This window comes from Gorilla gorilla, chromosome X, assembly GCF_029281585.2.
Source record: "Gorilla gorilla gorilla isolate KB3781 chromosome X, NHGRI_mGorGor1-v2.1_pri, whole genome shotgun sequence".
NCBI classification, from domain to species: Eukaryota; Metazoa; Chordata; class Mammalia; order Primates; family Hominidae; genus Gorilla; species Gorilla gorilla.
In genome coordinates this window covers 165,073,373-165,195,268 of record NC_073247.2, presented here as the reverse complement: position 1 = coordinate 165,195,268, position 121,896 = coordinate 165,073,373, and the positions used below count along the sequence as shown (strand labels likewise).

At 56.2% G+C, this 121,896-nt stretch overlaps 6 protein-coding genes across 14 annotated transcripts; 3 read left to right on the top strand and 3 right to left on the bottom strand.

Moving 5' to 3' along the window:
• Positions 1-250: 250 nt before the first annotated feature.
• On the bottom strand, positions 251-14,973 carry BGN (biglycan). Its single transcript, XM_004065072.5, has 8 exons — positions 14,642-14,973; positions 4,916-5,164; positions 4,435-4,547; positions 3,706-3,919; positions 3,143-3,253; positions 2,859-2,952; positions 2,597-2,735; positions 251-1,534 (listed from the first exon to the last, which is right to left on the bottom strand). The coding sequence occupies exons 2-8, from the start codon at positions 5,151-5,153 to the stop codon at positions 1,337-1,339; spliced, it is 1,107 nt and encodes a 368-aa protein (XP_004065120.1). The 5' UTR covers positions 5,154-5,164; positions 14,642-14,973; the 3' UTR covers positions 251-1,336.
• On the top strand, positions 14,103-61,737 carry HAUS7 (HAUS augmin like complex subunit 7). 8 transcript variants are annotated; one of them, XR_010132482.1, is made up of 12 exons: positions 14,152-14,381; positions 38,611-39,304; positions 40,497-40,612; positions 44,702-44,769; positions 47,064-47,125; positions 52,504-52,616; positions 53,081-53,239; positions 53,368-53,467; positions 53,966-54,190; positions 54,792-54,855; positions 54,963-55,096; positions 55,212-55,326. XR_010132482.1 is itself a non-coding variant. In XM_063702906.1 (12 exons), the coding sequence occupies exons 4-12, from the start codon at positions 40,602-40,604 to the stop codon at positions 61,524-61,526; spliced, it is 885 nt and encodes a 294-aa protein (XP_063558976.1). In that variant the 5' UTR covers positions 14,164-14,381; positions 38,611-39,304; positions 39,967-40,009; positions 40,497-40,601; the 3' UTR covers positions 61,527-61,737. The 8 variants fall into 8 exon arrangements, 6 of the variants coding, with proteins under 6 accessions (XP_018874713.1, XP_018874714.1, XP_063558976.1 ...); XM_063702906.1 differs by lacking the exons at positions 54,792-54,855; positions 54,963-55,096 and adding exons at positions 39,967-40,009; positions 61,495-61,737 and having other exon boundaries at positions 14,164-14,381; XM_019019168.3 differs by lacking the exons at positions 54,792-54,855; positions 54,963-55,096 and adding an exon at positions 61,495-61,737 and having other exon boundaries at positions 14,103-14,381.
• On the bottom strand, positions 22,703-30,526 carry LOC129529860 (extracellular matrix protein 2-like). Its single transcript, XM_055375838.2, has 9 exons — positions 30,406-30,526; positions 28,792-29,217; positions 28,150-28,437; positions 27,873-27,988; positions 27,333-27,465; positions 26,711-27,075; positions 26,258-26,486; positions 23,669-23,995; positions 22,703-23,134 (listed from the first exon to the last, which is right to left on the bottom strand). The coding sequence occupies exons 1-6, from the start codon at positions 30,455-30,457 to the stop codon at positions 26,975-26,977; spliced, it is 1,116 nt and encodes a 371-aa protein (XP_055231813.1). The 5' UTR covers positions 30,458-30,526; the 3' UTR covers positions 22,703-23,134; positions 23,669-23,995; positions 26,258-26,486; positions 26,711-26,974.
• Positions 61,738-61,806: 69 nt separating the features above from the next.
• Positions 61,807-64,917, top strand: TREX2 (three prime repair exonuclease 2). Its single transcript, XM_055375842.2, has 2 exons — positions 61,807-63,383; positions 63,926-64,917. The coding sequence occupies exon 2, from the start codon at positions 63,960-63,962 to the stop codon at positions 64,668-64,670; it is 711 nt and encodes a 236-aa protein (XP_055231817.1). The 5' UTR covers positions 61,807-63,383; positions 63,926-63,959; the 3' UTR covers positions 64,671-64,917.
• A 16,024-nt stretch (positions 64,918-80,941) lies between these two features.
• Positions 80,942-98,149, bottom strand: ZFP92 (ZFP92 zinc finger protein). The gene is made up of 6 exons (XM_019019085.3): positions 97,927-98,149; positions 97,615-97,663; positions 91,292-91,342; positions 90,848-90,974; positions 89,315-89,419; positions 80,942-89,004 (listed from the first exon to the last, which is right to left on the bottom strand). The coding sequence occupies exons 3-6, from the start codon at positions 91,322-91,324 to the stop codon at positions 88,019-88,021; spliced, it is 1,251 nt and encodes a 416-aa protein (XP_018874630.1). The 5' UTR covers positions 91,325-91,342; positions 97,615-97,663; positions 97,927-98,149; the 3' UTR covers positions 80,942-88,018.
• PNMA6E (PNMA family member 6E) lies at positions 95,528-113,999 on the top strand. Of its 2 annotated transcripts, none has more exons than XM_055375835.1 (2): positions 95,528-96,080; positions 110,719-113,999. In XM_055375835.1, the coding sequence occupies exon 2, from the start codon at positions 110,790-110,792 to the stop codon at positions 112,731-112,733; it is 1,944 nt and encodes a 647-aa protein (XP_055231810.1). In that variant the 5' UTR covers positions 95,528-96,080; positions 110,719-110,789; the 3' UTR covers positions 112,734-113,999. The 2 variants fall into 2 exon arrangements, with proteins under 2 accessions (XP_055231810.1, XP_055231809.1); XM_055375834.1 differs by lacking the exon at positions 95,528-96,080 and adding an exon at positions 108,227-108,403.
• Positions 114,000-121,896: the final 7,897 nt, after the last annotated feature.

The following is a 121,896-nucleotide window of genomic DNA, read 5'->3' as shown; positions in this document are numbered from 1 at the left end:
CCCTGCAGTCGGCGTGCTCTTGGCAAACGCTCCATGCTGAGAGGGCAGGTGCCATTCAGGCCTGGTTGGATTCTGGAGCCGCGTCTCAGGACAGCTGGGGCCATGGAAGTGTCTAGAAGGGAGGGGAAACCTCCCTAGTCCGGGCTAGCCCAGACCTGAGGGTGACGGGGCCCCTCTTCTGAGGGCAAGGAGCCCAAGGGCCAGGAAGGGCACGGAGAGGCCTGGCCGCCACAGGAGCAGCGCACGGAGCCACGTTGCACAGTGTTTCTTTAATGGAAAGACAGCCACCGACCTCAGAAGCAGCCCCTCCTTGCGCTGGACCAGAAGGATAAGGGGAGACCTAGCCACCAGTGGGCCAGTGGGGCTGAGGGGGTTCTAGGAAAACCGGTGTCTGGGACTCTGGCGGGATGTGGGGCCTCTCCTCTCTTTGGGGCAGAAGGGCCAGGGCCTGACAGGCCTAGGGCTCCCCCCTTGATGGTGTCATCTGCGCGGGATGCTGGGCCTCCACCTCCCAACCTCCTCCGGGACTGTACAGGTTTGGGGGCAAGGCCTGAGCAGGGCAGGCTGGGGAGACCACTGTCCCTGGGGTTTTGTGGGCAGGGGCTGGGTGCAGGCCGGACAGACAGAAAGCAGTCCCAGCTCAAGGCAGAAGGCCAGAGGGTGTGGAGTGAAAGGGACAGGCGAAGCCAGGTTCGGAGAGATGGAGGGAACAGGCCACCAAGCTCAGAAGCGAGAAAGGTCTGAGGAAGCACAAGACACAGACACACACACACACACACACACACACACACACACACACACAGAGAGAGAGAGAGAGAGAGAGACAGGCCATGAACTTGCAAGGGGGCTGAGGGGAGCCGCAGAGTGGGGGAGGGTTGAAAAGCTGGAAATGCATGAGGAGGAGGAACAGAACATGTGTGTCTGGACAGGTGCGGCAGCCCTGGCAGAGCCCACTGTCCCCATTCTTATGGACCGCCTCCTGGCTGCTGACCCAGGGACTGTTCTCCTAGGACTGGAGCCTTGGACACTTGGGTTTGGGAGTGAACGAGAAAAAAGCTTCATGGGGTGCCTCTGGGTGGCTGTGGTGGGAGAGCAGGGGCAGCTCTGAGGCCGAGGGAACATGTGATGGGGGCCGGGCCTTGCGCCCACCTGCACCCTTGGGAGCCAGGGAGAGGCGGTGATGGGGCAGCGAGCTGGGGTCAGGGACCCGAGGTGGGGGGCTGGGTTGGACGCAGCTGGGCCCTGGCTTAGCTTCCTGGCTCTGCCTCCCCATCAGGATGTCTGGCTGTGTTCCCCAGAGACCCCCACTGAGGCCCCGCGGTGGCTGCAGCTGCCTCTACTTTTTGTAGTTGCCAAACTGGATGGCCAGGCGGTCAGTGACGCAGCGGAAAGTAGCCGGCTGCACCTCCCAGTAGGGCACGGGGTTGTTGAAGAGGCTGATGCCGTTGTAGTAGGCCCGCTTCACCCCGAAGCCCACGGGACAGAAGTCGTTGACACCCACTTTGGTGATGTTGTTGGAGTGCAGATAGACCACCTGAAGGCAGAGAGGCCGGGTCACGGCAGGCCTCCCTCCCTCCACACCAAGCCCGCTGCCTCCAGGAGGCATTTTGCTGTTGCCTCTGCACCCTACTTCAAGGGCCACACCAGAGGCTCCCCGTTGTTGGGAGGAGCAAAGCAAGGCATGGGTGTGTTCTTTGTGTGGGTGTCAGCCAGGATTAAGGCACTGGATGTGACCAGGGACAAGGATGAGGGTCTCAGGTGGGTAAGGTTGAGGACATGTGGGGGTGGGGCTGGGGTAGTGGTGTGTTTGGTGGTGTGAGGCGAAGGAAAGGTGGCCTGACCCTCAGGGGAGCACCCTCACACTCCATGGGGCATAAGAGGAGAAAGAGCCCTTGGGATGCCCTCCTCTTTCTTCCAGTCAGCAGAGGAGCTCGCCCTCTAGCAACCCCTCCAACTCTCTGGAGCCACCGTCTTGCTGTCTCTGGGAGGAGCAGAGGTGGGCAGGCGAGGCGCCTGCTGGGTTGGGCTGGGAGCCCAGTGCTGGTGAACATGACAATGGCCACTAGAGGGCGAACTCGGCCCAGCATGGGCATGGCCTGCGCGGTGCTGGCTCGCAGCTGGTGCGGATGGGGGTGCTCCAAACACTTGTGGATGGAGCAGGGCTGGGCAAGACCAAGTTCTCCCACCTGGTTGCGGGCCAGGCCAGGGATGGAAGCTCCCGATAGAATCCCAGGCAAGACCCTGCTCCCCCTCGTCAGCCTACTTCCTGCCCTGGGCTGTCACTGTCTTGGCACAGATCTGTGCACTCCCATGCCCACAGTTTCTCGACTCCCTGGACTCTGCCACATCTTTCTGGTGTCCGACCCACCTGGAGACCCTCGGGTCCAAGAGCTACCAGGCTGCCTTGCTCGGTATCCACCATGGAGCCCCTGCTCCTTGCCTCCTCAGCACCAGCTGGGAGCATCAGGATCGCTCCCTTGCAGATGCCCAGAGCCGGTCGGGAAGGAGGGCCAGGGGACTGAGGGACTGCCCGGGGACACACACGCCTCCCCCAGCCCAGCCTTAGGGAACCTGGCTGTGCATGCCCAGCTCTCACCTGGAGGAGCTTCAGGTCTGGGAGCCCTGAGGGCACCCTGGCCAGCTTGTTGTTGTCCAAGTGGAGCTCCCGGAGGGTGGGCAGGAAGCTCAGGCTCCCGTTCTCGATCATCCGGATCTGGTTGTGGCCTAGGCCCAGCCTGTGAGCGGGAGAATGACACGGACTCAAAGGCTGGAGGGAAGGATGGGGGGCTGGGCGCGAGGGGCCACACAGCACTGAGGGACTCTGGCATCACCCTTGGGCGGTGCCCTGCTGTCCTCACCTGTACAGCTTGGAGTAGCGAAGCAGGTCCTCCAGTTCGATGGCCTGGATTTTGTTGTGGTCTAGGTGGAGTTCATTCAGGGTCTCAGGGAGGTCTGCCAGGAGAAGAGGGCACAGGGGAGAATGCAGGTGCTGAGGGCAAGGGCCCTAGCTCTGCCCCAGGTGGCGGGAGGGGACTGTTGAGCCTTTCCCTGAGTAGATCGGGCCCATCCAGAGCCCCCACCCTGGCCATCTGTGCTGTTGGGGGTGAGGCAGGCAGGTGTGCAGGAAGAGTGGGCTTCCTACCTTTGGGGATGCCAGTCAGCTTGGCCTCTGAGATGCGCAGGTAGTTGAGCTTCAGGCCATCAAAGGCTCCAGGTTCAAAGCCACTGTTCTCCAGTGGGTTCCCGCCCATCTCTAGGGGAGAGACCTCATTAGCTCGGGAGCCTGGTGGTCCCTGCACAGCCCTGGGTCCTGTCATTTCCGGGCCAGTGTGGTGGGCCCTGCTACCTGCCGGCTGCTCCCATCTCCTGAAAGCAGTTCTGCTAATTTACCGGGCTAATTGCAAACTCCTAGCTGTTCAGGACTGCTAGCCCCAGGACTGCTAGCTCCAGGGGGAGCAAGAGGAAAGGGAGGAGTGCCAGAGATGAAGATGGGGCTCCCGGAAGCCACCCGGCCCCTCTGGCCCAGTCTTCTCTTTAGCCATGGTGATCGCCTGCATGGAGGATTTGCCAAGAAATCCATGGATTTTCTTTTGACCGTTCTCACCATACTCTTTCTTGAGCTGAGCCTCTAAAGGTATCCCTTGGTCTCCCTTCCCCATGCCTCGAGACAAGGCTCTGGAATGTTCTGGGAGGCCCTCAGCTCACCGATGCAGTTCATGTTCCGGAGCCCGCTGAACACGCCCTTGGGCACCTTGCGGATGCGGTTGTCGTGGATGCGGAGCTCCACCAGGGAGCTGGGTAAGTTGGGCGGGATCTCCACCAGGTGGTTCTTGGAGATGTAGAGCTTCTGCAGCTTCCGCAGTGGGCTGAAGGCCTTCTCGTGGATCTTGGAGATCTTGTTGTTCACCAGGACGAGGGCCTGAAATGAAGCAGGGTGGGCGGAGGAGGTGAAGGCACGGACTCCCCACCCCACCCGCCCCTCTCTCCTGCCTTTCTGTGCCTCCCCAGCCCACTGGGCCTTGAGGAGGTCAGTCCATGCTTGTGAGCAGAGCGCAGGGCAGGAGGCAGCACCCAGGCCCGGTCCTGAGCCCCAGCAGTGCCACCACTGCCTTGCCGCTCCAAGCCTCAGTTTCCTCACACGCACACTGGCTACAATGAAATCCGTTCTCCTCTGTTGCTGGGAGGAGTGGACGTGATGAAACGTTTTCAGCCATGAAGGCAGCCGAGCTGAGCGATCCGGTCCTGCAGCTGCGGTTGCTCAAACCCACATGAGTGAGCCGCAAACCTGGGAGCTCCCATCACGGCTGGCTCCAGGCTTCACCCTGAAGCCCACGAGTCCCCGAACCCCTCTCATACCCCACACGTCCATGCACATGCACCCACCCGGACCCCTGCCCTCTGCTGTAGGCCTGCTGGTTCCTCCCAGCTCCTTACGTAGAGGTGCTGGAGACCCTTGAAGTCATCCTTGCGGAGCTCGGAGATGTCGTTGTTCTGCAGGTCCAGCAGCGTGGTGTCAGGGGAGATCTCTTTGGGCACAGACTTCAGACCTAGGGGCCCCACCCCCATCACCAGCATGAACTTGAGACCTAGGGGCCCCACCCCCACCACCAGCATGAACTTGAGACCTAGGGGCCCCACCACCATCACCAGCATGAACTTGGAGCCATCCAGCCGACTAGCCCCACTGGTAGGGAGGACCGGGGACACACACACAAGGACACTGACAGGCACACGGGGATGCCACCACAAGTGGGCACAAACTGCACAGCTCACAGCCAGACGGCTGGACCCCTCCTACACTCACATCATGCTCGCCACCATCCCACAGGACCAGCATGTGCCCCCTTCAGAAGGGGCTCTCAGGCTACACCTGTGCCTCCCTGCATGCCCCACTCCCCATCACTCAGGGACAAACCCAGGTCGGAGCACTGAACCACCCGCAGGTGGCAGTGGCAGCCGAAAGGACACATGGCGCTGTAAGTGGGTGTGACAGAGTCCGGGTCCAGGACGCCCGAGGTGTCAGCGCCCGAAGCTTCCTCATCGTTCATCAGGAATGGCCCATCGTCCAGGGTGAAGTCCCAGAAGCCTCTCTGCTCAAAGGGCAGGGCCTGGCTCAGGGCCAGCAGAGACACGAGGAGCCACAGGGGCCACATGGCGGATGGACCTGGGGGAAGAGGTGAGGGGATCATCAGCACCAGCATCCACCCGTCTTCTCCATGCCAGGGGCTGGTGTTCCGCGTGTGTGGTGGCACTGCGTTCCCATCCCTCACCAGGGACGGCCAGACCCTGGAGCGGGAGGTGGAGAGGGCGGAGTGTGGGCAGAGGGCTCCAGGCAGGAAGGGAGTGGATGCTGCTGGCAAGGAGGGTGCCCCTTCCACTCCACTCCCTTCACTGCTTCCACTACCCCCCTCCCCATCCCGGACAGGACTTGGCTTAATCAGGCGATGAAATGTCTCCTCATTAGCAAGTCTGCAGGCCCCCACGCCTCTGAGTCTGCCAAAAGCCTGCTTTAGGGTGGGGGCACCCATGAGGCTGCGTGGAGGAGGTGGAGGAGGAATCCTAGCCATTGGCCCTCAAGGGCTTTGAAGAATTCACTTTTGGGGACATCACTGTGGCCTCCTACCCGGGCCAATCCTTCCTTTGAGTTCTGGGCTCAGGGCAGCGTGGATGAAGTTAGTTGAGTTTGGCGACTCTGAGTTGCTTCCTACCTCCTGAGGCCCCCTTCCACCCTGCCCACGTTTCTCAGAGACCCTCTAAGGCCAAGGTAGGGAGGCAGGGTGGAGAAAGAGGGGGTGTCCTTTGAGGCCATGGGTAAAGTTGGCTGAGGCAGCACTGAGTGGAGGCCCCAGAGGTGGAGGCCATGGCGCCCCCAACACTGCCCCTGGGCCTTGGCTTCCTCCTCTGGACCACCCACCCCAGCCCCCCGCCCACACCGCCTTGGCCCAAACAGCCCTGGAGCTCCCAGATCTGCTCGCACCCTTCCTCCCTGCCCACAGCCTCGGCAGCCCAGAGAGGCCCCCCAGGGGAGCAGGCTGCCGCCAGGGTGGCAGGGCAGGGTCAGGCTTGCCTGAGGCCCCCCAGGCCAAGGCGGCGAGTGGGAGTGGAGGGGAAGCAGCCCTGCCCGAGCCTGCCCCCAGCACCCACCTCTGCTTGCCTCCTTCCTCCTCATCAGACACGGTCTCCCGTCCAGAGGCAGCCGGGAATGTGCCCTACAGGAAGAGGCTGGAGCCCTGCCTCTCTTACCACTTCATCCACCCTGACTCCCCAGCAAAGGCCCAGGTCTCATCCCAGCCTCACCTTCCCCATCTGTTAAGTGGGAATAAACATGCCTGCCCTGCTTGCCACCCAGCCTGGGGTGGCCCTCGGTGCATCTGGAGACAGGGAGCCCAGCTGGGCAGCAGGGGCCTCTGGCAGACCTGAAGCAGTTGCACGCCCAGGAGACCCTCACTTAGGGCCAGTACTAGCTGGGGAGGGGCTGTCTGGGGCTCCAGCAGAGCGAGGTGAGCCCCCTAAGCCCAGCTGCTGGTTGCAGGGGTCTAAGGAGGCCGTGGGGAGGTGGGGGCTCTGCCCCTAGGCCAGCACCCTATGAGCAGCCCCGCCCTGCCCGATGCTTCCCCAGTTGCCCTGGGGGCTGGGCTGGCTGCCCCGGGCTGCCGCTTTGGAGTCCTTGCTACCAGCGGGCCGGGGGCCTGAGGCCACTTCGGGGCCAGATTGGGTCTGAGCACAAGCTCAGGAGACGGTTGGGATGGAGGCCTGTCCTGTCACCCCCATGCAGCTCCTCGGGTGCTCCAGGGAGCATCTGCTGGCACGCGTCCCCCCTGCATTGGCATCCCCCCTAGAAGCCACCCATACGCCCTCCCACACCTGTGGACAGAGGGGCCTGTGGTGAGGCTGTGGCTATAGCGGCTGCCAGGCCTGTGGAGTGGCCTTTCCGCAGCCAGCCCCGGAGCCCTCCTGAGCCCACAGGCCCTGGGCCACACTGCAAAGTGGGAGTCGGAGCCCAAGGCTTAGCTCAGCTTCCCCATCATGTGGAGCTGGACTGGGGTCACCAGGAGGCCCCTGCTGGGGCAGCACCGAGCCTCCCTCGTTCTTTTGAGCCTTGAGATCCCACAGTTGCAGCCCAGGGCCTGCCAGCCTCAGGCCAGCCCAGCAGGACCTAGGGGAACCGCCCGGAGGGTCTTGGCCCCCAAGTAGGGAGAAGGCTCAACACTCACCTACCTGGATGGTGTTTCCCTTCCTCCAGGGAAGGGCAGGGCCTCCGATGCCTGCTGCCACTGTAGAACCCTCTCCCAGTGCCAGTGGACACCCGGGGGCAGAAGGAGGAGGAGGAGGAGGAGCAGTGGGAGAGAACAGGAAGGGCAGGATGGAAGCAGGAGAGCAAGATGGAGTGGGGGAGGGAGGAGACTGCCCTGCCCCTCCTTGCCGATGCCCCTGCCAAAGCCGCTACCTCCCAGGGAGAGTGAGTCAGGGCTGGGACACCCCACCAGAGCCCTGGCAAGCTCCAGGGTGGGCAGTCCACCTGGACAGGTAGGGTTGGGGTGGTCCGGCTGGGCCTACGGGAGGCTGTGGGGAGGGGCTGGGGAAGGCCGAGGGGACAGAGGACCATCTGACCATGGCCAACTTGGAGCCCCCCAGGACCCACGCATTGGCCTGGAGGAGGACTCTACAGGGACCCCTGCCCCGGGGCAAGGGGTCTCCCCAGGAGCTGGGACTTCCCTGCAGGCCCTCCTGTTAGGGAATCGGTCCCTCCACCAGGGCAGGGGGCACAGGCACAGGGCAGGCCAGTCACGGCAAGACTGGCCATCGGGGTCTCAGGTGGGTTCCCGGGACCAGCTGTGGGGCAACGAGGGCTCTGGAGGCAGGCTGCCTGATATAGTAGGATGTCTGGGGGGGTCTCCAAGAGACTGCGAAAGGAGCAAGGGGAAGAGGTTCCCTCAGAGCGGGGAGGGAGGCTGAGGGCTGGAAGGCCCATACACCCGGGCCCCGTGACAGAGGCAGAAGGACAAGGTTTGGCTGGTTTTCCATGGCTCATGGCTGTGCCCAAGCAGTGGGCAGGCTGGAGGGGCGGGGGCCGGGCAGGCTTCCCGGCACATCCCTCATTTCCCCTCAAAGAACTGGCACAAAACTGAGACCTCTCCCGAGGAAGGGGCAGGCTCCGTGTCTGAGCCCACAGGAGGCAGCAAGGGGCCCATGAAGTCAGAGGGAGCCAGGGGAGCCTGGGGGGAAGGATAGGATCCCCTGGAGCTGGCATGATGAGTATCCCCATTTTATGGACACAAAAGCTAAGGCCGAGAGAGAGGCTCTGATTTCTCCCAAGTCACTCAGCCTGACTTGGAACTCAGCTTTGGCGCCTCCAGGCCCTGCCTGAGCTCTCAGCTGTGCTCCTCAGCCACAGGGCTCCAGCCATGTCTCTGGGCCTGTGAGAGCCTGAATGCCCGAGACAGGGGGTGGCAGTTTGGGAGGTCCTGGCAGTATAGGCTCAGCTGTCCTCCCAAAGCCTGGCCCCTGCCTTCTCCCCACCACCTCACACCGAGCCCCTCCCTCCTGCCAGAACATGCACACACACACGTACACACATACACACACAAACATACACACAGATGCACACATACACGCTCATATACACACACACGTGCACACGCACACACCTATACAAACACATATGTACACACGTGCACACACACATGCACACACCTATACAAAACATATGTACACACATCCACATGCATCCACATGCATGCACACATCCACACACATATACACGCACACGCCTGTACACACATGTACACACATATACATGCACACACCTAGACACTCACACATGCATACCCATGTATACACATTCACATACACATATGATACACATATACACACATATATACACAGATGCACACACACTCATGCACACATCTATACACATACATGCACATGTACATCCACATGCACACATGCATGCACACATGCACACGTACACACAGGTACACACATGCACACACACGCACACATACACATTTATACACACGTACACTCACACGCACATGCATGCATGCACACATGCACACATACATACATACCTGCACATATACACATGTATACACACATACACATATGTACACACATACATGCACACATCTATACACACATGCATACACATTCACATATACATATGTATACATATACACATACATACACATATATCCACACATAGATAAGGCAGGCGGGGGCCCCAGCCCAGGAAGCAGGAATACCCCATAGTCAGATCCTGTGAGACCCACAGCAAGTCCCTCCAGTCCTCAACTCTCCACCACCACAACTGAGGCCTCTGGGCCTCAGTTTCCCTTCATTGGCCTCTCTGGGTGTGTCCTCAGGGACTTCGGGGAGGGTTTCAAGCCCCACCAAAGTGTGCCCTGAGCTCCCTGGATACCATCTCTTTAGAGCAAAGGACAGGGGCGGCAATGGCATAAGCCCCAGGTTCGGCGACCGCAGATGTGAGTGAGGGAGGAGGCTGGGCTTCCTGGAGCCTCCGCCACCACCCCAATAGGGCCCTCCTTGTCTGCCCCTCTGAAAGCTAGCGCAGTCCTCTGCACTGGATTGCTCGAGGTCACAGCCAAACAAGATGCGTTGGCAGCCTCTGAGAACATGGAGGGTCCGTGCCAGGCATTCAGGCCAGGCCAAGGGCGGCGGGAGCAGGGCTTGAGGTCTGGCGGGCCCTGGGAGCTCGCCTGCAGATGGTGTGGCTCACAGCTGCCAAGTGGCAGACGCCGGATGCTGTCTCCGCAGCCTCAGCCCTGGGCGTCTGCCCCCCTGAGCAACCCGACCTGAACTCTGACACCCGTGCCACCTTCCACGCAGCCCTGCGGGGTCCCTGGGACTGCGTCCTTCCTCCCCTCCCCTCTGGCCGCCAAAGCCTTTTGGGCCCAGTTTCAACCAGCAGCCTGGTGCTTGTGCCCCCGCTGACACCCGGCCTGCCCCCTGCCACTCTCCCAGGCCCCAGTCCACCAGTCCCTCCCCGCCAATGGCTCCAGCTTGTACTTGGGCATCAACCAGAGAGGGGATGTGTACCCTCCATGGCCTTGCCAAAGCCCGGCGTGTGCGTTCATCTGTGGGAGTGGCTGCCTGAGAGGCTGGGGGCTGGAGTGGGGAGGGGTGGACCTTGTGCCACATTCCAAGCCCCTGCCGTTGCCGCAGCATGCCCTTCAGGCAGCCACGCTTGGGCGTCTGCTCCCCTTGCAGCCACATGTGGAGGGGCTGGGAAACCCCGGCTCATCTGCTGCTCAAATCCTTTCCAGAGGTTTTCTGGCAGGGTGGTGACAAGGGTGGAGTTCTCCCTTGATGCGCCCAGCCACCTCCCACCTCTCTGTGCCAGCCCTTTGCAGCCTGTGGTGCCCGTGTCAAGGTCCAGCCTGTCCCCACAGTTGGCGGAGTGCAGGACTCAGCCCTTCCCACTGTGCGCTCCTGGTCCTCTGCACACAGACTACTGCTGCCCCCTCCCACTCCCCGAAGAGATCCGGGGCCTCCTGCTAGAGTCTCCAAGGAAAAGGGAGGATGCTGTCACCTCTCAGAGGCAGAGCAGGGGACTCATGTGATTTCTTTACTTAGCCCCCTGCCGTCCCCCGTTGACTATAAGAAGGAAGCAATGCTCTTAGGACTTGATGAAGGGGTAAACTGAGGCTCAGGAAGTTGGCCCCAAACTCTTGCCCAAGGCCACACGGTGAGGAAACAGCAGAGCTGGGGCTGCACACACTGTCTGTCTGTCCGTCTGTATCCTTGCCCCCATGTCTGGACCCACCCTCTCCCAATGCACACAGTGCCACAGGCCCCAAAGCTGACACGCTTCACACTCTCGGGGCTGTGCAGGGGGCTCCCCTGGAAGCATGGCCCTTCTGAGGACCATCAGTAGCTCCCTATGGCCCACAGATCCAGAAGCCCCTCCTCAGCCCCAACACAGCCAGCAGGGCAGCCCCCGCCCAGCCTCTCACCTCTGCCTCTGTCTGCAGGGAGTCTCCTGGAAAAGCCATCGTCTCCCCAGGCGAGCACTTCAGGGCCCCAGGGAAGGTGTTCCCGGCCTGCCCCCCAGAGCCTGGGGCCCTGCCTCCCTCCTTCCCTGGTACAGGCCCACCAAGGCCAGGAGGGGAGGGGAGGGTTTCCTGCAGCCCCTCCCTGCCGCAACCCGCTCTCTGCCAGGGGCTCAGGCTGGGCTGGGATTAGCCTCCTTCAGCCAGCCAGGGTGGCCCACAGCCTGCTTAGCTTCAGGCTCCTGGGACTGCTGGGCTCCCATGGGTGTGTGTCTCTTTGCATGAGGGCAGCCTCCAAGAACCATGGGATGGCAGTCAAGGCCAAGCAGGGACTCAGACTTCCGGAGGATAGAAGTCACACTGGCTTCCCAGACTTCCCCTGCCTCCAGGGACAGGGCTGCCTTCTAATCTTCTGGCCACCCAGGAGTCTGCCCGCCATGCTCCCCTCGGCCCATCTGAACACCTCAGGGACCAAACAGGACTGGGATGCCCAGCAGAGGCAAGTTCAAGAGGCCCACAGAGTCTGTTGGGTCCCTGGTCCTCCAGCTCATCTCAGGCCAGTGTTTAAGTGGAGCTCAGGCTTAAGATGCAGTGGACCGGGAGAGTTCCATGCAAGAAGGCTGGCCAGAGCCCCAGGCCCCTAAGCCTCAGAGATGAGCCTCATGGGAATGGGCAGCACCTTCACCAGGCCTGCCAGGGAGCCGGGACATGACCCTGCCCCTTGGGCTGGCTGGGATCAGAGCTGCGCAGGTGGGAAGCTGGGAGTGGGAGGGCTCTGCAGTCCTCGGAAGAGCCAAGGCTGGTGGCCCCTCCATAGCCACCCCAGAGGCTGCTCTGACCTAGAGCCACCATGGGGCGGGGGAAGAAGGCAAACAGCGAAGGGGGCAGCTGGGGTGGTTCCCAGGAGTCTAGAGTCCCAGAAGGGGCTTCTGGCTGTGGGATTCAAGTGGTGGAGGGGATCTTCTGGCCTGGAAGGGGACCTGGGGAAGGAGGAATGAAGCACAGGCCCCACCCCTCCAGAGGAGGTGGCCCCAGGCCTTCCCCAGGGAACCCTGGGAAGCTGGTTCTTTCTGGAAGGCTGCAGAAGGGCCTGGCCATGGGTCCTGGAGGCCACTTAGGCTAGGCGGGCCTCAGGCCAGGAGGACTGAGCCATGCGCCCTCCCCACAGCACAGCCCCTCTGCACACACCCCACAACTGGTCCCTCTAAGACTGGCAGAAAGGGCTCTGAGTGGCCGAGCTGTGGCCCCTGATCTCCCAACCCAGCATCTGAGCAGAAGAGGACAGGAGCTGGGGCACTGATCGCCCCAGGCCCGGCTGGCAGGGTGGGGCCAGGGCCGGCAGGATCCCGGGTTGGGCTGCCTTCCGAGGGAGCCGGTGCCCACCCAGCGGCCTGCAGCCCAAGGCAGGGTGCCCTGGGAAAGCCACCGCCACCCCCAGCCCCTCGGTGTGAGCAAGACCCCCAGCTGGTGTGTCCCCACCCACCAGTGGGGCTCCCAGGCCTGTCGGGGGCTCGGTGGTGGGCCTGGATGCTAGGGGGGCAACGTGCGGCAGGGACCAAGCTCTCCCGCCCACAGATGAGTGGGAGGGGGTCGTGGTGGGCATGGGAAGACCTTTCCGACAATCAGGGGTGTTGGGGGGTGAGCAAGGCAGGGGAGGGGCCCTGGCAGGTGGGGTGCCAGGGACCCCAGGGCTGGGGCTAGGCCTATGGGTGGGGCGTGTGCTGGGGATTCTGTGGGCCGAGGACATGTGACTCCTGGGCAGGCTGGAGATGGTGGGGGGTGGGGGGTGGGGGTTGGGCCCGGGAAGCACAGGAGACGGCAGGTGGGGAGGTCCCCATCCCACCTCTATACAGGGTGGCAAGGACTCAGAAGCCCTTGCTGAAGGCTCTGAGTGCTAACTGTCAAGTGTGAACTCATTACAAACCCCTCCTCTGGGGACTTGGCGCTGTCACTGGAAGGGACACGCTATAGCTTTGTTTGAGTGACTCTGGAATGTTGCTAAAGACAGGAAACTCATTCTTGCCTTGGAAACACCCCTCTTCCTTTCCCAGACTCCCCATCTATGTGTTGGTAGGGTTAATGCCCACTGCCGTACGGGTCCTTGGGGCTTGAAGGTGGGCCAGGGAGGCCAGGGCTGCCACCCACAGCTGGCCAGCTTGCCATGGGAGCCCTCTCTGCTCCCTGGCTCGCAACCTGCTCCCACCGCCCAGCCCTGGTGGCTTGGAGGCAGCCCTGCATCTTCCTTTCAATATACCCACACGGGCTTGCCCTCAAAGGCTCACCACGCTGGCCCACAGTGGCCATACATGGGCATGCTCCGCACCAAGACACCCATGCTCATACACCAGCTCTCCTGGGGTGCGGCTGGCACCGGCGGCTGGGTGTCACCAGGAGGTGCTCACCCGCACCCCCGGGCGCTGGTCCCCGGGAGCCTTTCTGGCACGGGGGCAGGGGGGCTGAGCATCTCCAGCTTGTCTCAGTTCCAATTAGTTGCTATAGGGCAGAGAGCTGGCAGGCCAGGGAGGGGCGAGGGCCCAGAAACAGTACCCCCTGAGGATGGGACCTGAGCAGTCTGGCAGCCAGGACAGCAGGAGAGAGGCCTGCCCACCAAGACAGACCACTGGAGACTGATGTACCCTGTGCCCTGCAGATCCCTGGGCCCCTGCTCTGCTCAGCAGGCGCTCAGGCACCCAGCCCCGCCCATGGAGCAGTGAGGGGGTGCTCCCCTCCGTGGGCCTTCCAGGGCACTCTCTTGCTCCCTCTCCTGGGTCCCTTGGAAGGCCCCTCTGGGACCCCAAGCCAGGTCCGCCCTGGGGAGCATGGCACAGTTGCCTGATTTTCTCTCCTTCCCCTCCACACCCATTCTGAGTCCCAGTCCAAGGGGGTCCTGGAAACAGACAGGGCTGAGCCACCCAGGCACCCCCAGTCAGGGCCCTTGCAGCCAGGGCTCCCAGGACCCAGACTTCTCACAGAGGATGTAGAGGCAGAGCATTAACCTGGGGGTGAGCGAGCGAGGAATATCTGGGCAGGGTGCCTGGGGTGTGCCTGGGAAACTAAGTCTTTCAGCCCATGCCAAGGACTGGCCTCAGGCAGTGCAGCGGAGGACTGCTCCTGGGTGCTGAGCTCGGTGGGCGCTGGGCGGTCTTCCCCGATCCGACCCAACCCGGGCCAGGCGCCAAGCCCTGGAGCAAGGAGGCGCCTGGGCAGAGCGAGGCTGAGGGAGTGGAGCATGCGCCTGGGACTTGCAATGATGAAACAGGGCCATTGGCAAAGCTGGGGTACCAGTCACCCAGCCACGCTCTAGGGTGGTAGCCAAGAAGACGGACCCCGAGTGGGAGAGACAAGAGCTGGATGAAGCAGAGCAAGGTCAGAAGGGAGAGGGAGAGGAAGGGGTGAGGGAAAGGTGCCTGGAGGGCGGCGAGACGAGGCAGAAGCCTGACAGGGACCAAGGGGGCCGCAGGGTGGCGATGAAGGGGCGTGGATCAGCAGCCTACAGAGAGCACCGGGGAAATCTGTGGACACCCTCGGGGCACTGGGGACAGCAGGACCAGGGCTTGGGACAGCGGAGGCAGCAGAGCCAGAGGCATCTCTGGGTTGCTGAGAAGGCAGCTTGAAGCCAGCCCTACCTGGAGAGGGGAGGCGCCAGGCGCAGGCTGGCTAGTTGGCGGGCTGGGGTGGTGGGCCGTCCGCACGTCTATCTGTCCGGTCTGTCCGGCGGACCGAAAGCAGCTACTCACTCCTGGGCAGTTTGTGGAGAGAGGGAGACAGAGGCGGCGGGAGGGAGGCTAAAGGCTGGGCAGGCGGGCCGATGGGGAGGGGACAGCGGGGAGAGGGCGGGGAGGGAGGAAAGGAGGGAGGGGGCTGGTGGGGCGGAGAGGGCGGGCGAGCAGGAGGGGGCAGGCTTCCCGGCCCCCCTGGCAGCTTCAAAGGGAGCAATTTTCTTGTAGACGGCTGGACTAGCTGAGCCCCCGCCCCCTCGCCCCCACCACCTCCCCCCCCCCGCCCCACCGCCTGGGGCAGACAGCAAAGGAACGGACACACTCGCACTCACTCAAACAAGGACCCAGAGAGTCAAACTTTCCACTGCCCAGATGGGGACACTGAGGTGCTGGCTGGCATCTCGCCAGGCAGAGGAAAGAGAGATGGAAGAAAGACGAGGGGGAGGCGGCCTTGGGCTGCTAGGCCCGTGAGTGGCCCCTGGAATTTGGTCCTGAGCCTGCCATGAACCTGCTTGGGCCTAAGCAAGGAGGTGGTTTCTCCAGGATCAGAGAGGTAGCTGTTGTGGATTTCTGGAAGGACTTCATGTAGGCTCCTGGCGCCCTGTACCCTCCCTTCCACTCCAGACTTTCTTCCCTTAAAAAGAGGGCCCGATCCGGCTGGTGGTGGCAGGACGGGGCAGGGGGCTCCCCAGCTTGCCTGCCCTGAACTGATTCAGAGACGAAGGATCCAGCGAGTCAGTCTTCTTGCTCAATCCCTGCAGGTCCCGTCGGACATGAGAACCACTCTGTGGGTGGCCACTTCCTCTGGGCTCAACCCTGTGCTGGTCACTTACGGGGACTAACCGGGTTACCCCACCAAGACTCGGCCGCTTCCTGAGGGCCCAAATGAGTCCAGTTCCTCCAGTGTCTAGAGCCCAGGTCCTTAGTACGACACTGCCCCCCTGTCCCGTAGTGTCCCCTTCTTCCCTCAGCAAGAGCAGCTCCTGAGACACAGGGGTAAGGGTTTAGATGGAGTGAGAAACAGATCTGCAATAGAACTGGGGGCCAAGAGTGCGGAAGACCAAAAGAGAAAATTGCATATTGAGAGAAAAAGCTCGAAGGGGCAGAGAGGGAGAGAGGGGTGGCTAGAGAGAGGCGGCATCCAATGGAGAGAGGAGAATGTCGAGGGCTGAGGGTCTTCAACCCCTGGCAGTGCCATCACTCAACCGGGGGGTGGGGTCTGGGAGGTCCCAGGCCAGGGAGGATGCTCCCAGGGGAGCTCTACCTGGGGGCATGGCAGGGCACAGACCCCCTTCCTGTTCACCAGCGGCAGCCCAGGGCCTGGCTAGGACCTGGGACACGTGGCACCTTGACCAAACTGTGGTACCTGCCTGCAAGAAGCTTCTAGACTGGGCCAGGGAGAAGAGAGACGTGGGAAACCAGGGGCCAGGCTGGTAACCCTGGTTCTCTCTTGATTTCATGGTTGGAATGAGGAGATTGGAGACCACATATGCCCTTTCCAGACAAAGGAGGTGGCTTGTCTTTCAGCAGGTTTGTGTGTTTTACCTTTTGCCCAGCCTCAGCGTCCGACTCTTGGCAGCCTGGTCTCATCTTTGTCCCACCCTCTTTCCCTCCCCCACTGCCAACTCATTCGTGGAGAAATATGTCGGTAAAGAGCGGGACAGGCAGCGAAGCCTGACTAGCAGTCTGGGTGGAGAGAGAAGCATTTGGAAACATTCCTCTCAGTGACAGCAGCCAGTCGCAAAAGGCCGCAGAGCCTCTGGTTCCATTCACTTGAAATGTCCACACTAGGCTCATCTGTGGGGACAGAAAGCGGATTTGTGGGCAGTGGGTGCTAGAGGGGTGGTACCTAAAGGTATGGGTTTTCTTTTTGAGGTGATGAAAATGTTCTACAATCGACTGAGTGATGGTTGCACAGTTCTGTGAATAGACCATATAAAAGCCCTTGCCTTGTACGTGCTCAATGCGCAAATCGTGTGGTAAGCACAGCCACTCTCAGTAAAGCCGTTTCAGAAAAAAGGAGAAACCCACTCAAGGCATGCCTGCTGCCCGAGGTGCTGGTACCCAGTACCTTCCTGCACTGCTTGGGGACTGAGAACCCAGGAGCTGTCACTCAGGGCCTCAGCCTCCAGGAGTCCCAGTGGGGGTGGAACAGCTCTGAATACCGTGGGGGCGCAGGGCCATGCACAGTGCCAGAGGCTCGGGAGGGCTACCTGGAGGAGGTGACCTGGAGCAGACCAGTAGGGAAGAGGGAAGTTGCCGGTGGAAGGAAGAGCACACGTGCCGGGGGTGTGGGGAGACACAGAGGAGCCAGGCGGCGCTGCAGTCCGGCCCTGCACCGACCTCACCCTCAGGTCTCAGCCAGGCATGTTCCTGGAGGGGGCTTGGAAGTGGCGATGAGGCGACACCCTGCTTGGGGGAGACACATTATGCATGCACCTTGCAGCTCTTACCTGAAGTTGGGGGCTGCTTCTGGGGGCAATACTCATATAAATACGGTCCTTGTGCCTGGAAGGTTCTTGTATCTGCGGTTTGCAGTCTGCAATAAGCCATAACTGCACGCCCGGCCTGGGGCCCACTGAGTCACTCGGCCTGGCTAGGGCCCACTGAGTCACTCAGCCTGGCCCTCTAATTTGGGGGCCACTCCCAGACCAGACAGGCAGTCTGGTCCTAGGGCCTCCCGCTTCTGCTCCCCCTCCCACTCCCCCCTCCTCAGGCCTGGGCTCTCTCTGCAGCGCAGAAGGTACTTTGATCCCAGCTGAAGTGCTCTAGGAACAGTGCTTCCTTGCTAGCGAGCAGAGCTGGCGGGCGGGCAGCCTTCTGCCCTTCTGGCCTCTCAGGGCTGGGAGGAGGCAGGGGGAAGCAGGGGGAAGGCAGGCATAGGGGGGCGCAAGGCAGGAAGGAAGAGCAGGCATTTCCTGAGGCCCTCAGGGCTCCTGGGGAGGAGGCGGACACACAGCTGTCTTAGCTCCCCAGGAACCAGCGGCGGACAGGGAGCAGGAGGTGGGGGAAGCAGAACCCGGCCCCTTCCAGCATGGCCGGTATGTGACCCTGGGATGCCACTGCACAGGCCCCCTAGGCCCTAGCTGGGATGCTTCCCCCAAAAGGCTGTAGAGGGCCAGAAGGTCCTGCTGGCACCAGCCTTGCCTTGCATCCCAGCCCGGGAGACCCCTTCTCCTGCCGGATGGAGCCGAGAGCTCAGCTCTCTCCACCTGACAAGGAGCCCAACCCCCTCAGCTGCGTGGGGAGGGCAGCCCTGGGCAGCCTGCTCAGGCTTCCCTGCAGGGAAAGCTGTCCTGCCCTGGCAGTTGCCCCTGCACAGGGCCCCAGGCCACACTGTGGTCTCCCTGCTCTGAGCCTGACTCTGGTCTAGGCCTCATCAGGCAGCTGCCACCCCAGCCTTCCTGGGACAGCGCCCAGGACAGCTGCTGGAAGGTAGCAGGTGGGGCGGCAGCCATGGGACGGAAGGATGGGACAAGGACATGTCTGAGGGAGGGAGAGGGCCACGGAGGAAGGGGGCTGGGAGGAGGGGAGGCAGGGCGCAGGGATCTAAGCCAGCTGCCATCTCCTTGGCCAGTGTGGGGAAGAGGACCTGGAGTCAGCTGCAGCCTGTCCCCCACAGCTGGCTTGCAGCTGTTTGTGCCCTGTCTCCAAAGCTACAGCAGGGAGGCCCAGGAGAGAAGCAGGGTGGGGGCGCCCAGAGGGCAGGCTGTGAGCTCTCTGGTCCCATTTGGGCATGAAATACTGGCGGGTGGTGTGAGTCCTAGAGGGCAGAGCCTAGGAGCCTGGGAGGTGGTCTCTTATGCAGGGGTCCCCTACAGAGGTGGGCTGCTTGTTCCATGATTCTCCAGGGTCTGGAAACAAGAACTGGGCCCCGGGCTCCTTCTGCCCTGCTCCCCAGGTGTGTCCAGTGGGCCCTCTTCTCTGTGGGTGGCTGCTTCTCGAACCCTTCTGCCTGGACACGAACCTCCCCACCCTTCCATTCTGATGGTATGAACAGAAGGGCCCATGCCTGTCTTGGGGATGGGACAGAGAGACAGAGGGAGAGCCGACAGAGCTGGGACAGAGAGCTGCAGTGGGCGAGGCAGACAGGCACCACTCCCACCCCCTGGACCATCAGCAAGACCCTCAAGAAGCAAGGAGGTGACAAGTGCTATGTGCCTGTACAAGACTGGGGGGCAGGGAGAGCTTCTAGAGGAGGAGGCAGTGCCCTGAGGCCGCCTGTCATTGGGGAGTAGCTCTTGCAGAGCCTCAGCTTCCAGGACAAATTCCCATCCAGGGACCTGTCACTCACACATCGAGGTTACCTCTTGAGCAAGTGACCCTGCCCAGAGCGGCCCCAAGTTTATGGCCTTGAGTGGGCCTCACTCCTAGCCTGTGGGCTTCGTCCATTCCCAGTGTCGGCACCCTCGGGGGCAGACACCAGTGGGCAACCCCACCACCACTCAAGGGTCTCTGGATGACCTGCGGCCTCGAAGCGGCATGAAGCTCATGCTCAGCGGGGACCTCTGGGTTCAGGGGGTGGGGCGGTTATGGAGGAGGCTTGTGCCAACATGCCCTGGGGCAGCTGAGCTGGTGCTGAGTGAGTGGAGCCTCCACTATCTGGAAGCTTCCCAGTGCTGGATGGCCGAGGTGTGGCTGGTGAAAGCTGGCACTCTCCATGCCAGGAGCTTTTTTTGACCTTCCTCTGAGGACATAATCACACAGCATCTCTCCCCTCCGGGCCACCAGGGCTGTAATTTCAGGGCCTGCGTGGGGGCTCCGGGGAGGCCTGGCCTGTGTCTAGCTATCTTTAGAGAGGCATGGTCTGGGGCGTGGCCAGAGGATGGAAGATGGGTTGCCTTGGAAGCCGAAGTCCGGGAGCCAGAGGCCAGGGGCACCCTAGGACCCCTGTGGTCTTCCCTCAGGGAGGCCAGAGGCCAGAGCCCAGGAGCAGCACCAGGAGGCTCTGGTGGGAGTGGGAAGGGGCTGGGCCCCGTCCCGAGCCCTGACTTCAGCTCAGAGCAATCTTTGGCTCAGATGCTCAGAAGATGGGGTGGGATAGCACCTGGCCTGAGGGCCAGACAGCTTAGCATCTCCCAGACTGTCCCCGTGTGGCCGTGGTGGCAGCTACTATGGGGGTAGGGGGTGGAGGGTGGCACAGTAGGCGAGATGCTTGTGAACGGGGCTGTTAGGCTGGAGGGAGGGCTCAGAACAGAATGTGGCGAAGGCGAGGGGTGGGCCCGTGGGGGGCCAGTGAGGGGCAGTTGGAGAAGAATTTGGAAGCTGATGGGCAGTTTTCTGGGACTGCAGCTGGCAGAGGCGGAGCAGAGGTGCAAGGTCCCACCCAGGTCTCAGGCCGGAGACACAGGCCCAGCCCCAGGGAGGGCATGGCTCCTTGCCCCCATTCTCCACCCTTCTGAATTGTGAGCTGTCCCCACTGTCCTTACCCTCAGTCCCACCCCATCACCTCAGCATCCCCATCCCCATCTGAGGACTGATGAGTGCCTCCCTTCTGACCCTAGTCACACCTATCCTGTTGCCATCACTATTGCAATTGTCACTGCAATGTCCCCTCAGATGCCCAGCATTTTGGGGTCACCGATTGGCTGCACCCACTGCTGTACCCTCAGATGGAGCCAGCAGCCACCCCGAAGAGGAGCACAGTAATCCCAGCGAAGGTGGGAGTGAGTGGGTGTCGGAGCGTGGCCCGTGCTGAAGGAGGGGCAGGTGCAGGGCCACGGCTGGGCTGCCCTTGCTCTCGGGCTGGGGCTCTGTCTAGAAATTCCCTCGTGGTGCCAGCTAGACTCTGACCAGCCCTCCCACAGCCCCAAGAAGTGAAGTCCCCAGCCCTGAACTCCTGGCCCTCTGGGGAATCCCCTGGGCTGAAAACAGCACCCTTGTCCCAGTCACGAGGGGGAAATAAAGGCCCAGTCCCTTTGCCCCATCTCGGAGTGCAGGTTGGCTGAGGCCTGGCCGGGCCTGTGGGGTTGGCTGCAGCCCAGCTTCTCCCTTGGCCAGGTGACGACCCCAAGAGCCCGTAGGTACATTTCCCGAATGCGAGTCCCCTGCCTCCTCAGTTGGGAAGGTCACAGGAGGATTAGCCCCCGCCGAGGCTCTGAGAAGTGGAATTAACCACCTGTGGGTGGCCTGCCTGGCCCCTGCCCTCCTGCAGCTGAGGGGCCCCTCCCCTTCTCCTCCCCACCTGCCTCATCTGTTGGGCAGTGGTAAGAAGTGGGCAGGAGATGTCGGGGACTCACCCAGCCTGCACTTCCTGTGCCTCCCAGGCCTGACCTCTGGGACTGTGAGAAGGTGGGGGCTGCAGGGTGACCTGAGCAAGAGGCGCAGGGACTGGGGCGGCCAGGCAGGGAGGAGGGGTCGTGAGAGCTGGGAGAGTGGGGCCAGCGCCTCGTGGGCTGCTGACCTCTGACCCAGCCCAAACAGGAAGTGCCATATCTGAGGGGCCAGCTGGAGGAGAAGGAATGCCGGGATGAGTCCAAAGCAAACAGCCCACAGCTTCCCAGGCCTCTCCCGCCCCCGCCACAGTCTGGCGCTTTCTCCACTGAGAACTCAGGGGTGGGGGCAGGGGTAGGGGGAATCGGCCATGGAATGGGAGCAAGGCGAGACTCAGTTCCCAGGCCCCGGTCCTAGGCAGAGCTGATGGCGGGGCGAGGTCCTTGCAGCGGACACCCTGTGCCCTTCCTCCTCTGCTCCACCCACACCCAGCAGCCCGGAGGCAGAGGGGAAGGAGAGGGGCGGCCCCGCCAGGGTAGAGGAAGGCCGGGGAATGGGAAGGCCGTGCCCAGATCGAGACGGGGGTGCTGAGGTGATGGGGTGGGATAGCGAGGGCCAGAGGGGCATGCTGGAGGCTCACAAGTTAGAGGGACAGAGGACAGGGACGGAGCCATGCGCTCCTTGGGGCTGGGCTGTGTCTCTGCTGGGCCCTCTCCTGCGGCATCCTTCATGCCTGTCACCTGGCTGTCTCTGTGAGCCCCATCCCAGGGCAGTGGCTATCGTGTTCCCTGCGGTTGTGACCCTTTGTCCCTATCCCTTCCTGGCACAGGGCCTGGTGGCCTAGAGAGCTGTGGAGGCTGTCCCAGGAACCCCATCCGGTTCCCAGGGGCCCCCTCACTCAGGCAGGCCAACGGGGCAATGGCCTCAGTGGCCTTCGAGGGCTCCGCAGACCCAGTGTCTCCACCAGCATATCTGGCCAGGCTGTCTTCAGGGCTTGGCAGGGCTGAGTTGTCACTTCCCAGGGACTCCTGGCACATGGGGAGGTCAACATGGAGGGCCGGCCTCACTCAGGCAGACAGTCAGAAACTCTGGCCAGGGGTGGTCCTTGCCCAGTGCTCAGGGCGGGGCTTGGCTTTGCACAGACCACATGCTCACTCCCCACCCTTCCCTGGCACCAGGTCAGATAGGGGCACAGCCTGGTCTCACAGCGAGCCAGCCATACATCCCTGGGCAAGTTACTCATCTGTGAGCTGAGGGTGGGGCCCTGGGGACCTCTCTTGCACGTGGGTGTGCATGTTGGGGGCTGGGATGAGGGTTCTGGGGCCAGGAATGGGGGGGAGGTGTCAAGGGAGAGGCAAAGGGGCTTCCCGAGAGGTGCCACTGTGCGGTGGTCACCAGCCCCTGCCCCAGGCCTCAGTGCAGGTGTGGGTGGCTCTAGGACCAATGGCAGGTGCCCTGAACCTCCACACCCTCCTGCTCTGCCAGCCAAGCCCACCTCTTTGGGTCCAGGCCCAGGATAGGGATGAGAGGGATCAGGTGCAGATGCTGCCCCAAGCAAGGGTGGGGAGCCTGGCCCCTTGATGGCTTGGGACCGAGCAAGGACTTCAGGACCCTGGTGAGGCAGGGTGGGGGTGGGGAGGCTCTCAGAGAAGCTGTGGGACCCAAGCCCTCTGAATCTCTTTGCTGACAGTCTCAGGTGCAGCCCAGGAACCGCACGGACATGGGAGAGCCAGGACATGCAGCGTAGCTCCTGGAGGGAGGGAGGCTGGCTGGTGAGCCTGCCCAAGCTGCATTTATTATGTTCAAGTACAAACCAGTGCCACCTTTCGCCCCTGGGCCATTTGCTAAGTGAAGCGGCCTCACCAGTCAATGGGAAGTGGGTGCACTGGAAGCAGTGGGGTCTTCTAGACCTTTCTCCCAGTGGTGCAAAGGCCAAGCACACCTCAGCCTGCCCCTCCACCCCCTCGAGAAGCAGAGTGTGTGCTAGAGGAAGGTGGCAGGCGGGGCTAGGAGCCCTCCTCCTCCCCCCGCTGGGGCTGGAGGACCACGCTGTGATAGGCTCGGATGCAGGAGAAGGCAGTGGGCGGGATGCGGCGCCGGTCAATGAGGTTGTTCTCCAGGTGTGTGGAGATAAGGTTGGAGTCCTGAGCCACGCGCGTGTCACAGATGGAATTCAAGGGCACTTGTCTGCAAGGGAGGGGTGGGGCAGAGCAGGGGAGAGAAGACCCCGGAAAGAAGGGGTAGGCATCATTCAAGAAGAGACAGACACCCCTGCCCTGAGAGAAGCAGTAAGACCGAGCCACAGAATCGGAACTGTGGAGGAGTGATGGCGGGCTTCAGAGACCACTGCGGCCTCCTGGCCCCCTCCCAACTCGAGGCTCAGTGCCAGGCCCCCAGCCCCAGCCCTTGTCGCTCCAGGCTGGAGCCCTGCCAGCATCCGGCCACTGCCTGCCCTTGGCTTTCCAGGCCTGCCAGCCACTGGGCACAGCCTCTATCATGGCAACCAAGATGGATGGATGGCTGGATTGGGGGAGGATGGATGAGCCCCGGCTCCTGCCCTCGGCCTCCGTGGCCTGTGGGTAAGGAGCCCAAAGGCCAGCCTGTCCTAGCCCAGCCAGAAGGCAGGGCCTCCTGGCCTCAGGGTACCTCTTCCTCTGTGTGCTGGCAGGGGTGCGGGGGTGGAGACGGCCGCAGGTGTGGGGTCGAGGAGGGGGGCCCTACCTGATCCTGTTGTGGCTCAGGCCCAGCACCTGCAGTCCCTTGAGGCCCAGGAGGCCGCGTGGGATGGCCTGCAGCTGGTTATGATCCAGGAGCAGCTCCGCCAGCGAGGCGCGCAGGCCCAGGAAGGACATGCTGTGGATGCTGTCAGCCTGCAGCCTGTTGTGGGACAGGTGCAGGAACTCTAGGCCTGGCTTCATGTGCGCGAACGCGTAGCCAGGGATGCGCTCGATGTGGTTGTGGTGCAGCGTCAGGCGCCTCAGGCCCCGCGGCAGGAAGGAGGGCACGTGCACCAGCCGGTTGTAGGACAGGTCAAGGGTCTCCAGCTTCCTGTGGGGCGGGGCACACAGGGGCAGAGGGAGCTGACGGTTGGCAACTCCTAGAGGGGAGCTCCAGGGGCTGCAGCCCCACACTCCCAAGACGAGCGTGGGGATTCACTCCGAGATGGCAGCCGCAACCCGAACTCTCAACAGCTGGGACTCTGGCAACTCCTGTGTGAGTCAGGCCAGGCCCTGTGTGGGTTTATGTCCTCCTCTGTCCCCCAAGGCCTAGGGATTAGAGGATCTGGGTGGGGGCCTTCCTTGCTCCCTGCAGGGCTAGCGATACCTGCTGTCATTGTGGAGACTGAGGAACTGTCAGCACAAGGGAGGACAGTCCCCCTCACCTCCTTCCCTCCAGGTGTTGCCTCAGGGTCTCCTGTCTCCTAATCCTGACACCTGACAGAGCTCAGAGGGTGACGCCTAAAATCTAGGGGAAAAGTGGGGCAGGGGAACTCTCTGCCCCTGCCGGTCCTCGGCCTCGAAGCCCTCTCCTCTGTCCCTCCCACTCTCTTGCCCTCATCCTGCCTCTCTCAGTCTTACCCTCAGATGTGTAGAAGCTAGATGTGTGGGGAGAAAAAGATCAGGCTCCATGAGGGTTAGGGCTGGGGGACCCTGGGAGGTCACCCAGCCCTCGCTGTCCGATAGTGGAGTTCAGGCTGCCACCTTCAGCTGGGAGCCCCCGGTCGCTCCATGGTGGACACCTGACTCCTTGAGGCCCTGACCCCAGCAGCAGGAAGCCCTGGTCCCTGTGGCCATGCAGGTGTGCAAGGGCAGAGGGTGGTGAGGCTTCTGGAATGGGTAAGAACATGGAGAGAGGGAGCAGGGAAGGCTTCTCTTGGCAACACCCTCAGCCCCCGTGGCTAGGGTCAGCCTTTTGGGCTGCTCCTGTGCCTCTCGGTCCCCTCCTTTTCCACCAGCCCGAAAAGAGATGGGTGGCGCCAGAGTCCAGGAGAGGCCGGGGCTTAGGCAGCTGGGGCTTGACTGGCCGCCAGCCCCCTGCCCAGGCCTCGCGGCGGGAGTGGAATAGCAGCCGGGCAGCCCCTCCCAGGCTGCTGTCTGCTTTCCTTTGCCCCCTTGGCAAGTGGGGGAGAGGAAAAAGGAATAATTAAACCCAAACGTCCTGGTAACTTTTTCCTGGAACGCAAGGATGCAGGGCGGGAGGCTCTGGTCCTTGGAATGGCGGGTCAGACTGTCTGTCGACCCCCGCCTCCCTCCCCACTGCGGCCCCACCCTGCCTTGGTGGTCATCAGGCCCTCCTCAGCCTCTCGCCTGGCACCCAGCCTCCCCCAGCCCTCCCCGCTGTTCCCAGGACCGTGTCCTGACTCCCTAGCCCGACTCCTACAGCCCTACACCATCTGGTTGCCGTGACTGGCCTGTGTGCCAGCATCTCTACCTAGCTGTCCCAACCAGATCCAGGGAATTGCCCTTGACTTTTCTTGGAATGAGGTGAAGAGTGGCCCCCAGAACCTATGTCCACCAGAACCTGTGAACGTGGCCTTATTTGCAGATGTAAGGATTGCAGCGGAGGATGTCGAGCTGAGCTCATCTGGGTTCTCCGGCTGGGCCCCGCTCCCATGACAGGTGTGCTTTTGAGGGACAGAAGAGAGAAGACGAGACAGAGCGAGATACGCAGGGGAGACGGCCACGTGCAGCCACAAGCCCAGGAACACCTGGAGCCCCCTGAAGCTGGGAGAGGCAGGAAGGATCCCATCCTAGGCCTCCGGAGGGAGCACGGCCCCCTAACATCCAGATTGCAGACTTCTGGCGTCTGCAACTGAGAGATGTTATTTCTGTTGTTTGAAGCCACCCAGCTTGTGGCACTCAGTGATGGCAGCCCCAGGACATGCATGCACTTCTCTTCCCCACTTTCCTGTGCCCCCAGCCCTTCCGTGCTGCTTCCTGCCCCTGTCACCTCCTAACTGCACCCATCGTCGGGCCAGCTCTCCCCACCACTGCTGCCCTCCATCCAGGCCTGTGGCACCTCCCAGGTGAGCTTCCTGGGGGCCGGCAGGGCAGGCCTAGGCACGGGAGGGCAAGGGGGATTCTGCTGGGTGGGAGGGACAGAAGGAAGGCCTTGCAAGCTTGCAAGCAATATCTTGGAAGAGTCTGTGGTGACTGAGGGCCCAGGCTAACCTAAGCAGGGAGGGAGGTGACCCCAGTGACCCACCGAAGACCAGGTCCAAGGAACAAGTCCTCCCCTGGAGCCCCCTGCCTCCTGGCCCTCTCTGGGGCTCCGTGGCTCAGCACTGCCCTCTCCGCCTTCCCCACCTGCCTCTCGGGGCTGCTCTGGGCCATCCTTGCTCTCTGCCTCCGAATGCCCATTGGGGCGAAGCTCTGGGCTTCACTCACATCTTCACTCACGGGAGATGAATCCAGGCTCGGGGTGCCAGCCGGTGCTCCTGAAGCCAGTTGTGGCTGAGCACCAGCAGGCTGAGGCTGTGGATGTGGCTCAGTGCACCCTCCGCCACCTCCTCGATGAGGTTGGTGCCCAGGTGCAGCTCCTAGGGTCGGGGTCAGGGGTCGGGGTGAGGGGCCCACCTGCCAGTTGTTGGCCACCTGGTCAGGCTCCAACTCTGGCTGTCCCCATTCTCTGCCGGCACTGCCTCCTTCCACCCAGCCATGTCTGTGCAACTCAGGTGCCAGTCTCTGCCCTGAGCAGTCAGGCCCATGGCAGGGGTGGATTTTCAGGGGACTGTATGGTCCAGAGAGAGGGTATGGGCCTTACTCAGAGAACCCAGAGGGTGCAGAGCCATCCAGGAGGTCCCACTGTGGGCTTCTGGAAGGTTAGGTCAAGCTGAGGAGAGGCCTGAAGCCTCGTGAGTTTCAGCGCACAGATCCCCCTATGGGCTGCTCCACGCCTCCTCAGCAGAAGCAGAGGCAGGGTTGTTTGATGGTGACAATGTTGCCTCCCCATCCTGGGGGCTCCAGCTCAACTGCAGGGAGCACGGCAGGCCGCGTGGGATGGCCCGCAGCCGGTTCCGGTCCAGCCTCAGATAGAGCAGGCTGCAGAGGGGCTGGAAGGCCAGGGGGAGATGTCCCTGTCACGCAGCTGGTTCCCTTCCACCTCCAGCGTCAGCAGCTGGCTGAGCCCTGCAGGCGGGCAGAGGGGTGCGGTGAGCCATTGCAGAGCTGCTCGCGGTAGCTCCAGAACCCCTGCCTGCCCCTAGAGGCCAGGGCCCCTTACCCAGGCTGGCAGTCTCCTCTGCGTTCCAGCCAGGCTGCCCTGGGCACTCTCCCGAGTGTGCCTCCTAGAGGGCAGACCCACCCCTTGCCAGCCCCTGTCCTGGGGGGGGGGCACCTGCCCAGGCCTGGCCCCCTCGGTCCCTGCCCCTGGAACTCGCCCGCACCACGGAAGCTGCTGCGCTGCAAGCCCTGCAGGAGGTTGTCGTTGAGTTTGAGCTCCTGCAGGGACGCAGGTAGGGCTGGGACTGTGGTCAGCGAGTTCCCATCCAGGTTCAGCCGCTTCAGCCGCATCAGATCCTGGGAGGTCATGGGGAATAGGTGGGCTGGGGTTGGGGGCCTGCTGGTCGGGGCACAGGCCTTCCTGGGCATGGCTTTGGGCCCATCCTGACCAAGGGCACTCTGTTGGTGGCATCATGGCTTCCTAGTTCCCACTGAATCCAGACCTGTCTGGGAAGGTTTCTGTTTGCTCCTATACAGGGCTTGCAAGCCTGTGCTGCTCCCCCTACTTCCAGCGATGGAACACGTCACACCAAATTGTGGAAGCCCACCATGCTGGGTGCTCTCTGCAGTGCCTCCTCCAGGCCTTACCCCCTAAGCAGCTCCACCCTGCAGTGAGTGGATGCCTCAGGTCACCTGGGACCTGCCAGCCCCAGCCCCAGCCCCAGCCCCGGGCCCCCAGAAGAGGTGAATGGGCCACAGCATACCTTGAAGGCATGGGGGTGCAGGCCTCGGGGGTCCAGCTTGTTCTTGCTGAGATCCAGCCACTCCAGGTTGGGCAGCCCCAGGAACGTGTGGGCTGGGATCTTGGCAATTTCATTCTCTGTGCGCACATGGGGCAGCCATATTCTCTGCCCCCTGCCCGCTGCCACTCTGTACCTCCCACACCAGACAGGGCTGCTCAGGGGAGCCAGGGTGGGAGCCCAGGTCTCAGCCTTCTCACCCCTGCTGCAGGGGTGGGTGTGGGGGGAGGAGGCCACCCACCTGCCAGGTAGAGTGTGGTCAGACCAGGGTCGGTCAGGGCAGGGACATGCTTCGTCTTGACATTGCCACAGGCGATGACTGCCTGGGCCAGGAGGCACGAGGCCGGCAGAGAGGGCATGGCCTGCTGGGTGGTGCCCAGGTCTGCGTGCCTGTGCCTGTGCCCATGTGTGCTTCCTGGTCTTTTCCACCCATGGCCTGGGGTCTTGGAGGTGCTGCCGCCGCCATCCTGGCCTCGGCTGCGGTCCTTCTGTGGGCGCCGGATCCTCAGCCCAGGTTGATGGGAGGTCCCTGGAGGAAGAGAGACAGCCCCTGCTGGGTCACAAGCAACAGGGGCCTACTGAGGAACAGGGGCTTGCCTGAGGCTCCCAGGGCCTGCCAGTGACTCAGCCAGCCTGGGTTGGAGCGACAGGTTACTGGGACCCCTCCCCTTGGCACCAAGGGCAAAGGCCCAAATGGGGGCTCTGAGGCTGGGGAGGGGACGTGACTTTGGAGGGCTTCCCTCCCACCCCACACACGAGGGCACTTGGCTTGGAAACACCAGGAACGGGGCAGTGTCTGGGTGGCCAAACTCATGCGTGGTCCTGTCAGCCCCAGCAGGCCCCAGGCCCGACCTGAAGGCCGCCTGTCCTGGCCAGTTCTCACCTTTGGGGGGCCTCCTGGGTTTCAGGCCCCTTCCCTTGTCTTCCCGGCCTCCTGTCCTCTGGCCCTGGTCCTCCTCGGTGACTGCTGTCCCCTCTTGAGCTTGAGGGTCCCTGCCGGCCTGCCAGGGCCTGAGCTTCAAGGCCTCAGGCTTCCCTGCCCCAGCCCTCATGGCAGCTGTGGCCTGGGGCTGAGCCCACTCAGTGACCAGGCCCTTGTTGTGACCCTGCTCCTGCTCCAAGGTCACTGGGGGTGACTCCTTCCTCAGGGCCAGCCCTGGTCTGGGGAGCGCTTTCCAGCCAGTGGAGGGGGACTGGGTGGGGGTTCCCTGAGCTCCCTGCTTCGGGGTGGGCTGACACCGCAGCTGGTCCAGCTTCCCAGCCTCAGGCTTGTCTGGGTGGCCGATGCCAGGGATGGGCTGCAGCTGACCTGCGGAAGGAGCCAGTGTGGGCTGGGGGACTTGCCTCCTTTCCCCAAGGGGCCGTCAGCTGCTAGCCAGCCCATCGCCCTTCCTCTTTACCCAGGCCTCACCCCGCCTTTCCCTTACCTCCTGAGGAGCACTGGCGAGAGAACAGAGTGTACCCACCATCAGCAGCAGGCCACCAGCCCCTGGGGCCAGAAACCCAGACTACCTCTCAGAACTTACACAGCTCCTCACTGCGGGGGGTGGGGGTGGTGGTGCTCTAGGCACATTAGGGCTAAGGGGCTGGGCCTATAGGTTAGGCCCAGGGGTTGGACCGGTGGTTGGGCCCAGGGGAGCTTCAGCAGCCCTGGGTAGAAAGCCTTGGGCTGCTCAAGGGACCTTGGGTCCCACCTCCCCTCACTTCCCCAGTGTGTCCCAAGGGTGGGGGGTAGGGCGTTTCCCCAGCATCCCCTTTGCCCCATACCCATTAGTGAGCAAGGACTTCACACGTGCTTCCTAGGGACAGCTTCTGGGGAGGTGAAGGGGTCGCTGCTACCTGGCACAATTTGCTTTTAGAGGTGAAAGCCCCAGTGTCTGCTACAGGGGGTTTGTTGGGGATTAGGCAAGCCCAGGGGCCACCTCAAGGGGTCTGTGAGCCACTTTGGAGGAATGTTGATAACCCCAATGCCTCCTGTCCTCTATGGAGCAGCTCCTCCTTAACCAGGGCCAACCATGGGGGGCACCGCTCTGTCTGCAGGGGTGGGGGCCAGACCCACCCACCTGGCCCCTCCTGCCCTACCCCCAAGCCTGGGGCAGGGCCACCAAGTGTGGCTACAACCACTGGCCAATAAGACAAAGGCCACACTCATAGCCCGTGTCCTCGGGCCCCTCGAGCCCCTCTCTGCCAGCGACCCCACTTCACCCCCAAGCCCTATACTTCCAGCCACCTGAGATTCCTCCTGTCTCTGGAGGCACTGGGGCAGCCAGAGCAACTCCTCCCCAGCACACCCCAGCCCGCTCTCAGCCTCACTGTAGCGCCCGCTCCTAGGAAGGCCTCTTCCCTCCCTCGCCCCTAGAGTCTGCACACACCCCTCGCCCTCCAGGGAGGGCTCTCTCAGGGCCATGGGCCCTTTGCAGCCCTGCCTGAGTACCCAAAGTGGGCCTGAGGTGGACAGCCTGCGGCAGTCTTCTTCCTGCTGGTGCCAGCTACTCACCGTCGGGGGCCCCTGGTGGGCTGGGCAGCAGCTGCAGGGTAGCCAAGCCCATGGGGGTTGGTGGGGCCCCTCCTGAGCAGCACCCCGCCCACAGTGCCAGGATGGGGAGCAGCACACTCCTCTTGGCTGCCATGGAGGGAAGGAGAGCTGGGAGAGGCACGGTGGTGGCTACGGCAGGACGATGGCGGACGGCACAAATTGGTCTTGCTCCCTGAGCTCCTGGCCCTGGCTGCGGCACTTGGAGTCTTCCCTGCCCACCCCAGCCCTTCCCTGGGAAGGCCCCCCTTCTGTCGAGCAAACGCCTCCCCCGACCTTGCCCCCAACTCCCCACAACGTGCACTGCTCCCACCTGAAGAGAAAGACAGATTGCCCTTTCCTCAGACCGGGCGGTCCTGCCCTTTTGCTGTGAGGCCCGCATTGATTCTCCGCTGGCTCTGGCCCAGTGGCCTCCATGAATGGGGCTTCTATCTCACACATGGCAGGCCTGAGAGGCCCACCACAGAGCAGGTCGGCCACCGCAGGCTGCTGGGCCCTGCATCCATGGCTGCGAAAGGAGAGGGGGTGGGTGCCAAGGCCATGGGCTTCTGCCGTGGGCAGCAGTGTGGAGGCCTCCGGGTTCCAGAGGAAACAGAATTTGTGGGCACAGTGCAGGCGGCGAGGGTATGCCTCCCCTGCCTGAGACCCCAGTGCTGCTTGGGCATGGGTGTGCCTCGGGCTGGGCTGGCTCCTGGTTCCTCTGCTTGCCCTCCAGGTCTCTACCTTCTCCTCTGTAAAATGGGGTAGGGGGCAGAGTTGACGTTCTGTGGCTGTCCTGACCCCCTACATAGGAGCATGGGTGTTCCAGGCACTGCCTGGGTGAAGCCATGTCACAGGTCCCCCCCAGACTTCTTGGCCAACAGTCTGGGGTCTCTGATGTGCCTAAGCTGCACGCATCCTCTTGGTCAGAGGGGCACCTGTGGGTCAGGATGACATGAGGTGGAAAATAGGCTGGGCTCGATGAGGGGACTGCTGGGTGGGGCCAGAGGGGCGTGCGGTGGAGTGAGGGGCAAATAAGGGGGTGTCTGGCTCCAGTTCCTAGAGCCCGCCACCCTCAGAGGGCTGCCGGAAGTCCCTGCTCCAACTGGGGTGTCCCTGCAGCCCCAACCCCGGGTTCTGCTGTGGGAGCCAGGGTTTGTGGGAGCAGGCAGGCGGGGGCTGGCAGAGAGGACTGATCTCACCGCTGGCTCGGCTCTTCAGGGCCAGTATTGAGGAAGCTTTTCCTACAGCCCTGTCCAGCGTTGACTTAGGTTTGGAAGCGATCTTAAGAAATGAGTTAATTGTGGGCAAGGCTTGGGTGGAGGGGAGAAGGGAAGCAGTGGAGGAGGGGCAGGGGCCGGCAAGGGCCATCAGGCAGGAGTCTCCATCCTGGGGCAATGGGGCAATGTGTGAGATCCAGAGGGGTGCAGGGCTGGTCAAGGTGGGGAGGAGGCCTGGCAACTGGGTCTTCACTGGGCTCCTTGAGGAGCTGCCGCCCCAGCTAACAGTCCCGTAGGAGCCACATGGGGTCCTCTGCTATATCCAGGGTACCCTCACCATCCAGGGCTCTGGTTTCTGACCTGAATTTGGACCCGGCCACGTACAGACCAGAAACAGGGACCATCTAGGGAGTCAGCAAATGCCTCTGCAGTCAGGGATGAGGCCACCATCTCCTTGTGCGTCCTGTGGGTGACACAGGATGGTTGTGGGCCAGTGTCCTGCCTGGGGGCAGCTGCCGAAGCTGGGACAGGTAGCACTGGGGCACGGCAGACTTGAAGTATGCTGCCAAGACTAAGTGAAGCTTGCCCCAGGATCCTGCAAGACAGAGCACAGTTGACCCCCCATTTTACAGAGAAGGAACCGAGAAGGAGTGGGGCTCACCCAAGTCTCGATACCAGAGGCCAGTCCTCCTGCCTCCTGGTCCAGGCATCGCCTGAGAAACGGGGTAGGTCCCTGCCTGAGCGGAGCCTAGCACCTGGGGTCGGGAGACTGGACGGTGATGGGAACCCCGGCTCCGCCCCTCCCCCTGCCTGGGGATGGATTCTGGAATCCTGGCCCCCTACCCATTTCCCCTGTTTGCGCCGCTCCCCAGGCGCTGACTAAACATCCTGCCATCTGGTTCCCATTAGCTGGGCTGGGGGTGGGGGAAGCCTGCTCCCAGGTTTCTCTGGCACAGCCAGCCTGGAGGAGGGAGGGACTCCGCTCCTACCCACCTAGGCAGGAAGGGGTGAGGCCTGGGGTGCTCTCAGTTCCCAGCTCCCATGGAGGCCTGGCCTCGCTGCCCTTCCCCTGGTCGGGAGCCTGGTGGCTGACCTGGGTGGGCCCCTGGGGAGTGGTACTCCTGCTGCCCACTCTGTCCAGTCCCAGGGCACCCGGCCATTGTGGGGACCTTGAAGGAACCCCCATGGAGCAGAGCCAGCCTTCAGGGGCTCAGCAGAGCCAGAGGCTCCCGGCAGGTTTCTGCCTTGCCCTCCCCCCTGCCCAAGAGCTCACTGATGGACTTGTGCTGAGACAGGCAGGCCCCAAGCCAACAGTAATCCTGAGCCCGGTGTCTGGAGCAGAGGGTGGGAGGGCTGTTGGGATTTTCCAGGAACCAGGGATGCAGCCCGAGGGTTGCTGGAAAGAGCTTTGGGCTCCCAGTTCTGCCATGGACAGACTGGTCATGTGACATCAGGAACAAGCTTCCCTCCTCAGTGTCCCAGTCTCCTCATTTCAGTATGGTGGAAACAGGCTCCTTAGAAAGTTCTAGAATCTGAGAGCCAGAAGGCACCTAGAGAAGCTGGATTACATGATCAAGGTCGCTTCTAGTTGTACAATCCCAGGATTCTAAGGTCAAGGAAGGGACTCCTGTCCCTTGTCCTCCTCCCCCTTCCCTTCCATGTAGCCCACTCTTCACACACTCATGCACACACATACCCTCTACAAGCTGGGACTCAGATTGGTAGCCTGGAGGATGCCAAAGCAATGCTGTTTGTCCCTCAAGGCTGTCATCAACAAGGACTGGAGAGTGGATTCTTTGCTCACTGACAGGGGATCAGGTGAGGACCGTGAGAAAGTGACATTTGGGCAGAGGCGGGAGTGAAGAGGCCATGGCCATGCAAAAAGCCACAGAAAGAGCCCTCCGAAAAAAGAGGGACGGCCAGTGCAAAGGCCCCAGGTGGGAAAGGATTGGGCCCAATTTGAGCATTGGCAATGACAGCAATGTGGTGGAGCAGGCTGAGTGAGCCGTGGGAAGGAGTCTGTGGCGGTGGGCTGGCTTGCCTTTGTCCTTGAAAGAATCAGGGAGCCACCTTGGACTGCTAAGCAGAGGAGTCACAGGATCCGGCCCCCTCAGGCTGTGGGGTGGAGCACGAGCAGATGTACTGGGGGCATAAGGGTAGGAGGTGGGAGCCACCGTGTAGCAGCTGAGCCCGCCAGGGGCCAGGTGATAGTGGCTGGCCAAGGGTGGAGGCGGAGTTGCGAGGAGGAGCGGGTGGGGTCAGGAGCATTTGGGCCTCAGGGTCAAGGTCTGGGGGCTGTTCCTGCTCTCCTGCTCTCTGCAGGAGCACCTACTACGTGCCTGTCCTTTTCCCAGGGCCCAGGGCAGCCAGAGACACAGCCTTGGGGTGACCCCCAGAGAAAGGGAACAGGCCCATTCTTGAGCTTTCCACATGTTGTCTGAGTGAAAACGACAGCAGTGTGTGGCACATGCGTGGCATTCTCTGGGGACATGCTCCTGCAGCTATCTTATATGTCAGTAACAATATGGGGCCTTTCCCCCTTAAAGCTTGGAGAAGAAAAAAGCCCCATTTTCCATGCCCTCTTCCTGTTGCCCGCAACTCTTCCCTAGAGGAAAACCATCTTATTTTAATGCTACTGAAACCTCAGAGGATCTGCTCCCAATTAAATGACATTTCTTGCAGACGCTTTGGTGAGCACTGAATGCTTGAGACCTGGTGATCCTGAGCGAGAGAGCCTGCTGCGGGGTGGGGTGGAGAAGAAAAAGGAGGGAAGGGGAACACAGGACCCCAAATGGGACAAGGGTGGCTGCGGATGGGGTGGAAGGTGCCAGTGGAGGGGGACTGCAGAGGGTGGCACGCAGCAGGGACCCGCCCATAGGGAGCAGGGCCGTGGTCGGGATGGGGGCAGAATAGGGGCCAGTTTCCCACCCTCCTTGCCCGTGTGAAATTCGAGTTCATTCCCGCCCATAGCGTGGCTTCGCTGGACTCCGTGTGAAAGCGGCCCCGCCCCATCCCCTCCGGTGGGCTTCGAGGACCTCGGCAGGGAACGGAGGTTGGGCAGAAGCTGGAGCTCAGGCCCGGCCGGGAGCTCGGGCAAAGCAAGAAGGCGAGGTGGGCGCCCCCTCCCCCGGCCGGCCCTCCGAGCGGGCACGTTCGTGTTCCCGTCCTGGCGCCCTCGCTTCCCGCTCCAGACGCATGTGACTCAGCCCCGCCGGCCTTGCCAAGCCGTCTAGACCCGAGCGTCTCCCCGCGGAGGGGGCGATCCCGCCCGCCGCCGTTTCCTTTGCCGCCGCCTGCGCGGCTGCGCCCCGCGCACGTGCAGCAGCGCTCGCCCCCGCCCGCCACCTCCCGCGAGCCGCGTGCACGCGCAGCCACTCGCCCATCCCGTGCCAGCGCCCGCGCCCCCGCCCCCGCCCCCGCCCCCGCCTCTCCCATTGCGTCCACTGCAAACAGGCAGTTCGAGGGCAGAAGCGGGAAACCCAAAGGTCCCCAGGGCCCCAGACCATCCCTCCCATTTTTGGGGCCCCGGGCAGGAGGACAAAGATGGACCGCTGAGCCACTGCCTCCCTGCCAGCCAGACTCTGTCCACACCCCCTACAACTGCCTCTGGCCTCAGAGCAAGAGTCGCCCTAGGTCGCAGGCCCTGCCCTCTTGCAGGAGCCTGTGGCCTGGGGGACAGGGCGGGGTAGGTGATGGTAGCACCTCCAGGCCCACAGGAGGCGATGGTGATGGCGATGGTGGTACCATGCTGACTGCGCTGCGGAATGTGCTCTTGCAGGAGCTGGTGGCCTGGGGGCAGGATGGGGCAGGTGAGGGCCCCTCAACTGCAGGAGGTGAGGGTGGGGCCCTAAAGCAGGAGGCCCAGCATAGGGACTAGAAGTGACAGGAAGAGGAAGCCAAGGTCCCAAGGCAGCCTCTCCATTCTCATATGCCAGTAGACTCCAAAGATGAACACGGAGGCCTAGGAAGAGAACGTTCTAGAGTTGAGTCTTCAGGCAGCTCCCAGGTTGACAGTGTGGTCCCTCCAGAGCTAGGGCCACAGGCCGCAGGGCTCCCCCAAGCTTACAGCCACTTCCTTGTCTCATTTGCAAGGCCCCCACCCCTGCTTTCGTGTTCTCCATCCCTTCCCCCATCTGCAAGGATAGGGCTGGGTTTCGGGTGGGCTCCTGGCTGGTGCAGATGGCGTGGGCTGCCCGCAAGACCTGGGTACTGAGCCTGCATGCCAGGATGCAGGGTGGATGGGTGACCAACAGCTCAGCCTGGCAGCTTAGCAGCAGAGAGGTCCCAGGAAGACAGGGAGGAGATGAGAAGGAAGAGGGAGAGGACAGGAGGGGGAGGGAGGGGAGGGGAGGCAGAGGCAGCCCCCTGGCTTTGCCTTGCCTGCGGAGAGCCTCACACTCAGACCGTCCTGAGCCTGATCTCATTACTCTGTCACATTTCTCCCTCAAACCCAATGCCAGGGCTCACCACTTGCTTCTCGCATGGGTGTGATCAGCTTCTCATCTTAGACCTGAACTCTCCCCCAAAACATCACACACACACACACACGCACACACTTGCCTTGTCTTCAACAGCTTGCATTTGGTGCTCTCCACCCTTACGGAGGAACTTTAGTGGCCAGGGGTGGGGGGTGATGGAGGACACTTCAGTCCCCCAAAGGCTCCTCCCCAGGTTCCCTGGTTCAGGGCCGGGAGTCGAAGTGGCCCCGTGGAGCAAGGCCTTCTAGGGCTTTAGCTCTGACAGCATTCTAGGGCCTAGGCGCCCCCAGGTGGGGTGGCTCCCCCTCAGGTCTAACTCCAGCCCCTGCCAGAAGCAGACCCGCCTCTGCAGAGAGGAAAGCCCTTGGACTTCAGCTTCCTTTGATTTGCGGTGTCTTTGGGGGATTGGGGGGTCCCTGGTTGATTCCCGCTGCACCCTGGGGTCTGCCCTAAAGGTCATATGAAGAGCAGGGCCTGGATGCTCTGAGGACTTTTTCAGTACCCTCCACAGGTCAGGGAGGCTGCCCACTTGGTGAGCTCAACTGTTTGGCCATATATCTCTGGGCCCACCACACAAACTGAGAGGTCTCAAATGCCACCAGCACCCGCCAGCCCATCTCTGGCACAGCGGGGCCAGTGCCGTGAACCAGTCTCATTTTCCAACCTGTTTTCCAAGCACTGACACGGCTGAGGCCCTGCTGGGACGCATGGCCAACTTTCCTCCATGACCAGGACCCCCCAGCTTCCCTGCCACATCCACAGCTTCCCCCCAACATCCCTCCTCCAGGTCAATGGGTCCTTCAGCCACATTTTTGGCTCCTGACCCACCCAGGCCTCCCTCACAGAACCTGGGGTCTCTGGGTTGGAATGTCCCTTAGAGATGTGCCCCCTCCCTCCCCCATGGTAGGACTCAACCCTCCACATCCCCGCCCACCCACCTCCCTGGGCTTGTAGACCTTCTAGGACCGGGAGCTCCCTTCCTCTCCTGGCAGCCAGCTGGTGTTCAGACAGTGATTTCTGGGAGGAGTGCTTTCTTGCATTGAGCTTGAGTCCACATTTCCAGAAGCTTCTACCTCTGGGCCCCTTCTTTCTCCCCTTCCCGAGAGGCCCAGCAGCCTCTCTGTTCCCTCCCCAGCCTCCAGCTTTTCCAGAGGAAGATGCCTGGGAGGTGCTATGATTCCGGTGGCGGGTGGTGGGTGGCAGGTGGTGGGTGGTGGGGTGGCGTGGGCAGGGAAGCTGCAGCCTGCTGCTGGGTCTTCAGCGACCCTCTCCAGGGGCTGAGGGCTGGCCAAAAGGTTCTCCATGCAGGGGGATGGCCTCCATAACCTCTCAAGATGATCTTCGCCTCTCAAGGCCCTGCCAGTTCCTCAGGGTCCCATAGACTGAACTGCTGAGGTTGGGGAGGCCTGTTGAGCACACTGGCTCCGTGGAGCTGGGTGGAGGAGGGAGATTTTCTTCCAGAGTACACAGGAGCTGGTTTCTTCCTGGTCCTCAGGAGCAGAGAATATGGGGAGGGTTGGGGGAGGCTGCCACACTGCCGTGGTTTCTTCCGCCAAATTCCCCAGTCCTAGGAAAGATCCACACAAAAACCCACAAGAATTTGAATGTCTGAGCTGGGGCTGTGATTGAGATGAAATTTTCTAAAAAGAAAGAAAGAAAAACAAAAACAAAAAAGAGGGGGAAAAAAGCTTAAAAAAAAAATCCCAAAGCCCTTGACAGCCCTCAGCTACCAGAAGGGCCTGAGGCAGCAGCCACGTGGAAGGGTAGAGAGCAACCTTGAGGCACTTCGCTGGGCCTGTGTCGGGGCCTCCCAGGCTGAGGTCCCTTCCTGTGACCCCCGGACTCCTGCCCGCTCCCTCCTCCCAGGACAGAGTGAAGTCCCCTCCTGTCACTTGGATGACTGCAGTTGCCTCCCAGCAGGTCCCTGGGTGTCCCTGACTATAGACTTGCCCCCTGATCCCACCCTCCAGGAGATGGCAGGGTAGGGCACAGAGGAGGGCACAGTGGCAGCTGCCTGCTGCTGTCTCCTGGCTACTGGGCACAAGCCACCCTCCAACTCCTTCCTGCCTTGCCCAATCAGCAGGTCCCTGGGTAAGGGGCATTCAGTGAACTGGGGGCTTTGCAGGTCTGGGGGAGGAGGGGCTGACATATTTCATTGCAGACGCATTGAGTTTGAGGGTCCTGAGGGATGTAGAAAAATTTGTTAAGTAGACAGGACAGGAAGGAGCCACAGGTAGCCCCAGGAGCCGTGAGGGGAGCAGGGCCCAGCATGTATTACAATAGTGAGCATTTACATGGTTCTTCGCATGCGCCGGGCACTGTTCTAGGGATTCCATAGGAATTATTACCGCCTGCCATCCTCATTAGCAACCCAGTGGGTAAGGTGCTCTCATTAGCTCCATTAGGTGAGGGCAAAGAGGCACAGAGAGGTTAGGTAACTGGTTCAAAGGCACACAGCTGGTGAGTGACAAGAAATTTCCCTCTAACTATAGCGTGAGCATGGTGAAGAGAAGACGGAGCCCCGCGCTGGGAGAGGAACGCTTCAGTCCGAGTTCCATTCTGCACCCAAGGCTCCCCTTGGTCCTCCTGGGAACCAGGGTGCCCCTTAGTGGTGGTGGCCCAGGAGAACCCGACCAAGGCAGGAGCGCCCCCTCCTGGAAGAGCCTCGCTTCAACGCATCATCATTCCCGGCCGGCAGCAGGGGCGACGCCAGCAAGGCCAACGACTCAGAGCCAGCTTGGCCCGTTCGCCCCGCCCCTTCCCGGTGTCCGCCCCGCCCCTTCCCGGTGTCCGCCCCGCCCCCTTCCCGGTGTCCGCCCCGCCTCCTTCCCGGTGTCCGCCCCGCCCCCTTCCCTGTGTCCGCCCTGCCCGCTTCACTGTGGTCCTGCCTCTGGGTGGTGCCGGGGCGGGGGTGGGAGCCCGGGGCCCGCGCAGGCGGAGCCGCCGCCCAATGGGAAGGGTCGGTGGGGAAGGGGGTAGGCGCAGGCGGGTGGGCGGGAAGAACGCTGGAGGTTGATTGGCGGTCTTGCCGGCCAGTGAAGCCAGGGCGTGGGCGGGGCGCGGCTCGGAGCGCGAAACATGGCGGGGCAGGAAGCTGGCTGCGGCCGTGGCGGCGACGACTACTCAGAGGACGAGGGCGACAGCAGCGTGTTCAGGGCGGCTGTGGAGGTGTTCGGGAAGCTGAAGGTGCTGCTGGCCCAGAAAGCCACTCCAGGGCGGGGGACCGGGGAGGGCCCCGCCCGAGGCCCGGGAGGGCTTGCTGCGGAAGTCCGCGGCGCCACGCGGCCACCGTCGCCGGTTCCGGCTGCGCCCTGTTCCCTTGCAGCAGGGGGTGCTTGTGGATCATTCATCTTTGCCCTTTGGGGTGCCCCAGGCCTTCGTTCTTGCTGTCTCCACGGCCCGTGTCTGGTGGTTGGGGCCAGCACCGCCTGTGGAACTGCAGTACCCGCGCTGGGCGCTCGGAGCAAGTGCAGACACAGAGGACCCAGGCCTGGCCTTAGGGATCTTGCGGGGTCTGGGGGGACAGATGGGCAGAGCCTCGTGCCACTCTGTCAAGTCAGCGAGACTAGGGCTTGGTGTCAGTTGGTGTCAGATGCCAGGGGTGATAGCCTCCAGAAGCCCTCTACAGCCCCACAGGACAGAGCCCTCACTGCAGCAGTGAGGAAAGCTGGCCCACGAGGTTAGGGAGCTGTCCCAGGTCCCCTCGGCCCGCTCGCTCCTCCCCCCAGCCACTCCCCCATCCTGTCCGCGACTGGCTCAGTGGTCCCTCTCCCTTTCCCTCTCCCCTTTCCCTCAGTCCCGAAACCTAGGACTCTCTCTTAAGTCTTAGTCTCAGGCGTTGCTCCTAGGTCCTGCTGCCACAAGAGCCCAGAGTGGGAGTACTTGAAAGAGGTGGGGTCTGCATGCCGCGGGAGATGTGGGGTTAAGAATAGGGGGACTTGAACTCTTGGCAAGATGGCAGGACTCGGGTAAAGGAAAGGGTCCTGGGAGCTTGCAGATGTACACTGAGGACTGGGCGCGGTGGCCCACGCCTGTGATCCCACCACTTTGGGAGGCTGAGGTGGGCAGATACCTGAGGTCAGGAGTTTGACACCAGCCTGGCCAACATGGTGAAACTCCGTCTCTATTAAAAATACAAAAATTGTCCGGGCGTGGTGGCGCATGCCTGTAATCCCCCAGCTACCCTGGGAGCTGAGGCAGGAGAATTGCTGGAACCCAGGAGGTGGAGGCTGCAGTGAGCCGAGATCATGCCACTGCACTCCATCCAGGCTGGGCGACAGAGTGAGACTCCGTCTCAAAAATAAATAAATAAATACATAAAATGAAATGACGTACACTGGGACTTTCAGTGAATGTTGCTTTCCTTTTCCTTGCTTAGGACCTAAACTGCCCCTTCCTCGAGGGTCTGTATATCACAGAGCCAAAGACAATTCAGGAACTGCTGTGCAGCCCCTCAAAGTACCGCTTGGAGATCCTAGAGTGGATGTGTACCCGGTAATGCATCAGTTTCTTCCTCTTCCCACCTGGAGTGTGCATGGGCGCCAGCCAGCCCCACCTGGGGAAGATGGGGTTTGTGGTTACTGTGAGTAGCTGTCTTCCCAGAGGGCTCCACCCCCTAGCCTGGACCCTCGTGAGAACAGCTGTGTAGGTAAGGAGTACTGGTGACAGGCATGATCAAACTGGGGGCAAAGTGGGCCCTGGCGGTGCTGGGCTAGTCCAGCCGCCCCTTTGCTGCAGTGCTGAACTTGGCCTCAGCGTTTGCCTTGCCTTATGAGTTTGGAGGTTCAGGACTGGCAGGCACCTGAGAAATGCTCCATTCCAGTCCTTTCCTTCTCAGACCCGGAAGCCAAGGGTCAGGCTGGAGGTATGAACTGTCTCTGGTCTCCCAGTGGAGGAGTGACAAGCAGGGCCAGGGCGTGGGCTCCTGGCTGGGTCTCAGCTGGCCAAGTGGTCCTCATGCAGTGTCACCTCTTGTCAGCTTCTGTGCCGTGACCCGTTTCCCAGTCCTCTAGTGCCTTTGGGCCAGGGTGTAGCATGGTGTGTGCCTGGCACCCTACGAAGCCCATGGTGACAGGGTGACTTCCTGAGTGATGGTGGAGGAAATGATCCAGAGTGTCCCATTCCCAGGGCAGACATCCTTCCCCTGGTGACGTAGTCCCTGAGCTGAGGGTCTGTCTCACTGCCTCACAGCTGTGAGTGGAGAAGGCTTGCCCCGCCTCCCACAGAGCACAGGCTCCTGTGGGATTGGGTGTGTGCCCAGGCCATGCTCAGGAACAGCTGTAGTCTGTTGGTACAGGAGCCTCTCGTGAGTCCAGGCCCGGGCCTCCCCCTCCTCAGCCTGCGGCCTGCCTACCCTTGCTGCTTGAGGAAGGGGCCTGGGCGGGAGCCTGGCAGTAGAGCAGTGGGGTGCCAACCTGCATCCAGCCGGTCTGGCCCGCCAGGACCAGGGACATCAGCAGGACGCCCAGCTGGATACAGGCCCCCAGAGGAAGGAGGAGGCGTTTTTGTGTTTGAGCCCTTGCTGTTCCAGAGGCGTCTCCTGCCTCTGCCTTCTAGGCCCTTCCTCAGGCCTCTCCCCAGGGCTCAGCACACCAGCTCCTCGCTTCATAACCTTTTGCTCTTGCTCACATTGTTCCCCCTCCTGGAAATGCCCTTCTAGTCTCTGCATGTCGTACGTACTCCTGTACAGCCCGCAAAGACCCAACTCACACGTCCTGTCTCCTTTTAAAATGTTTCCTGTTCCCAGGACAGAATGTATTCCGCTTCCCTCTGGATGCCCACAGCCTTTTGAGCACACCCTGCCCCTGCTGGAGCCCTCAACCTGTGGGTGCACTCTTGGCCTGCTGTCATTTCCGGCTCTTTAGTATGGGAGCCGCAGCATGGTGTGGCCGTGCAGTCGGGGGGTTCTCCAGGCTGCACCTGTGTGCCATTCCACGCGCTGCAGACGTGACTGGGTGTTCTCAGGAGCTGGGTATTTAGTGGGTACAAGTCCTGGGGTTCAGCAGAAATGATGCACAGCACTGCAGTCTGAGTTGGGTGCTGTGGATGTTGGCAGGGAGGAGGTGGCATTTGATCTGGGATGGGGACGGTAACAGCGGGGTGCTCGTTTGGACAGGAGCAGGGAGTTGAGGTGTGGGAGAGAGAGCTGGGCAGCAGCAGCTGGAATGGCAGCTCAGGGCAGCTCCCTCAGGGCCTTGCATGCTGTGCCAAGGCCTTTGAGCTTTATGTTCTGGGCAGGGCAGGCATGGAACCTGGGGAGCGACATGCTGAGATTGGCATTTTGGTAAGGTGACTCAGGGTGCTCTGTGGCAGATGGATTTGGAGGGCAGTGGCTGCAGGCAGGGAGACCAATACCCCAGGGAAAGACAGAAGGAGCCCTGTGCTGAGTGGCAGACGGCTTGTCTGGCAGCCACTACTGGCCCTGGAGGGACCAGCCCCTGGCCTGGGAACCTGGGAGGCTGGGAGGTGAGGCAGGACTGGAGATGGCTGGGTGGAGTGTGAGGGTCTTGAGCGAGCTCCCAGGAGGAGGCTCTTGTGGGAGGGGGCGCAGATTTGCCTGACTCAGGTGGAAGCTGGGGGCACTCGGGGAACTGGGGTCGTCTGGCCAGAGAGGGACGGGTAGGAGGCCAAAGCCACGCCCCTCAGATGCTTCTACAGGTTGAGTGTCCCATATCCAAAATGTCTGGGGGCCAGAAGTGTTTCAGATTTCGATTTCTTCGGATTTTGGAATATTTGCATTATACTGGTCGAGTGTCCCTAATCTGAAAATCCGAAATCTCAAATGCTCCAATGAGCATCTCCTTTGAGCGTCATATCGGCGATCAAAAAGTTTAGGATTTTGGAGCATTTCAGGTTTTCAGATTAGGGATATTCAACCTGTAGTGCTTCTGTAAATACCAGAAACCGAATCCTTTGAAAAAGCTGCCAGGGAGCATACGATGACATTGTCTGATTTCAGGTTGGCGAGAATTCCTTAGGCCTTTTGAGGGTGCTACAGGAGAACCAGATGGATGGGAGTTTTCCTGTGAATTTCCCATTGCCTTTCTTTGTACGTGACTGCACCCTGTCAGCCCCATTTAGGGCCGCCTTTTCATCTCCTCCCAGTAGAACCTGGAAGCTGCACCTAGTGTTGGTCCTTGGTGTGGGTTGGGGCAGAGCTCATGGAGCCCCCTGGATTGTGGAGGTCAAGGCCCTGTGGCTTTCCTTGGGGCCTCCAAGGCCTCCAGCATTTTCTGTTCCTGCTCTGCCCTCTGCTGTGACGGTGCGGTGACTTGAGTGACAGCCCTTACTGAGTCTGGCTGCTGGGGCTTCTGCAGCCTGGGTTTTGAGTGTGTTCAGGGTTTACTGTGCCCGGCCTTGCACAGTGCTGGGTGAGTGCCCTCTGCTCCTCCTAGCCTTGTGCTCAGAGATGTTCTCGGCAACCCCGCTGGCAGAGCCCAGCCTGCTGGCCTCCCCCTTCCTTCCCCAACCCCGCTTGCGCAGAACCCGCGGTTGTCTTAATAAGTCACAGAGGTGGGTGGTGCTGTGGAGGCAGCCAAGCCCAGCCCGATCTCTGTTGCAGTTCTGGGGCAAGTGTGGCCTCTCCAGGGAACAGCCACCAGCCCTTTCCCACCACACGAGTCAGCAGGCTCCTAGAGTGATGGCAATGGTGAGGTGTAGCCAGGCTCTGGCAGCCTGGTGGAAAGCGACTCCTTCTTGTTTATGACAGGCTGCTGTGGTGGCAGGCGCCTGGGGCTCCCTGGTAAGAGCCTGTGGCCCCAGCGGCCAGAGTGATGTTTCTGGGCCTCAGTGTCATACCGGGCTTGAGGCATGGGGCTTGGGACTGGGGATGCAGTGCTTGGGCTGTGCTCCCCTGAAGGAGGAGACCCAGTGGAGGGCTGAGCCGTGTGTCACCTGTGGCGCATGTCTGGGTGTCGTGGGACTTCCTGCCTTCCATGCGCTGTGCATGTGGATCTGGTTTTGCCCACCAGATGGCTTTGAAGGTGACATGCTTCTGAGCGGCCCCTGTGTGCTGCAGTCAAGGGCAAGCCTTCACCGTGCCCGAGGTGATGAGCCTCGACTGTGACCACAGACTCTGTTGCAGCAGGAGCCCCCACATGACTGAAAGCAGGCCTCACAAGCCTTTTCTGCAGAGGGCCGGGTGGGAAGAAAGTTTTCCACCCTGGAGCAGTTGATGCCGACCCAGGCGAGGCCGGGGAGGGTGCCAGGAGCCCGGGGCCAGCCCTCGAAACCCACCCGCTCCGCCATTTCGAGAAAGAGCCCTGAGTGCTGGCAGCTTCCCTCTCTGCCTCTGCTGCAGCCATCTTTTTTTTTTTTTTTTTTTTTTGGTCTTGAGAAGAATTTTCATTTCAGTATCCAGATTCATTTCAGTATCCAGATTTCCGAGGTAAACTTCCTGGAATATTCTTTCCCTAATAATTAATGGAAGTGAAATCCACGTGACACAGAAGTAACCACTTTAAAGTGAGCCGCTCCGTGCCGTTGAGCACACGCACAGGAACTCACTTCTTCCAGCGCGTATAGAGGGCCCGGGGGGATTCTCTGGCTGCCTCCGGCTTGACCAGCTCTACTGTTTCCCTGCAGGGTCTGGCCCTCACTGCAGGACAGGTTCAGCTCACTGAAAGGGGTCCCAACAGAGGTGAAGATCCAAGGTAGGTGGAATCTTGGTCCATTCTGAGCTTGTTCACAGCCTCCTTATGGAGTGGTGGTGCATGTTCCATTGGACCAACGTTTTCTTTTAGGTGGTGCACGTTGTGTGGATGTTGCTAGAGCCTTCTTGAACCCCACCCTTCCCTAGGCATGGCAGGTGGGAGAACTCCTCTTGCAGGGACCTAGAGCACATCAGTCCCTGCAGCGCTGGTGGCCAGAGACAGAGATTCTTGCCGATGCCAGCAGTGGTTCCGTCTCCCTGTGTCAGTGGTGTGTGACACGCTGTCTACAGGTGGCATTTCTAGGGGCACCTGCTGCTCTCCAGCGGAGCTTGCCTTATAACCTCCTTTCTATCTAACCTGGTAATGAACGTTGGATAAAGGTGAGCAAAACTGCAGTCCCCAAGTTGGTGGCTAACTTTTCATCTTCATGGTGATCTCTCTAGAAGTTGGTGGAATGTCAAAGGTCAAATTTTTCATGGGCCTGTGTCTGTTCTGGCCACTCCAGGGTAGATAAGCTGGACCCTGGAGTCCTGATCCGTGCCCCAGCTGGCATTGCCACATGAGTTATCTGGGGCCAGTTCTTCCTGTGCTGAAGTGGGCCAGAAGAAGGAGGTGTTGTTTTAGAGCAGCCGGTGGGCTGGCCTGGGCCACACAGAGGCACTGCCCTTCTCCCCGGAGCTGCCGTGTCTGGTACATTCCAGATTCTCTGACCCACACCAACACATGTGTGACCCGACCCAGCTCAGCCTTAGCCCTGACACCGCCATTCCCAGCCTGTTTCCTCTCCTGTCAAGTGGGGATGAAACCCAGCCTTGCCTACCTCATGGGAATATACTGAGTGTCAGGCTTGTCAGAGGGCAGGTGGGAGAGACCAGGACCAGTAGGGTGTGAGGGTAGTTCAGGAATTCATCCGACGAATGGTTAAGGAGCAGCCACCACATGCGAGGCGCTGTTCCTGGTGCTGGGCTGCAGCAGTGAGTTCCACTGCCCTCGTGGCGCTTGCGTCCTAGCGGGGAGAGACAGGGCCAGAGGGTGGGAGAATTGTTCATGCACCTGCCAGCGAGAAGCACTGGGAACAGCCAGCTGGGGGCTGAGGGTCCTGCAGGGCTTGGGGAAAGGGTGGTGCTGTCTTGACATAAGACGGCAGGAGGGGCGGAAGCCAGCGCGGCATGTGCAGAGAGGAAGAGCATGCGCACAGGGCCCCAGGTGGGCTGTGCCTGGCAGCTTGGAGGCACAAGAAGGAGGCTGGTGTGGCTGGAGAGCAGGGCAGGGCAAGGAGTGAGGTTGGGAGGGGATGGGCCAGATCAGGCCAGGCCATGTGGGCCCCAGAAGGACGTGGGCTTTGACTCCGAGGAAGGCCGAGTTCTGCTCTTGGCTGTAACGACACCCCTGGCCCACTGTGCTGGGAACAGGGCGCCTGGGGAAGAGGCAGGGAGAATGGCGTGGGGCTCTTGCAGTGAGTGGTCCAGGTGAAAGTTTGGAGAGACAGTGCAGGAGGCAGCACTGGCCAGATCTGGATTTATAGAGTTGGATGGACTTGCTGAGAGGAAGAGAGGGGTCAGGGAGGACTTCAGGATGTGGGGTTAAGGGCAGTGGTGGATCAGGCTTGCCTAGGCATGCAGTTGGCATTTATATGGTGGTTCTGGGGTTACTGAGTGCTTCCCCACAGACTCTCTGCTTACTTCTTGCAACAAACCCTCCAGGGTTAGGTGGAGGGGCAGGTCTGGCATCGGCCCCAGGCTTTCTGGCTCCAAGTTACTCAGAAAATGCCCTGGGCACGCTGGCAGATGTGGCTGGATAGTCTGCAGTGTGCACGGCGCCAGCTTCCCCATGCATGAAATGGAACAAGGCCTTCCACCCCCAGGGCTGCTGGCAGGGTGATAGCAGATGATGGCACGAAGGTCCTTTAGGACATGGCCAGATGGGAGTGGTGAGTCCATTTGCTTTGGCCTTGTGAGGTCTTGGAGAGAGTGGCAGACAGTGCACTGTAGAGGTTCACTGACCCCTGTCCACTCCTCAGGCAGCTGCTGGCTTCTGCTCAAAGCCAGAGTGAGTGACCCCAAACCTGGGAGAGCATTGGGTACAACTCCTAATTTTCAGACGAGGAAGCTGATGCCCAGAGAGGGGTGGGGCCACTCAGCAAGAGGCAGTGCTGGCACCTGGGTGCCTGCCTCCTGGCCCACCCTGGTCTCCTATACCCAGTCTAGTCTGTGGGTGCTGGGCTTCCTGGGTGTCTGCTGTCCCCTGCTGTCTGGGCAGGTGCCTGCCGTGATGGGCTCTTTGTGTTTCAACAGAAATGACGAAGCTGGGCCATGAGCTGATGCTGTGTGCGCCACATGACCAGGAGCTCCTCAAGGTAAGAGGGCCTCTGTCTGCTCTGCAGACGGCACGCACGCTTTCTGCCCTGGGCAGGGAACCTCATGGTGCTGGCTGAGGTGGGAGGATTTTCCTCCCCTAGTGCCTTTGAGGTTCCTCAGGCCCTGGGGCCGGCTGGGTGCCCGGGCAGGCTGCTTCTCTAGGCATCCCTGGGGCCAGAACTGCTGGGATTCTCTTGGGTAGAACCTGGTTGTCCCTGGGGCGCAGGGGAGAGGGCAGCCATGCAGGGATGGGCAGATCTCTGGCTTCTGATGACCAGTGGGATGGAAAGTGTCCTGTCCTTGCTTGATGACTTCATTCTTCATTCATCCCGGCGCCTGGCTCCCAAGCCCTTGTGGCCGGAGGGTTTCTCCCGAGGTCCCTCATCTACCCTGCGGTAGGTCAAGGAAACTCCAGCACCCACCTTATCGTTTCTAAATTTTGAAATAATTGTTTTCACTCGATGATTATGAGTAACGCTACTATAAACATTCTTGCATATGATTTTTGACTGAACACGTTTTCTTTTTTTTATATCTGAAGAGATTTATTCACGTGACCAATGGCCTATGACACAGCCCCAGGAGGTCCTGAGAACATGTGCGCAAGGTGGTTGGGCTGCAGCTTGGTTTTCTACAATTTAGGGAGACATAAGACGTCAGTGAATCCATGTGAGATGTACATTGGCTGGTTGAACACGTGTTTTCCGTCCTCTTGGGTGTATAGCTGGGAGTGGAATTGCTGGGTCACAGGGTCACTCTGTGCTTAACTTTTCGAGGAGCCACCAAACTGTTTTCCAGTGCGGCGGCACCATCTTCCTTTTCCAGCAGCAGCGCGGGAGAGCTCCAGTTTCTCCTCGTCCTCGCTGGCACTTGCTGGCATCCGTCTTGTTGATTCTAGCCACCCCGCTCGGTGCGGGGTGGCATCTCATTATGGTTTTGATTTGCATTTCCCCATGACCAGTGATATGGAGCGTCTTTTTGTGAGCTTGTTGGCCATTTCTGTATATGCTTTGGAAAAATTTCCATATTCATGTCCTTTGCCCACTTTTTAATTGGGTCACTTGTCCAGTGAGGTTTTTTGTTTTGTTTTGTTTTGTTTTTTTTTCTTAATTAGTAGACTTAATAATTTAGGGTAGTTTTAGGTTCACAGCAAAATTGAGCAGAAAGTACAGAGAGTCTCCACAGGCCCCCTGCCCCACACATACACAGCCTCTCCCGCCATGGACACGCTGCACACGGGGGCTCCTTTGTCACAGTCCATGAACCAGCATGGACACATTGTCACCCAAAGTCCATATCCAGTGAGTCTTCTCTCCTGTGGTTGAGAGTCCGTGGTTCTCCATGTGCCAAGTAGTTCTCTCAACATTTTGCCTATTACTTTGGCTCTGGGAAAATGTATTCTCCACGCAATTTATATTTGTATAAATATTTGTGCTTTAGCAGGCACTTGACCCGCTTAGGTTTAAGGAGCAAGTTCAGCCGCCTCCCGCCTCTTGCCTGCCGTTCCTTCCAGCATCAGCTCTGTTTCTGCAGCCTTTGCATGGCTCTTCGGGTCCCCCCTGTGTGTGCGCCACCCAGTGGTCAGCCTGGGAGACTTTGCTGGGCTCACCAAGATCAGATCTACTTCTGCACAGGTGGGCCTGAGCCCAGGCATTGTAAACAGATTTGTGGGGTCACTTTCTTGAGCTGTTTCCTCTCCACTGTCTCTTGGATACTTTCTAGTTCCCTGGGGCTCCCTTTTCCTGTCCTCCAGACATAAACCACCCACTTCCGTGATGGTGGTGGCATGGCCAGCTCCCTGCCAGTCTGCAGGAGAACTCGGAATCCTGGTGTTCCTCCCTGACCCACCTGCTGACATTCGCTTCTCAGAGCCTGCGAGCACCTGCCCCATACATTCTGCCCAGCCGCGGGAGCACTGCGCTTCCTTTATATTTCCACATTGGCATTGTGGCAAAATGCACTTTACGTAAAATCTGCCATGTCAGTCATGAAAAACAATTTCCTAACAGGCCCTGTGGGAGCTCGCTTCTTCTTTTTTTTTTTTTTTTTAATTTAAAAAATTATGGTAAAATGCACATCACCTAAATTGTATCACGTTCACCATTTTTAAGTGTGCGGTCCAGGAGCATAAGCACATTCACGGTTCTGTGCAGCCATCACCACCATCCAGCCGCAGAACTTGTTCATCTTCCCAAACTGAAACTTGGTCCTCAATTTTTAAGCCGCGTTAAAGCATACGATTTAGTGGTCTTCAGTACATTCACAATGTTGTATGACCACCACCTCTATCCAGTTCCACAACATTTTCATCACCCCCAAAAGACCCTGAACCACTGAGTAGCCACTCCCCATTCCCCTCAGGCCTTGGCAGCCACTGAGTTACCATCTGTCTGTATGTCATTGGAGTGGAATGCTGGAATATGTGGCCTTTGATGCCTGGCTTCCTCACTGAGCACAAGGTTTTCAAGGTTTGTCCATGTTGCGGCAGCACTTAGCAGGACTGCATTCCTTGTTATGGATAAACAATCAAAGGAATTGGAGAATTCCATTGGTATTATTGAGACCTGGGAGTTGGAGGAGGGAGAAAGGAGATACAGATTTAAGATCATTAGGTAGGGTCAACCCTTGTAGTCCTGAGTTTTAATTGGGAATATCAGCATGAGCCCCCGGGCTTCAAGCGATCCTCCCACCTCAGCCGTCTGAGTAGCTGGGGTCACAGGCATGCACCACCACACTCAGCTAATTTTTAAGATTTTTGTAGAGAGGAGGTCTTGCCATGTTGCCCAAGCTAGTCTCGAACTCCTGGGCTCAGGCAATCCTCCCACTTTAGCCTCCCAAAGTGCTGGGATGACGGGCATGAGCCACTGTGCTCGTCCTCCGCATATATTTTTACATTAAGGGATATATATGTATTTCCTTATCTTGTGCCCTGAAAATGCCTAGAACAATGACACCCCGGCTGTAATGCAGGCGGAAACACAGAGAGCAGCAGTCACCCAAGACTTGGGTCACGTCCGAGGGACTCAGGAGCCAACTAGCAATAGTCAGAGAGGGGCCAGTGGGAGCCTCGTAAGCATAGGGGCTGCAGTAGACAGGCACCCTTCACGTATGCCCAAATCCAGGTGTTCATAGTGATGTTTTATAAAGTCATCAATTTGACACTAAAAACATAAGCGATAAAAGAAAAAGCAGATCAATTGGACTTCATTAAAATGAAACACTTTGGTCCACCAAAGGACACCATGAAGAAAGGGAAGAAACAGAAAAACCTACAGAAAGGCGGTAAATAGTTGTAAATCACATGACTGATGAGGGACTTGTATCCCGAATCTATTAACAACCCTTACAACTCAATAAGAAAGTCAGAAAACCCAGTTCAAAAATGGACAAAGTGTCTGAATAGACGTTTCTCCGAAGAAGATGAACAAATGGCCAAGAAGCACATGCAAAGATGGCCAGCATCACGGGCCATTAGAGGAACACAAAGCAAAATCATCATGAGATGCCACTTCACACACACTAGGATGGCTAGAATCAAGAAAGAAAAGGAGGCTGGGCCTGGTGGCTCATGCCTGTAATCCCAGCACTTTGGGAGGCCGAGGCAGGAGGATCACTTGAGCTCAGGAGTTTAAGACCAGCCCAGACAACATCGTAAGACCCCGTCTCTACAAAAAGTAAAAAATTAGCCGGACATGATGGCACACTGCTGTAGTCCCAGCCACTTGGGAAGCTGAGGCGGGAGGATCACATAGAGCCCAGGAGTTCAAGGCTTCGGTGAGCTCTGATGGTGCCATTGCACTCCAGCCTGAGCGACAGAGCAAGACCCTGTTGTTTAAGACAAAAAAGGAAAATCCCAGTGTTGGCCAGGATGAGGAGAGATTGGAACCCTCCTGCATTGCTGTAGGAATATAAAATGGTGCAGCTGTTATGGAAAAGTGGCAGTTCCTGAAAGATGTCAACACAGTTACCCCGTGACCCAGCAGTTCCACTCCCAGCTGTCCACCCAGGAGAAGTGAAAATATACGTGCACACAAAATCCTGTACCTGAGCGTCCATAGAAGTGTTATTCTTAATGGCCTGAAAGTGGAAAGACCCCAAATGTCCATCAACTGGTGAATGTATAAACTAACTAGCAATAAAAAGGAAATCAGCTACTCATCTGCGCTGGGACACGCGTGATGCTCGCCAGCCTCATGCTTGGTAGTGTATGATTCCATTGCTGTGCAGCATCTAGATAGGCCAGGTCAGTGCTGTGGGGACGTGGTAGCCCGCTGCCCCCAGATCACCTTGGAGCACATGACTGTGGTCAGCACCACCGTGCAGGCAGTGAGCCCTCCCAGTGCCATCGCCCCTGTCCTGGGTGCCCTGAGCTTCTCCCACCTGTGCTCCTGAATCTGCCTCAGTTGGATGTCATGGTGATGCCCAGGCTCTATGCTATTGACAGTGTTGCCAATTTTACCTTATCATTGCCCCCGCCTGCCACACACTCTTCTGAGGAATGCACCAGAACGGACTGGCTCAGCCAGCTGCTCTGGCAGCTTCACCAAGCCTCCCAAGGAGCATTTGTGTGACAAGTTGGCGCTGAAGGCACAGCCCACAGTGAAAGGGCCAAGGCACTCCCGGTGGCATTTCATGCCATGGAGTTGACCCTTTTGACGTGGTTAGGATTTTCAGAGCTCAAGAAGTGGGCCTGGCTGGGGGCTTTCTGGAGCAGGCGTAGCCTCTCAGGTCCTGGGGCTCCTCAGCGATCCTCTTCCCTTTTCTGGAAGGAGGAAAGAGCTGTGCTTCCGGAAGCCTTGAGCTCCTGGCTGGGTGGCTCCCATGGGTATCTCACTCACCTTTCCGGCGAGTGGGGGACTAATTCAGCCCCCCAGGAGCTGCTGCTCCTGGAGCCTGGGCCTTCCGGGCTGGAACGCCAGTCCCCTGGCTGGAAAGCAGGCCACCTCTCAGCCCCATCCTGTCGGCTTCATCTGTTCCCAGCTGGGACGGCGATCCTTGGAGGAGAACAGGCCTTGTCCTGGAGGTGTTCCTGTGGGCTGTGTTCTGTCATAGCAGGCCCTGCTGTGTGCTGCCTGCCCACCCAGCAAGCCATGCTGTCGGCTGCACGACATACACATATGCTCCTGTATGTTTCTGCAGTGCTCAGCCCGTTCCGGCGTGTGGTCCCAGCATCGTTACAGCCCAAGGCAGGGACCAGGCAGGGAGCACTTGCTAGTCCAAGACATTGCTGGGCAGGCACAGGGTCGTTGATGGGCCAGGCCCCTCCTTTCCGCTGGCTCCTGGCATGGGTGGCATGTGGGGGCAGGGGCACTGGGGACAGCTGGCCTTGGCCTGGCTTAGATGGAGCCAGTGAATGTCTGTGGTCTTCCTTGCCCAGGGCTGTGCCTGCGCCCAGAAGCAGCTACACTTCATGGACCAGTTGCTCGATGCCATCCGGAGCCTGACCATTGGGTGCTCCAGTTGCTCGAGGTACAGGTGTGGATGGCCCAGGTGGGCAGTATTGACGGGCTTCTCTTGGTCCTAGTTCTGGAGCTGGTAGGGGCTGGGGTGTCACTCCCCCTCTGATGCTGGCTGAGGTGTGACACCCCACTTGGGGATCTGGCTGGCCAATCAGGGGCCGGGCAGCATACGGGCAAGGGGCGGCTGTGTCCCAAGGGTGCTGGCTGTTGCCCAAAGCCCCGGGGGTGAGTGTGAAGGTGGGATGTGGGGCTCAGAGCAGACGGGCCAGGCACAGAGGAGGGTGAGCACCTAGGGTGCTCCATGGGTGGGTAGGTAGGCGGGCAAAAATGGAGGAGCCAGGACAGACAGGTGGGGCAGGATTGTGCGCGGTGGGGCTTGTCCTGGCCTCCGTGCCTGGCCCCGATGTGCTTCTGGGGCCTTCCCTGTGGGGCTGAGGGCCTGCTGGGCGAGTGCTCTGGCCTGTGACGGTGTGGCCCCGGGGGCTGCCTTTGCAGCCTGATGGAGCACTTCGAGGACACCAGGGAGAAGAACGAGGCCTTGCTGGGGGAGCTCTTCTCTAGCCCCCACCTGCAGATGCTCCTGAATCCAGAGTGCGACCCGTGGCCCCTGGACATGCAGCCCCTCCTCAACAAGCAGAGTGATGACTGGCAGTGGTACGTGCTCCTGGAGGCCTCAGTGGCAGCACCCTGGCCTCCTGTCCCAGCCCCAGGCTGCTTGGTTCTGTTACTGCAGACACCCCTGGCAGCGGTGAGTTGCAAGTGTCCCCTTTCTCTCCCTGCAGGGCCAGTGCCTCTGCCAAGTCCGAGGAGGAGGAGAAGCTGGCGGAGCTTGCCAGGCAGCTGCAGGAGAGCGCTGCCAAGTTGCACGCGCTTAGAACGGAGGTAAGGGTGCTAGCTCCTGGGAGGGGGTTGCTTGGAGGCAAGGCCCTGCTTTGTCACCTCCCTCAGCACGTGAGGCTTAGGCAAGGTTGCCTGTGCACCGGGCCTGACATGTTCTAGAATACTGTGGTGCTCAGTCCGCGGGGAGGTGAGAGGCGGGTCCCGTGGCTGGGGGAAGGGATCAGCCTCAGGTATTGGGTGGTGCCCATGCCTGAGCACATTGCCATGTGCCTTGCCGCACGTGGTCCTCCTGGCAGCCCTTGGCCTGGCCTCTGTTTGATTGCGGAGGAGACCGGGGCCCACAGGAGAGTGAGTGAGGGGGCTGAGGCTGGGAGCCAGAAGGTCTTGCTCTGGCCTGAGTTGCTCGGTACAGCTCCCCTGTGTCCCTGTTTCTGAAAGCTTTCTTCCTCACCCTGAGTGTGCAGTGTCTGAGGTGAGGGCTGATGGCAGCCTGGCTGGTGGGCAGGGCAGCCTCAAGGGACTCTGCCTCTGGCTTTGCAGTACTTTGCACAGCATGAGCAAGGGGCCGCTGCGGGCGCAGCCGACATCAGCACCCTAGACCAGAAGCTGCGTCTGGTCACCTCCGACTTCCACCAGCTAATCTTGGCTTTTCTCCAAGTCTACGACGATGAGCTGGGCGAGTGCTGCCAGCGCCCAGGCCCTGACCTCCACCCGTGCGGCCCCATCATCCAGGCCACGTACCAGAATCTGACTTCCTACAGCCAAGTAAGGGTGCCCTTCCCCTCCCCTCTAACCGCCCCCTCCCCTGTTCACTCAGACTGAGAGCTTATATCCTGCTTGGGCTCAGAGGCATCAGCGGCCCCTGACAAGGGACCACAGGGTGGGACCAGGGGCTGGGAGGGGCTGGGCTGGGCTCCCTGCGGGCCAGTGGTGTGGCAGGGCTCTGGGCCCCTCAGTGGGCTGGGGAGGTGCTGCTTCTGGTCCTTGGACCTGCCCACCTTAGCAGGCACTAGCTAGGCCCAGATCCAGTGTGGGGTCCTGCGTGTCCCAGCCTCCAGGTGCTGTTCCTGTGTTGGCCGCACTGTTTTCACGTTACGCTCCAAAATAGCAAGGTCCATTCATTCTTGTGGATGACCAAGAACTGTGCCAGACAGGCAGACAAATGCCTGCCTGTCTGCCCACAAGCCTGCTCAGACAGGATGAGAGGAAGTGGGGTCATCAATGTTTGCTTGTTTCGTTGTTCCACATGTGAGATCCCCAGAGGCCAACCTAAAAAGCCGGCTTTAGTTACGATGACTACAGTTGCCATATGCGCAGCTCTGCCCTTGGCTCAAGGATTCCATGATGTTTATTTTGGTTTTTTAAGCGAGAGGCTCTGAGCCTTCCAACCTCTGACTGGCTGGTCCTGTGAGACTCCTCGATCAGGGATGGTGAGGCCACAGCCCTCTCCTGTCCATTTTTCTTGGGACATTTATTTTCCCCCTTTGCCAATTGCTGGGGCTGGGAGGACACGCAGTGCTGGCTGGCATGTCCCTAGGCATCGAGGGTTGCCAGAGCGACATGAGAGTGTGGCATCCCCACTGGGCCAGGAAGAGGGGACTTAGGTCCGAGAACTCTGATTGGTGACTTCCCCGCTGGGAGTTCTGTCCCTCACCCTTGGCTGTCTTTCGGGTGAGTGCCACCTAATCAGTGTGAACGGGGGTGGGAAGCAGGAGATGCCATCGCTACGTGAGACCAGCGGCATTTAGTGCCTGCTCGCCCGCTTGCTCCCTCCCTCCCTCCCCAGCTGCTGCAAGTGGTCGTGGCAGTTGCTGACACCTCTGCGAAAGCCGTGGAGACCGTGAAGAAGCAGCAAGGCGAGCAGATCTGCTGGGGCGGCAGCAGCTCCATCATGAGTCTAGGTACGTGGCTGCCCACCTGGCCCTCTGCCTGGGGCTGCCCCACGCACGGGCTTCCTTTTCTGTGCTCCACTAGCCCTGGAGGAGCATTTGGGGACCAGCCCCTTCTTTTGTTTTTCATTTTCTAATGCATGTTTTCCTTCACTTGAAAAAATGCTTTCAGTGGATTATCAAATGAAAACACTCATCGTAGAAAATTGAGATAACTCAGTAATAGAAAATGTGAAGCAAATGATAGCAAATGCCTGAATGGAATAGTATTTGACAATTAAAAATGTAACTTGGGCCAGGGGCAGTGGCTCATGCCTGTAATCCCAGCACTTTGGGAAGCAGAGGAGGATGAACCACTTTGAGCATAGACATCAGCCTGGGCAACATGGCAAAACCACGTTTCTACTAAAATACAGAAACTAGCTGGGCATGGTGGCGTGTACCTGCAGTCTCAGCTACTTGGGAGGCTGAGGTGGGAGGATCACTTGAGCCCATGAGAGGGAAGTTGCAGTGAGCTGAGGTCACGCCACAGTACTCCAGCCTGGGTGACATCCAGACCCTGTCTAAAAAAAAAAAAAAATTACTTAAGGAAAATGGGAAAATGCTTATAATGAGGGCCATCTTCCCAGAGTTGATTTTTGCATATGGAGTGAGGTGGGGATCCAGTTTCCTCGTATCCTATATGGATACACATTTGTCGCAGCACCATTGACTGGAAATCACTCTTTCTCTCATTGATCTACAATACCATCACTCTTGGTAATTATTAAGTATCCATACGTTATGTGTGGGTTTCTGGGTTCTCCTCTGTTCCATTCTATTCCTTTTTTTTTTTTTTTGCTATCCCTGCACTAATACCACATTTCAGGGGGCTAGAAAATAAACAGCAAAATAAACCCAAAGAAAGAAGGTAAAGCCAGTTTTCTGCCTCTTCTAATTTATTTTTTAAATAACAGCTCTACTGAATTCAAGTTCATATAACATAAAATTTACCCTTTTAAAAGTGTACAATTTCATGGTCTTTAGGATACTCACAGAGTTGTGTAACCATCCTCTCATCACTATCTGAGTCCAGAACATTTTTATCACCCCCAGAAGAAACCCCATATGATTAGCAGCCATTCCCCATCCCTCCCTAGCCTCAACTCCTGGCAACCACTGTCATAGAGACGCTGTCTGTCTCTATGGATTTGCCTGTGCTGGACATTTCCTATAAATGGAATAACAATGTGTGGCCTTTTGTGACTGGTGTCTTTCACTGAGCATAAAGTTTTGTAAGGGTTATCCATGTAGTTCATTCCTTTTCATGGTTGAATAATATTTGATTGTGTGGATATACCACATTTTGTTGTAGCTGGTAGATGTGGGTTTCTACTTTTTGGCTATGTACATTGTAAGTCTTTTGTGTGAACGTATTTTTCTTTTTCTTTTTGAGATGGAGTCTCGCTCTGTCACCCAGGCTGGAGTGCAGTCTCAGCTCACTGCAACCTCCACCTCCTGGGTTGAAGCAATTCTGCCTCAGCCTCCCGAGTAGCTGGGGTTACAGGCACTCACCACCAAGCCTGACTAATTTTTGTATTTTTAAGTAGAGACGGGGTTTTGCCATGTTGGCCAGGCTGGTCTCGAACTGCTGACCTCAGGTGATCCACCTGTCTCGGCCTCCCAAAGTACTGGGATTATAGGTATGAAGCACCGCACCCAGCCTCTTTAACTCTGTTTTTTAAAGTTATTTTTTAAGTGGTTGGCTTTAGAATTACAGTTAGCATCCTAACTGAAAACAGTCTAGTACCAAATTAATTTCAATAGTATACAAAAACTGTCTCCTATTAAAGCAAAATATATTAGTGTTAGATATTTTTGGGTACACCATTTTAATTCCCTTGTTGTTTCTTTAACACTTTTTTTAAAAGTTATTTTTAAGTGGTTGTCCTTAGAATTGCATTTAGCATCCTAACTGAAAACAGTGTATTACCAAACTAATTTCAGTTGTATACAAAAACTTTGCCCATTAGAATGAAGCTGTATTAAATGTGTACATTGGTACACATTTTTATATTTATCGATGTTGTTACCTTTGTTGGAGTTCTTTATTTCTTCATGTGGATTTGTGTTACTGTCTATGTCCTTCCATGCCATCCTGGAGGCCTACCCTTGGTATTTCCTGTAGGGAAGGCTCACTAGTGATGAACTCCCTCATTTTTTATGTGGGAATGTCTTCATTTCTCCTTCATCTTTGAAGGATAGTTTTGCTGAATATAGAATTCTTTTGTACTTTGAATGTGTCATTTCAGTGTCCTCTGGCTGCCAAAGCTTCTGATGCGAAGCCAGCTGGTATGTGATGAGTCTCTTCACTTTCTTTTCAAAATTCTGTTGGTCCCTGGCTTTGGACAGTTTGATTATAATGTGTCTTCGTGTGAATCACTGTGAATTTATTCCATTGGGAGCTTTTTGAGCTTTGTAAATGTGTCATCATTCATGTTTTTCATCAACACTCAGCCAGGTAGTTGACAGCTCTTTCTCCTTCACATCTTGCTTGCTCAGAGCCTCAAGGTCAGCCAGAGCTGAGAGATCAGGGCCTTCTCAGGTCTCTCTCTCTGGGATTTTCACAGCCCGGCACACACCCATGGTCTTCCAGATTCCCAGGACTGTGCCAGAGCTTTCCAGAGCCTTTGTGGACATCTGATTTTCCAGCCTCTCCTGAGCTTCTTGTTTAGTCTCTTGTTTGCCCCGGCTATTATGCACTGCCTCAGGCAGCAGCAGCTAAAGCATTTGCTGTAAATGTTTTCCACTGTTGCACCCCCAAGTAGTGGTTTCAGGTCCATAGCCTCTGAGCCCTAGTTTTGGAGACTGTCTTTGGATGAACCCTCCAGCCAGCCGTCTCCTCGGAGAGCCAGGCTTCTCACTGCTCTTGGCCTCGGCACATAACTACCCCATGTATACCAGGCACTGAGGAGCCTCTTCTTGCCAATTGAACTGCAGCAGAACCCTCCACTTTAAAATGTATTATAGCGTTTATCCTAATCACCACTGTCACTATGACTCTCTTCCCAGTTTTTATAATTGCTGTTAGTAAACTGCTTATAATCTATGCCATCATTCTTATAATGATCATTGGTATTCGCAACAGTGTGCCATCTCACCTGTGACTGTGGCACCATAGGACTGGTGGCAGGTCTTGCCTTTCAGAAAGGCCCCTTATCGCTTCTTGGCTAAGATCAAGTGTAGTATCTGTTCTTACCAGAAAGGCAACCTTTACATCCAGGCCGTGTGAACTGGGCAGTGCGTTGTGTACAGGGAAGTGTCTCTTCACCCTTGAGCCCCGGCCACTTCGGGGGTCTGGAGAGACGCCAGGGGAGCAGGCCCAGGGCAGGCATCGGCCTCTCTAGGGGCTCTCAACTCAGATCCCATCAGTTCAGCATCCTGATGTGGCTTGAGATGAATTCTTAGTGTCTGGACACACCAGAGAAAGGGTCAGCCTCAAATCCACGCCAAAGGCCACTCAGGACAGTTCTTTATTTGTCCCGTTTCCCATCTGACCCCTTGAGGGCCGTGGTCTCGATGGCCCTCCTCCCGCTGTGGAAGGCCTGTGTTTCTGTGCTGTTTCACCTCCCAGCGATCTGCATGCCCGCAGCCAGGCTCTGTTGGAGGTGCGGCACCACCTATGAAGTGAGGAGCAGCCAGTGTGCCTTCTGGGCTCTTGCTGGGGGCATGGCCTCATGTGAGTTGGGAGGGCCTTGGCACTGTGGATCAGCACCACACACCAGGAGTCGCCCCCCAGGCTTCCTGAAACCTCACTGCCATGAAAACATCAATGTATTTAGAAACCGAAGCAATGCTGTCAGTGCAAGAATGGGGCAGGAGAGTGAAACCTACCTTTTTGCAGCCTCTGAGGGTCCATGGGGCAAGAGCTGACCCCTGCCTCGCCTCCATGGAACTCCTCCAAACTGTCCTCCAGAGAGAGACCCCACAGGCAACGGCTCCACCACAGCAGACCAGGAGGAGTGGCAGCTACCCAGATCCTCTCCCTAGCCCCCGTGGCTCGAAAAGCAGCCCCATGCAGGAGAGAAGGAAGCCCTGGATGAGCAGGAAATCTGACCTGAAGGACTTTCCGACACCACTGAATACACTCAGTGCGACATCCAGACGTGCTTGGACAGCTGTGAAAACCCAGCCACAAAGAGACTAGAAACGAAGTGAGGCTGGGATCTCTAAGAAGAGAGAAAAGAGACAGAAAAACCAGCACAAAGATCAGCATCACACAGGCCCTAGCCAGGCACAGGGTCTCCAGGGCAGGGGGCAGGGGAGATGAAGGGCAGGGCTCCGGAGGAGGTGGGCACACAGTACAAGCCAGGTGAGTGCAGGCGCCGAGCACAGGGTAGATGGAACCCACCTCCTGCCATCTGGAGTACAGGGGCCAAGGGCTGGGGTCAAAGCTTTGAGAGAGACAGCCTGTGGCCTCAGAGGAGCAGCCAGGATGCCTTACAAGCACTGAGGGCCCTGCACACCCGGCCTTGGGCTCTGGACCCTGCCAAGCCCTGCACGAAGAGTGAGGGCAGAGCAGGAAGGCCGGGATGGAGGTCTAGACGATTTGATAAGGGCAGATGCCACATGAGGGACACAGTCCGGAGCCTAGGAAAACAGTCTAGAGCAGTGCGCATTGTGGCAGGAAGCCCGTCTGCTGGGATGCCACTGGAAGCTGATGGTGAGTGGAGAGGGTCCTGGGGCGCAATTCCAGGCGGGCTGAGCACATTCCCCAGCTCAGTGTCACCCCGAGGCACACCCCATGATTCCTGAGCTTCAGAGTCACCCTCGGGATGGGCAGAGGATGACAGATTCAGGGTTCACAGCACTGAATGTCAATGCTAATGACTTCAACATGTAAAAGGCAAAGTGTAGCTGACAGTGGGGCCACGGATGGGGAGCAGACAGGCAGGGCAGGTGAGGGGCTGTGTCCTCCTCTGTCTGCTGGGGGAGGGGGATGATGGCCATGGTCTAGGGTTGGCAGCTGAGAGGCAGATGTGGTCATGGCAGATAAGGTCAGCGCAGCCACCACGGTCGCCACTGGGCCGGGCAGCCAAGGCCTTAGGGCTGTCTGTGTGATTGGCTTTATTGTGTGTGCAGTGTTCTCCATCTGGTTAATACTGAACGTGCCACTGAAGTCAGGACAGCCCCTGCCTCCTCACTGTGTGCCATGTGCTGCCCCTGAGGCTTGGGGGGCGGGGGGCAGGTGGGCAGGGGCACAGCCGGGTCAGCAGACCCTGGCCTGGGTCTTGGAACTGTGCTGCGGTCGGTGTGACCCAGCCCAGGGCTCCCAAGCTGCTGGCCTGGTCCCCACAGAGCCTGAGCAGCTCCCAGCTCGGCAGTGCCTGTCCCTTCCCTGCCATCCTGGTGGTGCCTGGGGCTCAAGGAGGATCAGCTGAGGACATGTGCCTTGAGTGGTGGGCAGGAGGCACCTCGCCTCTTGCGCCAGGCTCGCTTTCCTGTTGCTTTCTTTTCTATTTATTTATTTGTTTATTTTATTTATTTATTTTATATATATATATTTTTATTATACTTTAAGTTCTAGGGTACGTGTGCACAATGTGCAGGTTTGTTACATATGTATACATGTGCCATGTTGGTGTGCTGCACCCATTAACTCCTCATTTACATTAGGTGTATCTCCCGATGCTATCCCTCCCCCCTCCCCCCACCCCACAACAGGCCCCGGTGTGTGATGTTCCCCTTCCTGTGTCCATGTGTTCTCATTGTTCAATTCCCACCTATGAGTGAGAACATGCGGTGTTTGGTTTTTTGTCCTTGCGATAGTTTGCTGAGAATGATGGTTTCCAGCTTCATCCATGTCCCTACAAAGGACATGAACTCATCCTTTTTTATGGCTGCATAGTATTCCATGGTGTATATGTGCCACATTTTCTTAATCCAGTCTATCATCGATGGACATTTGGGTTAGTTCCAAGTCTTTGCTATTGTGAATAGTGCCACAATAAACATACGTGTGCATGTGTCTTTATAGCAGCATGATTTATAATCCTTTGGGTATATACCCAGTAATGGGATGGCTGGGTCAAATGGTATTTCTAGTTCTAGATCCCTGAGGAATCGCCACACTGACTTCCACAAGGGTTGAACTAGTTTACACTCCCACCATCCTTTTGGTTTCTTTTCTTTCCTCTGCAGCTACCAAGATGAATGAACTAATGGAGAAATAGAAAGTCTTCAGTGATGGCCTACGGAAAAGCACAGGATAGCGGGGGGCAGGAAGCCCTCTCCCAAGATCGAGTTGGCCGAGGATGGATGACTGTGGCAGCAGAAGCCGTTGCAGCCCCACGTTGTGCTCTAGGCAGGGACCTTTGGCCCCTTTGGGGAGGGAGAGACAGACGGGCGGTTTGACTTGGACACAAAGAAAGCCTTGCTTTCTAAGCAGTCGCCTCCAGCCTGCTTTCTGCTTCCTCAGCTCTGTGTCTCTCTCCTTCCCCTTGTCCTGAGCTGCTCAGGTGGCCCAGGTCTGGGCAGGCTGGCGGCGGCCCTCCTGTCATCTTGGCGGGCCTGGGCTGCATCCTCTTCCTGTGGCTCCACTCCTCCCTGCTGCTGCCAGCCACTTGAAAGCAGAGACCCCACTGTCGCCTCCCCTGGCTGGCCTTAGGGTCCTGTGGGAGACGCACCCCTCAGCCGCCCTCCTTGAGTGCCCCTGGATCCCACGCGGGGTACCAGTTTCCTGCTCCTCCCTGGCTGGGCGCTCAGCTCTGGGCTGGGGAATTCAGCCTGACTGGTTGTCCAGGAAGATGCTGTCTGGGCTTCCCAGGGTGACCCAGTATCTCCCTGAGCAGTGTGCCTGTCACAGCTGCCTCCCTCCCTGTGAGTACCGGAACAGGCGTGACTGGTGGGGCCTCTGCCTCCTTGGGGCCATTGTTGTACCTGCTGCTGCCCACCCCACCCTGCTCCCTCCTGGCACCATCTCCTTTGCTTCCCCAAGGTCCCTGTGGGCACACAAGGCAAGGAGGCCAGGAGGAGCCGGGTGCCAGACCCCCTCCATCCCAGTCGCCTGAGGCATCCCCCAGCCACCACTGTGAGAGGTGGGAGGCCGGGCAGGCCTGTGGTCACCATGGTACAGGTGCACCACCTGATTTATAGGCCAAGGGACTCCTCTTGGTCACCTCTCTGTGCCCCCAGCATGGGGCTGGCCCTGCAGTGCACCCACCATCAAGGGCTGTTGTCTCTTGCTCCAGAATGAGGTCTTCAGGGCGCCACTGCTCGCAGGACCGGGAAGGACCTGGTGCCGTTTGCCTGGAGCGGGATAGACAGGGCAGGTCCCTGAGCCTGGGGTCCGAGGGGCTGGGCTTCACTCCTCCTGTAGTCCCGGCGCTCCTGGCCCACCCCCTAACGTTGCTTATCTGTGGTGGAGGAAGCATTAGCTCAGCTGCGGCCTGCACAGCTCCCGGGCCAGGCCCACCTCCCTTCCTTCCCCAGCAGCCACTGTTAGGTGCACAGTAGACATGATGAAGCGATGTCCTTAAAGCAGATAGCGTCTCCCGAGGCTGCCCCATCCCTAGGTTTTGGGGGAGCACCCCTTCCCCTTTGGAGGCTGAGCACGGCATGTGTGGGCACCTTGGTCACACTCCAGAGCTCGCTTCATCCCCACGAGCGGCACCTGATCTCCAGTGACGGGGAGACTGAGGCCTGGCAAAGAGGACCTGTTGCCTTTGTGTAACTGGCCTCAGCATGGGGGAGGCATTGACCCCAGGCCTGCCAGGCCTGGCAGCCACAGCCTGGCTAGGTGGAGGTTACTGCCTTCCACACCACTCTGGCTGTGCCTTCCACACCCCGTGCCTGTGAAGAGCTCGGGGCCTGCTTCCTAATTTGTAAACACGGGGCGTGTGTCTCAGTGGCTGTGAGCTACCGAGGGGGCGGCAAGCGAGCCGGCTGCGCAGGTCCTGAGGCCCCAGGCCTCATTGTTGGCCAACAGGCAGCTGGGGGCGGGCTGCGGCCGCTGATTAAAGGCCGCCTAGAGCAGCCTGTGTGGCGACAGGTGCCCAGAAGCCCAGGAAGCCGGTCAGTGCCCGCCCCAGGTAAGCTGGTGCGGTGGGGTTGGCAAGGACAGTCTCCCCGGGAGCCTGGGGGCAAGCAGGCAGAGGCCAGCTCGGGACCGGCACCTGTGTGCCAGGGACAAGGGTGGGGAGGTCGAGCCCAGCGGGAGCTGGGTGCACTGCATGGGCTCTTTCGGGTGGCTGCTTGCCTGCTTCCCGGCAGCTGGTTCCAGGGCTGGAGACCCAGTGTGCTATGCCCCAGGTTCCCAGCCAAGGCATTCCGGTGAAGGGGCTGGACCCCGCCAAGGTGCGGTCCCTGAGCTGCCTCTGCCTCTCCCAATCCCTGCTGGAGACTGGCTGGAGGCAGGCAGTAGAACGCTCTGAGGCCTGCCTTTTCTGTTCAGTAGGTGACAGGAGTGGGGCTGATGCTCCCAGAGCCAAAGGTCACAGGTGCTGTGGTCGGGGGTGGCAGGAAGTGAGCCCAAGAAGGGTCAGAGCTTTGGCTAGGGGGAGGATGGTACACAGCAGGGCCCGGGCGAACCCCTCTCTCCAGTCCTCAGGGTTTGTGCCTCTCGCTCTGGCAGTTTGAGGACTTGCTATCCCCGTGGGAACCTCACCATGTCCGAGGCACCCCGGGCCGAGACCTTTGTCTTCCTGGACCTGGAAGCCACTGGGCTCCCCAGTGTGGAGCCCGAGATTGCCGAGCTGTCCCTCTTTGCTGTCCACCGCTCCTCCTTGGAGAACCCGGAGCACGACGAGTCTGGTGCCCTAGTATTGCCCCGGGTCCTGGACAAGCTCACGCTGTGCATGTGCCCGGAGCGCCCCTTCACTGCCAAGGCCAGCGAGATCACCGGCCTGAGCAGCGAGGGCCTGGCACGATGCCGAAAGGCTGGCTTTGATGGCGCCGTGGTGCGGACGCTGCAGGCCTTCCTGAGCCGCCAGGCAGGGCCCATCTGCCTTGTGGCCCACAATGGCTTTGATTATGATTTCCCCCTGCTGTGTGCCGAGCTGCGGCGCCTGGGTGCCCGCCTGCCCCGGGACACTGTCTGCCTGGACACGCTGCCGGCCCTGCGGGGCCTGGACCGTGCCCACAGCCACGGCACCCGGGCCCGGGACCGCCAGGGTTACAGCCTCGGCAGCCTCTTCCACCGCTACTTCCGGGCAGAGCCAAGCGCGGCCCACTCAGCCGAGGGCGACGTGCACACCCTGCTCCTGATCTTCCTGCACCGTGCCGCAGAGCTGCTCGCCTGGGCCGATGAGCAGGCCCGCGGGTGGGCCCACGTCGAGCCCATGTACTTGCCACCTGATGACCCCAGCCTGGAGGCTTGAGCACCAGGGCCACCTCCTGTGCCATGGACAGTGCCAGCCTCCACCGTTCAGCTGGCCTCTACCACCCCCGGCTCCTCCTATCTGGGCAGCCTCAGGTCCGTGCACCTGCCAGGCCTTCCCTGGCTGCCTGACCAGCCATACAGCCCTGGATTCCTCTCCAGGCCCCGCTTCCAGGGCCGTGCTCTCCCGGCTAGCCTGTGTGCCCAGCAGAGTTTGCTGTTTCCCAATAAACATTGCCAACTACTCACCCTCTGACTTGCTGGCCAGATACTAGGGGCTGGACTCCCTCGACCCCCTGCTGAGCAGGGCCAGGCGGTGAGCCATGCCAGGGGCCAGCACAAGACCTCCAGGGCCGCCCCCCTATTGCCTCTCCCCACGGTGAGGACCGTGGGTGGCTGGGTAGGGAGACGTCAAGCTCTTGGGTTGGTCTGAGGGCTGATGGGTTGTGGCCGTGGGCTGAGTGCCACCCATCTGCATTGTCACCCCGGAGGCACAAAGCTCAGCTGCAGCGCTTGCCCGCCGTGGGACCTGGAGTCTCTGTCCCTGCTCTGTGAAGTGGTAACAGGGTGAAATGTTAAGAAACGGGGTGCTGGGGAAAAGGGAGGCGCCCCCACATGTGGGCATGCACATGTACATGTACATGCTAAGGGCCCTGATGGTGCACGGAGCAGAGGTGGGGTGGCTGGCGCTGTGAGGGTGACCCTGGAAGGGAGCCTATCCTGCAGCCCGTGTCCCTGTAGGGCCAGGAGGCCACTCGGTGGGAGGGCAGCTTCTGGCCACCGCACTGTGCTTTGGGTTCCCTGCTAACCTGCCTCAGGGGCCCCACCCTGAGGCACTCCCAGTCTTGGGAGGCCTCATGGGTGGGGAGAGACCTGTCACCAACGCTGGGTCAGGTAAAAAGGGATGGGGTGGCCACGCCTGAGAGTGACTCACACGAGCAAAGCCTGAGCCTCCAGCCAGCTGGACAATCTGGGAAGCCCTAAGTAGGTCAGGATGACTGGAGCCACTGCAGCGTGCACGGTGGTAGGATGGTGAGGCCAGAGCACAGGCGGTGACCACCTCAGACCTTCATTGTGGCCCGGGCCAGGCCTGACCCTGACGGCAGCGGGGAGCCGCGGAGGGTCATGAGCAGGAGAGGGGAAAAGTCTGGTGTAGGCTTCTGCCATATGCTGCTTGGGCTGCGTGCCGAGCTGTTCTCGAGTTGCTGTGAAGAAATACTTGAGGCTGGGTCATTTACAAAGACAGCGGGTTTATTTTGGCTCAGCAGTGCTGGCATCTGTTACTGGTGGGGCCTCAGGAAGCTTCCACTTATGGCAGAAGGCAAAGGGGGAGCAAGAGAGAGGCGGGGAGGTGAACTCACAGCGAGAATTCAACTCCTTGCGGAGGTGAGGACGGCACCAAGCCATTCATGAGGGATCCAACCCCATGACCCAAACGCCTCCCACCAAGGCCCCACCTCCAACATTGGGGGTTACATCTCAAACTGAGATTTGGAGGGGACGAACGTCCAAACCACATCAGGCTGCTGCATGGAGAATGGGCTGGAGAGGACAGCGACGGCAAGGCAGGCAGAAGCAGAGCATGGAGGGCTTTGGTGGAGGGAGGGAGAGCTATGGGCCTGGCCAAGGACAGTGGCAGCGGGGGAGGGGAGGGGGCACGGTCTGGGGAAGCCCCACAGGACCTAGTTTGGGAATGTGGTTAGTAACCAGAAGATCTTGTCACAGCCAAGCTTCCCGAGGAGAGCATCACCTGGGAGAGTGTCACAAGCCCTGGGCTGGCCCTACAGAAGCTGGAGTAGGGGACACTGAGCCCCCAGATCCTCTGGTGCCCAGACAGGGCCTGCTTCTGTTTATCTTACTGGCCAGGCTCCAGCTGGGCAGCCGAATCCAGCAGGTGTTACCCTTAAAACCCTGGCCTTGGTTGGGCACAGTGGCTTACGCCTATAATCCCAGCACTTTGGGAGGCCAAGGCAGGCGGATTGCTGGAGCCCAGGAGTTTGAGACTGACCTGGGCAACATAGCAAGATCCTATCTCTACAAAAATTAAAAAGAAAAATTAGGAGTGGAGGCACACATCTGTAGTCCCAGCTACTCAGGAGGCTGAGGGCCAGAGGATCACTTGAGCCTGGGAAAGTGAGGCTGCAGTGAGCCATGATGGCACCACTGTACTCCGGCCTGGGCGACAGTGAGACCCCCCTTCCAAATCAAAAAACAAGAAAAAAAACCTGGTCTTGCCACTGACCTGCTGGGTAGGTGACACCAAGTGGGGCCCTTCTCATTGGGCATGCTAGAAGGGTCTCAACCCCAGGATGGGACAGATAGGCAGGTGACAGCCTGATTTTGGCTGCTGCCGCCTCTGTGGAGGGGTCTCTGGTTTTGGGCCCTCTCACCTGTCTTGGGCTGAGGTGCCCCTCTCTCATCACTCTGGGCTCCCCTGGCCTCACGGTGGCCTGGCCTCGGGCGCCCTCCCCGAGTCCATGTTGAGACTGGCCAGGCCAGGCATCTTGCGTACCATGCTGCACAGACAGGCTGTGACCTGCCTCTCTGCTGCCTCAAAGCAGCAATGTGCCTATAAATGGTTAACAACCAGCTTCCCAGGAAAGGAAATGTACACGTATGTATGTAGGCATGGATCTCTCTCCCTTCCTCCCCTGTCTCTTTCTCTATATACACACAGGCACATGCATACATATACATGAACACACAATTTATAAATAATAAAATCCACAATATATATAAAATATGCAACAAAATACACAATATACTCTTCGCTGTAAATTCCACATGGCCAATGAATACTCACAAAATACCTCCATTGACTTTTACTGAGTTCTTGTTATCTGTACCCAGTACTTGAGTGCGATGGATGGACAGGTGTGCTTCCCACATACATGTTGGCTGATGTTTTCATTTATTTTAATGAGTAAGATAAACATGAAGCAGCAAAGATGAGCAACTTCTTTGCTTAATTGGATGATAGTTTTCAAATACCGAAAATGTTTATTTTTATTTATTTTTTGCTATTTATAATGTAATGGCCGCAGACCCAGCATTCTTCAGTTTAATCTGCAATATTAGCATTTTCTTCACCTCTTTCTAAAGTCTAGGCAATCAACAAAGCAGTAATACATCAAGCCCTGGCATGCCGTGGCATGCCGAGCTCTGCGGTATAATACTTCCACTTGGCCAGTCTTAAGCTACCAACATGAAGTCACTGAAGGTGACCTTGGGAAGAGATTCCAGGATTTCCACCACACACATCTGACAGATGTCAACACACAGCAACAGTAAAGCATGCTCGAATAATGAAGACGTGAGTTTTGAGTATCTCCTTTGTCATATAATTTGTCAGTTTACATAATTTAACTTTTAATAATGATAGTGTTTGTTTAGCTCTCAAAATTCCTGGACGTTTAACATCTATTAGAATGGGTAAAACAAAAACCACTGACCACACCAAGTGTTGGTTTACCAGGGAGGAGATGTGGAGCACCGGGGGTGCCCGTGCCTTTCTGGTGGGAAGAGAAAATGGGGCAGCCACTTGGGAAAACACTTCGGCAGTGTCCGAAAATGTTAAACATGCACCTACCACATCAGCCAACAATTCCCCTCCTACATACTTACCCAAGACAAAGGGATTGATGTAACCATACAAAGACTCATACTCCAATGTTCACAGCAGCTTTTTCATAATAGCCCCAAACAGGAAACAGCCCAAATGTTCATCATCAGGTGAGTGGTTGGACACGCCGCAGCGCGTCCACACCACGGAATACTACTCAGCAGGAAGAAGTGAGCTCCCAATGTGCAAGCTCATTTGCATGGGACTCAAGGTGATGCTGCGGAGCCAACAGCGAACCGACTCCACTGCTCCAGCTCGCCCCTGGCCAGCTGCCTGCCCCTCATCAAGCTGCATCACTGACTGATGAGCCCCATCAGGCCACCAGGGGTGTCTGCCAGTGGGGAGACAGCGGTGATCACGGGAGTGTACCTGGGGGACATGTGACATAAGCCTATTGAAAATGGAATTCACTATGGAGAGGGATGAATACTAAAATCAAAGGCCATAACATTTCCAGTTTGTCTTTGTGCAGAAGACAATGTGGGGAGCACGCTGAAAGCCGCAGCAGAAGGTTGGGGAGTGCCACGGGACCACAGCGGGACGTCTGCATTTCTTGTAAATGATATCTGCCCCCTGCCTGTTGCAAAGAAGTTAAGCAGCATTAATGAGTGTCAGCTGCGGAGGTTTCATGTAGGGGACCTCCAGGAACAGTATCAGCATTGTGGGGACACTGCTTCCTATAGCTCAGCTTGTGAACACACACCTCCCACTCACAGATGTGTACACTCACACACTTGCACGCACACAGACACACTTGTGCACACACCCTCACACATACTCATGTACACACACACTTGTGCACACATGCGTGTGCACAGACATCTGTGCACACTCACACATCTGCACACTTGCACACCCATTACATGTGTGCACACCTGCACACATATTTGTGCACATTAGTACACCCACACACACTCGCACACACTAGCACTCACACACCTGTACACAGTTGCACACACAACCACACACATGCGCAAACACTTGCACATACACTCACTCTTGCACACACTTGTACACACTGTGTCAATCCATTCTAGACTTGTATTTGCCATTTAATGTCTCTTGAGCATCAACCTCTTCTAAGGGATTCAGCTGGGACAAGAACCTGGGGAGTATTACTTGCCTTTTGTCTTAGTCCCTATGGGCTGCTATGACAAAAATACTTTAGACTGGATGGCTTATAAACAGCTTATAAACAGTGACTGCTCACAGTTCTCTAGTCTGGGAAGGCCACGATCAAGGCACCAGTAGGTTCAGAGTCTGGCGAGGGCTGGTTCCTCGAATTGTGGAAAGGACTAGCTGGCTCACAGGGTCTCCTGTAAGGGCACTAATCTCATTCATGGTGGTGCAGCCCTCGTGACCTACTCACCTTCTAAATGCCCCACCTCCTACTACTGTCACCTTGGTGATTCAGTTTTAACATGAATTTTGGGGGTACACAAGCAAGTCCCCACTCCCCCACCACATACACATGCACCCCCCACTCACACATCACATACCCCCACCCCCACAACCTATACACACATTTACACTTGTGCCACACACACTCTCCTGACACACACATGCCACTCCCACACACTCACTTGTGATTTGGCATAAGGCGCTCGAAGGCTGCAATTTCCCTCTAAATGTAGATTTTTTTGGAATCAAAATCATGTTCTTTAATTGCCTTTTATACTTGGTATCATGCTGAACATAAATTATTTTAAGTTGCAGCATAGACATGAATCCATTTACAGCACGGCATTTCAATCAAAATACTGAGGAAGACAGCATATGTGTGTCTGTGTATTTATTTTGTGCATGGACATTTTTTCTAATCTTTAAAATTTATCCAGTATATCTTTTGGGTTTTTGGAGTAAAATTGGTGTGTTATTATTGATATCAGCAATATCTTCCATGATAGATAATAAGTTAAGGTTTTATGAAGTTTTGAAAACTTTTGAAAAATAAATTTAATACAGTTTCTGATAATTTCTTTAAGATTTCAGAAAGTCAAGAGTGTACAGATGTTGATCCTCAGGAGCTTCATTTACCTGGCCCATCACTGAAGAGGCAGAAATGGAAGACCAGGCTGAGGGAGGCTGGGAAGAGGGGTATCTGGAGGCTGAAGAGGAAGACGACGAAGATGCCGAGGAAGAACAAGAACCTGAGGTGACGGCAGCTGGCAGTGAGTGTGGGTTTTTTACTTTACAGACACACCCTGTGGCATTCTTTTTGATATGGGAACTAACTTGTAAGAGAAACGCAGTTTCTCCATGGTTTTTCTAAAAGGATCTGATGTTCTACTGGTGGTCTGAATTTGCATTGGCTGACACTTGAGGGAGCTCTCACAATGGTGCTAGTACCACTCTTATGCGTTTGCAGTGCACGTTCAGGGCTGAAAAGCTTTGGAAGCAGGTATGTCAGTTCCTGCTCCAGGGAGCCTCACGCGTTAAATGACACCCATGGGTCACTGGATAAGGTCATTCAAAATATATCCTCTGGGGGTATCCAGTTGTCCATCAGCCTGGCAGATCTCTGCGTGGTGAGGAAGAGAGCTGCTTTCTATGCCCATTAGAAGAGCCAAATTGTTTTCCATGTGTCGAACTTTTAAAATTACAAATATCACCCACTGACTACATTCCTATTTCAATAGGGAGCAGCAGTATATGTGGGCATAGTATTGGCTGGGTGAATACAATTTCATACTTTCATATTCCAAAGCTACAGATAGATAGTTTTTTTTTTTTTTGAGACGGAGTCTTGCTTTGTCGCCCAGGCTGGAGTGCAGTGGCGCGATCTCGGCTCACTGGAAGCTCCACCTCCCGGGTTCACGCCATTCTCCTGCCTCAGCCTCCCGAGTAGCTGGGACTACAGGCGCCCACTACCACGCCCGGCTAATTTTTTGTATTTTTAGTAGAGACGGGGTTTCACCGTGTTAGCCAGGATGGTCTCGATCTCCTGACCTTGTGATCCACCTGCCTCGGCCTCCCAAAGTGCTGGGATTACAGGTGTGAGCCACCGCGCCCGGCCACAGATAGATAGTTTTTAGAGGTAATTATATGTTTAAAGAGAAGTGTCCAATCTTTTTATTTATTTATTTATTTATTTATTTATTTATTTATTTATTTATTTATTTTTTGAGATGGAGTTTCGCTCTGGTCACCCAGGCTGGAATGCAATGGCACGATCTTGGCTCACCGCAACCTCCGCCTCCTGGGTTCAAGCGATTCTCTTGCCTCAGCCTCCCGAGTAACTGGGATTACAGGCGCATGCCACCATGCCCAGCTAATTTTTGTATATTTAGTAGAGACAGGGTTTTGCCATGTTAGCCAGGCTGGTCTCAAACTCCTGACCTCAGGTGATCTGCCCGCTTTGGCCTCCCAAAATGCTGGGATTACAGGTGTGAGCCACTGTGCCCAGCTGAATCTTTTAAAACTTTGATTTATTAGTATCTTTTGAGTGATTCGGGTATTTTAAATTAAAGTGTGTATTCAATCTGTACCCTAAACATTATGGCCAGTGATGCATTTGGTGTTGAAATTGTATCTATCAATAAGCTTGACACTTTATTATCGCTAAATGCAGATTTTACTGTGTCCTATAGGTTTGCTATTAAACATTCTTCTTTGCTTTGCTTTGCTTTAGGAATAGCTTGTAATTTTGCTTTCCATTCCCTTCTTGATCTCATGCTTATATACTGCAGCTTATCTTAATTTCTGAGTAATTATGATTTCATGTTTTTTTTTTTTTTTTGAGACAGGGTCTCATTGTCACCCAGGCTGGAATGCACTGTCGCGATCTTGGCTCACTGCAACTTCCGCTTCCTGGGCTCAAAGGATCTTTCCACCTCATTCTCCCAAATAGCTGGGACTACAGGCATGCGCCACCACAGCCTGCCAATTTTTGTATTTATTGTAGAGATGGGGTTTTGCCATGTTGCCCTCTGGTCTCGAACTCCTGGGCTCAAGTGATCAACCCTCCTCGGCCTCCCAAAGGGCTGGGATTACAGGCATGAGCTACCACACCCAGCCAGTCATGTTTTGTTGTGTATTTTAGTTGTATTGGATAATAATCTGAGGATGTGTTGCTTAAAATATCACCTTTTCGAATTAAGGTAGTTTGGGGGCTGCTTGAGTTCTCTAGGGATGCCATAGCAAATTTCCATAAGCTAGGGGGCTTCAACAGCAGAAATGGACTGTTTCTCGGTTCTGGAGGCCAGAAGTCAGAGATCGAGGTGTTGGCAGGGCAAGGTTCCTCCTGGGGGCCGTGAGGGAGAATCTATTCCAGGCCCTCCCCCAGCTTCCAGGACTTTGCTGGCCATCTTTGGTGTTCCTTGATTTGTGGCAGCCTCTCCCCAGTCTCTGCCTTCATCTTCACACAGACCTCTTTCTCCCTGCATACAAGGCGCTGTGTCCACATTTCTTCTTTTTATAATGACACAGTCATATTGGATTACAGCCTACCCTAATGACCTCATTTTAACTTGATTACCTCTGTGAAGATCCCCAAATAAGGCTCCATTCTGAGGTACTGGGGGTTTGGGCTGTAATATATCTTTTTTTAGGGGGAGGAGGGAGGCAGACACAATTCAATGGATAACAGAGGCCGAATACATAAATAACTGTAAAATATGTTATAGACTCTGAAAAATGCACCTGCTTCAGAGATGCAGGCTTTTCTATATATCTCTAAAATCTAGTTGACAATTGTACTATTCAATTTCCTCTACATTTTTACTTGTTTTTTTTTGTTGACTATATCTGTCTGATTTAATGACAATATATTAGAACATTCCATTGTAATTGCATTTTCTTGAAGTCTTCCTTCATGTCTAGTCATTTTTCTTTATGCATTTAGTTGCTGTGTGTTTGTGCTTACTGCATTACAACTGTATTAATACACACACATATATATATAAACGCTCTAACACACATATACTCGTGACACATATATACTGACAAATACTTGATACATATTATAGCCAGGCACTGTGGCTCATGCCTGTAATCCCAGCACTTTGGGAGGCTGAGGCAGGCACAACATTTGAGGCTAGGAGTTCGAGACCAGCCTGGTCAACATGGTGAAACCCTGTCTCTACTAAATGTAACAAAAATTAGCCGGGTGTGGTGGTGAGCCTGGCCAACAGAGCAAGGCTCGGTCTCAAAAAAGAAAAAAAAAATCCCAAAAAACCACACCAAAAATACACATTATATCCACACCATGTATATGATATATATCATATCGTGTGTGTGTGTTTGTGTGTGCGGAGAGAGAGAGAGATTTTAAGGAATCAGCTCACGTGACATGGAGGTTGGCAAGTCACTGGACACTCAGGGAAGAGTTGTTTGAGTCCAAAGGCTCGAGTTGGAGGCAGAATTCCTTCCTCTTTGGGTGACCTCAGTCATTTTCTCTTAATCCCTTCAACTGATTGGATGAGGCCCACCCACAGCATGGAGAACAATCTGCTGTACTTAGTCTTCTCATTTAAATACTAGTTTTATTTAAAAACACCCTCACAGCCACATCTAGACTGGTGTTTGACCAAAACTGGGTACTGTAGACTGGCCAGGTTGATGCATAAACTTTACCTTCCCAGTCACTATAGCACGGTCTGGTCTTTGTTCTCTGGAATTTTCTTCGTGCGTAACACCCACGAATCTGTACTTGATGCTTAGAGCCAGCCCAGCCAGCCCCTCTGTCATCACTTATTTCAATTGAGCGCATACTTTGCGAGGTGGCTGCCCACTGCCCCTTCCTCTCTGAGGCCTCTGTTCTGTTGCAGGGGTTGTTTGGTCTTGCAGCTTTGCAGTGAGCAGATGTTTGCAGAATGTAACCGACTCAAGTCTGGCTGCTTGCTGTTTGGAGGCCAGAATACAAGAAGCAAGGTGTGGTGAAAGGAAAGCAGTTTTTGTTTTTTGTTTTTTTTGGCAGAATCTTGTTCTGTCACTCAGGCTGGAGTGCAGTAGCACAATCTTGGCTCACTGCAACCTCCGCCTCCTGGGTTCAGGTGATTCTCCTTCCTCAGCCTCCTGAGTAGCTGGGATTATAGGCTCGCACTACCATGCCTGGCTAATTTTTGTATTTTTTGTAGAGACAGGGTTTCGCCATGTTGGATAGGCTGGCCTCAAACTCCTGACCTCAAATGATCCACCCAACTTGGCCTCCCAAAGTGCTGTGATTACAGGCGTGAGCCACCACTCCTGGCCGAAAGCAGCTTTTACTTGAGTGCTAGCAGGTGGGAGAATGGCCGGGCTGGCCAGGCTCAAGCCTCAGAGGAACCATCTCAAGCTTTACGTGGGCGAGAGGGGTAAAAGGGAGCTTGGAATGGGAGACATGCAGGCGGGGCACTGGGCACAAGGTCTGTGTGCCTTGTTCCCTTGGCTATCTTGAGTCATGGTCCACTGGGAGCACGGGCTGGCATCATCTCTACAATGGCCGGGTTGTAGACTGACCGCCTGGAATTTCACAGCTAGATTTCCATGCTTGGTTTGTCTCAAGATTAGCCCCCTGGAACTACTAAGTAAGCACAAAATTAGGTGAGTGAGCAGTGCAAGGGAGTGTCTGGTGGGAAGGGAGGGAAACAAGGAGTTTCAAAGTACATTAAGGCTGAAAGCAAGAAAGGAAAGAAGAAGTTTCAAAATGCATTTGTGTTTTTTTTTTTTTTTTTTTTGAGACGGAGTCTCGCTCAGTCGCCCAGGATGGAGTGCAGTGGTGCGATTTCTGCTCACTGCAAGCTCCGCCTCCCGGGTTCACGCCATTCTCCTGCCTCAGCCTCCCAAGTATCAAAATGCATTTTGAAGCTAACCTGCTTGGTCACAAGGATTCTTGCTTTCCTTCCCTGCTGGGTGAGTGGTGCTTGGCTGGGATGAGGATCCACAGGCTGCCAGAGTCGCACAGGGAAGCTGGCCCACTCTGATCCATTTCTGCTATTGCTGGTTCTTTCTGTTTGGAAGCTTCTGAGATGCTCCTGCTGTCTTGGGAGCTTGGGAATGTTTGTCAGGCAAAGCCCAGGTCCCTGACAATCCGGTTTGGAGTGGAGCTCAGCTAGCCCTCCTGAGGTGGAGACGGGCCTTTGCCTCCTCTGGGAGGCCTTCTTCAGTCAAGGGCTGACCCATCTGTCCTCTGCCCCTGCTCCTCACTTCTTGTCTCCTGGCCAGCATCCTCCCAATTTCCATCTTTTTGTTTCTAGCTGGATTTGTAGAAGCAGCGACAACCCCTTAAGTGGCGTGAGGTGTGATAGTAGCCACAGTCCCAGCGGAAGCCCCAGCCTCCTGGGTTGTCAGTCACCCAGGTACCTCCACGGGCCCAGCGCATTCCGGGTAGCTGGATGCTGATCCTCACCCCGGGCCCCGGATCCATGGCCTCTGCTCAGCCCCTCCCACCTCTGGACCCTGCTCCCCACCCTGGGCGCTCCACCCCTGCATGTACTGGGAAGACTGGAGGTCCTGCCAGCCCGGGGAGCCCTCTCCACAATGTGGGAAAGAAGACAAAGGTGAGCTCAGCTGCAATGGGCATCACAGGCCGAGAAGGAAACCTCATCCTTTGTGCAGTGCATGTCAGCTACCCTTTGATCTAGTCAGGCAGATGCCATCTCAAGATGCCCTGCTGCATGTCCTCATCCATCGTGAGTGCACCTGGTCAGCAGCTGGCCATTCTGCGCTAGTGAGTTGCCTGTATCCAAAGGAAAATGAAAGCTTTCTCTTGGTGGTTAGGGCTTGAAGCCAGGACCTAGGCTAAGCTCTCAGGAAGGCAGGGAGCTAGGGGCGCTAGCTTTATGTTTGCATTTCAAAGAGATGTGTCTGGGTCCTGCAGACACACCTCCCTGGGCCCTAAGCCTGGCGGGGCTGTATTGAAAAGGTTTACAAAGTGTCCTTCCAACCTGGAAATCCAGCACGTACAGCATTCCCCCTCCTGCCAGGGAACCCGGAAGCCCGGCAAAAGAACCCTTGGCCTTTCCCAGGTCCCCTGGGGCGGAGAGGAGGACTCGGCATTTGTGGTTCCCTCCCTCGAGGTCCAGGGCTGAAAGGGACTCAAGCCATTGGGAGGGGGCCTCAGCTAGTGGTGACAGCCTGGGTGCCAGGCCTCACCCCCCAACTGCCCAACCCTGTGGCTGGCAGAAATGACCTCACAGCCTGGCCTCAGTTTCCTCATCTGTAAAATGGAAACAATACAATGATCCTGGGAGGGTGGGTCATGCCTGGGGCCTGGCACATAGCACATAGCACACGTGCAGTGCATGTCAGCTACGGTGACAGCTCCTGTTATGTCTGAGCCCTTGCACTTCTTGTCATGCCCTCCGAGCCCTATATGGCTGTCCCTGGCCCTGCCACCCTCATCCCTCCCCACTGCCCCTGGGAGGCCCGCTGGCCTCCAGCCACACAGGCCTCAAACACACCAAGCCTGTTCCTGCCTGTGCTGGGTTGAAGGCAGCCCCCAAAAGATGTGTTCATGTCCTAATCTCTGCCCCCTTTTAGTGTGACCTTATTTGGAGAAAGGGTCTTTGCAGATGTAATTACATTAAAGATCTTGAGACAGGGTCAATCCTGGATTACTGGGGTGTGCCCTAAATCCATTGACAAGTGTCCTTAGGAGAGACACAGAGTGGAGGCACACAGTGGGAGGACGAGGCCACTTGAAGACTGAGGCCGGTATTGCGGCGATGCAGCCACAACCCAGGGAAGTCCGGGGCCACCAGCGGCTGGAAAAGGCAAGGGAGGGGTCTTCTGGCTCTTCAACAATAAGAGAGTAAATTTCTGGTGTTTTAAGCCACCTGGTTTGTGGTGCTTTTTCCTTCCTTCCTTCCCTCCCTCCCTTCCTCCTTCCCTCCCCCCCTTCCTTCCTCTCTTTTTCTCTCCCTCTCTCCTTTCTTTTTTTCTTTTTTTTGACGGAGTCTTGCTCTGTTGCCCAGGCTGGAGGTGCAGTGGCGTGATCTTGGCTCACTGAAACCTCCGTCTCCTGGGTTCAAGCGATTCTCCTGCCTCAGCTTCCCAAGTAGCTGGGACTACAGGCATGCGCCACCACACCTGGCTAATTTTTGCATTTTTAGTAGAGATGGGGTTTCACCATGTTGGCCAGGCTGGTCTCGAACTCCTGACTTCAGGCAATTCACCCGCCTCAGCCTCCCAAAGTGCTGGGATTACAGATGTGAGCCACCACACCTGGCCCCCTCAGTCTTACAGAAAGGAAACGAAGGTGCATGGCATCCGGAGTGAGCAATTGTGGGTAAGGGATGGAAGAAAGTGCAGGTGGCAGGGCTCCAAGGCCCACAACCCCAGCGCTCCTAAGAGTCTCACCAGCTGAGAACCTATATGGTGCAGGGGCGGGGAGGGGGATGACCAAACGCTTTCCCAATTCCAAGGCAGGATTTAACCTTTGGCTTCTTTCCTTTTGTACAATCTTTTCCAGAAAATCAAATGATTTTTATGTTTGGTTATGGCCAACTTATGGAATCATCCCCCCAAATGGGCGAAGTTAGGAAAATGGTAAAGGCGACTGGATTCCCTCTAGTTTGGGGGCAGAGTTCACACAGCTGCTCTCCCTGGTTGGCTGGAGTGAGCAGCAATGCTGGAGTCCTGGAACTTGGACACGAATCTGTCGCCGCTTCCTAGTGTTGAGTCTCCAGACAATTCCTTCCCATCTCTAAGCCTCAGTTTTCACATCTGTAAATGGTAGTCAGGATGCCGGCCAGTGGGAGGGGCTTGAGCAAGGCTGGCCTTCTCTCCCTCACCCCCAGCCTCCCAGAGTTCAGGCATAAAGAGCTGAGGGCCCTCGGGTTGATATACAGGTGTGGGCAGGGCTGCGCTCCCTCCAGAGGCTCTAGGAGAGGGTCCTTCTGCCTCTTCCAGCTTCTGGTGGCCCCGGGTGTTCCTTGGCTCGTGGCCTCATCACTTCTATCCCTGTCTCTGTCTTCACATGGCCTTCTCCCGGTGTGTCTGTTCCTTTGCATGGCATTCTCCTCTCTTTGTAAGGACAGCAGCCATATTGGATTAAGGGTGCCCCCTACTCCGGTATGACCTTATTTTAAATATTTACTTCGGCAACGACCCTACTTCCAAACATGATCACATTCTGAGGTACTGGGGGTTAGGACTTCAACCTACCTTTTTGGGGGATACAATTTGACTCATAACACCACCCAATCTGCATCCTAACCTTTTTCTCTGGGGATAAGACCCCAACTTTGCTCAAGGCATCAGTGGGCTCAGCCCCAGGTGATAGGTCATGAAAATCCATCCCATTCCCAACGTTCTCAGCCTCTCTTGAGGTTAGGGGTGGCCACATGATCCAGTTCTGGCTCCTGAGATCTAAGTGGAAGTCTGCCAGGCAAGTTTCTGGGAAAACTGTTGCTTCCTTCATAAAAGAGGACAGAGTGCCTGTCTCTGCCCCTTCCTCCTTCTGTCTAATGCATATGTGATGGCTGGAGCTTCAGCAGCCATTTTGTGATCACGCAGCAAAGCCAAGCAAATCAGAAAGATGCTGGGTACTGCCAAAAGCTCTGCTGCTGAACCGATGCCAGAAAGCTACCCCAGAGTCCTTAGGTGAGAAAACAAAGCATCTAATTCTTTAATCCACCATAGTCAGGTTTTCTACTACTTTTGTGGCCACTTTCCTAACTGATATACTGTGTTTGTTTCTTCCTGCATCCCATTCCCATAACCAGAGGAGACCCTGTGATCTGAGTGTTCAGTCACTGCAGTCAAGCTGCTCTCCTTCTCACCTGTGCTTTCCTCTTTCCTCCTTTGTCCTTCTCTACCTCCTTTCACCTTGTTCTCATGTAACCAGCTAGAATACATTATATAGTAGGCGAGGAATATTTTCATTGAAAAAAATGAAAAAAATTTAATTCTTACTTTCTTATTTTGATTTGATTTGAGCTCTCACAGTTCTGGAGGCTAAAAGTCTAACGTCAGGGTGCCAGCAGATCTGGTTCTTGGTGAGGTTCTGTCAGAAGCCCTTTCCAGAAAATGGTACTTAAAAAATCTTGGAGCCTGGGCAACATAATGAGACCTCATCTCTATAAAAAACAAATTAAAAAATCAGCCAGGTGGCCGGACGAGGTGGCTCACGCCTGTAATCCCAGAACTTTGGGAGGCTGAAGCAGGTGGATCACATCAGGTTGGGAGTTTGAGACCAGCCTGATCAATATGGTGAAATCCCGTCTCTACTAAAAATCCAAAATTAGCCAGGTGTGGTGGCAGGCACCTGTAGTCCCAGCTACACAGGAGACTGAGGCAGGAGAATTGCTTGAACCCAAGAGGTGGAGGTTGCAATGAGCCAAGAACATGCCACTGCACTCCAGCCTGGGTGACAGAGCGAGACTCATCTAAAAAAAAAAAAAATTAGCCAGATGTGGTGGCACATGCCTGTAGTCCCAGCTACTTAGGAGGTGAAGGTGGAGGCAGGAGGATCGCTTGAGGCCAGGAGGGCAAGACTGCAGTGAGCCATGACTAAACCACTGCACTCCAGTCTAGGCAACAGAGCAAGACTCTATCTCACAAAAAAAACAACAAAAAAAAATTGGACACAGCTAAAAAATCTTGGACACACTGACACACATAATATAAAACACAACTCTGGGCTGGGCACAGTGGCTCACGCCTGTAATCCCAGCACTTTGGGAGGCTGAGGTGGGCAGATCACAAGGTCAGGAGATCGAGACCATCCTGGCTAACATGGTGAAACGCCATCTCTACTAAAAAAAAAAAAATACAAAAATTAGCTGGGCATGGCAGTGCGTGCCTGTAATCCCAGCTACTTGGGAGGCTGAGGCAGGAGAATTGCTTGAACCTGGGAGGTGGAGGTTGCAGTGAGCCGAGATTGCATCACTGTACTCCAGCCTGGTGACAAAGCTAGACTCTGTCAAAAACAAAAACAAAACAAAACAAGACAAACAAACAAACAAAAAAAACCTCTGGCCAGGTGTGGTGGCTCACTTCTTTAATCCTAGCACTCTGGGAAGCTAAGGTGGGCAGATCACCTGAGGCCAGGAGTTCGAGACCAGCCTGGCCAACATGGCAAATCACTGTCTCTACTAAAAATACAAAAATTAGCTGGATGTGGTGGCAGGCACCTGTAATCCCAGCTACTCAGGAGGCTGAGGCATGAGAATCGCTTGAACCCAGGAGGTGGAGGTTGCAGTGAGCCAAGATCACACCACTGCACTCCAGCCTGAGGGATAGAGCGAGACTCTGTTTCCAAAACAAACAAACACAAAGAAACAAACAAACGGACAAAGAAACAAAAAATAGCTCTGTGTTATATTATGGTCAAGGCTGCTGTCAAATATGGACTGGGCTAAACAAAAACATCATAGGAACAAAAAAATACACCTAATTCTGTCATACTCATCCTCATATCGCAGCACACAGTTAAATGTTCAGTCTATATCTGTTAGATAAATGAAGAACTAAATGAGAATGCAGGGTTACTAGGAATGGTTGAAACAATACCCATAAACTCAATAACCATATGTAGGGATCTACTAATTATTTAATCCACTCTAGCAGGTTCTCTAGCAACCCACATCCAAGGTCTAAACGTTGAAACCACAACCCATTGTTGAGAGAAATTAAAGAAGGCTCCCAACATCATGTTCATAGATTGAAAGGCTTAATATTGTTAAAGATATCAATCCTCCCTCAAATGGTTTATAGATTCAATGCAATCCAATCAAAACCCCAGTAGGCTTTTTCCCCCCATATAAATTGGCAAGGTATTCTAAAACTCATGTGAAAGTGTGACAAACTTTGAAAAGACAAAACAATTTTGAAAATGAAGAACAGCATTGGAGAACTCACATTACCTGATTTCAAGACGTGTTACAAAGCTACAGTAGTCAAGAGAGTGTGGCATTGGCATCGAGATAGACATTGTCTCAGTTTGCTTGGGGTGCTATAACAAAATACCACAGACTGGGTGGCTTAAACAACAGACATTTATTTCTCACAGTTCTGGAGGCTAAAAGTCTAAGGTCAAGGTGCCAGCAGATTTGGTTCTTGGTAATAGTTCTCTTTGGCTTGGACACAGCTGCCTTCTTGCTGTATCCTCACACACAGTGGAGAAAGGAAGCTCTAGTGTCTCTTCCTCTTGTTGTTGGGAACCAATCCCATCATGAGGGTCCCACCGTCATGACCTCATCTAAACCTAATCCGCTCCCAGAGGCCCCAACTCCTAATGCCATGTGATATGGTTTGGCTGTGTTCCCACCCAAATCTCATCTTGAATTGTGGCTCCCACAATTTCCATGTGTCCTATGAGAGACCCAGTGGGAGGTAATTGAATCATGGGGGCGGGACTTTCCTGTGCTGTTCTCCTGATAGTAAGTCTCACAAGATCTGATGGTTTTATAATGGGCAGTTCCCCTGCACAAGTTCTCTCTTCCTTGCCACCATGTAAGATGTGACTTTGCTCCTCCTTGCCTCCCACCATGATTGTGAGGCCTCCCTCACCACGTGGCCCTGTGAATCAATTAAACTTCTTTTTCTTTATAAGTTACCCAGTGTTGATATGTCTTTATTAGCAGCGTGAAAATGGATTAATACACCATCCCACTGGGGATCAGGGCTTCCACATATGAATTTTCAGGGGGCACAAATATTCAGTCCATAGCGCTGACTGATGAGGTACCATGAAGAGTCCAGAAGTAGACTCACACACATATGGCCAACTGATTCTCCACAAAGGGGCTAAGGTAACTCAACTGGAGAAAAGATAATCTTTTCAACAAATGGTGCTAGAAAAACTGGATATCCATATATAAAAAAATGAATTGTGAATTTGCCTCACACCACACACAAAATGGATCATAGACCTAAATATAAGAGCTAAGATTATACAACTTCTATAAGGAAACAGGTCTATGTTTTTATAAGAAAACTCTGGATAAAGACTTAGTGACTTGAGTTTTGCAAAGATTTCTTAACTATGACACAAAAAGCACAAACTATAAAATTTAAAAGTCCATACCTTAGACTCCATCAACATAACGCAACTTCTGCTCTTTAAAATGCAGTGTTATGCAAATGGAAAGGCAAGCCAGAGTTTGGAAGAAAAATATTGCAAAATACATATCTGACAAAGGACTTGTGTCTAGAGCTCTTAGAACTTAATAAGAAGACAAACAACCTCATTTAAAAATTGGCAAAAGACTTGAACAGATACTTCCTCAAAGAAGACATATGAATGGCCAATGGACACATGAAAAGATGCTCAACATCATTAGTTATCAGGGAAATGCAAATCAAAACCACAATGAAATACCACCCCACACCCACTGGGATGGCTATAATGAAAAGACAGACAATAACAAGTGTTAGTGTATTAGTCTGTTCTTGCATTACTATGAAGAAATACTTGAGATTGGGTAATTTATAAAGAAAAGAGGTTTAATTGGCTCACGGTTTTTCAGGCTGTACAGGAAGCATGGCAGCATCTGCTTCTGGGGAAGCCTCAGGGGTTTTACTCATGGTGGAACGCAAAGCAGGAGCAGGCACATCACGCTGCCAGAGCAGGAGCAAGAGAGAGAAAGGGGAGGTGCCACACGCCTTTAAAGGACCATCTCTTGGGAGAACTCAATCGCTATCATGAGGACAACACCAAGAGGATGGTACTAAACCATTCGTGAGAACCCTGCCCCCATGATCCAGTAACCTCCCACCAGGCCCCACCTCCAACATTGGAGATTACAATTCAACATGAGATTTGGGTGGGATCACAGATCCAAACTATATCGGTTGGTGAGGATATGGAGAAACTAAAACGCTTGTACACTGCTGGTGGGAACATAAGATGGTGCAGCTGCTATGGAAAAGCTTGGCAGTTCCTCGCACAGTTAAACACAGAGTTACCACATGACCCAACAATTCCACTCCTAGCCGTATATCCAAGAGAAATGAAAACATATGCCCACGCAGAAACTGGTACACAAATGTTCACAGCAGCTTTATTTGTCATGGCCAAAACCTGGTAACAACCCAAATGTCCATCAACAGGTATTCAACAGGTATTGTGGTCCACCCATACAATGGGATCCTACCAACAATAAAAAAATGGAGTACTGATATGCACAAAAACACCTGATGAAAAAAGAATTGTGCTGAGTGAAAGAGGCCAGACATACACTGTATGAGTCCATTTCTATGGAATTCTAGAAAATGGGAATTAATCTATAGTGACAGCAAGCCAAGCAGTGGCGGTGGGGATGGGGGACAGTGAGGAGCAGGAAAGAGGGGTTGCTGGAGGCGCAAGGCCACTTTTGGGAGTGGCGGATCAATTCACTGTCTCGATTATGGGGGAGGTTTCATGGGTGTCCACACATGCCAAAAACCCTCCAACTGTGCACTTTAAAGATGTGCAGTTTCTTGTATGCCCATTATACCTTCATAATGCTGTCAAAGAAAGATTAAACAATCATTGACCTTCAGGTCTGCAGCAGGCCTCCATTTCCCACATGAATATTCCCCGGCGGTGGAGAAGGCTCTAGTTTGGCCTTCCTGAACACAAAAGGAGGGCACTGCGCTCCTCTCAAAAGTCCAAGGCCTTCGATTAAACGTATATAAGAATCTGCAGAGCAGCTGTCCGGAACTCCTGGAGGACCCCCGTTTTGTGAAGACAGTGATAGATGCACTGGGGCTGGCATCAGATGGAACCAGCTGCGAGTCCCATGGCAAGTGGGAGCCCCTGAGACACGTGGCTGGGGCCCTGGTGTCAAAGACATCCCCTCTCATGTTGCCTCAGCGTCATCATGCCCCCAGCCGAACACCTCATGGGCATCACAACCATCGAGACGACTACAGTTATAAAATTTGTGGTGGTCAGTGTGTAAATTCAAACCCTGTGGTAGTCATAATTTATATTAACTTCCCTTTGTCATTCTTAGAATAATTCTTTCATGTTTTGGAAAATTGCTCCTCATCAGGAGACTGTTAGAGCCCAAACTTTTGTATATGGCATCCCAGACTCTCCATACTCTGGTTCTAACTGACCCTTTAGCCCATACATGTCCTACTGAAACCTCTCTGCCCTTCTAAGCTTCCCTGAACACACCTCATACTTTCCCTTCTTCCCTGTCTGTCCGAACCCAAGCACTTCCCAGCCAAGGACTCCCTTCCTTTGCTTCTACCTCCACTTCCTGTCTCCAGAGCTGCCCTTGCAACTACCCTGGCAAGTGTGGGAGCTGCCATGTTGCCTGAAGTCTGGGAACAGAAGCGACTGGAAAGAACACACAGCTGTGTTCTCAGGAGACTGATGTGGCACTTTGCTGGGGAACACAGGGGACCAGGTCCAGCCTCCCTTCCCTCTGGTCTCAGAGTCACAGCATCTGAGTGGCCTCGGGTGGCTGCCTGTGGTCCCAGTCAGAGGAGCCTGCACCCCTGGGCTGACCCGAGGCAGCTCACCCAGAATGCCTTTCTGTCTTACCTTCACAGGGACCCCCCCAAAGAACACCCAAAGCCCAGCTCTGGACATTCCCCACAATCTCAGGCTTACAGCCTTTCCTGTAACCTTGAACCCAAGGCCTATCCACGTAGTTTAAACCCTCAGAATAACCTCTCTACACTAGAGGGCTCATTTCCAGGCCAATACTCATACATCTTCCTTATTTGCAACCAAAGTAAATGGCACAGTTCCATTTCACAACGAATCCAGCCAGGACAATTTACTAGTTACATGGAGACACTGCCAGAGCATTTATGTGGCTCTTGAAGCATTCACAGTTTCAAAGGGCAAAAGCCCAAAGACAAAGGGGTCCCAGGTTGGCATCCAGGTAAGTTCTTCGGTGGCGGGGTGGAGGAAGCCTTGGAAAACAGGCAAGACTTTCCCCATAGTTTAAGCTTTTACATTCTAGCTGTCCATCACAAAGCAAACTTGGGCTATACCCTCCCAGTTCCCCACACAGCAAGAGGGAGGGAGCCCAATTTCAAGGCACCATTGAAGGAAAAACACAAATGTCCTTTTCGAACATTCTGACTTTGATTCCATGTGAAACCCGTTCAGCTCACGTGGCATACCTAACTGCCACACCCAAAAGAAAATGATAGCAATGACCACCTTGCAGTGAGAATGTCATTAAGGGGAGCTAAATTAGACTAAGCAATGATAAAAGGCTGCACTATTTTAAATGCCATTTATCTAAGTAAGCACTGGGGACCCTGGAACTTTTCCCGGCACTCCAAAGTCACAGCGCAAGTGCCCAGCATCTCTCCTGGCAACTCCACTTTCTGCTGAAAACTCCTGTACCTTGTCCTGCCAGTATCTAGTCAGTCTTGGGTAGGTCCTGAGGTGAAAAAAAAGGAGCTTCCGTTAAAAACAGGGTTCACTTATGCATCAGAACCAATGGCATGACAAGATACTAAGGAGTCGATTCTTCTTTAGTGAAAGCTGGCTACTGTCTGGCTTGTAGGAACGAAATCATTTACCTCCTAGAACAACGGAAATGGGTATCAGAGTGCGTGGATCTGTTTCTTTCCTGGTTCAGTTGAATGAAGCAACATGGCCTCCTGCCACAGGCACCTACTCTGCAGGAGGATTGCGTTTCTGGACCCATGCCAGCCCTTGCAAAGACTGTCTGCACAGCAGAAAAACCCAGACTTCCCAATGGCCTCATCAGGGACTTCAAATACACCATTCCTAATACTTCTTTTTCTGGAAAACCCAAAGTCGTAGATGCTTCAGATTGCCTCAAGGCAAGGCTGGAGCCGACAATGGTCCCAAGCCTGAGTCTGAGGTGCTAGGACTGCAAGACCCATTTCACTCATGCTTACTGATTACCAGCACCGGGCTTGGCATCAAGGACATGGGGACAGGCATGACACGCACTTGTGTGCTTATGAGACCAGCTTGCAGACAAGAACGCAATCACAGGATGGGGAATAGGGACACACTGAAGGAGGCTACGGTATAAGTGCAACTTACAAGAACTCTAGAAGTTTTCATAAAACTATATATATCGTGTGTGTGTGTGTGTGTGTGTGTGTGTGTATAACATTATTTCTGGAGTTGTCCTAGTGACTGGCACTCCAAGCAGCATTCTCCGAGGGAATCCTGTATGTTCAGGTCTTCCCACACTCTCCTGATAGGAGCCAGCTGTCTTTGAACCTCCCCCCTCCACCACGCCTACCACCCACCTGCCCTCAGGCCTTGTGGATGAAAAACCCCCTCTTCCCTGGGAGGGGACAGGGCTGGAAGGAGGTGGCCGCTGACCAGGACGCTGGGCTGAGAGCACCAAGGGGCAGAGCTCCTGAGCCCAGCTCTGGGGACAGCGCTGGGGAACTAGGATAAGGCCTGCCAGCAGCTGCCTCTGCCAGCCCCGAGACTTTTCCTTGAGAATTCCCCTTGGCTTTCAGTAAAGTGCCATTTGAAGAGTCTGCCCTGTTTCTGCAGGGCTAAGGGGAAGAGGGGTGGACTGCATCGTTGTAGGGAGAAGAGGGGCCAGGCTTGCCACCACACTCATCTGGGGGCAGGCCTGGGGTGGCCCCCTTTCTCCTGCCTGAGGTCTTCTCAGAGGGCTGGGGGGACTCTTATTTAGGGAGTGAATCCCTGATACTCTGATATGGCAAAATCTCTATTTTCAATATACATTACCCCTGAATACAAAAACAATCAAAGCAACGGAACGTCCAATATTCTACAAAATGTCACGCAAAAGACATTCGACGAAAGATTCGTTCCTGGGCTTGCTCTGTTGCCTAAGTGCAAATTCCTAACCCGTCTGGCTTTCCTCCTAATCGTCACCAGCCGCAAGAGAGGCTGCCTGATGGGGAGGAGCAGGTAAGTGCGAAGCTTTAGGCACTGGTGGTGGGGCGGGGCAGGGGGACAGGGGACAGAGAGGCCAGGGTGGCCTTTGCTGGTGGGGTCTGGGGAGCAGAAGGCAGTGGGCGGGCAGGGGGGAAAGCAAAGCCTGGAGGGTGGCTAGCTACAAATGTCCATTTGTGAGTGACTTGAAGGGTCTTATCCTCTCTGCAGGGCCTGGGCTAGCCATTCCCAGAACCACTGGTGCTCAGGGATGATGGGGCCTGGGCGCTGCTCTTCCTCCCAGAAGCAGCTGGGGGCACCCAGACAAGGCGGGAGTTTTCTGGCACAGCCCCCCATCCTATGCCAACATTCAGGGAGCCTCTTGCCTCTGTGCTAACTTTAGCGCCTCCCCCACCTGCAATATAAGCGCTTAAAGGATTAAAGTGCTTTCAGTATCTTCTACTTGGGAACACTAACAACTCTTAGGGCGAGGGGAACGACCCCCAGGGAGGAAATGCACCACTCTTCTGTAACTCAAAGCCAGCGTGCCCCCCGCTGGCTGGCCTCACTGGCCTCACGCGGCCTCCTCCCTACCCGCAGCAGGCGATTCTGATGCAAATCCGAGGGATGGTTCACGCATCCCCTCCACACACGCCTGTGCACACACGATAGTACCTGTGGCTCAGGGACGAGTGGCCCAGGTGCCATCTATATGCCTCAGTTGCAAGGCCCAGGACTCAGGAGGGAGTAGAGGGCCTCCATTCCCAGCCCGCACTGCCGTTGACGGAGGAGCCAGGGCAGGCGGCAGTCCTTGGTTCTGAGTCCTTCCTGCGTTTCTCAGCCTCAGGGTGAGGCTCTGCCTGGGGTCTTCTGATGGCCAAAGAGGTCAGGGCTGTCGCCGCAATCGAGGCCCTGGGAGGGCGGTTTTCCCACCTGAAGGGGGCTGAGCCTCGACGTCCCCAGGAAGGCCCCCCACGCAGACCGGTCGCGCCCTGGGTGCGCTGGCGGGGAGTCAGCGGCGGCTGGGCCTGGAAGGCCTGGCGGCTGCGCTCGGCCGCGGGGGGCTGGTGGCCGCCACCGCGCTCCCAGGGCCGGTGCTACCAGGGCCCGCTAGCCTCCGCGCCGTCTCCGCCTTCGCAGGGCGCCTGGCGCCGTGCACTGCCTGGTGCTTGAATAGGTTGGCGCGCCTGCCGAAGGCCTTGCCGCAGTCGCTGCACTCGTAGGGCTTCTCACCGCTGTGCACGCGCCGGTGCTGGCTGAGACCCGAACGGCCACGGAAGGCCTTGCCGCACTCGCGGCACGCGAAGGGCCGCTCGCCGCTGTGGCTGCGCTGGTGGTGGATGAGCTGCGAGACGCCCTTGAAGGCCTTGGCGCACTGGCCGCAGGCGTAGGGCTTCTCGCCGCGGTGCGTGCGCTGGTGCTCGATGAGGTTGGAGCTGCGGCTGAAGGCCTTGCCGCACTCTGGGCACGCGTAGGGCCGCTCGCCGCTGTGCACGCGCGCGTGCTCCAGGAGCGCGAAGCTGCGGCGGAACAGTTTGCCGCAGTCGCCGCAGGCGAAGGGCCGCTCGCCGCTGTGGATGACCTGGTGCTTGATGAGGTTGGAGCTGCGCGTGAAGGTCTTGCTGCACTCGGGGCAGGCGTAGGGCTTCTCGCCGCTGTGGATGCGCTGGTGCTCCAGGAGCGCGAAGCTGCGGCGAAACAGCTTGCCGCACTCGGGGCACGCGTAAGGCTTCTCGCCACTGTGGATGATGCGGTGCTTGATAAGGTTGGAGCTGCGGCTGAAGGCCTTCCCGCACTGCTGGCACAGGTACCGCTTCTCCGCGCCTTTGGAGCCCTGCGGCCCCGCAGCCGAACTCTGCCCCAAGCCCTGGGCACCTCTCTGGAGCACAGACGACCTCGCCGCCTGCCCCTCCTTGCCACCTTGTGGATCGGCCCCGGGGAGTTGTCGTCCAGAATGCTTCTGCGTTGAAGTCGACGTCTTGCTCTGTGTTCTGTCACCTGGAAAGACAGAGCACCAGGCAGTGTCACCCTCATACCAAGTCAGAGAGATGAACGAGCAGGAGGTGAGAACATAGGGGGATGGAGCAAGGTGACCACAGAACAGAAAGCCATCACACAGGCAGACAGGAGAGATGAAGGGGCGGGAGGATGGGCTGGAGATAGCGGGGCTGCTGTGACACCTGGAGATTGACATCTGCCTCTAAAGAGGATTTCCCACCCAAAGCGGCAGGGTACCCTCCCCCGCCCCCTTTGCCACTGCTATTTCTTTTTCCCCCGATGGGGAGCTGGTTGAACACCTCTCACTCACCTATGTGCAATCCTGCGGTCGCCCAGGTTCTGGGGATGTCTGCTACCCAGGGTCCTTCCCCTCGTTCCAATTGGGAGATCAGGTGAGGCTTGGAGAAGGAAAATCCTGGGCGTGGAATATGAAGCAGGTCAAGACCACTATGGCTGAGGGCAGGGTCGCTCCTGAACTCAGCCAATTCTCAATATCTTCAGGTAACAGAGAATAAAGAACTCTCTAAAAAGCACTACTGGGAAGGCTCAGAGAAAGGGCCAAGTCCCTCTACGAGGGCAAGGGCTCCTGCGCGTCCAGGGCCAGGTGGGCACGGAGATCTTCAGTAGCTGGCGATTTGGGCCATGAGGACAACTGTGTTTGTCACCTGGCCTGCAGGGAGGCTGAGAAGCTCATGAGAAATCGGGGATGTGTGTGGGCACCCTGAGGGACAGAAGAAGGGCTTGCAAGCCCCAGGGACTATTGGGAGGCCGACAGCCACGTGCCCTGAAAGCTGAATTGCCCTGTTTCATCATCCAGCTCCACTGAGGATCCCAGACCCCTCCCTGGAACCCCAGGTCTGCCTGGTGAGTGTCAGAAGGAATCCAGGGGATGAGGCTGCTTTCCCTCTATGGGGCTAGATTACAGAGGCAAAATCTGTGGAGTCAGACCCCCACAACCCCAAAGGCAGTAGGGTGCAATGTTGAAGACCCTCTGGATTTCCCCTCCAGCGGCAAGGGGAAATGGAGTGTTTCCATTTCCACTGGGAAGTGGAGTGTCTGAGCTTAGCTGCAGCAGCCAGCCTTGCTGGGCACACTGGGGGAAAAGCCAGAGGCCCGGTCCCACTCTGCTTCACGCATGCATCTCTCATCAGCTGCGTGAGGTGGGGGCAAGTCACTGGCACCCTCAGAGGTTCTTTACCCCACCTGAAAACCTTCCTGAGTGCTCCGGCCCCCATCCGTCTAGCCTGTGAATCCTGCTTTTGCCCTGTAATTGGCAAAATTGCTGCCCCTTCCGGCAGTGGGTGTGCACTGGCATGGAAGGGGGAGAGCAGTGTGCTCCAAGCTGCCCCAGCTCCTCCCGGGACTTCTCAAGGCTTGAAATCCAAGTCTACACTTTGTCCTTATGTGGGACCTCCCTGGTCAATGGAAAGAAAAGATGTTGCTAAATTTTATAAAGTGGAACGGATGCAAAATGCAGCCGTCATAGAAACGAATTAAGTCTAAAAGAGTGCACATAAATATTCCAATAGAATTTGCATCTCTCTTTTGAGTAGAAAGACCTTTAGTCGATCCACGATTTTATACACAAGATAAGACTGGTACTGAAACTTACAGGCCAACGCATTTACCTAAAACATTTACAGGTCCAGACCACTTAGCTAAAAACCATCCTACTGAGATGGCGGCTGGCCTGCAATGGATTACTGGCATTACTGGTCTGATGGAGAAATGCATTTATTCTTGGGCTCATAGCAACCAACAAACAGGAATCTCGGAAATAAACTGAGCCCAGAGACAGAGTAGGTGGGACTGGGTGTGTGTATGTCGTGGAGGGATCACTTACCCAGTGACACCAAATGGCTATAGTTCTCCAGCATCACCCGCTTGTAGAGGACCTTTTGTCTGAGGTCCAGAAGCTTCCATTCTGTCTTTGTGAAGTACACGGACACATCCTCAAAAGATACTGGCACCTAAAATAAGGCATTCTTGTGGCCACAGGGGAATTCAACCCCCTGGGCCCCTGGAGGAGCTGACAGAAACAAAATGTGGGGGGCGGGGGGAGCCCCGGAAGGCTCAGCAGGTGGAAAGGCTCGGGTTGCACGAGTTGTAAGACAGAAAAACAGGCAGCACAGCCGACAGAGGCAGGAAGCCCAGATTGTGCGCCTCAGGAAAGGAAAACGATGCTAAGGGCAGCCTAAGCTCAGCCCAGCTGGAGAGGCCTGGGCATGAGGAGGCAGCAGACGGGGGCTGCCAGAGGGAGAGGCCAGGGAGAGGGGCCACCACTCACCTTGGGTCTCGTGGTCAGGAGAATGGCTGCCATCACCAGGGCGCAGAGGAGCTAAGGGAAATGCAAAGAGCCCCCTGTGAGCCCAGGGCAGCCTGGAGCAGCCAATCTGCGACCTGCTTGAAGACCCTGCTTAGTTTTTCTTGTGAAATAAGCACAGCGGCCACCTGTGGTGTTCTCACTCCTGCAGCTTCACCAAGGGCCCCTCACCATCAGACCTTCTGTATGGCTTCCTGGGGCGGCCATAATAAGTACTATAAATCGGGGCCTTCAAGCAAGACACATTTTTCTCTCCTGGTTCTGGAGGCCAGAAGTCCGAGATCCAGGTGCTGGCAGGCCCCCGCCCCACTGAAGCCCCTTTCTTGCCTCTTTCGGCTTCTGGTGGTTTCCAGCAATCCTTCTTGGCCTCTGTCTTCGTGTGGCCATCCTCTCTGTGTGTGTGTCTGTGTCCCAATTTCCCTGGTCTGTTGTGAATGCCAATCACTGGATTAGGGCCCACCCTGCTCCTACAGTATGACCTCATCTTACCTTGATTACAGCTGCAAAGACTCCCTTTCCAAATGAGGTCACAGTCACAGATACCAGGAGTTGAGACTTCAATCTGTCTTTTTGGGGGGCACCATTCAAACCCAGGACACTCTCTGCAATTGAGGTGCCATGCCCACTTCCATACTGGCGCTCGCCTGACCAGGCTTTCGAGGGAGCCCGTTCCTTCTTTCCTTTCTTTTCTTCTTTTGCTGCTTTTCTTAGCTCTCTCCCCATGTGGCCAGCGTCCCCTGACCCCAACTTTCCAGCCATTCCTGGAAGCTCCACTGCCAATCCCCTTCCCTCAGGTCGGGATTCTTAAGGAAACTCCAAATGCACATGTACGACCTCCCTTTGCAAAATGAAGAGAAGAGAGGTGAGGGCAGTGCAGAATCAAGGGGGACCTACAGTAGTGGGGGTGCTCTCTGAAGGGGTGACATTCAGGCAGAGAGCTGGAGGCTGCAAGTGGCAAAGAGAGTAGCCAGCCAACAGCACAGCACATACCCTGGCCCTCAGATGGTCCTGCATTTGGCATTCGTGGTGCTGAAAATTAGGGAACAGGCGCAGAGGATGACACCATGTGGGACCCTGGAGGGACAGCAGGAAGTTGAGTTTCAGGCTAAGAGTAGGGAACATGAAATTGACAAAGTGGACAAAATTCACCTCGGCCTCAGGACTTCTCCACATCAGTTCTCAATGCCAGATGGCAGTCAGTGCTGTGGGTTGGATATCTGAGTCTCCACACGTCACGTTGCAATTTGATACCCAATGTTGGAGGTGGGGCCTCATGGGAGTTGTTTGGGTCATGGGGGTGAGTCCCTCATGAACAGATTAATGCCCTCCCTCAGGGGTGAGTGAGTCCTTGCTCTGTGAGAGCTGATTGTTAAAAAGAGCCTGGCTCCTCCCCTCATCTTGCGTCCCCTCTGGCCACGTGATCTCTGCACATGCCGTGCGCCACCAGCTCCCCTTAGACTCCCACCCTGAATGGAAACAGCTTGAGGCTCTCACTAGATGCAGACGCCCAGTCTTGAACTTTCCAGCCAGCAAAATCCTGAGCTAAAGAAACCTTTTCTCTTTATAAATTACCCAGCCTCTGGTATTCCTGTACAGCAACACAGGAGGACTAGGACAGGGGGGTAAAAGATTGTTCCTTTCTCAGCACACGCCCCCACCAGCTACTTCCTGGTTTCTCTGCTTCTCTGCCTGGGATTTCCATTTTGTTGGTCCCCAAGCTTTTATTGATGTTCCAATGGGTGACTACAGTTTGTTTGTGCCAACGCCACAGGAGAGAGGGAGAGGGCACAGGGTCCCAGGAGCATAGAGAAGGACAGCCATAGTATTTGCCTGGCATTTAAATTGCTCCAAAGTCCCTTATCATCCATGATGACCTGCCAGCCAACATTGGTCCAAGATACATAAGCTGATGTTCTGAATCCCTGAAGGTGGAATGGAAGCTAAACCATTAGGTTAAAGACTTGAGAGAGAAAGGGGTATCACATATCAAAATGCCATCCTGTGATTATTTGAGGGCTGCAAGAGAGTAATCTAACCTAGCAATGGGACATAGGGTGGGACAGTCCTGCTGCCAGGATGCAGTAGGAAGGTATCCTACCAAAGCCATATGACTGGATTTGAATGCAGCCTTGGCACTCAATGTCCAGTGTCCAGAGGCCCTTGGGAATAGATGACACCACAAGGAAGCAACCTGCCTGACCCAGAAAGGGGCTGTTCCATAGAGCAACGGGTCCAGTATCCTCTGCAAATCAGTGTCATGGGGGGAGAAAGGAGACTGGGGAGAGAGGCTGTTCTAGATGAAAAGAGATTTAAGGGGTCCAACACCCAACTGCAAGAGGGGTCATCAATGAGATGCTGGCGTAAATGAGAGTCGTCAAAGGGATTAGGGATCATTGGGAGAGGGTGATTATGGGGTGGCCCTCGGAAGAAAGTAGGGGATCATTACTGCTCATGTGTTGGATGGATAGTGGCACTGGGTCATGGAATAAAGTGTCCCTTTTAAAGAAAAGCATATTGAAGCATTTGGGGGAGGGAATGGCCTCTTTCACAAAGAGAAAGAGAGAAAAGCTGACACAAAAAAGGCAAGATGGTGATTAAAAAGAAAAAAAAACTATGGAAAACAGACTGGTGGCTTGTCAATGAGTTAAACATAGTTATCATATGACCCGGCAATTCCACTTCTGGGTATATACCCCCAAAGAATTGAAAACAGGTGGTTCACACAAACCCTTGCGCACCCGTGTTCACAGCAGCATTAATCACTAGAGCCGAAAGGTGGAAGAAGCCCAAATGTCCATCGATGGATGGATGGACCAACACCATGAGCCTATATATACAATGGAAAAGTATTTGGCCATAGAAAGAAAGGAAATTCTGACACATGCTACCATGTGGATGAACCCTGAGGACACTGCTCAGTGAAAGAAGCCAGATGCAGGCTTGAAAGGTCACATATTGTATGATTCCATTTTGTGATGTAACATCACATTTCCCAAGAGCCGTCTTGACCTAGTTTTGAAATAGTGGCTAAAACCTCTCATCTCTATGCCCTTCGAGGGCAGTTTGCTAAGTCCCCACTCCCACCACTTTTCTTACAATTTCCCTCTCTCTGGGGCCACCAAACACACACTCCAACGGTCCCTGCCTCATTGGGCCCCCACACTCTGGGGCCAGGCACCAGACAAGTAGGGACAGCCCCTATGTCCTGGAGCCTGAAAACTTATGCAACTCAATCAATCCAAAGGAAGCTGGAGAAACCTAGCCACCCGCCTCTGCTGGCCTCTTCCGGCCCCAGCTGCTGTTTCCCTGTCCCCGGGTCTAACCCCTGTGTGGCCCTGCCTGGCAGCCTTCTCTGGTTCAGAGCTATACAGAACAAAAAGCTGTGCCTTTCGTCTATCCCAGGGTCCTGTCATCCAAAGAACCTTTAACTCTCATAAAACATGTCTGTCCAGAACAGGTAAATCCATCATGTCAGAAGGCAGATTGGTGGGTGTGCGGGGGTGGGGGGATGGGGAGTGAGTGCTAATGGGTCTAGAGGTTTCCTTATGGGGCGATGAGAATGTTCTGGAGCCAGATAGAGGTGGTGACTGCACAACATGGTGAATGTACTAAATGGCCTCTGAATTGTTCTCTTTAAAATGGTTAATTTGGCCGGGCGTGGTGGCTCACACCTATAATCCCAGCACTTTGGGAGGCCGAGGTGGGTAGATCACTTGAGCTCAGGAGTTGGAGACCAGCCTGGCCAACATAGTGAGATCCCATCTCTACAAAAATACATAAAATTAGCTGGGTGTGGTGGCGCGTGTCTGTAGTCCCAGATACTTGGGAGGCTGAGGTGAGGTGATGGCTTGAACTGGGAAGGTTGAGGTTGCAGCGAGCTGTGATTGCACCACTGCACTCCAGCCTGGGCGACAAAGCTAGACTCTGTCTCAAAAAATTAATTTTTATGTTGTGTGAATCTCACCCCAATCAAAAAGGAGGGAAAAGAAATGTTTCTGTAGGTAAAATCATTCTAATGTCCGCAGGCCACACCTCATTTCATTATAACACACTGTCAGTCACTGGGAGCCCTGCAAAACTAAAGGTGCGTGGGGAGGTATTACTGATAATTTGCCAGTGCTTTCCGACTAGTATAAAATTATTGTTTTGAAAAGCAGCATAAGCTCATTTTTTTCCCTACCATAACAGTACTGAAAGTTCACTACCCATTTTGGACAAGTTGAAACGGGGAGGAGTTATCTCTAGTCCCTCCACCCCAAGATTACTGAGGCAGGTCTGAGCCCCAAGGGAGCAGAGCACTGTTGAGTGGTGACCCCCTGAGTGAACACCCCATCGGCCGGAGGCCGCCCAGAGACGGAGACCCGCACTCAAGTGCAGCATCGGAACACCCAGCGGAGGTGCTGGCCACACCAAGCCGTCACCCAGAGCAGTGCCTGTCCTTGAGAGCTAGTTCCCGAAAATCATCTACAATTTCAACTCCTGGAAAGAAAGACACGACAAACCCTGTGCCCATAGAACTCAGATAACACCCAGGTGGGCACTACTCCGTGCATCTGAGGACAGAAGCACCTGGAAGGCGCCTGGCGGAACTAGAGAGCAGCTTCTTCCAGCTGGACCAGCAAGACCCTGTGACCTTTGGGGACCAGCAGAGCAGAGGCCAAGCAGAAGGATAATCCTGGGCTCTGAAGCCAGGCTTCCCCGAGGCACAGCATCGGGCACACAGGTGAGAATCCACCAGACCTCGGCGCCTCAGGTAAGGAGCCAGAAAGGCCCATCAACCTGGGTGACCGGTGCCACTGCCGGCCCCTCCAGGGCTGCTCCACCTCTGTGAGGGGCCTTGGACCCGGGACCCCTGCTTGCAGACCTTAGCCTATGGGTGGAACTGAGTATGCAGGGTGCTCCACGCGGGGAGGGCTGGGAAGGGGATGAGAGCAGGGCCACGGCCGGCAAGGAAGCCTGGCCAACCAAGGGGAGAGCCGGCTCTAGCAGGATGCCTTAAGACGACCACTAGATGGGGAGATATTCCGAGGAAAAGAAAAAAGAACCCACACAAACAAACAACCATCAGAAAAGCATCCAGCAGCCCCACTCGGTGGGAGCAGGAATTCGGGCTTTTTCATCCACAACAAGGGACAGGCATCACCACTGTGGTTGGGTTTCTTCCGTCCTGGGGGATCTTGCTTCTCTCAGCCCCATCAGCTTTCCTTGGCCTGAGGCCCTAGTCACCTGCTGCCCACCTGGCAGAACGGCTGGAGAAGGAAACTGGAGAAACCCAGAGCCAAGGCCCGGCCTGGGTGCTGCATGGGTCGACCGGGGCCCTCCATGCAGCCTAGCCTGAAAAAGTCCTCTGAGGAGCTTCCTTGCAGCTGGGCAGGCCTTGCCCTCTGGGGGCAGAGGCTAACCTAGCCAAAAGGGGGCCACCTAGGCTGCTCGCTGACGGATCCTTCTAAGACGTGGGTCGGGTCCCGTCCTTCTCTGCTCACAGTTATCCCTGGGATGCCCGTGTCACTCAGAGTAAACTCACACAACCCTTCCTGACCTTGCCCAATCCTCCTCCCACCTCTGCACCTCCCTCTGCTCCTGCCACACTCTTGCTCCCTTGAGCCAGGCCACCCCTGCCTCAGGGCCTTTGTACAGGGGATTCCTTGTGCCTAGAATGCTCTTCCAAAACCATAACCACATGCCTCGCTCTTTTACCACCTTCAAGTTTTGGTAGAAATGTTGCCTTTGAAATGAGACTTATTCTAACCACACCACCTAAACTGGCAACCAGACCTCCCTTCCCCGGCTCTTACTGCCTTTTAACAGACTCTGTAATTACTAATGGAAAACATTTTCTGCTTATTGTCTGCGCTCAGCCACTAGAACGAGAACAACAGGGCAGGGCTTACTACCGCCGTGTCCCTGGCAGATCTCAAATGCTTGCTCAGGAGGTATCTGTGGGATTGAATCAGTCACAACTAGCCCTGTAGGGAAGCGCTGGGTGCCGCTTTCTGCCCAGCTCAGCTGGCTCCTTCTCTCACCCTTGCCCACCACTTCCATCGGCCCTTCGCTTCCTCCTTGGCTTGGCTAAGCTTATGCTTTTCCGTGGCATGCCAGTCACCTGGTCAACATCCCGCACCACCGCGAGGCACCAGCCCCCACCTGATACCCTCTGGAGCACAATTTTGGGCATCCTGCCCCCATCTGGAGACCCTCAGGGCCGGTGCCTGGGCAGCAGTGCCACAACCTCACAATGCCAGCCTGCCCAGCACTCTCACACCCAGAGGTGCAAAATCCAAACTCACCAGGCAGATCAGCGACAGGATGCTCTTTAGCCAGCCTCGGGACCGGTGGCTGGAAACCAATCAGGAGAGAAATTGACAAACACGGGCCGCGGCTCCCAGCGCCCAGCCCTGGATGGCTCTTCTCCCCTGGCGCCCCTGGTACGGGGCGGCCCCGAGGGCTGGTCCGGCCACTCAGTGCTAGCCCGCCTCCCAGGGAGTCCCTGCTTGTCGCCGCCGCCGCAGCTCCCTCGTCCCCCTCGACACCTGCACCCTGCCGAGACGGGCCCCTTACCCGCTTACCCGCACCTCTGCGGCCCAGCTCGGCCCTCCTACCTGGGCTCGGCGGGCGGCCGAGGGAGTCGGCCTCCCTTCCTGCTCCCGGCAGGCCCGAGGCCAAGGCCGCCGCCTCCTCCTAGAAGCCCTCCGAGGCCGCGTCCGCGGGCGGGGGGTGGGGGCTCCTGGGCTTGTCTCGACTTCGCCTCTGGGTACCGCTCGCGAAGAGCGTCCTGAAGGGGAGTCTCAGTCTGGTGCGCCGACGAGCGGGCCGGGAGCGGGCGGGGCCGGGGTGGCGGCAGCGTGGGAACCGGGCGCGTTGGGGGGGGGGGCATGGAGCATGCGCGGCGCAGAGGGATGGCGGCCCGCCCCGCGCCCGCCCCACAGGGGCGTCTGGCCTGGCTCCCCACGCGCCCCGAGGCACTTCCGCTTTCTGTCTGGGCTGCTCTGAAGGCTGGGGTCGAAGTGGTCAGCGCACCCCGGCTCCTGAAGGGGACGGGAGGGACCCGCGTTGGCAGAACACCTCCCATGGGCTAGACCCCTGGGCGTTATTACTTCCATTCATTCAGTTATTCATCTCGCTGGGGTCCCCGGGACCGCTGCAGGGCAGCTAGCACCAAGTACCCCGGCCATGGTCACTCAGTAAAGGAGTGACCCAGGATGGCAAGGATCAGAGAGCGGGGAAGAGGTGAAAGGTGACTCAGGGAGCATGGTGTGGAGACACGAGGAGGGGAAAACGGAGGCCAGGGAAGTGCAAGAAGCCAAGACCCTCTGGGTGCATCTGGCTTTCCCTCAGGTTACCGGAGGGGATCGCACCTGGAGTTTGTCATTTTCCAACGGGTCATGCTCCACGTGGTAGAGCAGGGATTGAAATCCAAGGTTGGTTGGGATATTGCTCTGATGACAATTGTGAGACCTTTGACAAATAGTGAAGCGTATGAAAAAGACCGTAAAAGAAAAGCAACAGGGAAAAATCAGCCACATCACATATCCCAGCCCCGGCCACTGGGAACTGAGCACGAGGCGGGAGCCTCCTTGGCCTTTGAACCAGAGTTCAGGGGTTTCTTTTCTTCAGAGACCCTGGGCCCTGGCCAGGAGCACTTAGCCCGCAGCAAGGAGCCCTGGGCAAGCCTGTGCTCCCAGAACAAAAGCCGTCCATCTGGGGCATAGGGGAAGGGCAAGGACGCTGCTCAGGGAACCTCCGGTTGCAGGGAGCAGGGCCCCCAGGGGGCCCAGTGCAGGGACAGCTTTGGAGCCCCTTTCCCGGCGCAGAGGCAGGGATGCTCCCGGTGGCCCTCAGCTGTGTGTCCTGGTGCCCAAGCTTGTCCCTTCACCGGGGCTCTGGCTGGGCAGGCTGGGGTCTGGGCTGTTGAGATGTTGTGGGGTGACTGGTTGGTGCCCCCTGAAAGATATGTCCATATCTTAACACCCAGGCCCTGTGAACAGGGCCTTATATGCAAAAAAAGGGTGTCTGCAGATGTCATTAAATTGAGGATGTGGAGATGAGAGCAACCCAGATGATCCAGGGGGCCCCAAATCCAAGGACAGTTTCCTTAGAAGAGACAGGAGAGAGAGACACAGAGAAGGCCATGTGGAGGCGAAGGTGGGGAGTGCCCAGGGCCCCCAGAAGCTGGAAGAGGTGGGTGGATCCGCCCCCAGAGCCACCGGAGGAAGCACTCGATTCTGGACTCCGGCCTCCAGAACTGGGAGAGTCAATTCCTGTTGGCTGAAGCCAAGCGGTTTGTGGTCATTTGCTGCGGCAGCCCAGGCCACTCCGACACCAGGGAATAGGCTGAGCCCAGAGTCCTCCTGGGCCATCGAGGCGGGGGGCGGGGGGACCTTTGCACCCGCATCGTCCAGTAACCTGGTGGGGACTGGGGCGACCTTGGGAAGGCAGCTCCTGTTGTCCTTGGCTCATTTCCAGAGAGTGTGAGCGGCCAACCTGCATGGAGGCTGGGGAGTGTGTGCCTCGGGCAGGGGAAGGGGGCCCCTGGGAGTGCACCCCACTTCCACTGCAAGAGAAAGGGCCATGTGCACTGGGCTGCGGGTCCCACACAAGCCTAGAAATGGGGGAGCAGGGGCCACCGTGTGCACCATTGTTGGCACCGCGTGTGTGGACACATTGGTGGTGGAGGCGGCAGCGCGGTCAGTTGAAGAGCACAATGCCTAGAGCAAGTGAAGACGACCTTGACAAGCCCACGATCCTGTCGGGAGATCAATCTCCCTTCCAGCATGTTTTCAGTTTTTTACTGTAAAGAACTGCAAACCCATGCCCAATCTAGAGAGGATGACAGGGCACACGGGCCCCGCCGGCGGTCCTCACACGGCCCTCTCTCCTCCTCTCCGCTCCCCTTATTGTGGCCCTGAGGCCTGGGGCCTCCTGAGAGAGGTATCTCCATCTCTGCTTTAGGCAGGGGCAGGGCCTCCCGGGCAGCAAACCCGGATTCAGAACCTGGGGAGGAAGAGTTGGGGTCTGGAAGTGGGGAGGTCCCCTTTCCTCCCTGGGTTCCCACCACACCTAGCCCTCTCACAGTCCGGCTGGCCTGGCTGCTCCCCAGCTCTGGTCTCCCGTTCTCCCCTTGCCCTAGGCTGGCCCAGGACGGGCAGGTGAGGTAGCCGGGGGACAGGGGAGTGGGCGCTTTCCCACAGCTGTGGTGCTGCCCACTGTGCCGTGGGCACCCGCCAGGTCACAGGCAGCCCCCTCCTGGGGGCAGGTTGGCAGCCGGTCTCCCAAGCCACAGCAGGTGCCCAGGGGCCCAGCAGGGAGGTCCAGGGTGACGTCAAGCTGTCTGTGGGAAGTGAGTGAGCAAGTTGGGGAAGGCCAGGCCAAAGGGGGCTGTAAGCCGCCTTCACAGCAGGGCAGGGGTCAGGGCGGCACCTCTCCCAGGGGTCAGCTGGGCTGTGGCTGACTGCTCTGCTGGAGTGCCCTTGGAGGGAGGTGGTCTTGGGCTGCATGCAGAGCCTTGGGAATATGCTGCCAGCCTCAGATATCCACTGAGGGTGATGGCGACTGTGAGCTCCTGTGGGGACAGGATGTGTGTCTGGACTGGATGAGCTGTTTTAGCAACTCCTGCCTCCGCCCCCCTGCCAGAAAAGTGCTGTAGATGGGGTGCAGCCAGTGAGTGGAGGAGGGGATGTCCAGGCTGCAGTCCCAGGAGACAGTGGCTCTGGGGAAAGCAGGGGATGGAATGCACGCGGCAATGCCTCAGGTCACGCAGGTTGCTCCTTGACCCTGCAGAAGGAGCAGGGTCACATGACCCTGCTGGCCCACATGACTCATGGCATGGAGAATGCCTTGTGTCATGTGGGCCAGTTTGTCCAACCCTGCGACCCCTGAGGATTGATGGGACCCTCAGGGTGAGGCTGGTAGGGGCAATAGTGTCAGGCCTGGGTGCCAGGAGGGAGCAATGCCCAGGCCTCAGGGCAGGCCGTCTTGGCCTTCAGAAGCCTGAGGGCCTGAAGCTCAGCTGGGCACCTGCCCCAGGAGGTGGCCGTCCACTGCCTGAGTGGCAGCTTCTCTCATGGCTGCAGCTGTGGCTCTGGTTCCTGAATGTCCCAGAGGGGAGCCACCACTGGCCCTCTGCTGATCCTCTTCAGTGTGGCCACTGCCGTTCTCACTGTCCCTCCCAGGACGGCCTCCCTCTCCCTTCACTGACACTCCCAGTCTGATCACAACTGTTTCTCAACTATCCCTCCCAGTGTGGCCACAGCTATCCTTATGGTGCCCCCTCTAGTGGCTTCACTGTCCTGAGCTGTCACCCAGGCCCCAGCCTCTTTCCAACCTCAAGTCTTGGCTCTGGCTTCAGGCTGCCGCCTGTGTGCTAGAGAATGTCTGTCAGTGTCCGCTGGGATCACGTGCTTCCTTGTTCCTGCTCAAGGAAAGAGAGGCCCCTCCTCTGTGGATAAAATCTGAAAACTTCCCTTTGGTCTGACTGGGCCATTTGGGCCATGGACTGCTCGGATCACTAACAGTTGCCCCAGGAACACATGTGCAGCTGCATTTGAACCAATCAGGAGCCACCTGTGGATTTGGGGATGGGAGTCACCATGCCCTGAGCCACGTGGGGGAGGGACGGAGGCTGGAACAAAAAGGGGCTTCTAGCCGGGCATGGTGGCTCATGCCTGTAATCTCACCACTTTGGGAGGCTGAGGCAGGAGGACTGCTTGAGATCAGGAGTTTGAGATCAGCCTGGGCAACATGGTGAGACCCCATCTCTACAAAACATAAAAAAGTTTTGGCTGGGCACAGTGGCATGCACCTGTAGTCCAAGCTACTTGGGAAGCTGAAGTGGGAGGATCACTGGAACCCAGGAGTCTGAGGCTGCAGTGAGCTATTATGGCCCCACTGCTCTCCAGCCTGGGCAGCAGAGCGAGACCCTGACTCTAAAACAAGCAGGAGTCCACTGAGGAAAAAAGAGGGGGAATGGCTGCTGGGAGGGCAGCCAGCAGTGTCTAGTCTCCAGACATTCCTTCAGGTGATAGGGACCAAAGCCAGGAGGGTCACCAAGGGTAAGGAGCTGAAGAGTCACCCAGCCTTGCCAAGACTTCCTGGCAGAGGAGAAGGCTTAGCCATCTACTGGCCCAGAGGCTGAGCTGGAGCATGGCTGTGCCTGGCCTCTTGGCTGGCCTCCCCAGCCTCAGTGCCTGGCATGTCCCCACCTGGATGCACCTGCTTTTTTGGTATTTGCACTTGGATGCGCCAATGCACACATCCAAAACTGAGCTTGTGATCTCGTGCCAGGGCTAGTGCTCTTACCAAGTCCCCAGCTGCAGTGAATGGAACACGCCTGTGTCAAAGGCCAGAAAGTGGGGATATATCCCTTGCCTACCCTCCACCTCCCGTCATTCACGGTGTCTGGTTAGTTCTCTGCACGTTTTAGGTCTGTTAAACGGACCCTCTCTATCTGCTCCATGACACTGCCCTTGATGTCATCTAGGCTAGTTATCTCTCACAGGACAACTCCAGCCACCCTTAGCTAGTCTTACTGCATCCACTCTGCTCCCCAAATAATTTCTCCACAAAGAAACCAGAGATAACTCTTTAGAATGCAATGGGTTCGTGTCACTCACACAAATACATGTCTGTGCGTGCATGTGCAGCACTGGCTTCACATCTGTGAGTTCTCAGCTTTTTCAGGATGAAGATGAAACCCCTCTGAGGTCCATGAGGCCTGCACTGTCTGGCCTCCGCAGCATTGGTGCGTGGCATCCCCAACCCTGCAGTCACACCGACCTTTCAGCCCAGTACTCTCCATGTCCCTTCCAGCTCCAGGACCTTTGCACATGCAATTCTCTCACCTGATGGGGAGCTTCCCTCCCAAAAGAGGAGTGGAAAATGTCTGGGCTTTCCCAGCTTCCCTTGTAGCTATGGCATGGGCACCTAACCCAGGCTCTACCAATCAGATACACCCACTACCCACTGAGTGTGAGGCCCGAGGTACGCCTGTGGGATACCCTCTAGCTGGTTTTCCCTGGGCTTCCATCAGCCAGTCTGTTCCTGTTGTGTGCAACTGAGAACCCTGGGGGACTAGCTCTCCGCCGATGCCGTCGAATCTCCCGCTGCTTTAAATGCTCCCCTCCCCGGGCTCAGGATGCCACTGGACCTTGGTTTGCTTCTCAGAACTTGAGCAGCTCTCTGCAGAGTCCTTTTTTGACTCTTCTTACTTCATCTTTCCTCTAAGATTGGTGTCTGTTCATGGTTATGAATATTTAGAGGCTTCATATTACTTGCGGGATTGATGGCCCACCAGGCAATGCCTCCCTGGGTGACTTTTGGTGCCATTTACTAAGACAATGCTGCTCAGAAGAGTAGGCTTGGAGGAAATCTCACCGGCCACTGTAGACTGCTGGGCATTAAGGGGATATTAGAGTCTTAGTTATCTATTGTTACATAACAAATTACTCCCAATGGCTTAGCTGAGGGGTTCTGGGTTAGGGTCACTCATGAGGCAACAGTGAAACTTTCATCCAGGGCAGCAGCCTCTGAGACATAATTGGGGCTGAGGGATCCACTTCCAGGCTTACTCACGCGGCTACGTGGCTGTTGGCAAGTAGCTCAGTTCCTCAGCACGTGGGCCTCTCCATAGGGCTGCTCATAGCAGGGCTTCCTGCAAAACAGTGATCTATTTTGGGGGGTGAGGGAGAGAGAGAGAGTGAGAGAGGCAGGGGGATCTATGTGTGTGTGGGGAGACAGAGTGAAGGGTGGGGAAAGGGAGAGGGAGGGAGGAAAGGGCGGGGGAGGAAAGGAGAAAGGGGAAACAAGTGCAAGAAGGTAAGAGAGAGCACCCAAGACACACGCTGCCTTCTCCGAGAAGCCACGCTTGCCAGTTACAGCCCACAGATTCTGCTGAACTCTTTGTTACTAAGTCTAGACTCCACTCAAAGGGAGAGGGATCCAGCTACACCTCTTGAAAGGGGAGTATCACAGAGTTTGTGGACGTATTCTTCAAATCCTCTTTTTAGTCACCTATGATAACTGCATCAGGTCCCATGAATGAGAGGATGGGTTGGAGAGGCGACAACACTTGAAGCAAAGTGGGGGTTAGAGCCTTAGTTATCTATCATTACATAACAAATTACTCCTGGTGGCTTAGCTGGGAGGTTCCGGCTTAGGGTCACTCACGAGGCGACAGCGAAACTGTCATCCGGGGCATCTTGTTAAAACTTGCCATAGTGTTGGCCCCAGGGATCTTGTTAAAACTTAAGTCAGTTTCTGCCTTCGGCAATGGTGGAGTCACTCCTATCAGACCAACCCTCCCACAGATGACATCTATGAAACCAGGATGAAATACTAACAACAAAACCTTCTGATGGCATGAGGGACTAAGCAGTAGAGGCAGAAACCATAGGGGGTTAACACCTCGAAGAAGAGACTGGCACTAGGTGAGTTTCTTACATGTGAGCATGGGCCACAGAGGACACCGTGCTGGGTGACCAAAACTCAGAGACTCAGAGAGTAGACTTTGGGATGGCCACGGGAGAGGGAAAGCATGAGGGGTATCACCTGGGAGCAGAGAAGCACCATGTGGAGGAGCCCCGTATTTGGCCTGTACACTCGGCCCAAATCTCTGGCTGACCCCAGGGCTATTAATACACAAGGCAGAGTCCAAGAAAAGAACTGAGCAGAGGTTTCAGCTGATGCCCAATACCGTGGAAACGGAGTCTGGAGATTGCAGTTGATACCCAATACAGGGGAGACTTAGTGTGAGTTTAGCTAGTTTAGTTGTCTACTAGGACAACAAACCACCACCGCCACCACCACCACCACCACAACAACAATAACAAACAATGACTCATCTTCGGAGAAATATAACAGAAACCAAGAAGCCAAAGCTACTAGAACTCATTATGGACAGTGTCTAGGATATAATGCTAGATTACTACAAGAAACAAGAATTGTCGTGATACTCAAGGAAAAAAGCATTCAAGAGAATCCAACCCCTGAGATGACCCTAGTAATTCACAATATTAAAAAAATATATATTCTTAAGGAGATAAAGCACACTTCTGCCTGTAATCCCAGCACTTTGGGAGGCTGAGGTGGGTGGATTGCTTGAGCCTAGGAGTTTGAGGCCAGCCTGGGCAATATGGTGAAACTCTGTCTCTACAAAACATACAAAAAATTTAGCTGGGCATTGTGACATGCACCTGTAGTCCCAGCTACTTGGGAGGCTGAGGTGGGAGGATTGCTTGAGCCTGGGAGGTGGAGGTTGCAATGAGCCGTAATCACACCATTACACTCCAGCCTAGGCAACAGAGTGACACTGTGTAAAAAAAAAAAAAAAAAAAAAAGAAGCATGCTTCTAATACTTTATTAATTTATTTATTTTGAGGCAGAGTTTTGCTCTGTTACTCAGGCTGGAGTGCAGTGGTGTGATCATGGCTCACTGCAACCTCCACCTCCCAGGCTCAAGCAATCCTCCCATCTCAGCCTCCCAGGTAGCTGGGATTACAGGCATGTGCCACCACATCCAGCTAATTTTTGTATTTTTTTGTAGAGATGGGGTTTCTCCATGTTGCCCAGGCTGATCTCAAACTCCCGACCTCAAGCAATCTGCTCACTTCAGCCTCCCAAAGTGCTGGGATTACAGGTGTGAGCCACCATGCCCAGCCACCTAACATTTTTTTTTAAAACCCATCTCACTGCTCACTGATTATGAATTTTTTCAAATAGGAAATTTCAGAAGAGAAAAAGAAACTATAGATGTTCCTTGACTTACTGTGGTTAAGTCCTGACAAACCAGTAGTAAGTCAAAAATATGGTAATTTGAAAATGCATTTAATATCCCAATAAACCCAGATGCTCCTTGACTTAGGTTGGGGTGATGTCCCAGTAAAGCCAGTGTAAAGTTGAAAAATCATAAGTCAAACCGTCATAAATCAAGGACTGTGTAAGTTGTAAGTAAAGAACCAAGGGTAAGTTCTGAACTGAAAAACAACATCGGAAGTAAAATCTTCACTGGATGATCTTAATAACATTGTAGATGACAGGTGAGTTGCAAACTTACAGATAAATAGAAATAATCTTTTCTGAAAAACCAAGAGGAAAAAATGAAAAGGGCGCCTCAGTGAGCTGTGGGACAATATATAGAGGTCTAATGAATGTGTATATGGACTCCTAGGAGACAAGGGAGAGAATGGGGAAGAAAAACTACTCGAAGAAATAATGACTGAAATTTCCAAAATTTGGAGATAGACATAATTTACAGATTCAAGGAGCTCAGTGAATTCCAAGGAAGATAAATACAAAGAAAAAACACGTGTAGGCACATTGCAGTCAAAGTACCGAAAACAAAGAGTAATGAGTGAATTGTGAAAACAGTAAAATGCAACTCGAAGAAGAAGAGAACATTCACAAGTTCTACTGAATTCCCATCAGAAGTAATGGAAACCAAGAGAGAATGGAACAGGATCTTTAAAGTGGTGAGAGAGAAGAAACAATCCTTTCAACTCAGAACTCTGTATCTATATCCAGGGAAAATACTCCTCAAGAATGAAGGTGAAATAAGGATGTTTCGAGATACATGAAAGCTAAGAGAATTCATCAACAGACTTGCATTAAAATAAATGCTACAGAAAGACTTTCGATCTTAAGGAAAAGAAGGAAATCTCGATCTTTGGGTAGAAATGAATAACAAAATATGTGGGTAAATATTAAGGAATATTTATTTTATCTTTATAAGTTATTTATAATACACATGACAGTTTAAGGTAAAATTATAAATAATGTATTGTAGAGTTTATAACATGTAGATATATATATGACAACTATAGCATAAAGGACGGGGTGCAGGGGGCAGTAATCTGTATAATGAAAATGGTCTTAAATTTAGGTGATGTGGTACAATGTAAACTGTAAGTAGAGAGTGAAAAGTAAAGGATATATATAGGAATCCCTAGAGCAACCACTAGAAAACAATGCAAAATGTTATTGCTGAAAAGGTAAAATAAAAGGTAATGATGATACAAGGATCAATTAATCAGGAACACATCGAATTCATACATATGTTTGCACCCAATAACAGAGCTTCAGAGCTTCAAAATACATAAAACAAAAGTTGACAGAATAAAGACAGAAATCGGCATCTTCACAATTATAATCGGAGATTTTAACACTCCTGCCCCAGTCATTGTTACTGCTAGAAAAGGGATCAATAAAAACATAGGGCCTGTAATCCCAGCACTTTGGGAGGCCGAGGTGGGCGGATCACAAGGTCAAGAGATGGAGACCATCCTGGTCACATGGTGAAACCCCGTCTCTACTAAAAATACCAAAATTAGCTGGGCGTGGTAGTGCGCACCTGTAGTCCCAGCTACTCGGGAGGCTGAGGCAGGAGAATCGCTTGTACCCGGGAGGCGGAGGTTGCAGTGAGCCGAAATTGCGCCACTGCAGCCTGGCAACAGAGCGAGTCTCAAAAAAAAAAAAAAAAAAAAAAAAAAATCCAGCCTGGCGACAGAGCAAGACTCAGTCTAAAAAAACAAAAACAAAAACAAAACAAAACAAAACAAAAAACCAAATAAACGAAAAACAAAACAAAACAAAACAAAACATAGGATCTCTTTATGACATTACCAAGCACATTGGAAAGCAAACAGTGGAAAAAATTGGACCGATTTACCGCAATGAACTTTCGCTTTGCAAATGTACTCCACCGATCCTTGTGGGCAGGCCTTTCCATTGGCGGAGGGTCGATCGGTGTGCCTGCCGCTTCTGGGCTTCGAGCCTTTCCACCTTTTGATTCACGTGTAGTCGTCATGGTAACAACAGTGCATTCCCGCGTGCTCCTCTCTCGTGCTCTCCCTATCCAATCATTTGCCTTGCATAGCGACACCAGTCTGGAACTTTCTTTCGGAACTCCCTGTCGCTTCCGGGAGAACCAGGGGTTTCTGGGAGCCCGGGTGACTGTTGGCGCCAAGTGCCTCAGAGCGCCACACGCTTCCACGCTGCGGAGCTGAGGTGATCTCTTCAGACCCTTCGGAGAGACCCAGATATCTGACTTCCCACTGAGAGACCCGGAATTGCCCAGAGTTTGAGAAAGTGAGTAGACTGCGGGGGTTTGCCAGGACCCAGGCCCGGGAGGTGTTGCCGGAGCTCAGGATGGCGGCCCAGGAGGTTCCCGGGGTGTGGGGGGGCAGGCGGTGTGGCAGGCCGTGAGGAGCCGGCTGCGGAGCTGGGGGGCGGCGGTCCCGCCTGGCCCGGTTTAGGTGCAGCGTGGCTGTCACGGTGGGCTTCCCACCAAGGAAGGCCCCCTCGGGAGGGCGGTTGGAAGGAGGGCTGAGGGGAGGGGTTCCTCAGTGCGGGGTGGCGAGAGGAGGACCCCTGGGTCCCTGGGCGGAGAGGGTCGCCAAGCACGCGGGGTAGAGGAGGCAAGAGGGAGGGTGACTCGCCCAGTGCTGGGGTGAGGGGGTGTCGAGGGCTTCCGGCTGCGGGGCTGGGGGTCGGGAGGGGGCTCCCTGGGGTGGGAGGGCAAGGGGGCTGTGGAGCGCCACGTGGGAGAGCAGGCTGGCGGGCTCCAAGCGTGGGGCGGGACGGAGGGCGGCCCAGCCTGGGTCTGAGGCGCGAGACGGGAGGGCCCCTGGCGGGTGCCGTGGTCAGGTCCTAGGGCCGGGTGGGTGAGGGCAGAGGTGATTCCTAAGCCCGGTGGAGGGCCGACCAGAGCGGAGGGTGCCCTGCCTCTGTGGGCTATGGGGGCTCCTGACTTGGGGGTGGAGGGCGGGATTGTCGGGCCCCTGGCTGTGGGGAGGCCACAGAGGGAGGCTCATGTCTAAGCACGTCGGACGCCCTGCTGCCCGGGGCTAGACTGGAGTGCTGCCAGCTGGGCGTAGGGGGCGCCCAGTGTGGAAGGGCACGTTGGGGGCAGGAAGGGACTGTCCCCGGTGTGCGGTGGGGGATGGGCTGGAAGGAGGGCCAATGCCTAAGGGTGCACGGGGTGCGGAGCCGGAGGCTGCCTGGCGGCCAGTGGTACAGGCGACGGTGAGCGCCCCCTGGAGGCTGTCAGCGTGGCAGTGCCGTGAGGAGCCTGGCCCCCTACAGGTGGAATTGGAAAGGCTTCAGGTCGCCTCTTCGTGGGGAATGGCGACAGGAGTTGCAGTGGTTGGAGGGGGCAGACCTTGGCCTCTGTAGAAAATACGGATTCATGACAAGGGCAAATTGTACATTCACTTAGATAGACCATATGTCGAGCCATTTAAAAATCTTCAGAAACTGAAAAGGATCGCACGTTTTCATAAGTTCTCTGATCACAGTGGAATTTTATTTGAAATTAATAACAATAACATATGTCTAGATATTTTGAAATCCATGGGTCAAAGATGAAATCACCAAGGAACTTACAAGATATTTCAAACTGCACAAAACATTCAACTTACCCAAATTACTAGCCATTTGGAAGGAAGGAAGTGGTCAGAGGAAAATTTCTTGCTTTCAGTGCTCATAACAGAAAAAAAGAACATAAAATCAATGGCCGAACAGTCCATTTAAAGAAGCTCGAAAAAGAGCAAAAGTAAACACAGAATGAGTCAAATAAAGAAATAACAGAGATTAAAAAGGACAATCAGTAAACCCCGACATTAGGCTTTTTAAAGAGTACCAAAATTAATGAACCCTAGCAAGACTAATTAAGATGAGAGGGGGCTAGGCACAGTGGTTTATGCCTGTAATCCCAGCACTTTGAGAGGCTGAGGCGGGAGGATTGCCTGAGCCCAGGAGTTCAAGGCCAGCCTAGGCGACATAGTGAGACCCCTTCTCTACAAAAAGTACAAAAAAATTAACCACGTGTGTTAGCATGTGCCGGTAGTCCCAGCTACTCAGGAGGCTGAGGTGGGAGGATCGCTTGAGCTCAGGGGGTCGAGGCTGCACTGAGCCGAGATCGAGCTGCTGCACTCCAGCCTGGGTGACAGAGTGAGACCCTGTCTCAAAAAACAAACAAACAAAAAACAACACACACACACACACACACACACAACACACAAGAGAGAATGAACACTAATCAATATCAGGAATGAAGGACAGGATATTACTACAGATCATATAGACATTAAAAAGATAAAGAGGGAATATTGTGAACAAGTTTTTATCAAAAGTTTTGAAAACTGAGATAAGCTTCCCAATTCCTTTGTGGGGGAAAAAAAGTAACTTACTACAAATGGCACCAAGTAACATAGAAAATGTGACTAGCCCTGTATCTTGCAAATAAATTTAATTTTGCCATCAAAATTTCACTAAAATCAAAGCGACAAAACAAGGAGGCAGAGGAACTCCAGCCCTGCCCCCTCACCCCCACACACGTAGGGGCAGATGAGTGGTGGGAGTGAGTGTTTGGCACAAACAAGCTTCTCTCTTTGCACTCACAGGCTGCGTCAGAGACTGCAACAGTCAGCACACATTCCTGTCTGATCAGGCTCCCTCCCTCAAGTCCTCTGCGATGGCTCTGGCGATGCTTCGGGACTGGTGCAGGTGGATGGGTGCGAACGCAGAGCGCTCCCTGCTCATCCTGGGTATCCCTGATGACTGCCAGGAACATGAGTTCCAGGAGGCCGTGCGGGCTGCCCTGTCGCCCCTGGGCAGGTACCGAGTACTCACCAAGCACTTCAGAAAGGAGCTCGGGGCCAAGGCAGCCTTGGTGGAGTTCGCTGAGTATTTAAACCGAAGCTTGATTCCCCATCAAATACCAGGCAATGGGGGGCCCTGGAAAGTGATCTTCCTGCCCCAAGTACCTGTTATTGAGTTTCAGGATATGCCCAGTTTTCCTGCACAGCCCCAGGGCCAAGCAGTAGCAAAAGCTGCAGGTGAGGCAGGAGGCGCAGGTGAGGCAGGAGGTGTAGGTGAGGCAGGAGGCGCAGGTGAGGCAGGAGGCACAGGTGAGGCAGGAGGCACAGGTGAGGCAGGAGCAGCAGGTGAGGCAGGAGCAGCAGGTGAGGCAGGAGGTGTAGGTGAGGCAGGAGCAGCAGGTGAGGCAGGAGGCGCAGGTGAGGCAGGAGCAGCAGGTGAGGCAGGAGCAGCAAGTGAGGCAGGAGCAGCAGGTGAGGCAGGAGGCGTAGGTGAGGCAGGAGCAGCAGGTGAGGCAGGAGGCGCAGGCGAGGCAGGAGCAGCAGGTGAGGCAGGAGGCGCAGGTGAGGCAGGAGCAGCAGGTGAGGCAGGAGGCGCAGGTGAGGGAAGAGCAGCAGGTGAGGCAGGAGCAGCAGGTGAGGCAGGAGGCGCAGGTGAGGGAAGAGCAGCAGGTGAGGCAGGAGCAGCAGGTGAGGCAGGAGCTGTGGGTGAGGCAGGAGCTGCAGGTGAGGCAGGAGCTGTGGGTGAGGCAGGAGGGACAAATGTAACAAAAGCCTGGGTCCAGCCTTGGCGCTGCACCCTACAGGCTGTGCTGGAAAACAGGGCCTACCGGGAATTGAGACCCTTTTCCGGGAGGGAGCAGCCAGGCTGCGAGGAAGAGTCCTTTGAGAGCTGGGTGGAGCACGCCAAGGATATGCTGCAGCTGTGGTGCCACGTGTCGGAAAGGGAGAAGAAGAGGTGGCTGCTGGAGAGCTTGGGCGGCCCGGCCCTGGAAGTCGTGAGCGGCCTCCTGGAGGAAGATGCCAACTTGTCCGCGCTGGACTGCCTGGCGGCGCTGGGGCAGGTATTTAGGAACCAGGACACTCGAATGACTTCGAGGCTGAAGTTCCTGACCTGCACGCAGGGGCCCCAGGAGGGGCTGTTTGCCTTCGTGGTGCGCCTGGAAGGCCTGCTGCAGAGGGCTGTGGAGAAGGGGGCCGTCTGCCCAGCCTTGGCCAATTACCTGCGACTACAGCAGGTGCTGTCTCAGGCCCGCCCCAGCGAGGCACTCCAGGATACCCTGAGAGGGATGCAGCTGGAGAATAGGCCACCTGGCTTCCTGGGGCTGCTTCGGCTCATCCGGGAGATGGAGGCGTGGGCAGCCTTCCCAGCGAGGAGCCAGCAGGGTGTGGCCTGGGCAGCGGCCCCAGTGGAGAGTGAAGACCCAGCTGCTGCCCAGGCCTCCCCAGCCCAGGGGGACGCCAGCGAGGCTGGTCCCGGAGCAGAAGATGCTGCCGAGGCCGCTTCTGCCACCAAAGAGGCTGCAAGGGGAGCCCCTGCCGCTGGGGAAGGTGAAAGTGCCCCTGCAGGCCCCAAAGGCCTAGGTCAGGCAAGGCCCATAGAGGTCCCCTGGGGCTCCTCCCCAGCCCGGATGAGCAGTGCTGTCTGGGTGTTCCCAAGAGGTCTTAGCTGGGGTCCAGAGGGCCTCATCCAGGTGAGAGGCCAGGAAGCCAGGAAACCCCCACTGGAGGGGCTCCAGACCATCTTGGAGGAGCCCGAAAACGAGGATGAGGACGGGGCCGGGGACTCGGGCCAGCCCAAGTCCTCCCAGGGCAAATAGGCTCCTAGGGCCCCGGGGCCTCCTCTCCTCTCAGGCAGCAGCGCCTTGGAGGCAGACAGAGGCCAGGCCAGGGCCAGTCCCTCACCCCACATTCAGGAGTAAGGGCCCCCCACCTCCCCCAAGGGGCTCTGGCCACCACCCCCATTCCTTCCCTGTGACCCAGATGACCACGTTTGATACAAAATGGGGTGGGGAGAGGCGCCCCCCCGCTCCCTTGTACCCAGCACACCCAGCCCCAGCCCCAAACCCTGCCGCCATGGGGGGCTGGCCTGGAGGGAGCCCTGAGTGGCCAGCTGTGGCCTGGGTGGGGGCACCTGAAGATGTCTGCCCCCAACCCAGGCCGTGAGTTGGGAGAGACAGGGGGAAAGAGGCCCTCTCAAGGTTGCCAGTTGCCTGGGTCTCTCAAGAGGGGTCAGCCCACTTGCCATCTCCGGGGCAGGCTGCCCTCTGTTCCAGGAAGCTCACCCTCACCTGTGTGACCCACGCGCCCAGCAGACGCCCACCCACTGCTAGCCATCATTTCTGCGAAAAGTCATGTACTGTGCGCCCATGCAGGCGGCCACCTCTGGGCCCGGGGCACGTGCTGTGAGCTTCCTGCGAGCCCAGGCTCTGCTTGCTGCTGTCCTGCATCGTGAGCACCACCTCTGCTTTCCTGGCGTAGATCTAGGCCAGGGGCTGCTTGTTCTCGTGGAGCTGCGTGTGTTCTTCTCTGAGCAGCTTCTCCCCGGAGACCCCCAGCGCAGTCCCAGGAGATGGCGGGAAGGAGGCACCAGGGCACGGCGGACGCTCACCCCGTGACCACGATGGTGACCCTGACTGCGGGAAGAAGAACCGGACCCGGGGCAGAGCGGGGCTGCGTGAGGCTCCACAGGGACTATGCTTTGGCGTTTCACCCCGTTGTTACTTGTGACTCAGTTTCTTCAGCCTGGTGGGGTGTTCCCTGGTGTTTCCCAGTGTTCTGTGACTGTCCTGTGAAGGCCATAGGGATGGGCTCAGGAGGGGGCTCCCTGAAGCCAGTGGACACTGCCAGAGTCCACTGTCCTGGCAAAAGGCAGACCCTGGGGCCCTCGGGAAGGAGGGAGGTGGCAGCGGGGGCAGCAGCGGGAGGGGGAGCAGATGACGCACCTTGCCAGGAACCCCAGGAGGAGGGGGCCCGGGACCTGTGGCCTGTGGTGGCTGTTTACAGTTTCTCTCTGTATTGTGGTTTCCTTCTCTTCAATAGTTTCAGTATATGTTTCTCTTCAATAAATTTCATTCCGTGTTCCAGCCGGTCTCGCCTCTGCTGTGGGAAACTAGGGGAGGGGGATTGGCTGGGGATGGGGTGGGCATGGAGGAGAGGAAAAATATTCCTGCCCAGCACCCCTGGGGGACATCTCCAAAAAGAGTGTAAGTGAGAGCACTTTGACCAGCATGCGAGGGCACAACAAGGGCTTTTCTTATATTTTATAGGTGAACTGTCAAGTTTTGGGGTTTCATTTGTCCGTAGATTGGTGTTGTCCTGTTCCCTGCAGCTTTTAAAAATGTGTGGGAATGATGCTGGTTGTTTACTCGATTCGAGGGAAGGTGCCACTGGCATTCCGTCCTCAGGGTTCAGGACTTCTGAACGTGGGTCACGTGTTTCTGAGGCCATGCAAGAAAGATCAGTCCTGCCCACAAGGTCAATAGCACCCACAATGAGAAAGCCAGTATTAGAGTTACAGGGGTTTCCTAAAACCCCCAAATGTTTTAAAACTTGAGATATCCTAAAACTTGAAAATGTCACTATGGAACAATAATGAGCAACTTCAAATCTCTAGAGCCTAGTGGGGCTTCCGGGAGGATGGGTGCAAACATTCATCCGATCTCCACCTGAGACGGGAGATGTGCTATCCAGGAAGAGGAGAGGCAAGGCAGGCGCAGAATGAAGTGGGGACCTGCAGGAGCCCGGGTGCTCTCCGAAGCGGTGACAGGCTGAGAGCTAGAGGCTGCGAGTGGGCAAAGACTGGCAGTCTGTTCAAAGAAAAACTTTAGACGAAATACATTTAATAAAGCTTATTTGAGCATGAAAGGGTTCACGGATCAGGCAGCACTGGTGATGGGGAGTTCAGAGAGCTGTGCTGCAGCCGCGTAAAGAGCAGGAGGAGGAATGTGCAGGCAGAGAAAGGAGTTCCTGAATCGGCTGCAGTGAGGCGTTTGCCTCACTTGGGTGTGATACAGTGGGTGGTCCCTAGTTAGAGGTTAGATGGCAGTTTCTCCTTGGCCAAACTTGTGTTTTGCTTTACTGTTTACATTGGGCTTAAGTTTGCTTGTGTAGGAATCCAGGGCATGGGAGCTGTCCCAGCCTTTTGGTCTAATTACATTTCTTTTTAACAAGGTCAAGGGCGTGGCACATAACCTGGCTCCCAGAAGGGTTGGAGCTTGGCATTTTTGTGCTGAAAATTGAGGAAATAGGGTGCAGAGGAAGAGACTGTTTGGGGTCCTGTGGGGATGGGGAGGAGACAGGTTTAATTCTCAGGGCAGTAGGATGCTGTTGGCTGATTTAGGCCTCTCACAAGGAGCAGAAAATGCCAAGTCTGTATTCTCCCAGCTTCTCCTGCAGCGAGGGCTTTGGTGCATGACCTGGGCTCCACCAATCAAATGCACCCACTGCCCACTGAGTCTGAGGCCCAAGGTGGGAAGAAGCAGGGACCACAGATTCAGTGGATCAGTGGTGGCTGCATTAGGCCACTCTTGCATGGCCATAAGGAAATACCTGAGACTGGGTAATTTATAAAGAAAAGAGGTTTAAATGCGGGCTGTACAGGAAGCATGGTACAAGCATTTGCTTCTGGGGAGGCCTCAGGAAGCTTTTACTCACGGTGGAAGGGGGAGAGGGAGCAGGCACTTCACATGGTGAAAACAGGAGCGAGCAAGCGAGCGTGCCAGACACACACACACACAGAGAGAGAGAGAGGCAGAGAGAGACAGAGAGTGCGCGAGAGAGTGAGCAGGGGAGGAGGTGCCACACACTTTTAACTGACCAGATCTTGTAAATTCGGAGCGAAACCTCACTCATCAGCAAGGGGATAGTCCAAGCCATTCATGAGGGAACTGTCCCCATGACCCAAACACCTCCCACCAGGCCCCACCTCCAACATTGGGGATTACAATTCCACATGAGATTTGGGCGGGGACAAATATCCAAACTATATGACCATGGTTCTCGTGGCAGCACCCTGAGTCCCACAGTGTCTGTGCCCACTCAGTTGTGGGTGGGAGCCACAGGGGAGCCCTCCCCTGCTCAGCACTCGTGGGGTTTGGAACCTCGTTCCTCTCTGCAAAGCCTCCTAGCCCGGTTCTCCAGCCCTCCTCAGACCAATCATGGGATAGTGCCGTAGGCCTGGCAGTTCTTCTGGACCCGCTGTTGCTGGCTACCCAGAATGCAGCAGCCCTTCCTCTTAGTTCTCTTAGGGATTTTGAGAGAATCCCTCACTGTTTGCAATTTTGGTGGCAAGTAGGGCCCTGTCACACCATTAAATGCACAGGGACCAGCTCTTTTCTTTCTGCCTGGGCCCAGCTATGGGGTGGGCATGTGACTTGGGCTTGGCTAATCAAATGCCTTGTCCTAGGTCTCTGAATCTGAACCTGAGGTGCCTGGACAGGGGTGGCTGGAGGCCTGGACCCAGGTGGTGGCGGCAGCATGCTGGCTGGCCTGCCCCTGCTCTTGGCCTATGCTCTGGTTTTGGAATCCCTGGGGAAATTCCAGCGTTCCGAACCCGGTTCCTGGTCTCCTGCCCTTTCCATAAGCCCCTAGGAGCCAGATGAGTAGTCCTCACTGTGCCTGAGAGAGCCACAGGCTGTCCCGGTGCAAGCTGGTCACTGACTGGCACATGCTGCCCACTCTCTTGGCCGCCATGTGGTCCTTTCGAGGCAGCTGCCTTCCCTCAACTCTGCTAAATCCTCAGCACCAGCTCAAAGTGTCCCCTAGGTGGGAGCAGCTGGAGGGCAGGGGTGTGTCTTGCTCACCCCTGTGTTGGGCATGGCCAGACAGGGGCGGGGGGCAGCGGTTCCTGGGGGAGTTTTTGTAGGTGACTCTACTGGCTCAGGCTGACCCTATCCGAGCACACTCGCACTGACATTCGCAGCCCCTCCTGGGCAGTCCCACGTGACCAAGCCCCCAACTCTCTTCAAATGAAGAAGCTCCTCACACGTCCCAACTGGGGCCATCGTGCTCCATGAGCCCCAGAGAGTGGTCAGCCAGTGAGTAAGTCTGGGGGTGGCCTGCATGTAGCAGCACAGCCAATGGTGAGTTCTCCGTTTTCAGGTCTGGGGCTCCACCCGTGCCCGAGTTCTCCGTTTCAGAGGAAAGAAAGCAACTCAACGTCTCTGGCTCCCTCCCACTTTCCTCTGCCACTGCCCTGGAAGGGCCATAGACACTCCATGGCCACCATGGACTGCAGAGCTGCTGCCCACCTGTGACCTGGTGGAGGCAGGGTGCCGGTGCTGAGGCCCTTCGGGTGGGCAGGTCTGGGGGAAGCTCTCGGAGCTGAAGGTGAGGGCCTTGGCGAGCCCCCAATCCAGTGTAAGCCCTGCTGGAGAAGGCTTCCCAGCCCCAGTTAGAGTTGGGTCCTTCCCACAGACACTGCTGCCAGCTAGGTGGCACCAGTCAATGGGAAGGGGGCGTCTGGCAATGCTTCAGTGGTGGGGGTGGGGGTGTAGGAGTGGCTGTGCTGTGTGAGTGTGCGTGGTGTGCGAGTGTGTGTGGTGTGAGTGTGCATGGTGTGTGAGTGTGCGTGGTGTGTGAGTGTGTGGTGTGCGTGGTGTGCGAGAGTGTGTGGTGTGAGTGTGCATGGTGTGTGTGTGGTGTGCATGGTGTGTGAGTGTGCGTGGTGTGAGTGTGCGTGGTGTGCGAGTGTGTGTGGTGTGAGTGTGCATGGTGTGTGAGTGTGCGTGGTGTGTGAGTGTGTGGTGTGCATGGTGTGTGAGTGTGCGTGGTGTGAGTGTGCATGGTGTGCGAGTGTGTGTCATGTGAGTGTGCATGGTGTGTGAGTGTGCGTGGTGTGTGAGTGTGTGGTGTGCATGGTGTGTGAGTGTGTGTGGTGTGAGTGTGCGTGGTGTGCGAGTGTGTGTGGTGTGAGTGTGCATGGTGTGTGAGTGTGCGTGGTGTGTGAGTGTGTGGTGTGCATGGTGTGTGAGTGTGTGGTGTGAGTGTGCGTGGTGTGCGAGTGTGTGTGGTGTGAGTGTGCATGGTGTGTGAGTGTGCGTGGTGTGTGTGTGGTGTGCATGGTGTGTGAGTGTGTGTGGTGTGAGTGTGCATGGTGTGTGAGTGTGCATGGTGTGCGACTGTGTGTGGTGTGCATGGTGTGTGTGGTGTGTGAGTGTGTGTGGTATGTGAGTGTGTGTGGTGTGCATGGTGTGTGTGGTGTGTGTGTGGTGTGTGAGTGTGTGTGGTGTGTGTGTGTGGTGTGTGAGTGTGTGTGGTGTGTGAGTGTGCATGCTGTGCAGTGTGTGTTGGGCAGGGTGGCTTTTCTCTCAGCTGGTCTCATCTTCTCTGACAGGAGCTGGAGACTTCCAGTGGCTTCCCTCTCGCCCACCAACCACAGCAAGGGCATGAGGGCCACCTCCAGCCCAGGGTGGCATGCCTCCCTTGCGAAGCTCAGCCAACTGGGGGGCACAGCAGGCTGGCTGCTGGGGGGTGCTCTGTCACCAATTCCCCACCCTGCTGCCCCTGCCCAAAGCTTCTGGGACATGAGTAAAACACCAGAAGCTTTGAGGGACAAAGTGAGAACTTTCTCCACAGGCCTCGATGGCACCATTCACATTTCCTTCTCAGTCTCCATGCTGTGCCCCCCGTCTAGACTTGAGGTCCAAATGCATGTTGGCCTGGCCCCTTCCTGCACCCGCCTGCAGCCCCTGCACCCCACCCACCCACCCTGTCCACCGCGAGTGTAAGGTCCCAGAGCTGACGCAGGCCGAGGGCCACAGCTTGGAGAGTGTAAAGCACCTTGCTGCACAGTGGACAGCCTCCCTCGAAGCCCAGTACACTCTGCCCGGCTCCTGTCTGTGGAGGGGGAGATGGTATTCAGCAGAGGGGCATTGGGTCCCCGCTGTGGAGAGGCTGCTTGGTGAGTGACTTGGTGCCTGCTTCTTGGGGCATTCGGGAACTGGCCTCGAGCAGCTCCTCCAGAGGGATTTGGTGTGGGAGCCTGAGTATTACTGAGAGGCCACCCTGGGTTTTGGGGTACAAGTCCACCGGAGAAGGGCTACAGAGACCCTCCTGGCAGCCATCTACCCAGGGAGCCAAAGATTTCTGGGTAAGCAGGGGCTCAGGGCTCAGGGCTCAGGGCTCAGGGTGGCCAGGAAGGAAATGCTTGGTGAGCCGTGGCTGAGCCTGGCAGCCTCCTGTCACCTGTCACCTCACTGGGCACCTTGTAGGACCCAAAGCCCATGTCTCCATGTCTTTTGAAGGTTTGGGGCTGGAGAAGCCACCAAAGCCCTGCTCCCAGGCAGGACAGGCCCCAGAATCGTTGTGTAAGTGCACAGCTGTCTTGCTGGCTTTGCTCCCAATGGCCTGGGCATGGGCCGCTCCCCGCTCAGTGGCTCCCCAGGAACTCTGGATCCTCTTTGGGTAGGGGGGCATTAGGTTCGGCTGAGCAGTGCAGGTGGCACACCTGGCAAAGCAGGGTGTGGGGGCTTGGGGAACCTCTGAAGGAGAAGGCTGATGTCCCCAGCTGCACATACAGAGGGGCCAGCAAGGGTCAATTGTGCAGCATCTCCTGGGCTGCAGTGGCACAAGTCTTCTCAGAATGCCCTGTCCTTTATGGTCTCAGGTCTGGGTTGGGCACAGGAGAAATTTGCTTGAGATTTGGAAAGAAGAAATGAAGCCGAAGCTGTTTTTCCTTTAAACGCCCAGGAGGTTGTGGTAGGTCGGGAGCCATAGCAGACCCTCCGCCGCCTTCATCTGCTGCCCCCACCACACCCCTGCTTTCCACTTCTTCCGGCATGGGGTGGGCATGACTCCTGCTGGTCCCTGGTTGTGGAGGTTTGAGGTGCTCCACCTCAGCTCTGCGATGACTGTGATCCCACAGGTGGGAGTTCTTCTTGGGACTAAGCCTTAACCAGCACACCACAGGCCTGGGCTGGAGTCAAGCTTGTTCCCAGAGCACCTTCATCCACTCTACCTGCAGGGCCCTCCTGCCCTGGCCTACCCGGCCTGGCCCCCTCTCCCAGCCTGGGACTCCTCACCCTCCCTGCTCTGCTCTGTCCTCCTGGGACTCCTGAGAGATGCTTGCAGTCAGGGCACCTGCTCTCCTTGCCTGCGGACCTCACTGCCTTGGCCTTTCGGGAGTTACTCCAGGCCACATCCTCTTTAACGTCTTCCCAAGTGGATTGAAGGTCCTTGATCCAATGTCCCAGGTCACAGTTTAAGAAACAGTCCAGAGTTGCCTGAAAAGCCTCATCTTGCCAGCTGAGATAGGCTGGGTCTTCCTGGCCTGGAGTAGCCTTCAAGCAGGAGCTACAGATGCCCCCTCCCCAGTCCAGAGCTCCTGGAAGTTTGCCTCCCAGTGACTGACATGGTCTGGGAACAGATGGAGCTGAGCACTATATATTATATATGGGCATGGCCTATGATGTTATCTGCTTGCAAAAGATACAGACTAAAGAAACAACATTCCTTCATGGTCTTGGCACTTTTCTTTTTTAGTTATACAGAAAAATGATGGGCTGGCCTTGCTTCAAATACAACTTCAAAGAGAAAAATACCATTGAAAACTGCTACAACCTGAGACCACAAATTAGCCAGAGGCCCAGCCGCACATTGCTAAGTCTGGACAGGGAGTAGAGAACAAGCCGAGCCGAGCCGGCAATGCCTCCTCAGAACTGAGGCAGAAATCAGATCGCCCCCAAGCTAAGGGTCACTGTCCCCAAAGTAATAGAACACTTGAAAACAAATCTCTGACTAGATTAATGAAATTGAAGGCCACAGGCCACTGGTGTGGCAGAACATCCCGGTCAGATGATGCAGACGAGGGAGACGATGGGAAGATGCTCGTGAAATCCAGTGCCTTTGCAAACCAATGCGGGTTGTACACATACGATGGCAACAGCGACAACGGCAAAAACAATAGGTGGAAGGGAGAGCTAAGAGCAGATGAAAACCACAAGGAGGAATTACGAGAAAACGCAGAAAGCCCCCAGACAAAAAAAAAATGCTCCATAGACTCAGAGAAAGTCCTGAAAACATGACTCTCAGAACAAAAGACACAGCTTAAAGGAGAGATGCAGTGCTCAGAGAAGAGATGACAAGAAAACAGAAGGAAATAAAATGAAGGTCGCAGAGCTCAGGGAAAAAAATGGAAGAAAAGAATAAAAATATTACCAGGATGAAAATCCCATGCAAAGCAATGACAATTTCAGGAAACTAAACCACAGACATACTGGTCATCTGGGGACTTCGTGGCAAGACTTGAAGAAGTCACATGATACAAAGCGGAAGAGAGACTATGGAAGATAGAAAAATAGACACTGCGTACATAGCATGATATTCCTGAAAAACAGCACGAATAAACCAAATCAAACAGACTTGCAAAGAATCATGTTGGCTTTAGACTTCTCTAGATCAGTTCTTAATGCCAGAAGACAGTGGGGCAAGGTTTACCAACTTCGAAGTTTGTCTGAAGTTTACAAACTTCGGTTTGCTTCAATAATGTTATAGCCATCCAAAAAACAAAAAGGAAAAATTACTACTGGACAATAAAATTGAGCCAATTAAAAGATGTAATAAAAAAAGAACTCAGAAATGCAGGAACAATTGCGAACATTGAATCCATTTATATACAGATCAAATATTAAACAAGTGTGGAATTATGCATTGGTGCCTCCTATAGAATTTAAAGGTGAGAAACCTTGACATTAGAAAATTAACAAAGATCCCAGGTGAAGGACTGAGGCTGAGGAGAGCTGTCTTCATCTATCACAGCAAGGAATCATTAGGCACTGTGTTAGAACATGCAATATTATTATTATTATTTTTATTATTACTATTATTTTTTGAGACAGAGTCTCGCTCTGTCGCCCAGGCTGGAGTGCAGTGGCACAATCTCGGCTCACTGCAACCTCCACTTCCTGGATTCAAGCGATTCTTCTGCCTCAGCCTCCTGAGTAGCTGCGACTACAGGCGCGTGCCACCATGCCCAGCTAATTT

Coding starts and splice junctions, on each gene's coding strand:
- HAUS7 (XM_019019168.3), top strand. CDS start 39,197: ATGGCGGGGCAGGAAGCTGGCTGCGGCCGTGGCGGCGACGACTACTCA. Junction 44,770..47,063: donor AACAGAGGTGAAGATCCAAG/GTAGGTGGAATC, acceptor GTGTTTCAACAG/AAATGACGAAGCTGGGCCAT. Junction 53,468..53,965: donor TGCACGCGCTTAGAACGGAG/GTAAGGGTGCTA, acceptor CTGGCTTTGCAG/TACTTTGCACAGCATGAGCA.
- LOC129529860 (XM_055375838.2), bottom strand. CDS start 30,457: ATGGGCTTGGCTACCCTGCAGCTGCTGCCCAGCCCACCAGGGGCCCCC. Junction 27,989..28,149: donor GACCACACTCTACCTGGCAG/GTGGGTGGCCTC, acceptor ATGTGCGCACAG/AGAATGAAATTGCCAAGATC. Junction 27,076..27,332: donor GCAGCGCAGCAGCTTCCGTG/GTGCGGGCGAGT, acceptor GCCCGCCTGCAG/GGCTCAGCCAGCTGCTGACG.
- TREX2 (XM_055375842.2), top strand. CDS start 63,960: ATGTCCGAGGCACCCCGGGCCGAGACCTTTGTCTTCCTGGACCTGGAA.
- ZFP92 (XM_019019085.3), bottom strand. CDS start 91,324: ATGGCAGCCATTCTCCTGACCACGAGACCCAAG. Junction 89,420..90,847: donor TAGCCATTTGGTGTCACTGG/GTAAGTGATCCC, acceptor TTCCACGCCCAG/GATTTTCCTTCTCCAAGCCT. Junction 89,005..89,314: donor GACCGCAGGATTGCACATAG/GTGAGTGAGAGG, acceptor CTGTCTTTCCAG/GTGACAGAACACAGAGCAAG.
- BGN (XM_004065072.5), bottom strand. CDS start 5,153: ATGTGGCCCCTGTGGCTCCTCGTGTCTCTGCTGGCCCTGAGCCAGGCC. Junction 3,254..3,705: donor CCGGAACATGAACTGCATCG/GTGAGCTGAGGG, acceptor TCTCTCCCCTAG/AGATGGGCGGGAACCCACTG. Junction 2,736..2,858: donor CGCTACTCCAAGCTGTACAG/GTGAGGACAGCA, acceptor TCCCGCTCACAG/GCTGGGCCTAGGCCACAACC.
- PNMA6E (XM_055375835.1), top strand. CDS start 110,790: ATGGCTCTGGCGATGCTTCGGGACTGGTGCAGGTGGATGGGTGCGAAC.